The following is a 144,179-nucleotide window of genomic DNA, read 5'->3' on the forward strand; positions in this document are numbered from 1 at the left end:
TTCAGTGATTTTTTTTGTCCAAAATCAGCAATTTATATGATGTGATAGCTATTGCAATTATACCCTTAGCAAGGGGAGCAAAAACAAACAAAATATTTTTAATCCAAATATGCAAGCCTAAATCAGACGCATTTAAAGCCTGCACACTGACACTTGGGAGGATGTTACACTGAAAGGAGTGCTGCCCCAAATATCCATGGGTACACTCAACAAGACCCTATGTGTTTTCTCATTTCCTTTCATGTGTGGGTGTGTGTGAATGTATTTGGACCCCCTTTACACGGTCTCTCATTTATACCCAAAAGCACATCTTACAAGGCCACTGGACTGCAAAGTTTACCCAAAGGGCATTCTTTGTTTTATGGTGTACTTGGTTACCCTGCAGTCTGATGGGCTTGGAAGGTAGGCTACTGTTTCATACACAGTACAAGGCAGGTCAAGGCCATTGTAACTCAGTCCTACAAGGGAGAGCAGCTCCAGAGGCACGAGAGGAAACTGAGAGTGTGGGGTCAGGGAGGGTGCTGGGATGAATGAAAACCTGGTCTGTCAGATGTGCACACTGCCTGGAGAGTCCAGGAAAAACAGAAACTACTAGTCTATGGATGCACTATCACAAGGATTTCAGTAGATATCTTGCTGAAAGGGCTATTGTTCTGTACATCCTAGTGTTTGATGTGATAGCTGAAGGCTATGCAACCTAGAACTGGACTGTTGTTTGTTTGTTCAGAGTTTGTTGACTTTCATAATCCCAATGGCAGGCAAGTCCGAAAAATTGTTTATACTCTTGTTTTATGATAGGGAAAAATAGATCAAATCTGTTTGAAGACATGATTCATCTTGTATGAAGTTCATCAACCAACCCAGCCCTCAATTGTTTATTCTTTATTCTCCAAAGACCAAGTGTATATCACTTCCTTCCAACAGAAACTCAGCGAGGGAAAGGAAATCGGAATTATGCTTCAGGTCCATTTCCAAGTTTCTCAGTAATATGATCGGGTACTGGTGGGAACATTGTGACAACTCAGCCTTTATTAAGCCCTAACTCTGAATCTAATACCACGTCTAGAGTCACTGAGTTTGGCTAAGCAGACAGAATTACAATCTGACCACCCAGAATGTCCAACACCACATGCCTGTATTCCACTAAAAGTACTTTTAGCCCTCTGTATGGAAAGCTTAGATGGAAAGGATATCCTTTACTACCCTTAATGAAGGAGAACGTATTATACCCCCTCTAAACCTGCAACAATGCAACATTCTAATACAAACTCAGCATATTATAAAGAAGGCCATAAGCACAGTAACTCACGGTGCCCTCCTCTCTATCACTCTTCTCCTCTCTTCTACCTGTCATTTCATCACAGTGACTAATTACCTCTCTTGTTCTAACAAATTATTAGGACTCCACAGCTCCCATCTGTCCTGAATTCGAATCCAATCATCAAACATAACCAGGTGATCCACAGCACGTGAGGAGGGACTAGAGCTGCCTTTTCACACAAAGAACACACAGCAATTCTGAGAAAATCCCAATAGGTTCCATTTCATAATGATTCTGCATCACCACATTCTTCACAGTCTTTGTTTCAGTGAGAAGGATTTGAAATGTAAGACTGCTGATTATGGCCATTCATTCAGCAATAAAAAAGAGTGCATCACCAGCCTGTGTGCATTGCAGCTGCATCAGCTTTCTGGACTACACCGTAACTCAGGGATTCCACCATCTGGAGCAAGTGGATAATGACAGTCTCTTTTCCTCTTCCTTCTCTCTCTCATTCATTTGTGATACAGCAGTACCCAGGCTCAATCCACTTATCAGAGGAGCATAGTCCTCACTCTGAATGAAGATGAGCTGTGTGCCAACCTGGAAACAAACTGAGGCCAGACTTTCCTTTACCTGGCTTAAACTGGGCTGACAGAGAGCATTTCATTAGGGAGAGAGAGCCAATCACAATAGATTAATCACAATAGATGTATAGGATTTATCAGTGTGGTCCCACCAACTTTAAAGGGTTAGTAATGAAAGGTCAAATGCAGACGTTTTCATCTCAAAATCAAATCATTTGTCGCTAACAGTTACTGGGATACCTTACTGGGATTGTTTTCAATTAAAATGGTAAAAAAGGAACAAAAATAGCTTATTTGCAAAAAGCTATTGTCAAGAATTTTACTAGGACTGCCTGGGAGTGGTCTGAGTGCAGAGGGAATTTGAAAACTAGCTGTTATTGTCAGAGAGGTTTGGAACTTTCTTTCTTATTGGTCTGTTGACTCATTTACCACCTGGTGATGTTTTCCAGGCAGGTGAAAACTCCATCCTACTAAAACAGGCAAACATTTCAGCCGGTCTTTTTAAACTGCTCTTACACTAAATGGCATTATCATAATTTTCACAATTTCGCAGTATTATTCCCACCTCATACTGTGGAAATCTATATAAAACACAGGGAAATCACATTTTTAACTGCACTGGGCCTTTTATAAGGAATTTTGGAAATGAATGATGGCTGTGTTGTTTTTATAAAATACATTTTTTATGGCATTTTAAGAAGACATCTGAAAAGGTCACTTTAGCAAGTCCTTGGAGTGATAGTATGTATCATCAAAATGCAGCTTCAGAATCTTAAATCAGATCACAAGAAGCTGACAGTACAGGATGTAACAGACAGTAATTCCCCATAGTTATCTGGCTCCCTGATCAGTTTTGATTTATCAGTCATTATAGTTGGATATGATAATGGTTGTCCTCCATCCCCTCTACATCTGCTTCCAAGTGTGAACTGACTGCTTGATTTATGGGACTTGGGAAATTATCATTAATTTATTCAGTTGTTAAGATGTCCTGTTCAAGGTCATTGTCCATTAGGTTCCCATAAATTGGTCTCACGCAGTAAATCTCTATAGAATCCAATCTGAATGGTGGTGAATGGAGTGGTCAGGAAATGGACAAGACCTTAGGTATCGATATCATTTCGGAAATATGTGTCACCTCCACGTTTGTCAATTATGAATGGAATTTATGATTTATCCTAAAAATAGGCAGTAAGATAAACCTGCGTTATGTCTTCTGTCAAAACCATTAGACGTAAAAAGAGAGAACATATTAAAAACGAACACAGAGTCAGTGACACTTTCCTCTTGGATTTACATTTTATGATGACTTATTGGTATAGATTCATGTTCAAGATAAAGATCAAATATCTTCCCCTAAAAAGGGGAAAGGATTGTGATAAAAATGAAAGACGCTTTCACCAGATTACAGCAGGTATCAAAGGGAATGTGAATCATTGTTGTGTATCAAAACTTATTGGCTGAAGGTCTGAGAATGATACGCATCTTAAAGACAAAGGACATATCCTAGAGTGAATCATCATTCATCAGTTAACTTCCAAACATACTTTGTACAGTAAGGTCACAATAAAACCTCAAATACATATAAAAGTGTTGGCCATTGTTTCACAACTCCCAACAATGCAAATAACCTGAAAGATTAAGTCATTTCACCAGGTTCTGTGGAGAGAATGGTCAGAATCTACTTCCCTGTAAGATGTTGAGGGAATTTAGGGGGATCTGTTTGGCTGTATCAAGCTAAGTTAAACCCTCTTGAGCTCAGTAGGTGTTAAGGGCTTTATCCTTCTTTGCAAATGGACATTAGATTCCAACAAATCCTGCTCTCTCTGCTGTGTGGGGCCGACCCAGACAGCTTGATCCTCACCCTGGAGGGTCTGACCTAATGACGTACCATGCTCCTGTTGAACAGTCAGGAGAATAGACCTGCCGTTTGATGTATTCATCTAACCAGTCTTGTCTTATGACAGAAGGATGCTGATCAGAAGCAGCATTACTACAGAACAACATTGTTTGAATGAGATGTATTTGTTTTACTCTTGTTTTGCGGAGAGTGTAGGTTGGGAAAATGCAATTCAAATGTCATTGTAATGAAAGCTGACAAATTAGATGTGTACTGTGCTTCAAAGGAAATTGGTAAATACATTCCTTGGGGACACCTGCAATCGGTTGGAAAGGAATTGAACAACAATGTAAATGTAAAAAGCCTAATTGGAAGTTCACGTTTCTCCATCTGCTTCATGACTTTGTAGTAGGGGTATGGGTTTAGACAAATTGCATAGCCTGTGGTTGATGTTGGAGACAGAAGAAGCTATTAATTCAACTTCACACTTGCTTTCACACTTGCTTTCTCACTTATTTCTTAGAGTTTTCACATACAGTGAGCTCCAAAAGTATTGGGACAGTGACACGTTTTGTTGTTGTTTTGGCCAGTGGTGAAAAAAGTACCCAATTGTCATACTTGAGTAAAAGTAAAGATACCTTAATATAAAATGACTCAAGTAAAAGTGAAAATCACCCAGTAAAATACTACTTGAGTAAAAGTATTTGGTTTTAAATACACGTAAGTTTCAAAACTAAATGTAATTGCTAAAATATACTTGTGTCAAAAGTAAAAGTATAAATCATTTCAAATTCCTTATCTTAAACAAACCAGACGGCACCATTTTCTTGTTTTTTTTAATTCACCGGTAGTAAGGGGCACATTTCAACATTCAGACATAATTTACAAACGAAGCATGTGTGTTTAGTGAGTCTGCCAGATCAGAGGCAGGAGGGATGACCAGGGAAATTCTCTTGATAATTATGTGAATGGACCATTTTCCTGTCTTGCTAAGTACTTTTGGGTGCCAGGGAAAATGTATGGAGTAAAAAGTACATTATTTTCTTTTGGAATGTACTAAAGTAGAAGTAAAAGTTGTCAAATATATAAATAGCAAAGTAAAGTACAGATACCCGAATAAACAACTTAAGTAGTACTTTAAAGTATTTTTACTTAAGTACTTTAGACCACTGGCTTTGGCTCTGCATTCCAGCACTTTGGATTTGAATTAATACAATGACTATGAGGTTAAAAAGGGGAGTAAGTACAAAAAGTATTGTCATTTCTAAACAGTTCACCTGATATGGATTAAAATAGCCTACAATAAAGCTGACAGTCTGCACTTTAACCTCATAGTCATTGTATCCTTTCAAATCCAAAGTGCTGGAGTTCAGAGCCAAACAAAAACAAAAATGTGTCACTGTCCCAATACTTATGGAGGCGACTGTAAAGTCCTCTTTAAAATAACCTGTCGGTCCTCTTTAAAGTCAGTTAGCTAACTACTTCTCTCACACATCTGCTGTCTCAGCTACTGCCTGTCACCAAGGGTATACCACAAGGCTCGATCCTAGGCCCCACCCTCTTCTCAATTTACATCAACAACATAGCTCAGGTAGTAGGACGCTCTCTCATCCATTTATTTGCAGATGATACAGTCTTATACTCAGCTGTGCCCTCCCAGGATTTTGTGTTAAACACTCTACAACAAAGATTTCTTAGTGTCCAACATTCTTTCTCTGTCCTTTACCTTGTTCTGAACACCTCCAAAACAAAGGTCATGTGGTTTGGTAAGAAGAGTGCACCTCTCCCACAGGTGTGATTACCCCTGAGGGTTTAGAACTTGAGTATCTTACAAGTACTTGTGAGTATGGCTAGACGGTACACTGTCCTACTCTCAGCACATATCAAAGCTGCAGACTAAAGTTAATTCTAGACGTGGTTTCCTCTATCGTAATCACTCCTCTTTCACCCCAGTTGCCAAACTAACCCTGATTCAGATGAACATCCTACCATGCTAGATTACGGAGACGTAATTTATAGATTGACAGGTAAGGGTGCTCTCGAGCGCCTAGATGTTCTCTACCATTCGGCCATCAGATTTGCCACCAATGCTCCTTATAGGACACATCACTGCACTCTATACTCTCCTGTAAACTGGTCATCTCTGTATACCCGTCGCAAGACCCACTGGTTGATGCTTATTTTTAAAACCATCTTAGGCCTCACTCCCCCTATCTGAGATATCTACTGCAGCCCTCATCCTCCACATACAACACCCCTTCTGCCAGTTACATTATGTTAAAAGTCCCCAAAGAACACACATCCTGTGTTGCTCGTCTTTTCAGTTTGCTGCAGCTAGCAACTGAAAGAAGCTGCAACAAACACTCAAACAGGACAGTTTTATCTCAATCTCTTCATTCAAAGACTCAATCATGGACACTCTTACTTACAGTTGTGGCTGCTTTGCGTGATGTATTGTTGTCTCTACCTTCTTGCCCTTTGTGCTGTTGTCTGTGCCCAATGATGTTGGTACCATGTTATGTGCTGCTACCAAGTTGTGCTGCTGCCATGTTGTTGTCATGTTGTGTTGCTGCCATGCTATGTTGTTGTCTTAGGTCTCTCTTTATTTCGTGTTGTGTTGTCTCTCTTGTTGTGATGTGTGTTTTGTCCTATATTTTTATTTTATTAATTTTTTATTTTAATCCCAGCCCCCGTAGGAGGCCTTTTGCCTTTTGGAAGGCCGTCATTGTAAATAATAATTTGTTCTTAACTGACTTGTCCAGTTAAATAAATAATAAATCAATTAATTTAAAGTGAACTCTGGGGTGAAAACCTCAACTCAAACTCAACTAAAGCTCTCTTGCCAGTTCACTTCAAAATGTTTGTGATCTGAGTCCTCTGCATTCACTTTGCTATGTTTAGAAAAGAACAAAGATCTTTTTCCAACATTTTTTATTTTTTTTATTTATTCATCCTTTAAGCAAGTCAGTTGAGAACAAATTCTTATTTACAATGACGGCACACTGCCGGACAAACCATACCATAAGAACCTGTTATCGCACAGCCATGGATGTACCTACATACATTTTAAAAGGTAATAGTTTGTATTTAGTTACAAAATAAGACGTACTAATTATAATCAAAATATAATATTTACATGTAAAAATTACTGGTAGCGGGATAAATAGCAGAAGAATAATTGTAGGTTTAAATAATGCTTAAATTGAAAATGTTATACTCAAAATCTTACCACCAACCTGCACATCATCTTTTTTTAGTTGGTGGCACTAAAGAGAGGGGCTGTGGCAGGGGAAACGGTGTTGCAGTAGCTTATGGTGCTTGGTGTGGAAATAATAAGTGAACCTGGAGAGCTTTGTGTTCACATTGCACTAAAACAGAGAACCGAACAAAAGACTTCAAGTGAACTGATCTCTGACCACCTCTCGAGGATGTTCTCAGTTCTTTTGGGCTCTTTTGACGGGTCTCTTAGTTCCTTTGGAGCATTCACAATGCACAAAAATGTAAGCGAACCGCACTGAGTTCCCAAAAAATGTCTGAAAGGGACCAAGTGTGAGTTCCCAGTTCTGCTTGAGTGAGGCGCCACTTTGTTAAATGGATGATGAATGACTTGTGTCTTGAGGAAATGTCACCATGGCCTAAAAGCCATAACAGTAGGTCCATAAATTATTTTAGCCGCTGGTGCAGTGCCTGAATGAATAATGTTCAGACATTTAAGATATTTTAGAGCTGAAAGTTTTCCTTGCTGAACAGACGAGCTGGCCTTTTCATTGTACTGCGCTCCTTGCCGTTAGACAGTAATTGGTTTTAATGCACAGCTAATTGCACTCTCTGGCAGGAGAAAGACAATAACCGAGCTGAGTGCTTTAAGTAGGTTGTTGATTAAAAAAAAATGTATGCTTTTAATCAGTACAGTTACAGTTCAATTTTTATGTGTGGACATCTATTTTACTAATGATCTCCAATTTGCTGAAGCAATTTGTAGATAATGCATCATTACCTCTCTCTCCACCTAAACCACTGGACAATGCCCTTCTCTCTGACTTTGACACGATAATGAGGAAGGAGAAATAGGATGTTTTTCATATCCATTGTCCTTCCAGTATCTTCACTCATCAGGCACACTCCACTCCAGTTAGACTTCAGTGTGAGAGTGTGAGGGAGTAGCATGGACATGAGGAGAGCAGAATGCAAATTATTCCCTCTCCAAATGAACCTGCCCCCTCCCCTTGACCACACAGCCACTCTAAGGAACATTTCGGTGACTGTAGAAACCTGTGACAGGACCATTGGACCCATGAGCACTTCCATTTCCACAAATGAAATGGCCCGTCCTTCTCAATGAGGCCCAGATCCGTTCCTCTTAAAGAAGCTATTAGCTTTCTAACCAGATGGAGCACAGTTGGAGGAGACTGGAGGAGGAAGGAGGAGGGCTGGAGGAGACTGAGGGAGGACGGAGCAGGAAGAAAGAGGGAGGAGGCTGGGGGAAGCAGGAGGATGCTGAAGGAGACTGGGGGAGGCAAGAGGAGGTGGAAGGAGGCTGGAGCAGGGCTGGAGGAAGCTAGAGCAGGAAGGAAGAGGGAGGAGGCTGGGGTTGACTAGAGGAGGATGGGGGAGGCAGGAGGAGGCTGAAGGAGATAGGAGGAGGCTGGTGCAGAGCTGGAGGAGACTGGAGAATTGCTGGAGCAGGAAGGAAGAGGGATGATTCTGAATCAGGAAGGAATAGGGAGGAAGTTGAAGCAGGAAAGAAGAAGGAGGAAGTTGGAGCAGGACTGGGGGAGGCTGGAAAATGGAGGTCCTGTGCTGCTGAGACAGAAAAGCTTTAGGCTACCCTCAGAGGGAGAAGCTGCTTGGGTGACTCTGCATGTGTCCCAGGCAGCCACCATTATACGCTTCATTTGCAAACACAGGTACTGGGATTTGGATGTTGTTGTGTTAGTGAGACAATTTTATCTTACTGCATTGTGTGCCTCGAGGACAATATCATTTAGCTTCTCTACATGAATGGCTTTGCTATTGCTTTCCTGCATTCCCATTTCCTTGGTGGTGTGATGCTTTTTCTCTCCCCTCCATCTGACCCTGGTGAATAATGAGCCCACACTGCTATCGATTACCCCAGGGCCCATACAGCCAAGGTCTACAATTCAGAAAGGGGTCAATAGTATCGTAACAACAAAGGTTAGCGCAATGGCTATAACATGCCCCATTTGCAATTAGATTGACTAAACAGTAGGAGAAAGACACTTGTTAAAGTTCACTTTGAAATAGTGTCATTCACACATCTGGGATTCAATAGTTTTCTGTTCAATTGTTTCCCAGTCTAACTGGCTAACTATAGTACACAGCCCAAAAGGAATCACAAAGTGAAATGCTGTGGGGAAAAACATTTCTATAAATGTTATGTTTCTGGTTGTGGTTGTTGGAAAATGTCATTTCAGGCTGCTGATATTATTTAGGAAAAGGAGTCCATAGCCATTGCCAGTTCTGCAGTGTTCAGATTGGACTTGCTGGGGCAAAGTTAACATTATTTTTATGCATTATGTGGGAATGTTTGATTATTCCTTATGCTTCTTAAACATCACTCTAAAAATGAATTGGTGCTATTTATTCTCTCCAGAGTTTGTATTGAAAAGGCAGCAGTGAATATGTGATTTCGTGTTTTGGCTAGGGCAGAGGCATGGGGAAGAGGATTGCCCGGGCTAAAGCTCTACTCTGAACCCTGACTCGGACTCTGGTACAAGACAGCGACGTTTCTCAGGGCCCGATGTCCATGATGAAGAGTGAATGTTGATCCAAGTCAACAAAAAACTGCCCAGTAAACAAACAGTGTCCCAGTATTCCCTCCAGGTTATGGCATATGCAGTACTAGTTCTGCAGAGAGAGATAGCGTGTGGTGAGTGTAGGCACGCAGGAAGAAGAGGCCGATTACAAATCCCAGACAGCAGGCAGTAAATCGGCAGTCCCTCAGCAGTTTGAGATGTGAACCATGTCACACTTCTACCTGTATTTATCAGACCCGGGGGGCAGTCTGAATGGCTTGTCATGTTCGTGGGGGGATATGTGTTCTGACAGTGTTGGTGTTCTGTCTGCACTTTGTGTCAGAGGAGCTCATGGACGCATACATCTAGATCAGATGTCCTGATGAACAGATTCAGTTCATTTCTCACAGGAGAGCATTCTGTAGTATTGCTTTGGCTTCAGACCCTTTGTGGTGCAGTCTGGTCTGGCATACAGGATGGGAGCGTTCATGACCATTGAATCACACAAGGGGAGTTATGGACACACTGCAGTGGACTTCTACTTCACTGATGGGTCTGACCAATGGCTATGTAGCATTTCAAAGGGCTGTCTATTTCCAGACAGACAATTACTACAATTGCTACATAAGAGTTCTTACAGCTGTAGAAATAATACAATGAAATAGCATTACTCTGTAGAATAGACAAGAGAACTCAGGTAGAGAGGAATGGTTACATCATGCCACCTCTGGCACAGCATCAATCTAAGGTGAAGGCAAAGAACATTGGATTTGAACCACACTGGAGCTATTACATTTTTTGCCAGGAGTACAGTAGCTGCAGTGGATATTTGGTCACATAGGGCTGTTAGACAATACTTTTAAATGACACAAATGCATGAGAAGCAACATTCTTGAGACACAAATAATAATATGATGTCTTAAACCCCCACAGCATATTTAAGCCTACCAGGTCATGAAAAGCCATGGCCTTTATTCTGACTCTGTATGAATCAACCCCCAAAGCAGAAGTAAATGCAGCGCAGCAGTCTGGATGCTCTGGTGCTCTGGCGCTCTGTACAGCCTGCTGAGGCATGTCTGTGGCAATTAACCTCCTCCTGCAAACAAACCCTGAGTCCTCACTGTTCCACTGTGGCTTCCCTTTCAACTTTAAAACGCAGGTCTGAGAGAGAGAGAGAGAGAGAGTGAGAGAGAGAGAGAGAGATTGAGAGAGAGAGAGAGATTGAGAAAAGAGAGAGAGAAGGAGAGAGAGAGCGAGAGAGAGAGATTGAGAAAAGAGAGAGAAGGAGAGAGAGAGAGAGAGAGAGAGAGATTGAGAAAAGAGAGAGAAGGAGAGAGAGCGAGAGAAAGGGAGAGAGAGAGAGTGTGCGTGTGAGAGAGAGACTGATAGGATGAATCAAAGACCCTGTGGAATCACAGACCATTTATAAGGATATTGTGTTCAGTTATAGCATAAATCATCCTTTGCCAAAGTAACTCTCCAGCACACAAACACAATTGGTAAAATGTGCAGTATAAAGTCACTGTTTAATATTTTCAGTTTGTACTGTAGGCTAGTCTATGTCTGGAAGTTAGAAATACCACACCTTTCAGGGTTTTGCTATTGTCTCTGCAGCTAAACCTATAACTTAATTACAAGTATATGCAGCTGGAAAATGTAATCGCTACGGTGGTGTCCCTTTTGGTGTTTAAATCCACTTCTTTCCATTCCTAGAGTGCTTCAGAGAATATCAGAAGCTAGTGAGACAGTGAGAACCAATAGCCATGAACTGGATATGCCACAGGCGTGTAACCCCAATTTCAAATGTTAAAAGAACCTAATTAAGCCAAGGCATGCCTGGACTGCCCTACAATATCATAGAATACTGGTGTAGTGGCTCTAACTCAAGATTACAGTTTGTACTGATTGCACATGTGAACATTTATAATAGAGACGAATGATGCTCTGTGTCAGCCAAGCTTATTATTTAGTGGGCTGTCAGGTCAATTCAAGTACTGCTTTTTAATAGAATAGAGGATCTTCCTAATGACTGTGAATTGTACAGTGCATGCTCGCTCCTATTAGTGGAGTAATTTTGTCTCAGAAGAGAGTAAATGAACTGCAAAATACTCCACAGAGAATGATACATTCACAGTGGATATCTGATGATTAAAGGAAAGGTAAGCAGTGATCTGTGCTCAGTTTAATTATTGCTAATAGTTTCAGGCTTGTGAATGATTCCATATTCCTTTGTTTCAGCTTCAGAGCTTTGATCTTTGAGACACAAAAACAACATGTCCACACAGACACCTGTTTCCGGCCTCTCCTCTTGGCTGATCCATCCAAACTCCCATGGATCCAAATGTTCTTCCCCAGGTTTCCCAGCCTCATCCACCTCTCTAATGTCTCCTTCGTCTCACCTCACAAACTTTGTCTCACCTCACTGGCTGTGATTGGATATACCTGATTGGACATACATGTGGCACCAAAGTGGGCACCTTCATTTACACTGGTTACTGGTGACACTGGGATATGGCACAGACAGGGTCCCTTGCTTGTCTGGGGAGCTTCTGCCAATGCCTTACAAATGAAGGTGAGTGTAGTTGATGTATGGTCTAATGCTGTTTTCTGTGGGTTCCTCTGTCTGAGAGAGAAGAAAGCTACATTATTTCTGCCTTATATCACTGTGCTTCCAGGGACTTCATTTAGAGTCATGTAGTGAAGCTGTAGGCTGATGGAACACTGTTTTAGTGAGGAGAGATGCATCACCTTCTCTGAGAGAGGATTGTTTTAGTTTGTTTTGTGGAGGGGATTGTTGTTGGATTTCAATCTACTGACCGGTGAGTGTTGTACCACACTGTTGTAAAACATGAGAAAACATCCTCTTTGTGTTTCTGTATTTCACCCTGTAGCCATGCAAATTCAGTTAAAATCTCAAGGGTGGTCTCGCTAAAACAGTCTATGATCCACCTCTATACAAAATCCATGTATTTTATTTTCTAAATAAGACATCAAGGTCAGGGCTACGCTTTCAAACAACTTTGCGTAGTAAGCAACTCTACAACAAGCCTCGGAGCTTAGCCCAATTGAGGTTTTTAATAGACGAAGCACCCAGTCAGCACTCCCCACTTTATAACTCTGACTAATGAGAGGAAGCAGTGCACTCTGGATCCGGCCACAGCACAGAGCAATAGCATAGTGACATCTCTAGCAGACACAGCATCAGGAGGTCAGCGGCCTAGCACACAGGAAACAGAGCAGGGAGCTGCCCATCAGCTTTTGATGTTCTCCCAACACAGAGGAAAAAAACACAGCAAGTGCTGTGAGTGACAGCTGAGGACTCGTTTGCTCATCAAAGCCTCAGTCTGAATCCCTAACCATATCAACTGGGCACAGAGAGCACCTGCCCGGCAGTCCTAATGTTAGAGAGACGCTGGCCCAGAGTAACTGGGGGGAACCATCACCCTCACTTCAATTGATTTCCCCTTCTTTCCCAGACTTAATGAAATCAGAACCAAATCTGGAAGGCTTTCTGTCCCCACCTCTCTCTCTCTCTCTCTCTCCCTCTCTCTCTCTCTCTCTCTCTCTCTCTCTTTCTCTCTCGCTCTCTCTCTCTCTCTCTCTCTCTCTCTCTTTTGCTGTTGCTGTTGCTTTGAAGTTTAAATTAGATTGGACTGCTACATGAAAGCAGAAAGCTCAGATCGTACACCAGAGACCTTTTAAAGGGCAGAGGGCATGCAGGAGGTCGGCGGGTGTCAGAGTGCATCTATTTCACCAGACGCATAGTTCAGAGAGGTCCACGTTACACTATCAGTAGGGCACCGGATCAGGACATGGTCCTCTCAGACTTGTTACTTCTGCTAAGTATATGGACTTAATGCCAGAGAGTTAGAGGATTGGTTGTTCCATGTGATTCAATCTGGATGGTGAAAAATGTCTCAAAATTGATAGTCAATATCCACCCTAAGGGCAACTAGTGAGTCAGAGACGGAGTTCAGAAATTCAGTGGAGCGAACTTAGGATAAAAAAATGTCAACATCCAAATGCAGTAGACTGCTCACAACTGTTCTAGGGTATAATATATGAGCAATCTAAAGAACATGACTAAGCATACCCTATTACATTTTGTATGTAACTACTTCACACAGCATGATAATGCGGTCATTAGGGCAGGCTGCTTAACTTCTACAAGAACACCACAACATTGGCTCAGACATACAAGCCTATGGCCACTGGGCAGTGTTCAATGCCAGTGGAACAATACAATTTAGAGATAATCCTTATCACTGGATTACTGCTAATGATGTGTGGGCTTCCAGTTTCCCAAACTATAAATGGTGTTCCTGTTGGATAGAAGAGTGAGTTTGTGTTGGATGGTTTACCATAGAAATGGACAGAATAGAAAAGACAGAATTAAGGGTTGCCCTGATTAGTCCTACAGTTGACTAGTTAGTTACTGGTTACTTACCGAGGCCCTTATTCTATAGTTTATGTAACCTACCACGATATACAACTATGGTTGACGGCCACTGAAGGTCTTTGGCTGACATAAATGGGGTTCTTTTCAGACTTTTTTCAGGAGTGGATTTGATCAGTGTTTGCTCCTTGACTCCTCCACTTCAGTACATAATTCCCTTTTTGTACCATATATTATGGTCTCCTGTTCAGTTCATAATGTCTGTAATATTATTTTCTGGCAATAAAAGATGGGTGCAACGCCGATGTATGATAAGATCTAATGAATTAGCCATCGCACCTCCTGCACTTGCATCCATTTATAGAGAGAAGAACAAAACGACAACACAGACAGTGATGTCCTCATTTGATTCCTCCATGATGACATCTGTCCCCTGTGCTGCTGGAGTTCTTTCAATAATGCAGGTTTGTTGTTCGGCCTCAAAACACACACTCACACACACTAACACGTCAGTGAGTGACAGGAATCACCATTTGATTGACAGCGTAAACATGATGTGCTCGGTGCTCCATGACAAAGCCGGCAGACATCAAGGCGTCCTGATGGGCTCGCTCAGTCCCCCGGAGAGAGGATGTCAAGACTAGTTAGCATTTAACAATCCAGGCCCAACACCTGCTGCTACTGCTCATCCAATGATCTTCACTAACAACCCCATCAACTAGCAGAGGGCTTGTCATGTTATACATGACTCGGCGGCAGGTAGCCTAGTGGTTAGAGTGTTGGACTAGTAACTGAAAGGTTGCTAGATCAAATCCCTGAGCTGACAAGGTAAAAACATGTAGTTCTGCCCCTGAACAAGGCAGTTAACTCACTGTTCCTAGGCTGTCATTATAAATAAGAATTTGTTCTTAACTGACTTGCCTAGTTAAATTAAGGCACATCACTCAGCATTTGGTCATACTTGCCATTGGAAATGGAGAAGCACAAGATAAGAACCCACTGGGTACAGGTGTCAGTTCAACGTCTATTTTGGCTTTACACTTGGTTGAGTTGTCAACTAATGTGAATTCAACAAGAATTCACCATGACATTGGATTTAGGTTCCAAGTTGGGTGAAGAAAATGCTAAATTACATTGATGACTTCTTGCAAATCCAATCAGTTTTCCACGTTGATTCAACGTCATCACATTGAATTGTATTTGCTGAAATGACCTGGAAACAATGTTGATTCAACCAGTTGTTTTCAGTGGGAAGTGACCTATGTCTATTCCTAATGTATCGTGATCTTTACTACACTTACCCCTTTGTCATCTAGCTACCTCACAAGAAATCCTTCTGCTTTAAGGAGAGAGCAACTACATGTCTTCATGAGTGATGCGGCACTCTCCCAAGAGGGTAGACTTTAACTTTGCTCTGAGCCAGTTTGTTTTGTGACCTCAATTTGCACTGCGCGAGCAAATGTTCCTCATCTAAATAGGTTTGACATTTCAAAGAAATGTGTGTTTATTCTGTCAAAAGGGAATGGGTTTGTTAAAGCCTCGACATGAAAAAAATGCAGACTTCCATAACATATACAGTGCCTTGCGAAAGTATTCGGCCCCCTTGAACTTTGCGACCTTTTGCCACATTTCAGGCTTCAAACATAAAGATATAAAACTGTATTTGAGTTTGGGACACAATCATGAAGTGGAACGACATTTATTGGATATTTCAAACTTTTTTAACAAATCAAAAACTGAAAAATTGGGCGTGCAAAATTATTCAGCCCCTTTACTTTCAGTGCAGCAAACTCTCTCCAGAAGTTCAGTGAGGATCTCTGAATGATCCAATGTTGACCTAAATGACTAATGATGGTAAATACAATCCACCTGTGTGTAATCAAGTCTCCGTATAAATGCACCTGCACTGTGATAGTCTCAGAGGTCCGTCAAAAGCGCAGAGAGCATCATGAAGAACAAGGAACACACCAGGCAGGTCCGAGATACTGTTGTGAAGAAGTTTAAAGCCGGATTTGGATACAAAAAGATTTCCCAAGCTTTAAACATCCCAAGGAGCACTGTGCAAGCGATAATATTGAAATGGAAGGAGTATCAGACCACTGCAAATCTACCAAGACCTGGCCGTCCCTCTAAACTTTCAGCTCATACAAGGAGAAGACTGATCAGAGATGCAGCCAAGAGGCCCATGATCACTCTGGATGAACTGCAGAGATCTACAGCTGAGGTGGGAGACTCTGTCCATAGGACAACATCTGCACAAATCTGGCCTTTATGGAAGAGTGGCAAGAAGAAAGCCATTTCTTAAAGATATCCATAAAAAGTGTCGTTTAAAGTTTGCCACAAGCCACCTGGGAGACACACCAAACATGTGGAAGAAGGTGCTCTGGTCAGATGAAACCAAAATTGAACTTTTTGGCAACAATGCAAAACGTTATGTTTGGCGTAAAAGCAACACAGCTGAACACACCATCCCCACTGTCAAACATGGTGGTGGCAGTATCATGGTTTGGGTCTGCTTTTCTTCAGCAGGGACAGGGAAGATGGTTAAAATTGATGGGAAGATGGATGGAGCCAAATACAGGACCATTCTGGAAGAAGACCTGAGACTGGGACGGAGATTTGTCTTCCAACAAGACAATGATCCAAAACATAAAGCAAAATCTACAATGGAATGGTTCAAAAATAAACATATCCAGGTGTTAGAATGGCCAAGTCAAAGTCCAGACCTGAATCCAATCGAGAATCTGTGGAAAGAACTGAAAACTGCTGTTCACAAATGCTCTCCATCCAACCTCACTGAGCTCGAGCTGTTTTGCAAGGAGGAATGGGGAAAAATGTCAGTCTCTCGATGTGCAAAACTGATAGAGACATACCCCAAGCGACTTACAGCTGTAATCGCAGCAAAAGGTGGCGCTACAAAGTATTAACTTAAGGGGGCTGAATAATTTTGCACGCCCAATTTTTCAGTTTTTGATTTGTTAAAAAAGTTTGAAATATCCAATAAATGTCGTTCCACTTCATGATTGTGTCCCACTTGTTGATTCTTCACAAACAAATACAGTTTTATATCTTTATGTTTGAAGCCTGAAATGTAGCAAAAGGTCGCAAAGTTCAAGGGGGCCGAATACTTTCGCAAGGCACTGTATATTTCCATTCTGCTTCAGAAGATACACTTGATAACTAAGATTCATTTAATGGGTTCATGCATGCAGTCGGTTATCCTCCAAAGTTTGTCTCTACCCCTACCCACATGTACAGTACATACTGTATTACCTCAATGACCTCAGATATCTCGTACCCCTGCACATTGACTGGGTACTCACTCCTTGTATACAGCCCCATTATTGTTTTTGTTGTGTTACTATTTCCTTTTTGCATTTAGCAAACACTTGTCTTGCTTTTCAACTAACTCTGCACTGTTGGGAATGGGCTCATAAGTAAGGATTTCATTGTAAAGTCTACACCTGTAGTATTCAGCGCAAGTGACCAATACAATTTGATTTGATTTTGATTTGAAAAGGTCTCGTATAGCTACCAAAATGTATCAGATTCAGTTAGTAGCATAAATCAGAATCAAGCATAACATACAATGCCTCATGTACACGATAGTGTCATTGTTGTTCACAGTGCTCGACTTGGAATGAAATAGGTTCCGGTACTCATTTAGGGTGCAGCTACTGTTTATATTTAGGTGCAGAAGCTCAACAGTACTTTTGTGCTTATATTCTGTAGGAGGAACAGGAGCTCAAGCAGTAGAACTTTTTAGGTGTCGGTGAGCTCAAGTCAAGCACTGGTTGTTCAGTTAAATAATATCCCCCATGCACATGGGTCAGAACACTAATAATCTGTTCATGTAATTCTATCCCTGCTCATGGGTCTATCTTTATTGTGTTAATAATTCAGAGACTCAAAAAGCATCAATCAAATGGGCTAAATCATTAAATTGTCGAGAAGTCAGAGCCAGGAGAATCCTCACAATTGATTTTCTTCTCAAGTGTTCCTGCTATGCCTGTACTTAGATGCTATTACCGCTCAAACCCATAGGCTATTAGATTATCAAAGATCATGGTGACCTGATCAGGAAATTCAGTACATTTCTCAGGAAAATGCTATTGTTGTTCAATCCTCCCATAGCCGCTTGGTTACGATTTATATCCTCAAAATGGGATTTTCCTTTAAAATTGCATTTAAATATACTCACCATTGCTACTGGGTGTTCAGTCAAAGACAAAGTGTTATTTGCACACACTGATTTGTAAAAGCCTCTCTTCAGGGACAGAGTTTCCTCTCGTGTCCTTGTTTTCTGCTGCCCACAGAGAACATGGAGATAAGTGACAGTAACAAATTGGTATGAGAGATGAAGTGGCAGACACAAGGACGGGCAGGCAGGCGGCAAGCACCGACTGGTAGGCGGCCCTGAAAGCTTTTGTTTCACCAAGGCCTGTCGCAGACTTCTTGGTCACAGTTCTCAAGCTTTACAAGCTTTCCCCAATAGGTAAAGAGCTTTTCAACAGCAAGCTAGCTAATCACCATACCGTGGTAATTACAAAGACACTCACTGAAGATAAATGAGTGATATCATCTGTAATATTGTCAAACATTTATATGAATATGCTATATTGATCTGATATATATGTCAATTGCTTTATAGGTCTAGGGAGAAATGAAAACAAGTTCCGCTGAGAAGGATCTGAGTCACGGTGGATGCAGCAATGACAGACAGGTATTAGAACAATGTTACATTTACCCTAACCCCTGGGTGCCTAGAAATGACTGAGGTATGATTTAGGAGTGAAATAGGGCAAAAGTGACCAGGGGCTTGGAAGATCACTCTCAAATAGGCCTAGTGTACAATATTTGGTAAAAATGTCCTTTCCCCCTTGCAGAGATGGCGATGCATTAGGACAGAGGCAGCAGTGTTCCTTTCCTGTCTAAATGTCTCTACGCTATAGAAAACCCCCATGCAGTCATTATTACTGACATGATCTCCTGAAGAGGATCCTCTTGACAATGGAAATTTCCTCAGATGAGGCCGATAGGAGTCTGTTGAGAGATCAGGCACTGAGAATCATGGGTCAGTAATTAGACGCTGATCTACTCTGACCACATGATGTCTGGCTGCTCCTTGCACTGCTGATATGTGACTCACCGCTCACCCTGACATGTGAGTGAAAATGTGAGAGGCAATAGTACATTCAAGAGCAGATTGTGTCCTCTCCTCAGTGCTCTTCTTACTGTATACACCAGAGAAATGGAGCGGAATTGCTGCTTCCGCCTGCAACTCAAACTGAAAAAGAGGGGCAAAGGGATTTTCTCCCAGGTGTTAGTCCACTACTGTCATGTTATTATTGCTACTTTCTGGTTACTGGGAGAGAGCAGAGCAGAATTTGTACAATTTTTGTGAATGCAAATGTCGCGTTATCTCATAAAGGGCCATAAAAGGTAAAGAACTGCAGTATCAGCAAGAACCACAAGCTATAAGCACAGCACTATCTACACATAACATTCCAGTAGCATAGAACTGACATGCAGCTGTCTCCATGCATTGTTGGCCGGTTACTCGAAGTCTGTTGATCAGGAGGAGAGTTCATTGGATTGGATTAGAATAATTGATTAACCCAAAGCTGTACTTGACAAGGCTTATCAATTGGTTGTTTTTCCTCCACATAAAAAAAAGCACATTATGATTCAAACTAATACATCACACATCCAGCACAGATGAACCTGACAAGCATCTTTATATATCTATGTGGGACGAACACAGCATAAGTGTGCGGTTGTTCCTACATGATGCAAAGCGACATGCAGTACTAAAACACCTCAGAGATAAATTGCAGTTTATTTGCCAAAACTTTAGTCTTATTTTGATTCTATTACAAGAGACCCCTATGATGTACAGTGGGGCAAAAAAGTATTTAGTCAGCCACCAATTGTGCAAGTTCTCCCACTTAAAAAGATGAGAGGCCTGTAATTTTCATCATAGGTACACTTCAACTATGACAGACAAAATGAGAAAAAAAATCCAGAAAATCACATTGTAGGATTTTTTATCAATTTATTTGCAAATTATGGTGGAAAATAAGTATTTGGTCAATAACAAAAGTTTATCTCAAAACGTTGTTATATACCCTTTGTTGGCAATGACAGAGGTCAAATGTTTTTTTTAAGTCTTCACAAGGTTTTCACACACTGTTGCTGGTATTTTGGCCCATTCATCCATGCAGATCTCCTCTAGAGCAGTGATGTTTTGGGGCTGTTGCTGGGCAACACGGACTTTCATTGTCTCAATAACTCGAGCTCAGTGATAAGTTATCCTTATTTGACTCCTGACTGCCTGCAGAGAGAAAGGCCCCAGACTTTTGTTCCAGGGGACCCAACTATGCCCGTTAATGCTATTACCTTCAAATCCCCTGTGACATCACAGATGATTCTCTTCACATATTAATTTTCCTGCCTGTTGTTTCTCCTTGTTTCCTGATTATTTTCCACAATCTGAAGCAATTCTTTTTAAAGGCTCACATCTGGCCCCACTGAGCTTTCCCAGCATGCAGCATGATGAGAAAATTAAAACATGTCCCCTGCTAACTCCCCTCGTTGGTGACCTAAAGTGTCTGTTCCTCCTGTCTGAAGGCCTCTGTTTCCCTCCATTCTCTGGGCTCATTTATTGTGAACTTATCTGAAGCCAGTGAAGTCAGAAGAGACTGGCCAAGGGCAGGAAATGTAATATCCCTGTTCCACCTTAATCTCATCAGTGACCACCCATCCAACAGCTCAACAGAATGGGGCACAGATAGTAATGAAAAACAAACAGACATTCTCCTCTGGGTCCATTTACAGCTTAGATCAAGATGACGTAAAACTCAGAGCTCTGCATCTGATATTATTATAGACGTATGACTTGTATGTGAATTTTGAATTTAAAAAAAACATATCTCTAAACATTGCAACAGCAGTTTAGAAGTATGCCAGACTTCCAAAATACACATACACACACACACACACTGAGCTATACTGTCCAAAGAGGAAATTGGAGTCCATCCCCCAAAGACCTACCACGAAGACCAATAAAACTGCTTAGCTATTCAAACACCCTACACAGATCTCTTTAAAGGTGTTAGGGAAGATACTGTATAAAGTGAATTAATTATGTATGCCAAACGCAGCGCCGTAATCCCTGCAGACGCACAAAAGGTACACATAGCACCTGGCTCCTTCCTGTTGCCTTTTAGTTTTCACGCTGTAATAAGCTGTGAGCTCATTAACGTGGAGCTGTGTGTTTGTGTTTACTATTAAGAGGATCCATTTCAAATCTTTAAAACCTCCATATAAAACCCTAGTCCACTCTTAATAATTAATATGCACAATGTGGAGAAGTTTAGAAAAATGACTCGAGCTCCTTGAGTTTATTTATTTCATCTGTGCCTGTGGCCTATAAACTGTGTGGATTGTTCATGCATGCAGAGAGTGGATTAGTCCCATGAATTATTCTTTGAATCACCCCACCACCACATTCCCTAGCTAAGAATCAATCGGTTGATTACTAAAGGGACTCATGGGACCCCAGAGCTTCCATCACAGTAGAGGATGCCATAACCCCATAATTAACCTGTATGAGTCCCATCAAAGTATTGCTCATGGAGATTGGCCATCATTGAACATTTTCTGACATGATAACGAAGTATGAGTGTTCTCTGGGGCTCAGAGGAAGGAGAGTGTCTGCAGACCAGCAGCCAGAGGAATACAATTACATCAGCACTGTTCACATCTGTAGGATCAAGTATCGTATTGTCAATAGTGTAAAAAGTACCCAATTGTAATACTTGAACAAAAGTAAAGATAACTTAATAGAAAATTACTCATGTAAAAGTGAGAGACCCAGGAAAATACTACATGTGTAAAAGTAAAAAAATATTTGGTTTTAAATATACTTATATATTGTATTTTTTTATTTAGTAAATGTTTTTTGGGGGGGGGGATTTTGTCCTATAAGGAGCATTGGTGGCAAATCTGATGGCCGAATGGTAAAGAACATCTAGCCACTTGAGAGCACCCATACCGGCCAATCTATAAATTACGTCTCCGTAATCTAGCATGGTAGGATGGTCATCTGAATCAGGGTTAGTTTGGCAGCTGGGGTGAAAGAGGAGCGATTATGATAGAGGAAACCAAGTCAAGATTTAACTTTAGCCTGCAGATTTGATATGTGCTGAGAGTAGGACAGTGTACCATCTAGCCATACTCCCAAGTACTTGTATGAGGTGACTACCTCAAGCTCTAAACCCTCAGAGGTAGTAATCACACCTGTCTGGAGAGGGGCATTCTTCTTACCAAACCACATGTCCTTTGTTTTGGAGGTGTTCAGAACAAGGTTAAGGGCAGAGAATGTTGGACACTAAGAAAGCTTTGTTGTAGAGCGTTTAACACAACATCTGGGGAGGGGACAGGTGAGTATAAGACTGTATCATCTGCATATAAATGGATGAGAGAGCATCCTACTGCCTGAGCTATGTTGTTGATGTAAATTGAGAAGAGCGTGGGGCCTAGGATTGAGCCTTAGGGTACACCCTTGGTGACAGGCAGTGGCTGAGACAGCAGATGTTCTGATATTATACACTGCACTCTTTGAGAGAGGTAGTTAGCAAACAAGGCCAAAGACCCCTTAGAGACACCAATACTCCTTAGCCGGCCCACAAGAATGGAAGGGTCTACCGTATCAAAATCTTTGGCCAAGTCAGTAAAAAAAGCAGCAGAACATTGCTTAGAATCAAGGGCAATGGTGACATCATTGAGGACCTTTAAGGTTGCAGTGACACATCCAAAACCTGAGCGGAAACCAGATTGCATACCAGAGAGAATACTATAGACATCAAGAACGCCAGTCAGTTGATTATTGACAAGTTTTTCCAACACTTTTGATAAACAGTGCAAAATAGAAATAGGCCTGTAACAGTTAGGATCAGCTTGATCTCCCCTTTAAATAAATAAAGGATGAACCATAGCTGCCTTCCAAGCAATGGGAACCTCCCCAGAGAGGAGAGACAGGTTAAAAACGTCAGAGATAGGCATGGCAATTATAGGGGCAGCAACCTTAAAGAAGAAAGGCTCTAAATCATCTGACCCAGATGTTTTTGGGGGGTCAAGTTTAAGGAGGTCCTTTAGCACTTCGGACTCAGTGACTTTCTAGTGGGGCAGGGGAAAAAGAGGGAGGAGCATTGGGGCTTGTGGCATTAGAATGGGTGGGAGATGAGGAAATGTTGGACGGGCAATGAGGCACGGCTGAGTCAAATAGGAATCCTCACTTAATGAAGTGGTGATTAAAAGCTCAGCCATGTGCTTCGTCAGTAACAACCACATCATCAACTTTAAGGGACATGGGCAGCTGTGAGGAGGAGGGTTTATTCTCCATGTCTTTAACCGTTTTCCAGAACATCTTGGGGTTAGACCCACAGAGAGAGAACTGCTCTTTAAAGTAACTAACTTTGGCATTCCGGATAGCCTGAATGCACTTTTTTTCTAATTTTTCTGAACGAGAGGCAGTCAGCCTGAGTATGCATGTGCCAAGCCTTTCGCCAAATGCAATTCTTGAGGTGGAGTAACTCTGCAAGATCACGGTCGAACCAGGGGCTGAACCTGTTTTAAACTCTAATTTTCTTAACAATATCACTGAAAATATCTAAAAAGAAGGTCCAAGCGTCTTCGACAGAAGGGATCAAGCTGATTTTATACCAATTTACAGAGGCCAGTTCATGAAGGAAGGCTTGCTCATTAAAACATTTTAGCAAGCGTCTATGACAAATCAGGCAAGGTAATTTCACTGTGCAGCAATTATGAACACAGCCTGTAAAACAGTGATCACTAAGGCCATTACAGAAAACACCAGACTGATACCTATCAGTATTATTTGTGAGGATAACATCCAGGAGAGTAGCCTTTTCTGGGTGTTTGGAGTCATACTTTGTGGGATTGGTAATAATCTGAGAAAGATTTAGCGAGTCCCATTGCTTTAGGACTTGGTCAGATGGTTTAAGCATGTTCCAGTTTAGGTCACCTAGCAGGACACACTCAGACTTAGTGTAAGGGGCCAGGAGAGAGGTTAGGGCAGGTAGGGTACAGGCCGGTGCTGATGGAGGACGATAACACCCAGCAACAGTCAACGAAGAGCTATTTGAAAATTGAGGCTAGTAACAGTAGATGGGCCAGGATGTATGTGTACATGCACATTTCCAGATATCATCTACAGTAATACAATCAAAGCCCGGCAGAGGACAGGGAGAGCTCTGCAGTGTTGATTTATGACATTTGAATGTGCATTTGATGGCAACAAGATCATATTATACAGCAATTTCATCAAGTAACATGATTACAAAGCCAGGTGGTTAGAATAGGAAGGGAGGCCAAAAGTCAGTGTTTATTTTACTAGGCTAAGAACAAATTCTTCTTTTCAATGACGGCCTAGGAACAGTGGGTTAACTGCCTGTTCAGGGGCAGAACGACAGATTTGTAGAAAATGTACCTTGTCAGCTCGGGGGTTTGAACTTGCAACCTTCCGGTTACTAGTCCAAAGCTCTAACCACTAGGCTACCCTGCCGCCCCAGTGTAACCAATAGAGAGTCAGAATACAGAGTGTGGGAACAAACATAGTCTGTCCCAGAGTTGGGCAAACAAGAAAGTTCATAGTCAACAAAGCATGCAGTAGTCATGAGGAAAATAGCAAAAAGAAAAATGCAGAAGAAAAAAAAGATAACGACTTGGGGCTAGCCATTGTGAGTTCAGGGTCACTTGCCCCAACAGTGCCTGTGTGCTGGAGGTGAGCGAAAGCTCGGAGGGGGGTGTACCAGAGCAGAAGGTGACAGATCACCAGGTGGAATCCAAGCAGGAGTGCAGCAGGCAACAGGAGTAGGTGTCACGCCCAAGCTTTTATTTCTGGAGGCAGATTTCTTGTAGAAAATGCCAGTGGATGGACTGAACAGCAGGAGGAGGCTTCAAGGCCTCTGGATTTGGGTGGGGTAGCTTGCCATGTGTTGGGCTCATAGGCTTCGACACCTCTCACTTCACACCTCAGTGCTAATTGAAGTTGTATCTAGTCTGTCTGGTCTGTCTCATTTCCAGGTTGGGGCGGCAGGGTAGAGCGTTGGACTAGTAACCGGAAGGTTTCAAGGTCAAACCCCCGAGCTGACAAGGTACAATTCTGTCGTTCTGCACCTGAACAGGCAGTTAACCCACTGTTCCTAGGCCGTCATTGAAAATAAGAATTTGTTCTTAACTGACTTGCCTAGTTAAATAAAGGTAAAATAAAAAAAAACATGGTGTATTAATCCTTCCAGATCATTTTTTCCAAAATTAAGTAATAGATTTGGAGTTTTGATCTGGAGTGAATGTTATGCTGTGGAGGGTAGCATCCTGTATATGTCCCTGTCGAAAAATCCATGTTTATCTAACTCCAAATCTATCTTTTTGTAAAAAAACATGTTGAAAAATGTGAGAACTCACATGCAGCTGTGTTTCTCTCTCTCCCTCCACCTCTGTAGTAAATATAATTGCCAAAATATACTTTATATCAAAAGTAAAAGTACAAATAATTTCAAATTCCTTATCTTAAGCAAAACAGAAGGCACCATTTTTTTTACAGATTGCCAGGGGCACACCAACACTAAGTTACAAACGAAGCATTTGTGTTTAGTAAGTCTGCCAGATCACAGGCAGCAGGGATGACCGGGGAGGTTATTTTGATAAGTGTGTGAACTGGACAATATTTCTAACCTGTTAAGCATTCAAAATGTAATGAGCACTTTTGGGTGTCAGGATAAATGTATGGAGTAAAAAGTACATTATTTTCTGTAGGAATGTAGTGGAGTAAAAGTAAAGATTGCCAAAAATATAAATAGTAATGTAAAGTACAAATACAGTGCATTTGGAAAGTATTCAGACCCCTTCACCTTTTCAACATTTTGTTACATTACAGCTTTATTATCAAATGTATTAAATTAATTGTTTTACTCATCAATCTACACACAAAAGCTGATAATGACAAAGTGAAAAGGTTTTTAGAAGTTTCAGCAAATGTATAAAATATAAAAAACATAAATACCTAATTTACATAAGTATTCAAAACCTTTCGAGAATTTCCATTGATCATCCCTGAGATGTTTCTGCAACTTGATTGGAGTCCAACTGTGGTAAATTCAATTGATTGGACATGATTTGTAAAGGTAAACACCTGTCTATGTAAGGTCCCACAGATGAAAGTGCATGTCAGAGCAAAAACCAAGCCATGAGGTCAAAGGAATTGTCCGTAGAGCTCAGAGACAGGATTGTGTCGAGGCACAGATCTGGGGAAGGGTAGAAAAACATTTCTGTAGCATTGAAGGTCCCCAAGAACACAGTGTCCTCCATCATTCTTAAATGAAAGAAGTTTGGAACCATGAAGACTCAAGCTAGCCGACCAGGCCAAACTGAGCAATCGGGGGAGAAGGGCCTTGGTCAGGGAGGTGACCAAGGACCTGATGGCCACTTTGACAGAGCTCCAGAGTTCCTCTGTGGAGATAGGAGAACCTTCCAGAAGGACAACCATCTCTGCAGCACTCCACCAATCAGGTCTTTATGGTAGAGTGGCCAGACGGACGCAACTCCTCAGTAAAACAAACATGACAACCCGCTTGGAGTTTGACAAAAGGCATCTAAAGGATGATGAGTAACAAGATTCTCTGGTCTAATGAAACCAAGATTGAACTCTTTGGCCTGAATGCCAAGCGCCACGTCTGGAGGAAACCTGGCACCATCCCTACGGTGAAGCATGGTGGTGGCAGCATCATGCTGTGAGGATGTTTTTCAGCGGCAGGGACTGCGAGACAAGGGAAAGATGAGCAGAGCAAACAGGATAACGACCCTAAGCACACAGCCAAGTCAAGACAGGAGTGGCTTCGGGACAAGTCTCTGAATGTCCTTGAGTGGCCCAGTCAGAGCCCGGACTTGAACCCAATCGACATCTCTGGAGAGACCTGAAAATAGCTGGGCAGCGATGCTCAACATGCAACCTGACAGAGCTTGAGAGGATCTGCAGAGAGGAATGGGAGAAACTCCCCAAATACCAGTGTGCCAAGCTTGTAGCGTCACACCCAACAAGACTCAAGGCTATAATCGCTGCCAAAGGTGCTTCAACAAAGTACTGAGTAAAGGGTCTGAATACTTATGCAAATGTGATATTTCAACAACAACAACAAAAAAAGTAAAAAAAAAGAAGTCTAAATCGGTTTTTGCTTTGTTGTTATGGGGTATTTTGTGTACATTGATGAGGTAAAAAAAAAAAAAAAAATCCATTTTAGAATAAGGCTGTAATGTATGGAAAAAAATCAAAAGGTGTGAATACTTTCTGAATGCACCGTACCCCCAAAAAACGACTTACTGTAAGTAGTACTTTAAAGTGTTTGTACTTAAGTACTTTACACCACTGCATAATGTAGTTTGACAAGCATAGTTTAGTTAAGTATTGTTCTGTGTCTGGCAAGACTTTTTAGTTTTGTAATATTCCTCTCTAGCAAGTTTTCGCAAAGAGGAAATGAATTTCTAGCTAGAAGCACCATGGGTTGAGTCACATCCATGTTTGCAAGCTATAGTTCAGATTGCGTCCTTGGTACTTAAACAATAGACGTAAAACTTCCTACATCTGTTCACAGTGAATCATTGTTCTCTCTGTAATGTAAAGGTCAGACTATAAATATACAGCACCCGCTCCAGTGTAAGGTATGTTGATTAATGGACCCTGTCTCTACTGGCTTAGGGCAGTTTCTCTGAACCCCGCAAAGTCTGGGTCTCTGTCGAGATTGGGAGGCTGCTAGTGTTAGCTGCTGCATGACTAGGCCTACTAGCTTCCAGCTGTGATGGTGTTTCATCAAACGAGGACGATGGGGTAGCTTTGCTGATGTGATAATTTGGCACGAGCTTGATCAGATAAAGCTTTTTTTGGTGGCATATTTGTGCACCAATTGGTCTTGACTATTGTTTATCCACCTTGAACAACTCACTCACTCTCCATCCGAGTTCGATCCGATTCACCTAACCTTTTGGAACTTGATAGGCAATAAGGTGATGAGGCCGAGGCGGGCTGCTGCCGGCGCTGTTGAGAAATAGGCTAATTCGATTCATGGAAACTATATTGTCTGACTCACCTACTGTAGATTGGACAACACAAGAATTTTAACAGTAACCCTCCTTTTTAATTTACATGTGAAAATTAAAAAGGAGGGTTACTGTCAAAATTATTTATTAAAAAAAAAATATATATACAATTTAGACATAAATGTGAGATGACAGGCACATGGGCCCCAAGATTAATGACAACACACTGCTATGTCACTGCGGAAGCACTGTCAGGACTAGATGTATTGGGTTAAAGAGGATGGAGTATATTTGCATCATGGGCTGGAATAAGCAGCATGGGCTGGAATAAGCATAAATCTATTTAGACATTAGCACTTCATGATTTGATGGCCTCAAAACCTAAGGGCCATCTGTCAGCCATGTCTGTCATCAGAGTGATTAAAGACAGAGAATATCATATTAATAATACGGTGGTCTAAACCCAAGGAGAGTTGCCATCTGCTTTCTATACGCTTTGATTAAAGCGCTAATGCCATAACTTGAAGCAGAAGAGCTTAAGGCCAGTTCTGTACCTTGTTATGAACTGTGCAGGGTTAGAACTTAGTTTAAAAAACACTTCAACTGACCTGGAAAAATCCAAGTCTATGTTTTTTTTTAGGATAGTCTGAAGACTGATTTCCAAGACACATACTGTAATGTAGATAGATATGGCAAGGTTAAATGAAAGGAATGGAGGCTGGGCAGGAGTGGTGGGGTTGATATGAATTCTGATGTTAGTGGAAATAATCAGAGCCAGATGAAAATAAGCACTGCCATTTTACATCACACCCAGGTAGCCCTACAAGCCTCTGCCTCCACACTGTAGTAAATCACAGATGCAGCGGGCTGTATGCCTGTTAGCTGGGAGGAATGGACCACACTGATCATACTGTATAAGGGCCTGACTCATTCTCGCATGAGTGTGAAGCTGATGAGATGGAGCAGCAGAGGAGACCAGTGGTTGTTTGTCATGTCTCCTCAGGGCTGACACTGGGATCCAAAACAAATGGATCCCATCTTGCCATACAACTCTCCTTCCGTGGCCTCCAACTGCTCTTAAATGCAAGTAAAACTAAATGCATGCTATTCAACCGATCGCTGCCCGCACCTGCCCACCCGTCCAGCATCACTACTCAGGATGGTTCTGACTTAGAATATGTGGACAACTACAAATACCTAGGTGTCTGGTTAGACTGTAAACTCTCCTTCCAGACTCACTTTAAGCATCTCCAATCCAAAAATAAATCTAGAATCGGGTTCCTATTTCGCAACAAAGCATCCTTCACTCATGCTGCCAAACATACCCTCGTAAAACTGACCATCCTACCGATCCTCGACTTTGGCGATGTCATTTACAAAATAGCCTCCAAATTGGATGCAGTCTATCACAGTGCCATCCGTTTTGTCACCAAAGCCCCATATACTACCCACCACTGCGACCTGTACGCTCTCATTGGCTTGCCCTCGCTTCATACTCGCCGCCAAACCCACTGGCTCTGGGACATCTATAAGTCTCTGTTAGGTAAAGCCCCACCTTATCTAAGCTCAATGGTCACCATAGCAGCACCCACCCGTAGCACGCGCCCCAGCAGGTATATCTCACTGGTCACCCCCAAAGCCAAGTCTTCCTTTGGCCGCCTTTCCTTCCAGTTCTCTGCTGCCAATGACTGGAACGAACTGCAAAAATCACTGAAGCTGGAGACTTATATCTCCCACACTAGCTTTACGCACCAGCTGTCAGAGCAGCTCACAGATCACTGCACCTGTACATAGCCCATCTGTAAATAGCCCATCCAACCACCTCATCCCCATACTGTATTTATTTATTTATCTTGCTCCTTTGCACCCCAGTATTTCTACTTGCACATTAATCTTCTGCACATCTACCATTCCAGTGTTTAATTGCTATATTGTAATTACTTTGCCACCATGGCCTAATTATTGCCTTACTACCTCCCTTATCCTACCTCATTTGCAGACACTGTCTATAGACTTTTTGTACTGCATTATTGACTGTATGTTTGTTTATTCCATGTGTACCTCTGTGTTGTTGTATGTGTCGAACTGCTTTGCTTTATCTTGGCCAGGTCGCAGTTGTAAATGAGAACTTGTTCTCAACTAGCCTAGCTGGTTAAATAAAAAATGAAATAAAAATCTTGATGATCAAATATATTTAAATAACAATGCCCTCTATGTTCAAATGTGATGTGATTCTAATGGGATTATAAAGGAATACATTTGATATCAAATGATAAGCAGATGGTACATCTTCTAATTGTGTTTGCATAATGTCTTCCCCTACTGATCCTTACAAATTCCCCATCAACGCAATTGTTAAAGCTTTTTAATTCCCAGAGATGCTGAGGCTGCTTGGTGCTCTCTACTTGTGGCATCCTCTCTCTAATCAAGTTTGTAATCAAGGCCAGCCACACAGGCGGCCAGTAATTCATTCTGTTCTGAAGAGGCAGGGACTGTGAGTGTCCCACAACGAAGGTTGAGAGGGCAACTGCCACCTCCCTGCTGTAGCATAAATATGTTTGGTCAAACTCCTTAAGCAGTGCAGACGTCTGTCAGGGGCAAAGAACTGTCATAATTATTCGCCTTTAACCCGGTGTTGGAAACACAACTGGCCTGCTGGGGCAACATTCCCTGCCTCTCTTTCATCACATCTATTGTGAGTCTGGCCCTGCTGCAATCTTTGACTGGTGTTTGTGATGACTAAGACACTGAGTGCCAATGACCCTCTAGCTCTCCTTCAGATCATATTGAGAAATGTAGTTTTTGGTTGGATGCTGATACCAGACTTTGATACTGCCATTTATGCCCATTAGGAATCCCGAGGGAGAGGAGGCTGAGAAACTCGGTGCTTTAGCAATAGGGATCTACACAAAAGTCATATTCTGGTCACACTGCAACAAACCTCACAAGAGGACCATGGGGCCAGCGGGATTTATGAATACAACGTATAGAGTGGGCTGACCTGTAAAAAGGTATAAATTAGTTCCTCTTGATTGGCGACAGGAAAAGGGGGGTTGGAAGCTGCTCGTATCAGAGGAACAGTTGAGGCATTACACAGAGATCTGTCATCTCTAAAAGCAGCCAGCATGAAGAGGGAATCAGAATGGGTTTTGGGAAACATTTTGTTCCAACAGGTACACAACAGAAAATCCATTGGCCCCACTGCACCAAGAACATTATATTCCAGCAGATATGAGAATTACAGCATGATGCTTTGGACTGAGATTTTTACAAAAACCTCTCCACTCTGACTAGGTTCTGCGGAATAAGCCTGGCTTTCTGCTGTGCCCCTTAATTGAGTCTCCATTCTCTCCCACAGCTGCAGTGTGCTTGGCACTTACAAAACTGCCACTGAAGCCATTCACAAAGGGCCTGCACTCTGAGCAGATGCAAATACCAATTTTCCAAATTAAAGTTTCATACAACTAGACGATTTAAATTCCATTAACGGCGTCACAACAAAAGGGAAAGGAAATTAGTGTACAGTGGGGCATGTCATTCGGGTTCAAGTCCAGGTTCTGGCTGGGCCACTCAAGGACATTCAGAGACTTGTCCCGAAGCTACTCCTGTCTTGTCTTGGCTGTGTGCTTAGGGTCGTTGTCCTGTTGGAAGGTGAACCTTTGCCCCCAGTCTGAGGTCCTGAGTTCTCTGGAGCAGGTTTTTTTTTATCAACGATCTCTCTGTACTTTGCTCCGTACATCTTTTCCTCGATCCTGACTAGTCTCCCAGTCCCTGCCGCTGAAAAACATCCCCACAGCATGATGCTGCCACCACCATGCTTCAACGTAGGGATGGTGCCAGGTTTCCTTCAGACGTGACGCTTGGCATTCAGGCCAAATAGTTCAATCTTGGTTTCATCAGACCAGAGAATCTTGTTTCTCATGGTCTGAGAGTCTTTAGGTTCCTTTTGGCAAACTCCAAGCGGGCTGTCATGTGCTTTTTTACTGAGGAGTGGCTTCCGTCTGGCCACCAGAAAGGCCTAATTGGTGGAGTGCTGCAGAGATGGCGGTCCTTCTGGAAGGTTCTCCCATCTCCACAGAGGAACTCTGGAGCTCTTTCAGAGTGACCATCAGGTTCTTGGTCACCTCCCTGACCAAGTCCCTTCTCCCCCGATTGCTCAGTTTGGCCGGGCGGCCAGCTCTAGGAAGAGTCTTGGTGGTTCCAAACTTCTTCCATTTAAGAAGGATGGGGGGCCACTGTGTTCTTGGGAACATTAAATTCTGCCTAATTGTTTTCGTACCATTCCCCAGATTTGTGCCTAGAAACAATACGGTCTCGGAGCTCTAGCACAATTCCTTCAACCTCGTGGCTTGGTTTTTGCTCTGACATGCACTTTCCACTGTGGGACCTTATATAGACAGATGTGTGTCTTTCCAAATCATGTCCAATCAATTGAATTTACCACAGGTATACTCTAATCAAGTTGTAGAAACATATCATGGATGATCAATGGAAACAGGAAACAGAAAGCACCTGAGCTCAATTACAAGTCTCATAGCAAAGTGTCTGAATACTTATGTAAATAAGGTATTTCTGTTTTTTATTTATAATAAATTAGCAAACATTTCTAAAAACCTGTTTTGCTTTTACATTATGGGGTACTGTGTGTAGATTCATTTTTATTGAATCCATTTTAGAATAAGACTGTAACGTAATAAAATGTGGAAAAAGTCAAGGGGTCTGAATACTTTCAGAATGCAGTGTCTATAGTAAAAGACAATGCAAAACGATGCGTCAAAGAATCGTTGTGGTGCTGAATATGTTATCTTTGCTTTACTGTGAATCCATTACTTTACAAAATAATGACACCATATCGTTCAAGCACTGAATCACTCGTTAGAGGGGAGGAAATATTGGCTTGCACCAGCACATTTGCATCCCTACGAGGCATAAAGTCAAAGTCTCAATGTCCCACTGAACTCACGCTGGCATCAGAGATCAATAGCCTTCTCAACCTTACAATATAATATTGTATATCCATCTTCCATGATGCCCCCCATTGAGCGGCTGTTGAGATGTTTCAGTGCTTATTACCGTTTTCAGGCCTGCAGGGGTGAAATCATTTTTAGGCCTGAGGGGTGACATTTCTCTCATGCTTTCATGTTCCAGAGGAATACAGGGGGAGAGGGATCAGGCCCTGTCTGATGCACACAGCAGGAGCAACTGGGCACACTGAGTTCCCCCCAGAAGGAGCCACTGTGCATGATGGGGTCAGTTCTAAGACCACTGATGGAAGGACTGGGCCAAATGCTTTCACCATGGTCCCTACCCAAACAGTTGTAGCCTGTTTCAAGTAGGCTTCTCACTCAGGGACACCTAAATGCACACAGCAAATATTGATTTCTGTGCCATTGTGCAATTAAGTATGTTGCTGTGCATGCAAGGATAATGTGTATTCTAAGCGACTTTGATTATAATAATAATGATGACGATGAGGATGAAAATGGGAATGTGTTTCAGCACCTTATTGTTTTGTTTGGCTGTCTGTTTGTGTACTCCACTGTGTCCTCACATAGCGTAACTGTGATGATCAATCAAAATGTAGTAATTGGGTTGTCCAGTGTTCCTCCCTTTGGATAGAGAATAGACTTAATCTACGAGCAACAAGCAGGACACTGTTATGAGATAAACGTGTTCATTTTCTAACATGAACCTCTCCTGTTGAACTGATGAAGTAGTGTGAACAAACAATTATAATACACCTTGTCATTTAGGTCCCAGTGTCTCTATCTTGTGGCTTAATTAAGTATTGCTAGTGATCTCTCATGCTCAGTGCTTCATCCATTGGAAACAAAGTTGAATGTTCAATTTGCAGGGAGAGACACTGTAAAAAAAATAGGTCAAACATTTATTTGGATACAGAAACCATTAGGTGTCAACAATTACCATAAGCAATATGGGGATACTTTTATCACAAGTTCATGACATACCAACTGATTCCACTTTTCTCCAAGCCAGTCAGTCTGATTGTCAGTAAAGGTGGCTATATTTAATATGCTGTCATCTCTAGGATACGTTTACTAGGCCTACTCTTAGTATGTGACAGGTTGTGGATGACAAGAAGGCATGTGACAATAAATAAGTATTTGACAAGAATGTAAATGTCACATTTCGCTATATAAATGGTAGCCTAGGTTTAATCTTTTCCTTGATTGGAAAACAGTAAAATCAAACTTGAATCATTGTATGACTTCTTGGACTGTACAGTAGCCTACCTTGATGTCAAAATAGGAAAATATTGAAACAATTACAGTTAATAATTGCTGCGACATTGTAAACGAGCAATTACTATCTATTAATTATTAGCACAATTGAAAACGTTCACAATAAAACCCTCCCACATTCTAATCGAAATGGATAATTGTGGAAATGAATGCACAGTAGCCTATTACACAATTTCACTATCGTATCTCATTGGACAGCGGTTGAACGTATGTTCCACACGCCTTCTGTCGGTCGGTGAAATCGCGACTGGTGTGGATTTGCAAATTAAGCGAAATAGGGAACGTTCGTCACCAAGGCAATCAACTTTACTTTCCAACAACTGAGATATTTTTTAAATCTTTGACCTACCTATTTGGATTAAATCATAGCCTTCTGCGTGTGAAGACACAGTGCGGATATTGGCTCCGTTGCCCGCGTTTGCAGAACGAATTGCAACGTTGTGGAGTTGTAATTTATCCAGGTTGCTCTCAAGTGACGCGCATAGCACATTTCTATGATTTTGGTGGGCGACAGTCGCACTTGTCCTCTGGTAATCTGAATTTTGTTGGCTGTATGGAGGGATGTCGGGATGGCTTGCACCAGGAGAACCAAAACTTTGGTGTCTACATGCGTGATCTTGAGTGGCATGACCAACATCGTGTGTCTCCTCTATGTTGGATGGGTCACTAATTATATCGCGAATGTATACATCAAAGTCCCTATGCCTGTCCCAGAGAAAAAGTTAGAAGGCGACAAGAAGGGGGAAACCCTACGGATCATAGAAAGACTTGATCGACTTGAGAATGTGGTCAACCAGCACATACAAGGTAAAGTAACCACTACAGTGAGCAAGTATCCTTTAATTGGCATTTGATAGATTCTGAGTTGCATATGATTAATTGCATTGAATGCATGGTTTGTGATTTATTCATGATATAGGCTCGTTCACTTAGGTCGATATCTCCAAACGCAGCAAATAATGACATTGTTGATTTATAACATAAGATGACCATAACATTGTCCTTTGTGAATAATGTGACCGCCATTTGTCATCTCCTTACTTCGAATGGTGTGCCTGTCTGGACCATGTGACAGAAAGGGAAAAGGACAATGAGATCATTGCAAAGGCCATTGATACTCTGGGGGCAAAATTCCTAGTAGTCTATGCATTATAATTTGAACAGTGTTGGTGACCATAATAGCTTCTCCCACCATGTGAAATATACATATAATAAATGTATAGCTGCAGTTATACTCAACCTTATTGTTCCGTTTGCTGTCTCTCACATGCTGACGCTTAAAACCTTTTTCAAAACCCAAGTCTGTCTCCTTATACATTTTGGCATAATTGTCTATTTTTTTTTGCATCTGTTCATCAGGTTTATTATGAAACTCTTGAAGTTTGTTTTTATGTTAGGCCAATAGTAGAAAACAGTCTAATTCTCTCAGACTGTCTCAAGACTGTCTACAGTTTGTAGTGTAGAATGTGAAAACTAGCCCAGCATACTGTATGTATCTGCTACAATGTCATCTATTTTGAGCTATAAACTCCATGTCAAATGTACTGGGACTACATTTTGAAGGATGTTATGTCAATGTAATACGGCACACACAGTATAAACTGTACCCAAACAGACGTTGGTCTGTCTTCCCCAGACATAGCGTTGGAGACACTGTTGAACTTGCAACAAGTGAACTTCCACAGACAATTTTTTTTATACTGTACTTTATAGTATTATCATCTCACAAGCTCAAATGCAACAGAATGGTGCCATTAATTCAGTTAATCTAATGGGAAGCTGATATAATTTTTTTTATTTTTAATATTTTTATTTTTTAGACCATATTGAATATCCTTTTGACTTTGGATTACTCTTGTGTTCTAGGGAATGTCTGGAATTCCCTTCTCAAATTCCTTCAGGCTTTGCCCCTCCATACTCCTACTGTAATTCTCTCCCTCCCTTTCTGTGTCATGATTTGAGCTTTACTATTGTCAACTTGAGAATAATGTTACCCAGGCTCTGATTTGAAGAGAGGACAGGTAGAGTATGAGTTACAGACAGACAGGGAGGCACCCATCCCTAGGTCACGGGCAGAGGTGGACTTCACTGAGCTGTGAGGCACCGTACATAGTCAAGCCTGGCTGGTCAGTTGAGTAAACATTCTTTGTGGTGCCAAGACTACATTTCACTGTTTGGCACTGACAGAGAGCAGCCTGTTGAACAGCGCTCTGTACGTTTTCTGTGTAAGAGTGTCTGCCTATCTCCTCAGGAAATGTTTTGACTATTTGTGTTACTCAAAAGGGGAAATGTCGCATTAGGTCAGATTGTAAAGATCAATTCAATGTGGCACAGAACACAGCTGGAAGGACAGAATGCACTCTGTCTATAGCACTATACTGTATGGATGGAGGGTGGACTGATAAAACATGCACTGTAACTCACCTGTACATGCATGTTGATTTGGAATGTATCATCAATCACCCTATTAGAGGTGGGCCTCAGGTTTGAGAGAGGTTTGAAGACATGGCTTGGGCAGGCATAAAATATTTTGATTCATTTTGTAGAATAGTAAACTAGGAAGACTACTACTCAGAACACATCTAGAGTTCTGTTTATCTTGCCAATGTAAGTGCCAAGAATGAAAACATTTCTAGTTTGCGTAGCTGACAAGTCCACACACGCCCACCATAAGTGCTGTTACTGCACTCTATGGCTTTCCTCATACTCCCAAAAGGCTTCATACTGTTAATGCATGTGTGTGAGGGTGCTGCTGTACTAAACGGACAACAACTTACACAGTCCTCTATTAATAAATGCGCTGCCATGACACTTGTTTACCCTGAACAAATGACTATCGTTCTAAACCATTTAGTATGTGACAACCAAATATGGACGGAGTGTTCTTGTACAGAGACATAACTGTGTCTTGCACTGTATAACACTGGGCATCATTCAGGCATCAACCACTCCGAATGATGGTGTTTTGTCTTGTAAGTGTGAAGTGTCTTTCCTCCTGCAATGTGTTTACCTGGCTTTTTATGAGCATACCAGCACTCACATTTTGAGCCACTCCGAGTGCTCCTCTACACAGGTAACTGCGAATTCACCTGAGGTCTTCTTGAGTCATCAAAAAGTGAATATGAATTTAGACATGACAGAACTCCAAAGGAGTTTTCTTCCATAAAGTACAGCTGTGCCTCAGACTTTTTTTTTTTTTACTATAGATCTCCCCTCTGAACATGAGGAAATAAAAGACAGTATGGGTCTATTTAATGGTGATTGTTTTTGTGAGAAGGCAGTGGTCCTCTGGTTGATTTAACCTCAGGGGCTGTATATTACCCCTGGGGATAACTAATTAAATGGCGCTGATTCAGCGGGAGATGATGATGATGATGATGCCTCAATCAAATCAACCTGTCAAATCAATTGAAAAGCCCTCTAAATCATAATGAGTGTTTACTCTTGAGAAGAGGAGTGAGAGAGTGTGTGTGTTATACGCTCCTTGCTGGAGGGCCAGTAATACATGTTGTATAATGGAACAAGAAATGTATATCTGATGGTATTATCTTTTTGCATGGTTTTGGCTACAGAGCACTTATCTGCCTTGTTGCTTCCACTAAAATATCACTCCACATAATCTGCCATGCCAAGTCAGTTTGCCCCTATATCCTTTCAATTAAATATTGATTGACACATAACGACTGCAAGAGGCTGCAGGCGTTGATCAAGAGTCATAATGCTTAACTTGCTGAATATAGGTTAAATATGGATCGCAAACAAGTGGTTCTCTTGATCTAACATTAGGGCTGAACCGGTCGTGTTCCGCTGATCTGCTGACGGTTGGGAAGCTGCCCAAAACATTAATCAAATCATTGGCGATGCCAGGTTACTTTTGTATTTGTAATTGTTACTTCATGCATGAAAGACTAACATTTGATTGACAGACTAGGGAAGTCTGTCAGAAAGTTTTCATTAGATATTTAGTTAAGTACCCTGCTTCCTTTCACTGACAGTCTTTATGTAGCCTACTCTTCAGAGACCAATGAATATCCTCATTTCAGAGCAGAATGCAGATATGCTGTAACCCTTTTCCCTCAAAGGGAAGTGCAGATACAGTATCATTCTCCCATACTTCCTTTTTTTTTTCTCTCAGAATTCCTCTTAGCAACTCCCACAACTCCCTTAGCAGGTTGTGGATTGGTAGAATGTGGGTGTCAGGGTAACATTAGTTCCATGATAATTAAGTAGAAATGTTGTAATTTCTCTACAGCGTGTCTGTTCTTTACAGAGCACAGCCTCAATGTATGTAGTGGTTTTGGGATTGTAAACTTACTGGAATGACAAAGATCTACCAATCCTAAGTGAATGTGGTGTCAGTGAAAGTGTGCTGAAGCAGAGCTGAAGTGTGACAGTGTGGATAGGGAGGGGAAAGGGAGTCTCCAGAATGTTGATTTCCTTTACCAGTAATGGAACGATTATTGAATTACAGTTAAACAAATGCACAGGAGGACGATTACTAATGAAAACAATTAATTACCATGTATCCAGAGGGCAAAAACATAATGAAGAAAATCTGAATAAATTAGAAATTGTAACCTCCTTTGCAAGTATTTCAGTTCTGAGTTTCCCCTGACAATTTACTCTAAACAGGAAAATATCTATGGCACTTCTTCAAGGCTACTGTTCCTTGTTTATTTGAATTAAATGATAAAATAGTATCTTCATGTAATTGTTGTTAGTCACTACTCTGATTCTGAGGTAGATTCATGTCTCATTGCTGGAGAAGTGTAAGGAGGGGGTTATTTTTACGGTTTACTCCGTATCTGCTATAATATCTAGAAAGCAAAGTGCAGATAATTCAGGACAGCGTTTAGAAGTGTCCCACTGAAACAAAAGCGTTTGACAGCCCTCTCTGGCTTTACCTTGATTAAGATGGTCCCAATGCAGACTCTTCCTCTCCTCTACCCCACCATCATCCAAAGCAATTTGTCTCAGTCCCTCATATCTGCCCGGTCTATTTGCTAAGTGCACACATGGGCACAAAGACCGCTTGTGTTCCACCAGACAGGCTTTTTAGGGAAGGCTCATCTCCATGTGGCGAAACGAGGAAGCTGAGTGAAGGTGACAGTAACTTAGACAAATTGGAGTGCTTTGTTTTTACATGCTAGATTGTCTACCCATATTCATCTGCCATCCTATATACTTCATAATTCATGCCTCTGAGTAAGAAAGCAACATTTGGGTTTGAGCAAAAAATAACGTATTATTTCTGGAGTTCTACAGTCTTTCTAGTTTTCTAATACCCTATTAGTGTTTGTTGTATTAATTTATTTATGAGTAGGAATGTTTTCTCATAGAGCAGGAAACATACCAGGATGTACTACACAGGGGAAATGCACAAACACATTTTCTTATTTAGGAATTCATATAGAAACTCCCTGACAAGCATGAAGGAAGGGTTGGCACAGTGGTGCAAATCGAGGTCATACAGAGCACAGCACAGTCTGGCTGCATTCAAAAACAGGTCTGGAGATATTTACATATGTAGGATCTTAATTTGAGCCATTTCGCTACAGCAGGAAAATAATCCTGCAGCAACAGGAAATGTGGAGTATTATGTGGATTATCATGAATGGACATCTTTGTAGGGGTTGATGCATTTTTCAAAGGGAAAAGCAAGGGAATAAAGGGAAAATCAAAGAAATTCCAAACTTCAGAATCCTTTTTTAAACCTTAAATACACTACACGTTTTACATTTTCTGCATTTCAGGAAGGTTCTCCTGCAACACAGTGATCAAATTAAGATCCTGTATCTGTAATGAAGATATTATTCCGTAGGTAGTGTCTGCAGGTTAAGACATTTAAGGTAGGGTATTGCTGGAGTCTATTGGCAAAGAGGAAAAGAAGAGTTGTTCTTTATTGCATGCCTAATTTCTCTACGCCTCTCCCTTGTGAATCAGCAGATTACAGATGTAGGATCTTAATTTGATCACCCTGTTGCAGGTGAACTTTCAAATGCAGTATATTTGAGGTTTAAAAGGGCTTCTGAAGTTTGACATTTTCACATAGACATTTCAGACTGGATTTACCCTTATGAAAAATGTATCAACCTCTACAAAAATGTCTTAATTATAATCCACATTTCCTGTTGCTGCAGGATATTTTAACCACTGTAGCAAACTGGCTCCAATTAAGATCCTACATCTGTATCCTGCTGAACGTTGGTGTAAAACTGTGGATTGATAACCCAGAGACTGAAGGAAGAGATGACAGGAAGGAAGGAGGATACTCCGCAGGAGGCTGCATCACCAGTGACCTGCCCGGGGATTCATCGCTGTTAACCCTAATTGGGATGTTAATCAAAACGCGTATGTCTCATCTTGTCCCCTGCTCACTGGCTCCCAGGGCTCATAAAACAACAATAATAATCCATCACTGATACAGAAGTGAACCGACTGGACCTAACTAACTGTCATTGTTTGTTATTCTATGATAGTTATTAATTGGCACATGCGTAGCTGTGAGACTATTGAGGTTGTTGCTATGTCGTTGTTGAACAGTCAGTGAGTGAAACAACTCCCTCCTGCATCAGTGTTCTCATTACGGAGTGTACTGAGTGGAGAGGCTTTCTAACTTATACTAACTATTGAGTGTATGAAGCAGCCAATTACAGAGAAGACACTTTTTTGCTCCCATATCTTGAGCAGGGGATTCTAATTAGCGGCAATGGGACCTAATTGCTGGTTAATTAGAGGGAATGAGGAACCTGTGAGTAGCTGTGAGTATCGGCCCAATCAGCCAGAGTTGAACATTCCCTGATCCTGGCAGAAATTAGCGCTCCACTGCAGACAGGCATTTGTGCTGATGTATTGCAAGAGGGTGCTACTAAGGCATCTCATACCCACAGGATGTTGAAAATCAGCCTCAATTATCACCATGTCTCATTTGATAATTTTTACCCTGGAACTTAATTACTTAGTGCCGCTAAATTCTCCTGTTATCTAATTGTTTTTCAGTATTCCTCGCAAAACACCTGAAGGCAACACCCACACCACACAGGTTTATTTTCAGATGTTTATTAAAATCGCTATAGCAATTAGCATCTGGCCACTTTTGTCCACTGGGCTGAAACACGTCCTGTTATTCATAATAGTTATTACCAATCCATATAATCACAATCTAACCTGTGCGCATTAAAGACATGCCTAAATTCATGCTGTTGTGTTTTCTCTTAGTGCACATTATTACTACCAATAATAGACTACACATTACTATCATTATATTGAACATGTTCCAAGTAGGGCTGTGGGGGTCATGACATTTTGTCAGTCGGTGATTGTCAAGCAAATAACTGCCGGTCTCACGGCAATTTACTGTTAATTAACATAAACACGTTTAGCATCTCCTGGCTTCCACGCATAGCCTACAAGCCACTGATGCAACCTTTGGAACATCTACAGTTTAAAAAGTTTAATTAATCCATTTAATATAGCCTACACCATCACAATAAATCCATGATTAATTTTAGCCTGGTCTAAAGAAACATGATATGAAGAAAATGTAGTCTTTCAGAAGAACAGTACAGCATTCTGAGTTGTCCATATATTAGCCATATGGCTGTGGGCTACACTAGTTCATTTAGCAGACAAGAGTTGCTTAGATTCCACATTATTTTATAGTATGGAGAATACAATTGAACATAGCTGAATAAAAATTTAAGGATATTTTCTACAAATGATTTCCAAAGAAGTGCATGCTATTCTGTGTTAACAAAGAAACAGCTCCTGATATATGATTAATATCGAGTTATTTATGTAACTTTAGTTGTGATATAAACGTTGGGTTATATGTTTAGATTTAGGCATGAGCTCTGATTTGTTTGTTCTGCAGGCTGCACAAACTTCGTCAATCACTCATTCACAATTTGACAAGCATTTGATAATATTCTCAACAGCCCATTGTTCCAATAGCAGTTGGATATGTTTTGTCTTGTCCCGTGTATATATAATTTCTTCATATATATTTCGTAAATATTTTTTATCTCAATTTCCATCTACGGACTGAACGTACTCTCCTGCAACCCGCCTCACCCAATTTGGTACTGATCGGCTATTTTTTTTATACTTTAGAACCGGAACCCCCATCAGAAGCTTACTAGCTAGTCGTCAGTTAGCCCCTGCTAGCGGTCATCACCGTTAACTCGGACATCAGCCAGCCTCAGTCCGGTCAATTCCTGCCAGTCTGCACAGCGTGATATCAACCCAGAGCATATCGGACTGCTTTTTCTCTACTACCGCTCCGGATTCCTACTGCAAGGTCTGGACCTTTACACCGGATCATCGCAGCTAGCTAGCTCCTATCCGAGTGGCTACTCCTGGCTGACGTCTCTGTCCCGAAGCAAGCACCAGTTAGCCTGGAGCTAGCCTCAAGCTAGGCCCATCTCCCGGCTAGCCGAAGAGGTCCATCAGCCAATTCTTGGGCTACAATACCTCTTTTGCCAATTTGCCTGGACCCGTTGCTGCCGACACGGAGCCCAATCCATCATGACTGGTCCACCGACGTAACCGTCCGAGGTGGATTCAACAGGCTCTTCCGTTGCGATGTCCCCTGTTTTGGTTAGTGATTGTCTTATTTCACTGTAGAGCCTCCAGCCCTGCTCAATATGCCTTAGCTAGTCCTTCTGTTCCACCCCCCACACATGCAGTGACCTCACCTGGCTTATATGGTGCCTCCTAGAGACACAACCTCTCATCACTCAATGCCTATGTTTACCTCCACTGTACTCGCATCCTACCATACCCTTGTCTGTACATTATGCCTTGAATCTATTCTTCTGTGCCCAGAAATCTGCTCCTTTTATTCTCTGTTCCGAACGCACTAGACGACCAGTTCTTATAGCTTTTAGCGGTACCCTTATCCTACTCCTCCTCTGTTCCTCTGGTGATGTAGAGGTTAACCCAGGCCCTGCAGCTCCCAGCACCACTCCCATTCCCCAGGCGCTCTCATTTGTTGACTTCTGTAATCGTAAAAGCCTTGGTTTCATGTATGTTAACGGTAGAAGCCTCCTCCCTAAGTTTGTTTTATTCACTGCTTCAGCACACTCCGCCAACCCGGATGTCCTAGCCATGTCTGAATCCTGGCTTAGGAAGGCCACCAAAAATCCTGATATTTCCATCCCTATAACATTTTCCGACAAGCGAGAACTGCCAAAGGGGGCTGAGTTGCAATCTACTGCAGAGAGAGCCTGCAGAGTTCTGTCATACTATCCAGGTCTGTGTTCAAACAATTCGAGCTTCTACTTTTTAAAAATCCACCTTTCGAGAAACAAGTCTCTCACCGTTGCTGCTTGTTATAGGCCCCTTTCAGCCCCCAGCTGTACCCTGGACACCATATGTGAATTGATTGCCCCCCCGTCTATCTTCAGAGTTTGTACTGTTAGGTGACATAAACTGGGACATGCTTAACACCTCGGCCATCCTACAATCAAGCTAGATGCCCTAAAATTATCAAGGAACCTACCAGATACAACCCTAAATCTGTAACTATGGGCACCCTCAAAGATATCATCCTGACCAACTTGCCCTCTTAATACACCTCTGCTGTCTTCAACCAGGATCTCAGCAATCACTATCTCATTGCCTGCGTGCGTCAACCGCTCCCTAAAACACTTAAGAGAGCAGGCCTTTCTAATCGACCTAGCCCCGGGTATCCTGGAAGGATATTGACCTCATCCCATCAGTAGAGGATGCCTGGTTGCTCTTTTAAATGTGCTTTCCTCACCATCTTAAATAAGCATGCCCCATTCAAAAAATGTAGAGCTAAGAACATAATTTTATTGATCACCTACCAACCAGTAAGAATTCCGGCTCTCACAGATCTGTTAGTTTTTGTTTAAAATGCAAATTAATTACTTAAACCATACAATGTGATTTTCTGGATTTTTGTTTTAGATTCCATCTCTCACAGTTGAAGTGTACCTATGATAAAAATTACAGACCTCTACATGCTTTGTAAGTAGGAAACCTGCAAAATCGGCAGTGTTATCAAATACTTGTTCTCCCCACTGTATGTATGTGTATATGTATATATACATATACAGTGCCTTGCGAAAGTATTCGGCCCCCTTGAACTTTGCGACCTTTTGCCACATTTCAGGCTTCAAACATAAAGATATAAAACTGTATTTTTTTGTGAAGAATCAACAATAAGTGGGACACAATCATGAAGTGGAATTACATTTATTGGATATTTCAAACTTTTTTAACAAATCAAAATCTGAAAAATTGGGCGTGCAAAATTATTCAGCCCCTTTACTTTCAGTGCAGCAAACTCTCTCCAGAAGTTCAGTGAGGATCTCTGAATGATCCAATGTTGACCTAAATGACTAATGATGATAAATACAATCCACCTGTGTGTAATCAAGTCTCCGTATAAATGCACCTGCACTGTGATAGTCTCAGAGGTCCGTTAAAAGCGCAGAGAGCATCATGAAGAACAAGGAACACACCAGGCAGGTCCGAGATACTGTTGTGAAGAAGTTTAAAGCCGGATTTGGATACAAAAAGATTTCCCAAGCTTTAAACATCCCAAGGAGCACTGTGCAAGCGATAATATTGAAATGGAAGGAGTATCAGACCACTGCAAATCTACCAAGACCTGGCCGTCCCTCTAAACTTTCAGCTCATACAAGGAGAAGACTGATCAGAGATGCAGCCAAGAGGCCCATGATCACTCTGGATGAACTGCAGAGATCTACAGCTGAGGTGGGAGACTCTGTCCATAGGACAACAATCAGTCGTATATTGCACAAATCTGGCCTTTATGGAAGAGTGGCAAGAAGAAAGCCATTTCTTAAAGATATCCATAAAAAGTGTCGTTTAAAGTTTGCCACAAGCCACCTGGGAGACACACCAAACATGTGGAAGAAGGTGCTCTGGTCAGATGAAACCAAAATTGAACTTTTTGGCAACAATGCAAAACGTTATGTTTGGCGTAAAAGCAACACAGCTGAACACACCATCCCCACTGTCAAACATGGTGGTGGCAGCATCATGGTTTGGGCCTGCTTTTCTTCAGCAGGGACAGGGAAGATGGTTAAAATTGATGGGAAGATGGATGGAGCCAAATACAGGACCATTCTGGAAGAAGACCTGAGACTGGGACGGAGATTTGTCTTCCAACAAGACAATGATCCAAAACATAAAGCAAAATCTACAATGGAATGGTTCAAAAATAAACATATCCAGGTGTTAGAATGGCCAAGTCAAAGTCCAGACCTGAATCCAATCGAATCTGTGGAAAGAACTGAAAACTGCTGTTCACAAATGCTCTCCATCCAACCTCACTGAGCTCGAGCTGTTTTGCAAGGAGGAATGGGAAAAAATGTCAGTCTCTCGATGTGCAAAACTGATAGCGACATACCCCAAGCGACTTACAGCTGTAATCGCAGCAAAAGGTGGCGCTACAAAGTATTAACTTAAGGGGGCTGAATAATTTTGCACGCCCAATTTTTCAGATTTTGATTTGTTAAAAAAGTTTTAAATATCCAATAAATGTCGTTCCACTTCATGATTGTGTCCCACTTGTTGTTTCTTCACAAAAAAATACAGTTTTATATCTTTATGTTTGAAGCCTGAAATGTGGCAAAAGGTCGCAAAGTTCAAGGGGGCCGAATACTTTCGCAAGGCACTGTATAATTCCCTCCTCCTGGCTGTAGCACTCCAAAGCGCCTCTCACTCACATGGCTCTCTCGGATATCTAAATTCTTATTAACCAATGCCCTTCACGTGATCAGGTCCGACTCCGGGATGCTGGCCTTCTAGGCAGAGTTCCTCTTTTCAGTGTCTGTGTTCTTTTGCCCATCTTAATATTTTCATTTTATTGGCCAGTCTGAGATATGGCTTTTTTTCTTTTCAACTCTGCCTAGAAGGCCAGCATCCCAGATTCACCTCTTCACTGTTGACGTTCAGACTGGTGTTTTGTGGGTACTGTTTAATGAAGCTGCCAGTTGAGGTCTTGTGAGGCGTCTGTTTCTCAAACTAGACACTCTGTACTTTTCCTCTTGCTCAGTTGTGCACCGGGGCCTCCCACTCCTCTTTCTATTCTGGTTAGAGCCGGTTTGCACTGTTCTGTGAGGGGAGTAGTACACAGCATTGTACAAGATCTTCAGTTTCTTGGCAATTTCTCACATGGAATAGCCTTAATTTCTCAGAACAAGAATAGACTGACGAATTTCAGAAGAAAGGTCTTTGTTTCTGGCCATTTTGAGCCTGTAATCGAACCCACAAATGCTGATGCTCCAGGTCAGTTTTATTGCTTCTTTAATCAGAACCACAGTTTTCATCTGTGCTAACATAATTGCAAAAGGGTTTTCTAATGAACAATTAGCCTTTTAAAATGAAACATGGATTAGCTAACACAACGTGCCATTGGAACACAGGAGAGATGGTTGCTGATATTGGGCCAAGATATTCCATAAAAAAATCTGCCGTATTAAAGTTTATTTGTCACGTGCGCCGAATACAACACCTTACAGTGAAATGCTTACTTACAGGCTCTAACCAATAGTGCAAAAGAGGTATTAGGTGAACAATAGGTAAGTATAGAAATAAAAACTACAGTAAAAAGTCAGTGAAACAGTAGCGAGGCTACATACAGACACCGGTTAGTCAGGCTGATTTGAGGTAGTATGTACATGAATGTATAGTTAAAGTGACTGTGCATATATGATAAAACCGAGAGAAGCAGCAGCGTAAAAGAGGGGTTGGGCGGGGCACACAATGCAAATAGTCCAGGTAGCTATTTGATTACCTGTTCAGGAGTCTTATGGCTTGGGGGTAAAAACTGTTGAAGCCTTTTTGTCCTAGAAATGGCACTCTGGTACCGCTTGCCATGCGGTAGTAGAGAGAACAGTCTATGACTTCGGGGGTGGCTGGGGTCTTTGACAATTTTTAGGGCCTTCCTCTGACACCACCTGGTGTAGAGGTCCTGGATGGCAGGCAGCTTAGCCCCAGTGATGTACTGGGCCGTACGCACTACCCTATGTAGTGCCTTGCGGTCGGAGGCTGATCAATTGCCGTACCAAGCAGTGATGCAAACAGTCAGGATGCTCTCGATGTTGCAGCTGTAGAACCGTTTGAGGATCTGAGGACCCATGACAAATCTTTTTAGTTTTCTGAGGGGGAATAGGCTTGGTCGTGCCCTCTTCACGACTGTCTTGGTGTGTTTGGACCATTCAAGTTTGTTGGTGATGTGAACACCAAGGATCTTGAAGCTCTCAACCTGCTCCACTACAGCCCCGTCGATGAGAATGAGGGCGTGCTCGGTCCTCCTTTTCCTGTAGTCCACAATCATCTCCTTAGTCTTCGTTATGTTGAGGGATAGGTTGTTATTCTGCCACCGTCATGTCTCTGACGACCTCCCTATAGGCTGTCTCGTTGTTTTCGGTGATCAGCCTATCACTGTTGTGTCATCTGCAAACTTATTGATGGTGTTGGAGTCGTGGGTGAACAGGGAGTACAGGAGGGGACTGAGCACGCACCCCTAAGGGGCTCCAGTGTTGAGGATCAGTGTGGCAGATGTGTTGCTACCTAACCTCACCACCTGGGGGTGACCTGTCAGGAAGTCCAGGATCCAGTTGCAGAGGGAGGTGTTTAGTCCCAGGATCCTTAGCTTAGTGATAAACTTTGAGGGCAATATGGGGTTGACTACAGCTCAGTGTACAATGAATGGTATTCTCACATAGATGTTCATTTTGTTCACGTGGGAAAGGGCAGTGTGGAGTGCAATAGAGATTGCATCATCTGTGGATTTGTTTGGGCGGTATGCAAATTGGAGTGGGTCTAGGGTTTCTGGGATAATGGTGTTAATGAGCCAGCCTTTCAAAGCACTTCATTGCTACGGACGTGAGTGCTATGGGTCTGTAGTCATTTAGGCAGGTTGCCTTTGTGTTCTTGGGGACAGGGACTATGGTGGTCTGCTTGAAACATGTTGGTATTACAGACTCAATCAGGGATATGTTGAAAATGTCAGTGAAGACGCCTGCCAGTTGGTCAGCACACGCCCGTAGCACACGTCCTGGTAATCCATGTGGCCCCGCAGCCTTGTGTATGTTGACCTGTTTTAAAGGTCTTACTCACGTCTGCTACTGAGAGTGTGATCACAGTCGTCCGGAACAGCTGATACTCTCATGCGTGTCTCAGTGTTGCTTGCCTCGAAGCGAGCATAGCAGTGATTTAGCTCGTCTGGTAGGCTCGTGTCACTGGGCAGCTCGCGGTTGTGCTTCCATTTATAGTTTGCAAGCCCTGCCACACAAGATGAGCATCGGATTCGGTGTGGAATGATTCAATCTTAGCCCTTTTTTGACGCTTTGCCTGTTTGATGGTTCATCGCAGGATTTCTTGTAAGCTTCCGGGTTAGTGGCAGCTCTGCCCTTTTAGTTCTGTGCAAATGTTGCCTGTAATCCATGGCTTCTGGTTGGGGTATGTATGTACAGTCACTGTGGGGATGACGTCCTCGATGCACTTATTGCTAAAGTCAGTGACTGATGTGGTGTACTCCTCAATGCCATTGGAAGAATCCCGGAACATGTTCCAATCTGTGATAACAAAACAGTCCTGTAGTTTATCATCTGCTTCATCTGACCACTTTTTCATAGACCGAGTCACAGGTGCTTCCTGATTTTAATTTTTGATTGTAAGCAGGAATCGGGAGGAATGAGTTGTGGCCGGATTTACCAAATGGAGGGAGAGCTTTGTACGCGCCTGTGTATTGAGTACATGTGATCTAGAATGTTCTTCTCTCTGGTTGCACATTTAACATGCCGATAGAAATTTGGTAGAACTGATTTAAGTTTCCCTGCATTAAAGTCTCCGGCCACTAGGAGCGCCGCATCTGGGTGAGTGGTTTCCTGTTTGCTTATTTCCTTCATTTGCTGACTGAATGAGGTCTTAGTGCCAGCATCTGTCTGTGGTGGTAAATAAACAGCCACTAAAAGTATAGCTGAAAACTCTCTAGGCAAGTAGTGTGGGCTGCAATTTATATCAATATACTTCAGGCGAGCAAAATCTAGAAACTTCCTCAGATTTCGTGCACCAGCTGTTATTTACAAATATGCACAGAACGCCCCGCCTCGAGTGTGCTGTTCTATCTTGCCGGTGCAGCGTATATTCCACTAGCTGAATATCCGTGTCGTAATTTGGCCCTGTCCTGTGCCTCTTGCTTGTTGAAGAAAAACTCTTCGTCTAATCCGAGGTGAGTGATCTCTGTCCTGAAATTCAGAAGCTCTTTTTGCCGTAAGATACGGTTGCAGAAACATTATGTACAAAATAAGTTACAAATAACATGAAAACAAAACATAATAGCACAATTGATTGGGCGCCTGTAAAACTGCTACCATTTTCTTCCGAGGCCATTTTACTACAATAGTCATTTACAACATCTACACTGTATTTCTGATTTAATTTGATGTTATTTTAATGGACAAAAATGTGCTTTTCTTTCAAAAACAAGGACATTTCTAAGTGACCGATCCTGATGATTCGTTTTGAAGCCAGAGCAACGTGCACGGATCGGTTGAAGCCCATTGAGTGCACCTGCTGTTATTGTTTTTTGTTGTAAACCACAGATGACTCAAAAGAGTTACTTTGAACAGATGTTGTTATGAGGGGGAAATCATCCATGCCTGCACTATCAAACCTCTCCATTCTGGCCAGTGGGCGGAGGGCAGTGGTTTAGTCATCTGTCTCAGACTGACTCATCTCGTAAGGAAGAACAGCGCTGTAGAAGCTAACAGAGACTCAAATTCAGCGTAGCTCACTCAAGAGACTGTTGTCTTGAAACAAAACATTGGATTAGGTTTAATATTTGTGTTTTAAAGATTTTTAAAGCAGTTTCCCAGGAACGGTTCAGGTAAGCTTCAAGGCAAGCTCCTAATCTGCTCTGCTCAGAAAGAAGACGCAATGATGTGTAAACTTTCCCACTGTGTGAACTTTGCCACCTGTGTCGGTATGTTTCGCCTCTGGCATTACCATGCGTCTTGTAACCTTTTGAATCGAGATAAAATTGCTTCAAAGAATATCAACCACTCTCATTATCCCATCCTGTTTTGATTACTTCATTCACCTTACATCAAAGATAAACCCTAATTATTTTAACTTTAAGTTGTGACATTAGCATGAAAGACAGTAGCCTTAAATTCTTATTTTAAGAGAATGATAATCTATTTAGCCTTCAAGTTCAACTCACTCTTCCTCTTCTCTCCAGTTGAAATTGAAAGCCCCTGTGACATTGGCATTTGCGTACGTCAGATGTGAGGACAGCCTGTTCCTCTGCTGTTTCAGTAAACTCTTACACTTGGGGTGTTGGTGTCAGATGCCTCATGTTGAAGAGCACAGACCACAGGGCTGGAGGAGGAGAGCCCTTTATACGTCTGTTTTCACAGGGAACCAATACAGAGACGACTCTGTTACTGTAGGACGTGATGCTAGGTGAAGTTATCAGGCCCGTTGAAGCTCAGAGCTTGCACCTGAATTGCATCAGTGTCACAGGGGACATCTTCCACATTTGACTACAGCAGGTGCATCAGGCAGAAACCATGTGGGGGTATTTATCATACACAATATTCAGGAGTATCAAATGTTTTCTGTTTTAAATGTTGTCTGAAAAGGTCTCTTCAACTTGTCAACACTGGTAATGTCCTATCCACCTTTCTAGAGCTGTCACTATGTCACTGCAGGCCATACCTCAAGGAATGCCCAGCGAGATGAGTGGTGTTCTGAAACATGTCCTCTCTACTCCTGAAATAGTCTGACATTTTACTTGTTCCAACAAATGCGTCTGGCACACAGGCATCACACATGTGTTTCTCAATCAGCATGAGGTTTTGCACATTTGAGAGGTATGGATCTGTAAACCTCATTACTGATATCTTTAGCATGTGTGGTTTCTATATTATACATCCTTATGAAACCTGCTTCTGCTGGCATTCTTTTTGAGCTGCTATTCTTTCTATTGATTTTGAATCTCTCCTATGTTCATCAAGGCCATCAGCCTTTATAGAAAAGTAGCCTACGCCAGTCAGAGGTTGAAGTGGAGCCAGAAACTTTGGTCAGAAGAGGAGTTTATGCCTGGAGTGCTCTGCTCTGCTCTGCCAGCCTCTCTCCTCTGCCTCTCTGTTCCTCTCTGTTCCGCCTCCTCACTGCACAAGTGCAAGCCATCAAATATTCACTGCTGCCTTTAGAATGCAAATGCAAAGTGTAAAAATAGATCCAATATGTTTTAAGGTGGTGATACTGGAAGGAATGAGTCATTACACATTCTCCCCAAAGATGCTTAAAATGCTGTTTGTGTTTGCATCCGACCGCCTCCACTGAATTGTGTGCCGAACTCTAATGGACTCAGGTTGAGCATTCCAACAGCGGTAGTGTTGGCTCGCTGCAGTCTGATTCTGTTGGACCCACAAAAGGCTCCTTTAAATGGTAGTGGTGCATTCATCAAAGAGGATAGCCTGAAGTGTATGATGTGGATCTGCTAGTACTTTGCGCACACATGACATGACCCCTCAGACCTCAGGTCTCAGGTTCAGGTTCAGCCTCATTAGCTACTCCCCCTCTCGATCAGTTATTTAATAAATTCCCTAAACTGCAATTATTCAGATAAATATCTATGTGAAGACAAATGGCACGGCGTGGAGAAGGTTGGAGGAATGTTAACAAACCTGATGCAGGTATTACATTCTAAAGTTCATTCCACAACAGTGTATTGTATTCTCTTATTACAGGTTTATCAACTCTGACGAGAATTCCACATTTGTAGAAAGGATAGTACAGTACTGCTCTGTAATAAAATAACAATTTGTCAGTTACATCTGCTACAAAGGGACAAGAGTGAGCTATGGAAATGAAAGTGCTAAAAACAAATTAGCTCCCACCTTTAAAAATGAGATGGAGAACAAGCTATGAAGGAAAATACTGTTTTGGTGCAGGTACAGCAATCTAGTGCAAAAATAATATTGCAATATATTCAAACTGATATGATACAATATATTGTAAAAAATAATATCCTGATGTGCTTTAATCCTTAACTGTATACATTTTTTTCGCTATCTCTAGTAATAACTCTACAGCCGGCATGCTGCACAGAGCACAATGCAAATAATGCCTATTTAGTAACCAGATATTCATTCTTCGGTCACAGCGTTGAATGTCTTCATGCTATGGTTGGAGAATATTGTCCAGCCACCAGCAGCTTGAGAAGAACAGAAAAGAGAATGGTCTTGATTTGAAAGGCTACAGGGCATTGTGTGTTACTTCTGAAAGCTCTAAATGGATACTTCTGAGCTGCCTTTCATAAAAACCCAGTTTGAAGCTTTGGAAAACAGATATTCTGACAAAACGTGATAGGAGGAATATAGCCACCAGGCAGCGCTTTGTCAGTCTGGCACAGAGGGCAATGGCAGCCGTCAGCGGCCAACCACTCTGTCTGACCTAAGGGGTTAGCAAAGCAGCACAGCGAAAACCTTCCCTCTCATGTGCTTTAGTGGGGCATCTGCAGAGTGGTGATAAGGAGTGGACTGTTTAATTTTTTTCCCCCTCACTGCAGACAGTTTCGAGTCAATTAAATCTCTCATAGCACTTTTTAGAATTTTAAGTTAGGGAAATTGTTTGGTTCAGAATTTGCAACCCCAGTCGTGATAGAACATGTTGTAAAATGATAGCTGGGCTTATTGTCATAAACCCCTCCAACAGTAAGGTTAGCATGGATGTGCTTTACTCTGATTACAAAATTATTGAACATCTAAGCATTTCTTCCTCTCACTGTGCTGCATATGCCAGGAGACTGCAATTTTCTTTGAATTAGAGCTACAGTTTAAACTTAATCTTATTGCATCTGAGTATCAGTGTTACTGCCAATTTCACATCCCCTAGTCAATTTCAATTCATCAAGTTCACCTCACATGGGAGTTTTACTCCATTTTAATGATTTTGAAGGTAACATTTCCTTCTGTAAATAGTTTGAAGAATGATGGCTCTAGTGTTTTTTTATGCCAGGAGACAGAAACAGCATAGACGTGCTGATGTAGAATGCTTTATTCTCCAAAGTGCAGAGACTTCCAGGGACTACATACTATCGAAAGTTTCTTCAATGAATTCAAATGTAAACCGTAGGTGATGTCAACAAATGAAATGTCTTTTCTTCCATGGTTATCTATTGCTTTCTTGAGACGTAGTAGGCTGTGTATGAATATAAGTTTGTTTTCATAACTGTTCGCAAACTCTTCAGCACTCCCATAATCTAATGCCGCGTTCATGTGCTAGTCGTAACTAGGAAACTCGTACATTTACGACTTGCTAACAGGTTGTGGTTATACATGTGCCGCGTCCAACCAGTTAGCAAGTAGAACATTTCCCTACTTCCGACTAGCACATGAACGCGGCATTAACTGGTGGTCCATGCAGCTGCCGTTCCCTGTTGTGATTCACTTTAAAGAATGTGTTTGATGTGTCTGAGAGAGACTTTGCTAAGGAGATGGGTCAAACCCTCCAGCTTTGAGATAAATAAAAGTTGTCTGCTGTAGCAAGGTTGGTGAAATGGTAATTATCACAAATGAGAACGCTTTTACCTTTCCATAAATATTTAGAGAGGGAAAAACATCCATGAAAAAAATATAAGACATCTGAATGCGCATCTTTGTAGCCTCATTGAGTATCCTTCCACCTCAGGCAAACAAAGTGTAACGTTGTTTGTCTGGTACATACAATGCAGATTCAGCCAAGCACTTCTCCCTCAGAGGAGCCTAAAGCTCCCTGCTGGATGTCTGTCTCTGCAGCACACAGACTGAGCACACTCGGCAGCACAGAGCCCCCCCAGTCAGTCAGGCCCTGTTTAAAGGACAGTCTCATCCAGTCACCCCTAGCCTCCTCCCTCTTCCTTCCTGCTCCAGCCTTCCCCAGTCTCCTCCAGCCTCCTTCGGTCTCCTCCAGTCCTGCTCCTTCTGGTTAGAGAGCTAATAGCTTCTGGAAGAGGAGGGGATCTGGGCCTCATTGAGAAGGACAGGCCTTTTCATTTGGTGGAAGTGCTGTGTCCATTGGTCCTGTCACAGGGTTTCCATAGTCACCAGAAAGTTCATTAACCTCTTTGGAATATGTGGGACGGTAGCGTCCCACCTCGCCAACAGCCAGTGAAAGTGCAGGGCGCCAAATTCAAAACAACAAAAATCAGTTAAAATTCCTCAAGCATACAAGTATTTTACACCATTTTAAAGATAAAATTCTCATTAACCTTTCTGATCTCCCCATCCCGGATCCGGGATCGTGAATACAGACTCAAGCTCATTACCATAACGCAACGTTAACTATTCATGAAAATCGCAAATGAAATGAAATAAATATGCTAGCTCTCAAGCTTAGCCTTTTGTTAACAACACTGTCATCTCAGATTTTCAAAATATGCTTCTCAACCATTGCAAAACAAGCATTTGTGTAACAGTATTGATGGCTAACGTAGCATTTAGCATTAGCATTCAGCTGGCAACATTTACACAAAAAAACAGAAAAGCATTCAAAAAAATAATTTACCTTTGAAGAACTTCAGATGTTTTCAATGAGGAGACTCTCAGATAGCAAATGTTCAGTTTTTCCTGAAAGATTATTTGTTTAGGACAAATCGCTCCGTTTTCTGCGTCACGTTTAGCTATGAAAAAACCCCTGTATCCAGGATTGTGTAAATCCATCAGCAAGCTCATTAGCATAACACAACGTTAACTATTCATGAAAATCGCAAATGAAATGAAATAAATATGCCATCTCTCAAGCTTAGCCTTTTGTAAACAACACTGTCATCTCAGATTTTCAAAATATGCTTCTCAACCATAGGAAAACAATCATTTGTGTAAAAGTAGCTAGCTAGCGTTAGCATTTAGCGTTAGCATTTAGCGTTAGCATTTAGCGTTAGCATTTAGCGTTAGCATTTAGCGTTAGCATTTAGCGTTAGCATCCAGCACGCAACATTTCAACAAAAACATAAAAGCCTTCAAATAAAATAATTTACCTTTGAAGAACTTCAGATGTTTTCAATGAGGAGACTCAGTTAGCAGATGCTCAGTTTTTCCAAAAAGATTAGTGTATTAGAAATAGCTCCGTTTTGTACATCACATTTGGCTACCAAAAAAACCAGAAAATTCAGTCCTCAAAACGCGAACTTTTTTCCAAATTAACTCCATAATATCGACTGAAAACATGGCAAACGTTGTTTAGAATCAATCCTCAAGGTGTTTTCCACATATCTCTTCGATGATATATCGTTCGTGGAAGTGTGCTTTCTCTCCTGAATCCCAGGAGAAAATGCCCGCACCTGAAGATTACGCACAAATTTAGACAAAGGACACCGGGCGGACCCCTGGAAAATGTAGTCTCTTATGGCCAATCTTCCAATGATATGCCTACAAATACGTCACAATGCTGCCGACATCTTGGGGAAACGGCAGAAGGTCTAAGCTTATTCCTGTCGCATTCACAGCCATATAAGGAGACATTAGAAAACAGAGCTTCAGAAATTCTGCTCATTTCCTGTTTCACGTATCATCTTGGTTTCGCCTGTAGAATGAGTTCTGGGGCACTTACAGACAAAATCTTTGCAGATTCTGAAACTTCAGAGTGTTTTCTTTCCAAAACTGTCAAGAATATGCATAGTCGAGCATCTTTTCGTGACAAAATATCGCGCTTAAAACGGGAACGTTTTTTATCCAAAAATGAAATAGCGCCCCTAGAGATGCAACTGGTTAATCCAGCCACAGTCTGATTTCAAAAAATGCTTTACAGCGAAAGCACCACAAACGATTATGTTAGGTCACCACCAACTCACAGAAAAACACAGCCATTTTTCCAGCCAAAGAGAGGAGTCACAAAAAGCACAAATAAAGATCAAATTAATCACTAACCTTTGATCTTCATCAGATGACACTCATAGGACTTCATGTTACACAATACATGTATGTTTTGTTCGATAAAATGCATATTTATATCAAAAAATCTCATTTTACATTGGCGCATTACGTTCAGTTGTTCTAAAACATGCGGTGATTGTGCAGAGAGCCACATCTATTTACAGAAATACTCATTATAAATGTTGATGAAAATACAAGTGTTATTAAACATGGAATTAGATATATACTTCTCCTTAATGCAACCGCTGTGTCAGATTTAAAAAAAAAACTTTACAGAAAAAGCAAACCATGCAATAATCTGAGTACAGCGTTCAGACAACAAAGCAGCCAAAAAGATATCCGCCATATTGGGTAGTCAACATTTAGTTATAAATAGCATTATAAATATTCACTTAAGAGTGTTTTCTATCCAATACTACTAATAATATGCATATATTAGCAACTGGGACAGAGTAGCAGGCAGTTTACTCTCGGCAACTTATTCATCCAAGCTACTCAATACTCAATACTACTAATAATACTACCAAGCTACTCCCTGTCACCAAGAAGTTAAAGTGGCTCTGTGGTAGAGGGGAGCGGGCAGGTTCAGTTGGAGAGGGGTAACCATTTAAATTCTGCTCTCTTTGTGCCCATATTACTCCCTCCGAGAGAGTGGGAGGAGGTGGAGACAGCTGTTTATTTTCAGACTGCATGCACCCTTATGGGTGCACCCTTATGGGAGACTTGTGGGGCTTGTTTTCCACCTTCAATGGCTGGTGACACATTCAGCCTGCTGGTTCAGTTAAGGAGGCTCTGCTATTAAACAACAACGACACTACTACCTCAGGCTATCATTCCACCCATCCCATCTCTCCTTGATGCAGCAAACCTGTTCGCACCGGCAGCAGAACAGAGGAGGCTGGTTCAGTAGAGCTGGGTTAGCAGAATATAATGCCAGACAAATCACACGCTTACTGTACTTCCATCAACTCTGTGCTTTGGTGAAGCAGGGTGGTGTACGTGTGATCCTAGAACTTATGTTCCTAGCCAAAAGCCAAGCACCAACAGAGCAGCAGTTCATCTGATTTGAAGTAATTGCAAAAGGCTCAGTCTGGACTGACCTGTACCAGATTCCCTTCAACATTCCCTCAGTAAAAATCTGAGCTCTCCCAACTTGAATAATTAATTGAAAACCAACACCAGCTGGAATAACTGATGTTATGATGATGAGAGATCCCAGTGATTGGGCCTGCAATCCAAATCCATGTGGACCTAGTGTTCTAGTATATAGGCCAGTGAAGTCTGTTTTTAGTTGCAGTGAGAAACGACTCCAGCTCAGGAGCACATCACAAGTGGTTGGTGTGACATCTGTAGAATGGCTTAAAGACAGCAGTCTGTTAATGAAATATTTTAACACAGCAGATTGAAGAAACCTTCAGTTGTCTCAAGTTCCTTTACACTTTACCTACTGGTGTCTAAATGAGTCTTCTCAAGTTCCTTTACACTTTACCTACTGGTGTCTAAATGAGTCTTCTCAAGTTCCTTTTTACTTTATCTACTGGTGTCTTCATGGATTGGTACAGGTAAAGGAATAGGTCATTGTGGAGCATGAATTCTAGATTTGTGTTTTTTGTTCTTTCTGTTCAAAGTTTTCTTTATAAAATATGTTGTCTCATTTGCTTGATACAATAATTAAGATTTAGATATGGTTTAGATTAGAGGTCGGAATGGCCGATGTTTAATTAGGGCCAATTTCAAGTTTTCATAACAATTGGTAGTCAGCATTGTTGGACACCGATTCTGGCCGATTTTATATTGCACTCAACAAGGAGACTGCATGGCAGGCTGACCACCTGTTACGCGAGTGCAGCAAGGAGCCTAGCTAGCATTAAACGTATCTTTATAAAAAAAACAATCAATCTTAACTAGTGATTGTTAACTACACATGGTTGATATTACTAGTTTAACTAGCTTGTCCTGCGTTGCAAATAATCATTGTGGTGCCTGTTCATTTCTTATCGAATCACAGCCTACTTCGCCAAACGGGTGATGATTTAACAAGCGCATTTGCGAAAAAAGCACTGTCGTTGCACCAATGTATACCTAACCATAAACATCAATGCCTTTCTTAAAATCAATACACAAGTATATATATTTAAACCTGCATATTTAGTTAAAATAAATTAATGTTAGCAGGCAATATTAACTAGGTTGTGCAATGGAACAGCAATATTTAGACTTATGGATGCCACCCATTCAATAAAATACTGAACAGTTCCATATTTAATTGAAAGAATAAACGTTATGTTTTTTGAAATGATAGTTTCTGGATTTTACTATGTTAATGACCTAAGGCTTGTATTTCTGTGTGTTCATTATGTTATAATTAAGTCTATGATTTGATAGAGCAGTCTGACTGAGCGGTGGTAGGCAGCACCAGGCTCGTAAGTATTCATTCAAACAGCACTTTTCTGCTTTTGCCCACAGCTTTTCGCAATGCTTGAAGCACAGTGCTGTTTATGACTTCAAGCTTATCAACTCCCGAGATTAGGCTGGTAATACTAAAGTGCCTATAAGAACATCCAATAGTCAAAGGTCTATGAAATACAAATGGTATAGAGAAATAGTCCTATAATTCCTATAACTACAACCTAAAACTTATTAACTGGGAATATTGAAGACCCATGTTAAATGGAACCACCAGCTTTCATATGTTCTCATGTTCTGAGCAAGGAACTTAAACGTTCGCTTTTTTTACATGGCACATTCAGTTGAAGTCGGAAGTTTACATACACTTAGGTTGGAGTCATTAACTCATTTTTTAATCACTCCACACATTTTTTTGTTAACAAACTATAGTTTTGGCAAGTCGTTTAGGACATCTACTTTGCATGACACAAGTCATTTTTCCAACAATTGTTTACAAACGATTTCACTTATTATTCACTGTATCACAATTCCAGTGGGTCAGAAGTGTACATACACTAAGTTGACTGTGCCTTTAAACACCTTGGAAAATTCCAGAAAATGACGTCATGGCTTTAGAATCTTCTGATAGGCTAATTGACATCATATGAGTGTACATGTGGATGTATTTCAAGGCCTACCTTCAAACTCAGTGCCTCTTTGCTTGACATCATGGGAAAATCAAAAGAAATCAGCCAAGACCTCAGAAAAATATTGTAGACCTCCACATGTCTGGTTCATCCTTGGGAGTAATTTCCAAATGCCTGAAGGTACCACGTTCATCTGTACAAACAATAGTACGCAAGTATAAACGCCATGGGACCACGCAGCCGTCATACCGCTCAGGAAGGAGACGCGTTTTGTCTCCTAGAGATGAACGTACTTGGGTGCAAAAAGTGCAAATCAATCCCAGAACAACTTTTGGTACAAAAGTATCTATATCCACAGTAAAACAAGTCCTATATCCACATAACCTAAAAGGCCGCTCAGCAAGGAAGAAGCCACTGCTCCAAAACCGCCATAAAATAGCCAGACTACGGTTTGCAACTGCACATTGGGACAAAGATCGTAATTTTTTGAGAAATGTCCTCTGGTCTGATGGAACAAAAATATAACTGTTTGGCCATAGTGACCATTGTTATGTTTGGAGGAAAAAGGGGAGGCTTGCAAGCTGAAGAACACCATCCCACAGCATCATGCTCTGGGGGTGCTTTGCTGCAGGAGGGACTGGTGCACTTCACAAAATAGATGGCATCATGAGGTAGGGAAATGATGTGGATATATTGAAGCAACAGCTCAAGACATCAGTCAGGAAGTAAAAGCTTGGTCGCAAATGGGTCTTCCAAATAGACAATGATGCCAAGCATACTTCCAAAGTTGTGGCAAAATGGCTTAACGACAACAAAGTCAAGGTATTGGAGTGGCCATCACAAAGCCCTGACCTCCATCCTATAGAGAACTTGTGGGCAGAACTGAAAAAGTGTGTACGAGCAAGGAGGCCTACAAACCTGACTCAGTTACACCAGCTCCTTCACGAGGAATGGGCCAAAATTCACCCAACTTATTGTGGGAAGCTTGTGGATGGCTACCCAAAACGTTTGACCCAAGTTAAACAATTTAAAGGCAATGCCACCAAGTACTAATTGAGTGTATGTAAACTTCTGACCCACTGGGAATGCGATGAAAGAAATAAAAGCTGAAATAAATCGTTCTCTCTTTCACATTCTTAAAATAAAGTGGTGCTCCTAACTGACCTAAGACAAGGAATTTTTACTAGGATTAAATGTCAGGAATTGTGAAAAACTTAGTTTAAATGTATTTGGCTAAGGTTTATGTGAATTTCCGACTTCAACTGTATTGCACTTTTACTTACTTCTCCAACACTGTATTTTTTGCATTATTTAAACCAAATTGAACATGTTTCATAATTTTTTGACTAAATTAACTTGTATTTATGTATTAAGTATTCATAAAGTATTGTTGTAATTGTCATTATTACAAATATAACAATCGTCCGATTTTAATCGGTATCAGCTTTTTTTGGTCCTCCAATAATCTGAATCAGTATCGGCATTGAAAAATCAATCAATCAATCGACCTCTAGTTTAGATATCATTGCAGACCCATTATTTGAACAATGTCACTCTTGCCAAAAGTTGTCTTGCTCTTAGATGAACTTTTCTTAAGCAGGATCCTTTGCAAAATATTTGTATTATCTTATCTCAGTATTATCTCTGTGATATAAATATCTAACTTATTAACCTGCAGGGCTTTGATCCAAGTTAGTGGAAATTCATGTTCTGTAATGGATCAAGCACCATAATTCTGTACTTATAATAGATTTTGACCACATAACTCTCTATTATCATCAGACAGATCTTGGCAGCTTTAGCCGCCTTGATCTCATTTCATTTGGCTCAGCCAAGTATTTATTTCCTGAATCTTGTGATCCAATCTAAAAGTTAAGGGAAGGAGAAATGTTATGGGCATGAAAGTCATTTTCTGCCTCTTTCCAGTCTTATTACCATATTGGAAAATATTCAAAAGGTTTAGGGAGGCGCAACTCTCGCTCTCGCTTGCTCTCTCGTGCATTAAAAACATTCAAGTATGCTTTGCTATTGGGCGTCTTTATCCTCTTATCCTCCCAGCATTATATTACTTTGGTTAATTGGCTATTATTGAAACTTTGATTAAAAAGTTATGTGACATTCAGATTTATGTTCTCAATTTTGAAAAAGTTTTTTGATTTCCATTACAATACTTAATTTGTGGCAGAGGAGAAACATTTTCAATGAGGTTTAGGTGGTGAGCAATCAAGGCAAGTAATAGCTTACTGGAAATCAATGTAGTCAAACATTAAGGTGCACATACTAGAACTTAATTTGATACAAAGTAAATGTGAGCCATGTTGACTTTTTATAGGTCTTTCATTTGAGGAATATTCAGTGCGTCCCTAGAGCTTATTGTATGTCATTGGTGTATTTGCTCTAGCCCTGCCAAACTTGTTAGCTGAGTGATGCGCTGTGAGTCAGACTGTCTGGCAACTGAGGACATTAAATCTGTTAGATGATTCCCAATAGGCTAGTATAGATCTGAGCAAATGAGACACAGGATAATTTACATAAGAAATTAGACTTTTGGGGGATATGCCTGTCCCATAAAGTTAGCAGTGTTTCTTGATAGCCCTCTAGGTTTGCAGTTTTGTGGCGTAGCCAAATCAAATGAGAGTTTAAAGTGTAACCACACCTCCATGCTAATTTGCACTCACTAAAGCATGCTCAGTGCTCTCCATCTGTGACCATGTGACATTTAATCAAATGAATGACTCAAGGAGATATAAATAGCACCAGTGCAACAGATTTTTAACAACGCCCACACACATTATCCCACACTATCCATATTTCATTTACATTTTCAATGTACTTCTTTTAAATGTTCTCTTATTTCGTAGGTAGTAGTTTGTACCATACTCAACTCCTCGTCTCTCAGAAAACAAGATTAGACATAGATTTTGGGGTTCTAAACTTGAGACCGGCCCTCTGAAACTGCTGAATATTTCTGAGGGTGTATGAAGGTTTTGTAGCAATTTAAGATTGGTCAAATGGTGAGGAAATAGTTGACCGATTATTTCCTGAAGAATGCATCTGTCGCTGTATTTCCTGGTCTTTGTCCTAGAATAAACATGTATCGATCTGAAATACATTTCTTTGTTTGAAAAAATATCACCCGTTGTTGAGTTCTATACAAACATTGATCAAGGGTTTTTACTGTAAAAATCTTTGCTTAAGTGGCTGCTCTACCATCGAAAACAGACGAGAGGCAATCATCAATGGTACTTGAGACATGTACTGTAAAGATGCCTGTTCTTCGGTAAGAAGATGCACGGTATTTTCATATTGATTCCTGACTGTCTTTGCATGCCTTTGGCAACCACTGTTGTTCAGCCACTGTAATGTGTTGCTGTGAAATGTTTTGATTTGTTTCCTGCGGTGGTGAGTTTGTTTCTGAGCAGAGGCCATACCCTACACTGAAAATAGAAACCCTTCATGAGAAATCATGCTCAGAGCACTGTGCAGATGAGACTCACAAAGCAAAAACAGAATCTCTTTTTAAAATCTCCCTCTTCAGAGTGAGCACTAATCCACAGGCGCCAAGTGTAGTGGGAGTCAGATCAACATGATAGCAGGCAACAGGAGAAGCAACTCCACTGACTGGTTTAATAGAGTGACACATCTAACATCTAGTCTCTCAAAGACTGCTGTCTACTTCATTGAAGAGACTGAAAAATTTACACAAACATAAGGAACAAAACAATGTTTTTGTGCTGTTTTTTTAGCATGTACTTTGCTTTGGGGAGAGAAATGTCCCCTTCTGATGTTCTTGTTTATTTTTACATTATTTTTCATTTTGTAGCCTGGAATTGTTAGAATAGGCCATATCTATCATCTGTGAACCACCCATTGGTTTCCTAAGGGTTGTCAGGGATGGAAATGTGAGTGCCTTCCTGAAGGGCCTTGTGATTGTATTACTTTAATGAGCAGAAAGGAAGAAGGAGCAGGGTAAACTATAGTTTGTGGGGAGCAGAGACAACCCTACATCCAAACTCTGCCAGTGTGTATTTCCCCTCTCAGGAATAAACCCAGAGAGTAGGCCTACTCCCCACCACACCGGAAGAAATGGTGCCGAAAGAAATAGCAGCAGCTTTACTGGCGCCCAACCAATTCTGCTATTATGTGGGAAGGGTTTCCGCTTTTTGTAACTAATTTTGTATATAATGTTTCTGAAATCGTATCTTATGGCAAAAAAGAGCTTCTGGATATCAGGACAGCGATCACTCGCCTCGGATTAGACAAAGATTTTTTTCTTCAACAAGCAGGACGCACAGGACATTCTCCGAACACCCGACAAGACCAACATCCCAGTTATTTGCAAGAGGAAGAGACCCAGGTACAGGTGACGCAGAGCGGGATGCCTCATAAGGATCCACAGAAGGCGAGTGGGAAAGCTGCCGTTACCGTCAATATTACTCGCCAACGTGCAATCATTGGACCATAAATTAGACGAGGTACGATCACGAATATCCTACCAACGGGACATCAAAAACTGTAATATCCCATGTTTTCACGGAATTGTGGCTAAATGATGGCATGGATATTCAGCTAGCGGGATGTACGCTGCACCGGCAAGATAGAACAGCACACTCCGGTAAGATATGGGGGGGGGGGTTCTGTCTATTTGTAACAGCTGGTGCACGAAATCTAAGGAAGTCTCTTTTAGATTTTGTATTAATTGCAGCCCACACTACTTACTATAGAGTTTTCAGTTATACTTTTCGTGGCTGTTTATTTACCACCACAGACCGATGCTTGCACTAAGACCGCACTCAGTCAGCTGTATAAGGAAATAAGCAAACAGGAAACCACTCAACCAGAGGCGGCGCTCCTAGTGGCCGGAGACTTTAATGCAGGGAAACTTAAATCAGTTCTACCAAATTTCTATCGGCATGTTAAATGTGCAACCAGAGGGAAAAACATTCTAGATCACCTGTACTCCTTACACGGAGATGCGTACAAAGCTCTCCCTCACCCTCCATTTGGCAAATCTGACCACAATTCTATCCTTCTGATTCCTGCTTACGATCAAAAATTAAATCAGGAAGCACCTGTGACTCGGTCTATGAAAAAGTGGTCAGATGAAGCAGATGATAAACTACAGGACTGTTTTGCTATCACAGACTGGAACATGTTCCGGGATTCTTCCAATGGCATTGAGGAGTACACCACATCAGTCACTGGCTTTATCAATTGCATCGAGGATGTCATCCCCACAGTGTCTGTATGTACATACCCCAACCAGAAGCCATGGCAACATTCGCACTGAGCTAAAGGGTAGAGCTGCCGCTTTTAAGGTGCGGAAGTTTATAAGAAATCCTGTTATGCCCTGCGACGAACCATCAAACAGGCAAAGCGTCAATACAGGGCCAAGATTGAATCGTACTACACCTGCTCCGACGCTCGTCTTACGAGACAGGGCCTGCAAACTATTACAGACTACAAAGGGAAGCACAGCCGTGAGCTACCCAATGACACAAGCCTACCAGATGAGCTAAATCACTGCTATGCTCGCTTCGAGGTAAGCAACACTGAGCCATGCATGAGAGCATCCGCTGTTCCAGACGACTGTGTGATCACGCTCTCAGTTGCCGACGTGAGTAAGACCTTTTAAACAGGTCAACATACACAAGGCTGCGGGGCCAGACGGATTACCAGGACGTGTGCTCCGGGCATGGGCTGATGTCCCTGATTGAGTCTGTAATGCCAGCATGTCTCAAGCAGACCACCATAGTTCCTGTGCCCAAGAACACAAAAGCAACCTGCCTAAAAGAGTACAGACCCGTAGCACTCACGTCCATAGCTATGAAGTGCTTTGAAAGGCTGGTAATGGCTCACATAAACACCATTATCCCAGAAACCCTAGACCCACTCCAATTTGCATACCACCCAAACAGATACACATTTGATGCAATCTCTATTGCACTCCACACTGCAGGTAGGTAGCAACACATCTGCCACGCTGATCTTCAACACTGGGAACCCCCCAGGGGTGCGTGCTCAGTCCCCTCTTGTATTCCCTGTTCACCCATGACTGCATGGCCAGGCACGACTCCAACACCATCAAGTTTGCAGACGACACAGTGGTAGGCCTGATTACCGACAACGACGAGACAGCCTATAGGGAGGAGGTCAGAGACCTCCTGCCTATAGGGAGGAGGTCAGAGACCTGGCCAGGTGGTGCCAGAATAACAACCTATCCCTCAATGTCCCGGAAAAGGAGGACCGAGCACGCCTGCATTCTCATCAACGGGGCTGTAGTGGAACTGGTTGAGAGCTTCAAGTTTCTTGGTGTCCACATCACCAACAAACTAGAATGGTCCAAACACAGCAAGACAGTCGTGAAGAGGGCACGACAACCTATTCCCCCTCAGGAAACAAAAAAGATTTGTCATGGATCCTCAGTTCCTCAAAAGTTTCTAAACCTGCAACATTGAAAGCATGGTTGCATCACTGCCTGGTACAGCAATTGCTCGGCCTCTGACCGCATGACACTACAGAGGGTAGTGCGTAAGGCCCAGTACATCACTGGGGCTAGGCTGCTTGCCTCCCAGGATCTCTACACCAGACGGTGTCAGAGGAAGGCCCTAAAAATTGTCAAAGACCCCAGCCACCCCAGTCATAGACGGTTCTCTCTACTACCGCATGGCAAGCGGTACCGGAGTGCCAAGTCTAGGACAAAAATGCTTCGCAACAGTTTTTACCCCCAAGCCATAAGACTCCTGAACAGGTAATCAAATAGCTACCCGGACTATTTGCATTGTGTGCCACCCCCAACCCCTCTTTTACGCTGCTGCTACTCTGTTTTTCATATATGTATAGTCACTTTAACTATACATTCATGTACAGTGGGGCAAAAAAGTATTTAGTCAGCCACCAATTGTGCAAGTTCTCCCACTTAAAAAGATGAGAGGCCTGTAATTTTCATCATAGGTACACTTCAACTATGACAGACAAAATGAGGAAAGAAATTCCAGAAAATCACATTGTAGGATTTTTTAAATTAATTTATTTGCAAGTTATGGTGGAAAATAAGTATTTGGTCAATAACAAAAGTTTTTATCTCAATACTTTTATATACCCTTTGTTGGCAATGACAGATGTCAAATGTTTTCTTTAAGTCTTCACAAGGTTTTCACACATTGTTGCTGGTATTTTGGCCCATTCCTCCATGCAGATCTCCTCTAGAGAAATGATGTTTTGGGGCTGTTGCTGGGCAACACGGACTTTCAACTCCCTCCAAAGATTTTCTATGGGGTTGAGATCTGGAGTCTGGCTAGGCCACTCCAGGACCTTAAAATGCTTCTTACGAAGCCACTCCTTCGTTGCCCGGGCGGTGTGTTTGGGATCATTGTCATGCTGAAAGACCCAGCCACGTTTCATCTTCAATGCCCTTGCTGATGGAAGGAGGTTTTCACTCAAAATCTCACGATACATGGCCCCATTCATTCTTTCCTTTACACGGATCAGTTGTTCTGGTCCCTTTGCAGTAAAACAGCCCCAAAGCATGATGTTTCCACCCCCATGCTTCACAGTAGGTATGGTGTTCTTTGGATGCAACTCAGCATTCTTTGTCCTCCAAACACGACGAGTTGAGTTTTTACCAAAAGTTCTATTTTGGTTTCATCTGACCATATGACATTCTCCCAATCTTCTTCTGGATCATCCAAATGCTCTCTAGCAAACTTCAGACGGGCCTGGACATGTACTGGTTTAAGCAGGGGGACACGTCTTGCACTGCAGGAATCGAGTCCCTGGCGGCGTAGTGTGTTATTGATGGTAGGCTTTGTTACTTTGGTCCCAGAGTTTGGAGTGTGACTGTTTGAGGTTGTGGACAGGTGTCTTTTATACTGATAACAAGTTCAAACAGGTGCCATTAATACAGGTAACGAGTGGAGGACAGAGGAGCCTCTTGAAGAAGTTACAGGTCTGTGAGAGCCAGAAATCTTGCTTGTTTGTAGGTGACCAAATACTTACTTTCCACCATAATTTGCAAGTAAATTAATAAGAAATCCTACAATGTGATTTTCTGGATTTGTTTTCTTTCTCATTTTGTCTGTCATAGTTGAAGTGTACCTATGATGAAAATTACAGGCCTCATCTTTTGCGGGGGCACTGGTTGGTTATCTGCATTGTGTCCCACCACCCGCCAACCCCTTTATTTACGATACTCTCTGTTTATCATATATGCATAGTCACTTTAACCATATCTACATATACATACTACCTCAATCAGCCCAACTAACCAGTGCCTGTATGTAGCCTCACTACTTTTATATCCTCGTTACTGTATGTAGCCTCACTACTTGTATATCCTCGGTACTGCATATAGCCTCGCTACTGTATGTAGCCTCACTACTTTTATATCCTCGCTACTGTATGTAGCCTCACTACTTTTATATCCTCGCTACTGTATGTAGCCTCACTACTTTTATATCCTCGTTACTGTATGTAGCCTCGCTACTTTTATATCCTCGTTACTGTATGTAGCCTCGCTACTTTTATATCCTCGTTACTGTATGTAGCCTCGCTACTTTTATATCCTCGTTACTGTATGTAGCCTCGCTACTTTTATATCCTCGTTACTGCATGTAGCCTCGCTATTTTTATATCCTCGTTACTGCATGTAGCCTCGCTACTGTATGTAGCCTCGCTAGTGTTATTTTTCACTGTCTTTTTACTGTTTTTATTTCTTTACATATTATTCACCTAATACTTTTTTTGCACTGTTAGTTAGAGCCTGTAAGTAAGCATTTCACTAATGTCTACACCTGTTTTTATTCGGCGCACGTGAAAAACTTTGATTTGATTCTTCCTCCCCTACTCCCAGAGAGAGAACAATGTCAGGAAGATGTGTCAGCTGCTGATGTGTTCTAATGAGAGAGTACCCCCTTTACAGACCCAGTCAGAACTTCATCAGTCTCCACTGGGCCCAAGTATGACAGAGTACACAGCCTCCCAACCTGTGAGCACGTTAATTGGCTATTCGCTGTAAAATGTGCTTTCAAGCTAGCGGGCTCTGGCACCAACCAAACTACAGTCGTTGAGAGAGAAGTGATACAGTATGTCACGGCACTGAGCTGAGCCGTGTGGAGTTGGAGTGTAAGCTAATTGTGCATTTATTTTCACAGGAGAAGTCTTGTTCTGTGAAGATGTGAGTGGTAAAGGGCTTTGACTGTTGAAGGGGGGGAGGGTGGTGATGGCTGGATTGGAGTTATGTAACCTTGTAGCATGAATAGATGATGAGCGGTAGAAGTAGTGGCTTTGTACACACAGGGAATAACAACAGGACTCCACCTCCTTATCCCACACATACTAGAGTTTTCCATGTCAAGACATGATTATGCAGTACATTAAAATAGCAGCACCATTGGTTCTTTATTTAAGCATCAATTTAGCATGTCGAAGGTAATGTTTGTGTTCTGGTCCAAGTTTATTTTGGTAATAATTCCTGGCAGTGTGCATAAGCCAAAGTATTCCATCTGTCTGTCCACACGGTATGCTGACGCTGTTCAATGGGCCAGGTGCCCCTCTTGTTTCAGTAGCACACTAGTGTCTTTTCAACACCCCAGCTCACCTGAACACCTGCACAGCCAAACACACATATTCAATGAAAAATCCACCAAATAACACAAATTCCTTTAATTGAGAGTGTTAAATAACATTTAATATGTACACAAATGTTTAATTTTGGTATTACAATAAGGTTGGTAGCAACATGGAAAATGGTTTTGGGAATCTGTTGTAGCTTAAGTTGACTACAAAATCCACAAATCAAATCACATTTTATTTGTCACATGCACTGAATACATCAGGTGTAGACCTTACTGTGAAATGCTTCATTACAAGCCCTTAACCAACAATGCAGTTCAAGAAAGAGTTAAGAAAATATTTACAAAATAAACTAAAGTAAAAAAGAAAAGTAACACGATACAATAACGAGGCTATATACAGGGTGCACTGGTCCCGAGTCGATGTGTGGGGGTACAGGTTAGTCAAGAGAATTCGTCCATGTAGGTAGGGATAAAGTGACTATGCATAGATAATAAACAGTGCGTAGCAGCAGTGTAAAAACAAAGGAGGGGGGGGGGGTGTCAATGTAAATAGTCTGGGTGGCCATTTAATTATTCAGCAGTTTTATGGCTTGGGGGTAGAAGCTGTTATGCAGCCTTTTGGACCTAGACTTGGCGCTCTGGTACCGCCTGCCGTGTGGTAGCAGAGAGAACAGTCGATGTAGCGCCTTACCGTCTGATGCCGAGCAGTTGGTCAGGATGCTCTCGATTGTACAGCTGTATAACTTTTGGACGATCTGAGGTCCCATGCCAAACATTTTCAGTCTGCTGAGGGGGAAAAGGTGCTGGAGTTGTGCTTGGCCATGCAGTCGTGGGTGAGCAGGGAGTACATGAGGGGACTAAGCACGCACCTCCAGTGTTGAGGATCAGCGTGGCAGATGTGTTGTTACTTACCCTTACCACCTGAGAAGTCCAGGATCCAGTTGCGGAGGGAAGTGTTTAGTCCCAGGGTCCTTCGCTTAATGATGAGCATTGTGGGCACTATGGTGTTGAACACTGAGCTGTAGGTGTTCCTTTTGTCCAGGTGGGAAAGGGCAGTGTGGAGGAGTGCGATTGAAATTGTGTCATCTGTGGATCTGTTGGGGCGGTATGTGAATGGAGTGGATCTAGGTTTTCCGGGATGATGGTGTTGATGTGAGTCATGACCAGCCTTTCAAAGCACTTCATGGCCACCAACGTGAGTGCTACAGGGTGTTAGTCATTTAGGCAGGTTATCTTCGCTTTCTTGGGCACATGGACTATGGTGGTCTGCTTGAAACATGTAGGTATTAGACTCGGTCAAGGAGAGGTTAAAAATGTCAGTGAAGTCACTTGCCAGTTGGTGCGCGCATCCTCTGAGTACACGTCTTGGTAATCCATCTGTCCCCGCGGCGTTGTGAATGTTGACCTGTTTTAAAGGTCTTGCTCACATCAGCTACGGAGAGTTTGATCATACAGTCGTCTGGAACAGCTGGTGCTCTCATGCATGCTTCAGTGTTTCTTCCCCCGAAGCAAGCATAAAAGGCATTTAGCTCATCTGGTAGGCTCGCTTCGCTGGGCAGCTCGTGGCTGGATTTGCCTTTGTAGTCCGTAATAGTTTGCAAGCCCTGACACATCTGACAAGTGTCAGAGCCGGTGTAGTAGGGATTCAATCTTAGTCCTATATTAACACTTTGCCTGTTTGATGGTTTGTCTGAGAGCATAGCGGGATTTCTTATAAGAATCTGGATAAGTGTCCCTCTCATCTGTGTGTAGAGTAAAGCAATGCAATGCTCTCTCTATGGACTGGCTGGTGGCTAGCTAGTTAGCAAACTACACACAATAATACCAAAGACAATATCAGCATGTAACGTAGCTAGTTAGCTGTAAAATTGCCAAAACAAATTACACTATCAATTTAGTCTACAATCGCATCATGTTCAACCTGCAGATCAATGTGCCTCAGAGTGGGGTCAACATTTGCAACAGCAGATATACTTTTGAGAAGATGGGAAACGTTGCCCATGCTATGTCAATGAACAGCACAATGCATTCTGGGCAATTTTGGGACAAGGCGTGCTCTCCTTCAAGGAGTGAATGGGAGTCTATTGGGCGCTAGCTCATAAACCCAACATTAGCATGAATTTTGGCAACAATTACATTATAAATATTTTCAGAGATGTGAGATTAACTTGTAATCTGTAGTATCGTATAGTTTTGGAATCGTGCCATAAGGGACTTTGGAGGAAAATAGGCACGTTTCTCGACATATACACTGACTTTGAGAAGGGATTGTGTGACCATTAGCTTAGCAACTGCGTGACACCGCATGGCAACATGAGCACAATTGGTTGACAGTATGCTGGGTGGGGCATTTATAAGGTCCATCATTCAATGGATTCCTGTCTATAATATTTCTGGCAACATGCAATGCATGGACTAAAGAGGCAGACAAATAGGAAAAATGCGCTAAGCCCTCCATTTGAAATTACACATTTCTCAAGGTTGGAATATCGCAGAAATATGACCAATGGGTCATTCGAGAGAAGACATCCTCCAATTATGGCATCGGCTAGTGTTGACATCTGACGTGCGAAAACGTTTATCATAATCTAAAAGTCGTATTCCTATTAAGTTCTAGTGTAGTGAGAGCGAGTTTATCACAGTGTTGCGTCGTACCGGACGGATTTCTGGGTAATAAAGTTACACACAAGGGCAATTTATGAGGGCCTAATGTGTGTACTGAAGGTGTACATTTTTCCTTTTATTTATTTTTTGACAGGTAAAGATTTACAGTGTTTTTGTCAACACAACTTCGCCTCAGTGAGTTACATTGTGTGCAGGGCCTCACGTTGAAGTCGTCAAAGACAAACAGTTCCTGGTTGAAATATGTTCCCCCTGCGAGGCAACTGGGAGTTGTAATGTGATTTCTTCACTTTATCTCTTTTCATCATCTTCAGAGTACTCTTATCACAGTGATTTCATCAGATAGGATACTGTTAGTGTTTTGTGGGGACAATGTAATTGAAAATGATGGCATGATATGATAGCTTTAAAATATAATAATACTTAGTAGTAATTATTTAATTGGGTTGGAAAGGGGATGTAAAGGGTTCATGTAAACCTTCAGTGTGTTTTCTTCCCTCTGTCTCTGCTGACCTCGCCTCACTCTGCTGGAGAGCAGCTTTAATCCATCATGTATATCATCTGATAGTGTTTGATATGGTGTCTCGTGGTACAGCAGCACAGATGAGTGCTGTTGAGTCTTAATTGCCTATTATACCCCAGACAAGACATTCATCTCACTGAACAACTGAGGGGAACAGTGATCGGCAGGCAAGAGCGGAGCTCTGGTGCAATATCTTATTGTTCTGAAATCCCTGTTTTCCCATATTACAGCAGAAATCCTCCCTCCGTACGGTTCGCCCTGGGTTGATTCTGTGTGTTCTGTCATGGAGGTTAGCATAGGGAACTCATGTTTTGCTGCAGCATACAGACCTGCTCACTGTATCTAACTTTGTCTCCCTCTGCGGTGGACCTCCTTTTGTAAACCTTCCCCTCGCCTCTCGTTGCCATAATCCCTTCGCTATATTGTGCCGTTTGCCTTCCTGAACCAGGAATAAAGGCACTTTGTGTGTCCTGTTTCCATCTTCATGTTGTCTCTCAGCCTTCCTCCTCTGTGGATGTGCCACAGTAAGCACATGGCCCTAACTGACTTGTCCTGATGTACACACAATGGAGCGCACTGACTGACTCACTTCACCAGGCTGGGCTGCTGCTGATAAGGTCTGGGCCTATGTTGCTGCTCTCTGTGTCTGGACCAGAGCCATCACAGTTTAAAGCAAAACCCCGCTGGGTCCCCCTTCCTGAGCCCTTCAGAACCCACCGCATACACACAGACACACAGACACACACTCCCACCCACAGAGAAACAAGCCAGGAGCGAGAGACCGGCAGGGTATTTCTCTTCCTATTACAGGAGTTGCAGTTGTAGGCTACTTAAATAGAACCGCTCAGTATTAGCTGAGGAACGCTCAACTCTGTTCTCTTATAATGAGGCGGAGTTGCGTTTTGACAACTGGTCACGCGATTTGCTATCAACAACATTGAGCCACCATCAGTCTACTTGTTAAAATGTAAATTCTGAAAACGCTTACTTGTACCTATGTTTGTCCTGTACAACTGTGGTCCTTCCGCTGTGTGCTTAAATTCATGCTTTTAATAACTTTTATTGAATACAACCACCAACTTTTTCCTCATTTGTGTTACTCATCTCAGTGTGAATGCGCTTGGTAACTCAATGTTGTTGCTAGCAAATCGTGCGACATGCTATCAAAACTCAGCATTCCATAGCTAGACATGTATTGACATGCATCCTCCTTTCCTTCTACTCTCCCTCTTCTTCTCCTACTGAAACATCAGTTTATCTGCTTCGTGTCATGTTTTTGAGTTATGCATTTCTTCTGCCTTCTACATTTTTTTAACGTCTTGTTTTGATGCCAGAGTGCTATGAGTTGTTGAACTGTGATTGGGACTTGTATGTGTCAGCAGAAAGTGGGATAATACGGCCTCCCGGGCGGCGCAGTGGTTAAGGGCGCTGTCCACCAGAGACTCTGGGTTCACGCCCAGGCTCTGTCGTAACCGGCCGTGACCAGTAGGTCCATGGGGCGACACACAGTTGGCCTAACGTCGTCCGGGCCGGTAGGGAAATCCTTGTCTCATCGCGCACCAGCGGCGACTCTGGCGGGCCGGGCGCGGTGATTCCTCCGACAATTTGGTGTGGCTGGCTTCCGGGTTGGATGCGTGCTGTGTTAAGAAGCAGTGCGGCTTGGTTGGGTTGTGTATCAACCTTCATCTCTCCCAAGCCCGTACGGGAGTTGTAGCGATGAGACAAGATAGTAGCTACTAAACAATTGGACACCATGAAATTGGGGAGAAAAAGGGGTAAAAAATAAATAAAAAAGTGGCTAGCAATAAGCGTTTAGAAATATATGAATGCATTCATTTATAATTCATTACACAGACTTGGTTCATAGTGTCAAACTCAGTAACACTATCTTTTGTCTTCGAGGCGATCATCACTGATCACCATTTTTTTTTTTGTCAGAGATCACTGAGCATGCAGTAGAGTTCCTCTACTGTGTTCAATGGGCATGAGAGGCTGCCTACATGTTTGAGGGGTTTTTGCGTTCTTGTCCCAACAAAAGAGCCTTTGGGATGACACACTGCCCAGACTGAGCCAGTACAAGTTGCCTAGGTTACCCTGTCTGCAAAACATCAACCCCCTTACCCAGCCGGGGCTCTAGGCTTCACTCCTGAGGAGAGCATCTCAGAAGGCCTAATTAATCACCAACACAAGTGGTCACATGAATGAGCCTGGAGGCATGTTTGCTGGGATTGGCAGACTTTTAGAACTTCATCCCTGTCTGAGCCTAATCACGGTGTTCTTCTCCCATCAAGAATGGAGGCATTCCCTTGTTCATCAAAGCAAGCGAAATGTTCAATGCTGCATGTTTAACTTACAGCTCCAGGCATTATAGTGCCCTCCACTAATATTGGCACCCTTGGTAAATTATAGCAAAACCTTTTTTTATCCTCTTGGTCTTTCATTCAAAATATTCACAAAAAATCTAACCTTTTTTAATTAGTCAAATAATTGAAAGACAAAACATTCTTATCATAAAACAAATATTTTTCTCACTTTTGAAATATTTCCAAAAAGCTCTATTTTGGTCTCATTTGACCATAGAACCGGGCCCATTGAAAGTTCCAGTAATGTTTGATAAAACTGTAGGCGCTTGGGTTTGTTTGACAGCGAAGGCTTTTTATGGCAACCCTCCCAAACAACTTGTGGTTATGTAGGTAGCGTCAGACTGTAGTTTTGGAGACCTTCTGACCCCAAGACCCAACTAACTTCTGCAATTCTCCAGCTGTGATCCTTTTAGATTTTTTTTTGGCAACTCAAACCATCCTCCTCACTGTGTGTGGGTGGGGTCAATATAGACACACGTCCTCTTCCAGGCCGATTGCTAACATCTCCAATTGCTTTAAACTTCTTCATTATTGCCCTGATAGTGGACATTTTCAACCGTTTTCTTATAGCCATTTCCTGATTTGTGCAGCACCACAACCTTTGGTCGCACATCATTACTGTTCTCGGATCTTTCCCATAGTGATGAATGACTATGGGAACTTGGCCTGTGTGTCAACTTTATATTTACACTACTGGTCAAAAGTTTGGACACACCTACTCATTCAAGGGTTTTTATTTATTTATTTATTTGTACTATTTTTTTACATTGTAGAAGTAGTGGAGACATCAAAACTATGAAACAACACATAATGCCAAGTGTGCAAAGCTGTCATCAAGGCAAAGGGTTGCTACTTGAAGAATCTAAAATATATTTTTATTTGTTTAACACTTTTGGTTACTACATGATTCCATATGTGTTATTTCATAGTTTTGATGTCTTCACGATTATTCTACAATGTAGAAAATAGTAAAAAAATTAAGGAGAACCCTTGAATGAGTAGGTGTTCTAAAACTTTTTACCGGTAGTATATACCCCAATGACAGAAGGGGCGAGGGAAGAATTAATTAATTTTAAATGGACCGCCTGGAAATTCGTCACTCGTTCGTCCCACAGTTGTGTTTTCAGTCATCATGGAACCACCGGTAGCTGTTGTGTGTGTGTGTGTGTGTGTGTGTGTGTGTGTGTGTGTGTGTGTGTGTGTGTGTGTGCTTTGTATGCGCTACAGTCAATTATGATTACATTTCATATCTTGGCTAGAAGCCAACGCATCCGCAGACATCGAACACTATCCGACGATATCAAGTAAATCGAAAATTACAATGTATTACTGTTGATGGCAGGGAAAGTTGTATGCGCTAGCTAACATACAACCAAAAATAAACATTACTTTTACAAAGTTTTTTTGCCATCGTGCATTAGTAGCAATTTCTAACTTTTTTTACATGTATTTTTTTACTTAACACTTGTATGTTGATTGTTTAATTAAAAAAAAGTTTTGGTAGACTTAGCGAATGTACAATTATTGCAAATTGAATTATGGGCTGTTTCTGGCCCTGGAGTGAACAGAATTGTACACTCGCACACTTTATCTCAAACTAGGGCTGAGGGGCTTACATGCTGACCAAACCGGACATGTGTGTGCACCATCGCACGCATGTTGATTTTGTCCACCCACACCAGAAGCGATCAGGGCACGCAGGTTGAAATATCAAAACAAACTCTGAACCAATTATATGAATTTGGGTAAGGTCAAAAAGCATTAAACATTTATGGCAATTTAGCTAGCTAGCTAATTTGTCCTGGCATAGAAATATTGTGTTATTTTAGCTAAAATGCACAAGGTCCTCTTCTCCGACAATTAATCCACAGATAAAACGGTAAACCACAGATAAAACGGTAAACCAAATTAGTTTTTTGTCATCTCTCCTCCTCCCTTCAGGCTTCTTTTTCTTCTTTAGACTTTATATGGCGGTTGGCAACCAACTTTACAGCATTACTACAAACTACTGGAGTATGTTCCTAAATTAATCTTTCAATCACCCACGTGGGTATATTCTCCTGAAAACCAATGAGGATATGGGAGAGGCCGGACCTGCAGGCGTTGGGCATCTCAAATAGAACCAATTTCTATTTTAGCGCCTGGCCATGCAAATGCTCGCTGAGGCGCACGAGCAGTGTGGGTGCAATAATTTGAATAGCATGTATGTGTACATTTATTTTGCAATGCTCGCACATGCAACGCGAGCAGTGTCATCAACATGATGTGTTGCCAACTTCCCTTGCTTGGCTAATTGTTTGGACTGACAGCAAAGATGGCCACGGGGATTCCACCAAGGGCATAAGGCCAGGGTAAGTGGAGGAGGGGTGTGTCTTTTATGAGTTTGAAACGCAGCCAATAACTAGGTTGTTTGTTTCATAGGAAAGTCCAATGCCGCTCTGCACACTGACTCAAGTAATATGATTAAATGCTATACTTTCACTATAGCAGGCTAGCAAGGGCAGAGATGCTGCACTGATTTTTATAAGGCAGCACTGTGTTCCTGATAGAGACCTTTACCTACAGATAGACAGACCATTGGAGGTACTGTTTTCTGTCTCTGGAAGTATACCATTCAGTCTGAGGTAAACAATAATCAACCATCTGCTATGTTTATTTTGAGTTTTCGATAATTCATTAAAAGCACATATTTCCTTCTGAATTTGTTGGATGTATAACTTTAGCATTACTTGTTTATCTATTCTTGGTTTGGAAAACACATTTGATACCTGGAAAATAAATGGAAGTGTTTTTTTCCCCACTGTCAAGCTTAATTTTTGTTTTAACCATTAACAGTGGGTTTCTGTGAAAGGGTAATGGTTCATTGTCATGCAGTCATCAAACAGATTCTCATAGTGCTGTTGTTTCAAGTCTAATTCTCACCCCATTTTTTTTTTTTCAATATGACCTCATGTTAGGGGAAATGTAATTTGTCTTGTCAAAGCAATTCTTTTAGCCTGCTGAGTTCATCTGGAGATAGCTGGAGGCAATCTAGATTCATTGGCCCCTTGACATTTTGTTTGGTTTCATGTTCAAAAATTTTTTTCTTACTATATGTTGTTACCCAGGTTTCTGAAGAAGGAAAACACTGTATAATAGTTACATTTGCATATGAATTACCTTATTTTTCTTCACGTAGTGCATCCTATCACATGCCCACATCTAACAGACCAGGTTTTCATTCAGCCCAGGGACCTCCTGGCCCCTCAGTCTCAGCGTCCTGACCGGTGCCTCTGAAGCTGCTCTCCCTTAATGTTACAATGGCCGCGCACACTCTGCCTTGTTTTGTGTATAGAAACCAATGACTACTCAGTGACATTCCCACCTCCCCTGTGTTACAAGGTATTGGCTAAACCCCTTAAACAAAGACTGTCCTCCTGCTAAACTTGAGCCCCACTGTGGTCACCATGTGAGATGTGTATTTGACAAGAAATGGGAGACCTTGTAGGCTTAAGGTCATCACAGCAGCCAAAACAGAATGAGCAGATTGAAAACCTACAGCTCTTCAGCTTGATTTTCTGCAGTTTTAACTAGGATCATTCTGGATCCATTGAAAGCTCCTAGATAGACACACTACACTGAACCATCGTAACAACCTTTTCCACTGATCCCCTTTAAAGTAATTTATGATGACGCGACATTCAAGATTTGCACAAATGTATTGAGTCTTTTTTTTCCTTGTCTTCACAGCGATCATAAATGTAATCGAGCTGTACAACAATGTCACATTCAAATTACACTGCAGCGTTCAGCTTTACAGAGCTTTCAGATGTATCATTCTGTCCTCACTCTAACGTAGAATCCCTCCACACTGGGATTTAAAGGAATGAGTGCATTAAATGACAGCCCTGGGGCACTCGCAGTGTGGCTGTGAGAAGAGTCATAGAGGAAGACGCAGGATCTATTTAAATTCAATTGGATTCCAGGAGTAAACACTGTAATCACACGTACCAACACCGAGTCTGTCTGACAGCTTTAATGTTTCACTTTATCACGCTCACTGGAGCCTTCATTTTTGTCGACTTGGTTAAATGTGTCTTTTGGTTTACAAACCACTAGCCCGTGGCTGCGTTCTGCGAGGGCTCTCATCACAATGCTTGACTACATCTTTCTCAGTGACCATGGAAATCTATCTTGAAAAGCTGTATAAATGGGTAGTCTATTTTCTATCATTGCATACGAATGTAATACTATACAATTATTTACTCAACATTCGGAACTGTATATTGATATGAGTATTGTTACTGCTTTCTAAGGTGTGATAGCTGTGTGGACATAAGCAGTGTAACATCAATGTATTTATTAATGTAAGAGCTCTACTAAGTGTTGTAAGGGCAGTTACATTGACCTTGTTATTGAAGCGTTCCTCTCACCCTCAGTAACAGGCAGGGACTATGTGTGGCTGGCTTATACAAATATATATTTTTTTTCTCTCTCTGGCTCCCACAGAAACCCCCCTGAAAGGAGAGGATGTTCTAGGAGACAAATCGTTTTCTGACTCGTCCCTGTTTGCCCACTGGGGTCAGGAGCTGAGCGCTGACAGCCGCAGGGTGGCCCTGAAGATGTTTCAGTACTACGGCTACAACGGCTACCTCAGCGACCGCCTCTCCCTGGACAGAGCCATCCCAGACCTCAGACCTGATGGGTAAGCTGAGCTATCTGAATGAAGCACTGAGAATATCACCCACTTAAACTTCTGCTGTCCCCCATCCAAGTCATACCAGTAGCCCAGGGGCTAACAGGACCTTCATATCCAGATTTCACTATGGTCTGACTATAACACACTAGTTGTGATCGTTTTGGATAGACTATACGGAAGAGCACGCATTAGTCCCCACTTGTTTGACTGTGTAGAGAGCATAAAAAACAAAGCTGCCTAGTGGGTTTTCATGTTGAGAATATGCCTCTGCATTTGACTCAAGCCTTCACTGTTTTGACAGGCAACAGAGGAGGAAAGTGTTACTTCAAAACAGCGGGGTGCAATTTTATCTCCCATGATTACCAACTCTTGTCTACCCAGTAGGAGCATAAAATACCCTCACTCTCCCTCTGTCTATCTGTGGTTCTCACACTATAAAGTTACATTGTGAAAAGTGTCATCTTATCCCATTGTTTGCTTCACATATGCTTTTATCTGGATCACACTGAAATACACATTGTATTGTTGCTGTCACATCTGCTGTTGCGTTTGGAGGTCTGCCAGGGACATTAACATAACAACCACCTCAACATTGAGACTACAAATTGCCGAAGTGTCTGAGAAACAGACTAATCTTTTTAATATAGCTAGAATGTTATTGCTATGAATGTCCACTTCTCTAAATCAGGTCCCTTCTTTCCACACTCCGCTCACAATAGGTCTGTTTTCTCCCCAGGTGTAAAAACATCACGTATCCATCTAACCTCCCTCAAGTTAGCATTGTGTTTATCTTTGTGAACGAGGCCTTGTCCGTCATCCTGCGTTCCATCCACTCTGCCATGCACAGGACCCCCTCCCACCTCCTCAAAGAGATCATCCTGGTTGACGACAACAGTGACAACGGTGAGCATCATTAGACTATAGAACTGAAATGATCCATGATGAAAGTGTATTGCAACCAAGTGTTTTGTCTGAAGCAGCCGTAGCTTGCCCATATTTTGTTTGATTGCCTTTTCCTTTGAGAACTTGAGCAGTGGTACTTTTCTTTCGCTCTGGGCCTTTGCTCTGTTGGCCTCCAGTTTCTGTGGGAATCTTCTAGTCTTAGTAATTACCCCTTTGTTTCCTGTAGACTATCTCTAATCTAGCTCTTTAATGTCCTTAATTATGGGCTGTGCTCACTGGATTTAAAGGATAGGTGAAAGAATACTAATTAGCAGGAAAAGCAGGGAGATCTGCCAGATGGTAGATTACCATCCAAAGAGGTTGTATTATGGCCTCTCAGCTGTGTGAGTCCACTGGTTCTGAGCTCTGTCTCAAACTGTGCCTGGTTTAAAACACCAGCTGATCCGATGGAGTCTCACCACAAGCACAGTCTTTTAAGACAGTGCAGCCGTATCGATGAGCGGCCTGTGTCTACTGTTACTAATGACCACTGTCACACAGACTGGTGTGGAGGGGAAGGCTGATTAAAGATGAAGCCAGCTGTGAGATGTAGGCAAACCTCCTGCTGTTGTAGAGTTTGTGCAGGACGACATCACTAAAAGTCAATAATGCCAGCTATCAGTTGGTGCAGACTGCTGATTGGAAAGAATGCTGTTGGGTGGGTCAGTGGGTTGGGTCAGCCAGAAGAACCTCATACTCTCCCTGCTGGGATAAGAACTAATTTAAAGATATCCCTCTTTCTCTTTCCTTTTCTCCCTCGCCTCTTTTCTCCTCTCTATCCTGCTGTGCCCTCAACCTCCTGCACCCTTCTACTAATCCATAGGTACCTGAGGCACACTTTATTGCCTCTGCGAGTTGACAGCCTCCTGGGACAGTCCATTATTACCTGGGTATGGGGGGTAGGCTGAGTGCCCCTGTCTGGAGATGCCATGGAAATTCCAAAGGTTGTTGCCATCCTCTCTCAGCTCAAGTGGATTACCGTGTCCCATGGAGTCTTTGATTTTATCACGTAATTGGGAGGCAGAGAGCAGCCCCTGAGGTCCCTCGGGAAAGCTAGTCACGCTGTGACATTTTACTAATGGCATTGCAACCTGTTTGCCTGAGCATTCTGTCAGATTCACTCTGATAGATTTACCCTTATCATTATCGTCATGATTTCTAATCTTATCTCTACTAAACGTTGTCATCCTGTTGACCCGTGGTGCTGCCGAGGCCGTTTCAGGGGGTCACCATCTAGCTGCGGTCCTCCAGCATCAGGAGCATCATAATGGGAATCTCTGTCTGCAGAGCGAGTTCACCTCCACCTCCACCCAGCATTAGCATGCAGGAGACACTGTGACCGTTGAGGGGAAGAAGGGCCAATTTGCCTGGCTGATTGGATGATGTACCCTGCCTGAGGAAGACATGTCTCCATGCCACAGGGACTCTGACAGGTGTCCAATCATCTGACTGATTGGAGGAAGGCTCAAGATTTCATTGGAAGCCAAGCAGGATTTGGATTGGCTGCCAATGACTCCTCAGTGTTTCAACATTGAGCTACACACTACTGTATTTAAGGATAATTGTTAACAGCAGAACTTATATTGTTTGGAATGTTGTCAGTCCTTAGTTGAACCTGTGATCTTGTGTATTTCTCTGTATTCAAATTAGCATGAGGTCATCTGACAGGGTTGTATCACAGAGTGAGTTTCTAAATGATTATCATTACGAACAGGCAATGAGAACCCCTTAGGTACATCCTAACAGACAGAGTAGAATATCTATGAGGGTGTCATGCCTTGTTATCCAGCTACTCTCCATTGCAGGGAGAAAGGCCTTATATCACAGGGCAAGAGCAAGAAGCATGAAGGAGGATCCATCTTTGTCCATCTACTCTCTCTGTCACTCTCTGGTCCCTCATCTTCTCTGACTCCATACATCAGTCCTCTCTCGCTCTCTCGCACTCGCGCTCTCTCTCTCTCGCTTTCTTTTCTCTTTCCCTCGCTCTCTCGGTCTGGGCGGAGTGATGAGGATTTGTTCATGTATTACATTCACAGCCCTGACAGAGTTGCCAACCCAGGCTCATTTTGAGTGATGGATGGCAGCCTCTGTGTCTCGCCAACTCCCAGCTTTTAGCTACAGTACATACAGAAACTTTGACTCAACAACAAGGATTGGGTCCATCCCCCCCTGGATTATAAACTCCTCAACTGTGCCCAATTTAGAAAGACACATTTGGAATATAGGAAATGGCTTAACAGTGAGTTCCAAAAGTATTGGGAGAGTGACAAATTTGTTGTTGTTTTGGCTCTGTACTCCAGCACTTTGGATTTTAAATAATACAATGACTATAAGGTTAAAGTTCATAAGTTAATTTGAGGGTATTTTCATCAGCATACTAAACAAGCTGACAGTCTGCACTTTAACCTCACGGTCATTTTATCATTTCAAATCCAAAGTGCTGGAGTACAGAGCCAAAGCAACAACAGTCAGTCCCAATACTTTTGGAGCTCACTGTATATCATCACCTATTCATTATGCTTCTTATACAGACGTAGGATCTTAATTTGAGCTAGTTTGCTACAGCAGGAAAATAATCCTGCAGCAACAGGAAATGTGAATTATGATGTGTATTGTAATTAATTGATATTTTGTAGGGGTTAATACATTTTTTGTAAGAGAAAAATCAAGTCTGAAATTTCGAAGTGGAAATTACAAACTTCAGAAGACTTTTTAAACCTCAACACGTTTTAAAGGAAAGTTATCCTGCAACAGGGTGATAAAATTAAGATCCTACATCTGTACTGTGCATTTGCTTTTATAGCAACCTATTATGTCCATGATTCTGCAGTTGTCTTCATCTTTTTCCACAAATTTACAAAACAGAATATTTATCAAAGGAACTTTGAATCTATATGAAAAACACTTTGCACTTGATGACTTCACAAATTGAGAGGATGTTGCAGTTTTGTGCAGCTGGGTACTCCCACAGCTCTAACTGTAGGACTGTGCCTATTACATTCAAACATGAGAATTTCATAGGGAGCTTCAGTTAGGGTATCAGTCATAAAAGATTGATATTCTTGGTCATCAGCCGTTCCCAGGGTAATGAACCTGTAACTCCATGTGCTTTATTATGATTCATTAGAAACCATTACACTTCATCATTCTTTTTCTCAATTCACACACATCTGATTCTCTTAATTATTAATTGTATAAAACAAATGACTTAAGGCGGCTGATGAAACGTCATCAGCATGTGCCCTTAAGGTGCCAATTGCTTTCCTGAGGAGACTGATAAAGGGAATGATCTGAACAGAGAATGTCATTTAGCTACTCCCCATTCCATCACTGAACTGATATGTGCCACTCTGAAAGCATTAACACAATTTGTGAAACATCTAGCAGCTTGTAACCAACGCTCATTTTCTGAAATGGAACAGCCCCACCATTCACAGCACGTCCAGTTGGGCTATTGAACTTTCCCCAAAGATCGATGAGGGACAAATTTTGCTCAAGGATAAACAAAACGCTAGTGCGCTCAGCCAAAAAGAACAACTATTTCAAGGGCAATGTGTTGTGCTTCAAGGCAGCAAACAAGGTTCTCTCAGAACACGATCTACTTGACCTGAACTGGGACTGCATGGTGCTGGAGTGGTTATTATAAATAAATGTACCATTGTATTATAAAATAATCTAATTCAGTTATGTACTTTTTCAAATTCAGCTGCATGTATTATATTTGCTGAAAAATGTATCTTAGGTCTAGTAGAAATCTCGTGTTTAAAAAAAAAAATGTATTCAGTGAGATTCTATAGTACCTGGGTAACCGGGAAACCTAATGAGAATGTGTGGTGGTTGTTAGATGTTTTAGTGAATGTTAGGAGAACATTCCAAGGATATTTCATCAAAAACATTTTGGATTAATGCTTTTGGGATGTTATCATCCGAATGTTCCCAGTTTGCTGGATCGCTACAAATGCTTTCTCAAAGGTTCTTCAGTCGATCTCGGTGGAGCGCAATCCCCGTAGCGTTGTGTTGTAATGTGTGTACTGACTGAAAAGGGAACCACCCAGAAAATGTAGGCAGGGAGGCCTTCTGTCCCTTTCTCTGTGGATCCATTAGTGTTTACAGTAAGTCATTACTCCCAGATGGACTGTTTAGTATGGTGACGTGTGATTATTGGATTATGGCTGCCAGCCATACACAGCACAGTAGTTGTAGTGCTTAGGGGTCCCTCTGTTCCTGGCCTGTAGTCATACCATCTGGTGAACATTGTGCGAGATGACTGATAGCTCGTCAGATATAACCAAGCAGGTGCCTGGTGGTGGTGTGCAGAGTCATTTACCACATCTTTCGACTTTATGATTCAGCAGAACGCTGAGACTTGAACAAAAACTCTTCCAACGTGCCCATCTTCATACTGTAGGCATTTCTCTGGAAGTTTACTCAACACAGCTCATTAAAGTGTATTTAATATTCTTTGTAATTGACTGAAACCTTTTGGATTGGCTGGCATTTCATCGGCTGCTATTCCCCAATGTGTGATTACTCTGAATGTAAAGATTTCCTGTCCTGTAGAGTGAATTGTGATGTTTCAGGTTAAGTCAGTGGTACCTCAAAGTTGTTTCACCTGCGTGCTAACTGGAACTATCTGTCCGCTGACGTCAGTTGATATCAGGTGGTTGACCTTGTGTTTCCTTCAGTTGGAGACTTGGCTTGACATGTTGATTAGTAAGCCCTTTACAGGTTGAAATGGCAGATTTGGACACTGATAAGTGCCTAAATTGGAACGCAGTGGCTGCACAGTTACATGCTATACATGACGTCAGAGCTCAGGGTCTTTACAACTCATTATGGGTTTTGAATGACTACCGTTCTGAATTTGAGCTCCGCGCACGACAAATGTTTTTCTTCTCATTAACAAAAGTTGAAGGAGAGGCAGCGTGACAACATTTCAGTTGACATATGTATATTCACTTTTCAATTCACATCAGTAACAGAACGTCATGTGCCGCAAGAGGGTTCGGCGCTCGGCAACGGACATTTTACCGTAAATATTCCTATGAACTATCCCAGTAGACTATAGCCACAACCAGTATGCTTCAACTATGCAAGCCACGTTTCATCTTAACCAGATTAAACATTTGAAAAATGGAAACAAACCACATTATACTCTTGAATAAGGCAACAATTCACAAGCATGTGCAGACGATAAGTTGGGCCAGTAACCGAAAGGCTGCTGGTTCAACTCCTCGAGCCGGTAAGGTGGAAAAAGCAAGGCAGTTAACCCCCAGCAAAAACAGCTCCCCCGGGCACCGATGATGTGGACGTTGGTTAAGGCAACTCTTGACAGATGAGCTCTTCACAGATGAAAGCAGGTTCACACTGAGCACATGTGACAGACGTGACAGTCTGGGGATGCCATGGAGAACGTTCTGCTGCCTGCAACATCCTCCAGCATGACCGGTTTGGCGGTGGGTCAGTCATGGTGTAGGGTGGCATTTCTTTGGGGGGCTGCACAGCCCTCCATGTGCTCGCCAGAGGTAGCCTGACTGCCATTAGGTACCGAGATGAGATCCTCAGACCCCTTGTGAGACCATATGCTGGTGCGGTTGGCCTTGGGTTCCTCCCAATGCAAGACAATGCTAGACCTCATGTGACTGGAGTGTGTCAGCAGTTCCTGCAAGAGGAAGGCATTGATGCTATGGACTGGCCCGCCCGTTCCCCAGACCTGAATCCAATTGAGCACATCTGGGACATCATGTCTCGCTCCATCCACCAACTGGATTGGTTGCACCACAGACTGTCCAGGAGTTGGCGGATGCTTTAGTCCAGGTCTGGGAGGAGATCCCTCAGGAGACCATCCGCCACCTCATCAGGAGCATGCCCAGGCGTTGTAGGGAGGTCATACAGGCACGTGGAGGCCACACACACTACTGAGCCTCATTGTGACTTGTTTTAAGGACATTACATCAAAGTTGGATCAGCCTGTAGTGTGGTTTTCCACTTTTAATTTTGAATGTGACTCCAAATCCAGACCTCCATGGGTTGATAAATTTGATTTCCATTGATCATTTTTGTGTGATTTTGTTGTCAGCACATTCAACTATGTAAAGAAAAAAGTATTTAAGAATATTTCATTCAGATCTAGGATGTGTTATTTTAGTGTTCCCTTTATTTGTTTGAGCAGTGTATATATGACGTTACCGCGTCGTTTCCCCTGACCAGCCCAGATTTAGGCTATCTGCAGCTGGTGTTGTTCTAGGCTGTAGTTGATAAGCATGAGTTGGAAAATCATGAGGCATATCAATGCATTTCTTTTTTGAGGTGGCGGGTATGGGGTCCATATAAAACAGCTCATCGCAACTCCCCAGTGAATTTGCTTATATAGTTTACTCATGTTTTCAGTCATAATTTGTCTGTGTGTGTTTATATATGAGGCGTCACTAAAGTCCCGGGTTCGAATCAAGGCTGTATCACATCTGGCCCTGATTGGGAGTCCCATAGTGCAGTGCATGATTTGCCCACCGTCGTTCGGGTTTGGCCTGGGTAGGCTGTCATTGTAAATAAGAATTTGTTCTTAACTGACTTGCCTAGTTAAATAAAAAATTGAATAAAAAATGTCTCTGCTTGACACTCACCATTAAGGAGATTGGGGGTAAGGCCCTGCTATAGACTAGTGTCCTGTCCAAGGGGTTTACTTGTACATCAAGCTGCCTCATGCTACAGAAACAGGAGATGGCACATCAGGAGCCTGTTCCAGCTTGCACAAGCCAAGGCTACTTACTTACTTTACTCTGGGACCTGTGATGCCACCTCTGAAATCACCACATAATGTTAAAAATGTATATATCCTTTTTGTATGATCTACTATTGACATTATACATTTATGTTGGTGGTGGGGATGGGCTTCCATAGTTTACGTGGCTCAGTGCAGGTAAAAACTCAATAAAATCTTATATTAGGAAAATGTCTACATTTGAGCAGTTTCAAAAGTATTGCTCTAGGAGTGTTGGGCTGAACAAAGAAATTCTGTTCCCACTGCCTTGCTTCAAGGGGGCAACTGTCAGGTGAGCGTTGTGCTCTCCCTCTGAAGGTAGATGTAGAATGTTTGCAAGTTCACATTATTAAAAACAGTATAGCCAGGGTATTCTCTCAACCTCTAGAAAATCGGTTGTGGTGTGAAAAGGGTCAAAGTTGCCCCAACCACTCCTGCTAATTGGGCAACTTTTTTGGTTGTTTGAGTGATGGAAATGGTGTGTGCATATGACGAGGACTCAATGTATTTTGAAAGATGACATTTTGAGGATTATAATAAATACTGCTTTGATGTCACACAAGCAAGCCAAATGTGCACTTCACATTTCCATATCATAAAACTCATGTAATATACAGTGGTTTATGATCAGTTGCAAGATGCCATGGCATTAGACACTGGGCTGTCCTAAACAGAATGAGCCTATGTTTGTTGTATTGTGAATAAAAAAAAATTCACAACCACACACAGAATGGAGTCATGCACTTATGACTCCATTCTATGTGCACACAAATGACAATCCTGCTTTTCTGAATTGCCTTGTGAAAGCCTAACACTGTAAGATCATATTTTATAATTTAGCTAGTCATGCTGGCAATAGAACAAGCTTTCAAATTATGCCCACCCTAACTCAGCTTCTGATTTGTAATGGATCGTTTTTGAATTGAGTAAACAACAGCACTTTGTGTGATGGCGGGGATGCAGGTCTGTGTTCCAAACAAAACGACTACAAGTGTGCTTGCTCTAGTTCCTCAACAGCACATCTAGGAGAGCAATAAAAAGCACCTTGTAGTTGAAGACTCTCCTTTGAGTCATAAAAGTGCATTGAAATAACTTAGGAACTGTGCAGACTTTGGAGAGGTGTGTGGCCATTTTGAGACACCAGAAAGACCTCTTACTCAAACCCTTGTAATTATGTTGCATCTACCCCAAATTTCCCATGAACATTCTTATCATATTACTGAATGTATCCAGAGTATTTACAGATTTTGTTGTCAACAAATGTGGCAAAAAGTCCAGTAAATAAAATCAACAGTGTAGTGTTTGGATTGAGTCTTGTGTCAGGTGAACTGTTGTGTCCTCACCTTTAGTGACTAACACTAATTTCCCCATAATCTCCAAATTGTTCCCTTTTAATTGCTACCATGGTTATGCATACAGTATGCTTTCCATGTTTCTTCTGTAAGAAACATTTGAATTTAGCCCTATAGGCCAATACCCATGAGTGTAAGGGGTTAGAGAAAAACAGTCTTTGGTTGACCTCTATAGCAACACTTTACAAGCCGTGGCACTATGCCACCATCTTTATTTAGGCCCATTCATTTCCATAAACCTACAGTTTGTGTGACTCAAGCTTAATGTTGAACTGATGATGTAGTGACTTGTTGGTTTGTCGAAAAGTGAAATACTGTACTGAGGCCAAAAGCACCAACTGTGCCCAATTCCTGCTTTTACTTTCACTCTTTTGATAGAATTGCGGTTTGATTCTTCAGGATTGCAATATCCCCTCATGCACAGCGAGCCCTATGGAGCCCTACAACTGGAGGCAACTTCTTTGGTCTAGTGATCAAAGCAGTGGAGCATGAGTGCTTTTGGCTGCCTCCCCCTACCCTTAAATACCCCAAGGTGGATAAGATGGAGTCTATTGGGTGTGGTGTAGGCTATGTATCATCAGTAGCCTTTCTTACTTACCTCAGCAGAGATTGAGGAAACTCTAGGTTTAACACATTATTGTGTGCATGTGTGTTTGCGTGTGTGTGTGCCTAATCATGTGTGTTTGTGTGCATTCATTTCTTGTGTCTGTGTGTCTCCTTTTTAGATGAGCTGAAGGAGAAGCTACAGGACTTTGTGTCTGAGACCAACAGCCAGCGTCCCGGCTTCATCAAGGTGGTGCGCCATGATAAACAGGAGGGTCTGATCCGCTCCAGGGTGAGTGGGTGGAGGGCGGCCACCGCTCCGGTTGTGGCCCTGTTCGACGCCCACGTGGAGTTCAACATAGGCTGGTGAGTCACATGACATACACACACACAGTACATTAACACACTTCCTTACACTGATTTGTGAAGCATATGGGTTCTCAGCTACAGCACTCTATGGCCATGCTCAAAGCCACATTTGATCGAATACTTTTTTTTATTTTTATTAAAAAATAAAAATATTCACCTTTATTTAACCAGGTAGGCCAGTTGAGAAAAAGTTCTCATTTACAACTGCGACCAGGCCAAGATGAAGCAAACCAGTGCGACAAAAACAACACAGTTACACATGGGATAAACAGTCGTACAGTCAATAACAAAATAGAAAAATCTGTATACAGTGTGTGGAAATGAAGTAAGGCAATAAATAGGCCAATAGTGCCGAAATAATAATTACAATTTAGCAATTTACACTGGAGTGCTGTATGTGCAGATTAGGATGTGCAAGTAGAAATACTGGTGGGCAAAAGAGCAGAAAAACAAAAACAAATATGGGGATGAGGTAGGTAGGTGGTTGGTTGGGCTATTTACAGATGGGCTGTGTACAGCTGCAGCGATCGGTGAGCTGCTCTGACATCTGACGCGTAAAGTTAGTTAGGGAGATATGTCTCCAACTTCAGTGATATTTTTTTTTGCGCAATTCGTTCCAGTCATTGGCAGCAGAGAACTGTAAGGAAAGGCGGCCAAAGCAGGTGTTTGCTTTGGGGATGACCAGTGAAATATATCTGCTGGAGCGAGTGCTACGGGTGGGTGTTGCTATGGTGACCAGTGAGCTGAGCTAAGGCAGAGCTTTACCTAGCAAAGACTTATAGATGACCTGAAGCCAGTGGGTTTGGTGACGACTATGTAACGAGGACCAGCCAACGAGAGCATACAGGTCGCAGTGGTGGGTAGTATAAGGGGCTTTGGTGACCAAAAGGATGGCACTGTGATAGACTGCATCCAATTTGCTGGGTAGAGTGTTGGAGGCTATTTTGTAAATCAAATCAAATCAAATCAAATTTATTTATATAGCCCTTCGTACATCAGCTGATATCTCAAAGTGCTGTACATAAACCCAGCCTAAAACCCCAAACAGCAAGCAATGCAGGTGTAGAAGCACGGTGGCTAGGAAAAACTCCCTAGAAAGGCCAAAACCTAGGAAGAAACCTAGAGAGGAACCAGGCTATGTGGGGTGGCCAGTCCTCTTCTGGCTGTGCCGGGTGGAGATTATAACAGAACATGGCCAAGATGTTCAAATGTTCATAAATGACCAGCATGGTCGAATAATAATAAGGCAGAACAGTTGAAACTGGAGCAGCAGCACAGCCAGGTGGACTGGGGACAGCAAGGAGTCATCATGTCAGGTAGTCCTGGGGCATGGTCCTAGGGCTCAGGTCCTCCGAGAGAGAGAAAGAGAGAAGGAGAGAATTAGAGAACGCACACTTAGATTCACACAGGACACCGAATAGGACAGGAGAAGTACTCCAGATATAACAAACTGACCCTAGCCCCCCGACACATAAACTACTGCAGCATAAATACTGGAGGCTGAGACAGGAGGGGTCAGGAGACACTGTGGCCCCATCCGAGGACACCCCCAATGACATGGCCGAAGTCAAGGATCGGTAGGATGGTCAGTTTAATGAGGGTATGTATGGCAGTGTGTGTGAAGGAGGCTTTGTTGCGAAATAGGAAGCTGATTCTAGATTTAATTTTGGATTGGAGATGCTTAATGTGAGTCTGGAAGGAGAGTTTACAGTCTAGCCAGACACCTAGGTATTTATAGTTGTCCACATATTCTAAGTTGGAACCGTCCAGAGTAGTGATGCTAGTCGGGCAGGCGGGTGCGGGCAGCGATCGGTTGAAGAGCATGCATTTCATTTTACTTTTGTCTCCTGAGGTATAGCTAAGAGTTGCCAGTGTGGTGGCATGACATGTCTATGATGACAGTGTGGCAGGTAGTGTGTGAGGCCTACTGTAGGCCCTACACATACTTCCCTGGGGTACAACGATCATTGCTCTGACAGAGTTCTCATACCGTCGAATTGTGGTCTCAACAGCCTGACCCAAATCTGTCAGGGCCGTTTGAACAGCATCCAAAATATTTCTGTTTTTAATTCGGTATTAAACCTACATAGCACAAATGGCATCCCTCAGGAATGCTTTTACCTAGATGTGCACTTGCTACAGGCCGATTCATTGTTTCAGTCTGAAAACTTGGCAGGAGTGCCTACGCACATGGTTTGTTCAGAATACAATAGATTCATTTTCCAAATCAGCTTCTACAAACTAATCTGTTTTTAGTGTCACACACTAGATGGGTGCAGTGAAATGTGTTGTTTTACAGGGCCAGCCATAGTAGTACAGCATCCCTGGAGCAAACTAGGGTTAAATGCCTTGCTCAAGGGCACATCAACAGATTGTTCACTTTCTTGGCTCAGGTATTCGAACCAGCAACCTTTCGTTTACTGGCCCAATGCTCTAACCGCTAGGTTACCTGCCACCCTGTCTCTACTTGTAACTATTGGTATATAGCTAATCCAAGCCTTTACTGAGCATGATTGCACAACTATTGTATACTGTTTGCATTTGTTTTTTTGTGCTCATTTTGAGAAGTGAATCATTAACACATCTATGCTCTATTCTCACATTTCTTTTTTTCCCAGTGGCTTAAACTTTACATATACATTTTAGTAATTTAGCAGACGCTCCTATCCACAGCGACTTATAATTAGTGCATTCATCTTAAGCTAGCTGGGTGAGACAACCACATATTACAGTCATCGCAAATACATTTTTCCTCTAAAGTAGTTATCAGCAAAGTCAGTGCTAGTAAGATAATACACATTTTTTATATTTGACATTTTTGGACCCTTAGTTACAATGGACCCTGGATCTTTTTTTAGGGGTTGTTACAGAAAGTTAATTGCAGAGTTTTTATTTATTGCACATGGTCCTCATTTACATGTGTAGGGTAGGTAATTGAGCTTCTCATGTACTCAAACTTAATTGCATTCTACTATGTGTTTGAAGGGCTGAGCCTGTTCTCATGAGAATTCAGGAGGACAGAACACGCATCATCTCTCCGTCGTTTGATAACATCAAATACGACACGTTTGAGATTGAAGAGTACCCACTGTCTGCTCAGGGCTTCGACTGGGAGCTGTGGTGCCGCTACCTCAACCCACCCAAGGCCTGGTGGCACCAGGCCAACAACAGTGCTCCAATTAGGTAGGTAGAAATATGGGGACTTATGAATATATATTCTTTCAGATCTTTTGTATGCAGGCAGAATGTGATGGTTGCGTTGTTTCATAACACCTGTTAAAACATGCAGTGTGTGTGTTCTGATTTACAAGGCAAATGCATACATACAGTATACATGCCAATTAAGTATCCAGGTGTATTAGAATATACTGTAAGTAATGGGAACACAATATTCTTTTGATAGAGATATACATTTTATTTGGGGTAACAGTTTGTACAAGATACCAAGAGGATGACACATGAAAGTGTAAAAACACTTATTTCCTCTTGCAGGACAAAAACAGGATATAACGCATTGAAATATACATTGATTGATTTAATTTGTTCATGCCTCCAAGTTATTATTTTTTTAGTTCAGTAAAGTATCCAGTAGGTCGACTAACACATGTAAATACATGTTGTATCTATTCCATGTGTGATGGTGTAGGAGCCCTTCTCTGATTGGCTGCTTCGTGGTGGACAGGCTGTACTTTGAGGAGATTGGCCTGCTTGACGAGGGGATGGAGGTGTATGGGGGCGAGAACGTGGAGCTGGGCGTCAGGGTGAGTAATAACGCCACATCCAGCAGGCACAGGGCATTGTTCATTTAGGTAATGGCTCTGATCCTGGGGAATTAACAATGATAATAATCCACACTGTTTTTGGCAGCCCTACCTTTTTATGTAAAGTGTCCTCTGGCTCAAAGCGTTGTGCGGTCTGTAATTAGAACACATTAACAATGTATAGTAAGAGGACTAGGAGGAGTTATACCACCCCAAACTCATTTAATTTTTTTTTCTATTTCAGTCTTTAAAGGCCCCCTTATTTCCTAGCAAAGAAAAATGACAGATTTAAATCAACACCTTTTATACACTTCAAAGACTGCTTTGGGTTGTGCCAGTTATATTTCTTTGTGTTAATCTTACGTCATATTTCCAGACTGTCGAGCATACCTCCAGTCAAGTATATTCCCTGTATGTGTGAGTGATGGTCCATTCCCCTGCCTCAGCTCTCTCTCCGAGGCAGACTCTGTGTGATCTCAGCAGTACAATGAGCAGATGGGCCAGAGGAGGCACGACTTCCCCAGGGAGGTCTAATAATAACCCTGCTATACTCACTGTACACATACCGCCACTAAAACCGCAATCAACTCCAACAATAACACCCAGAGACCGGACAAACAGTCTTCCTCCAGCTGTACCTTTTAGATGACAGTAGAGAGAGAGAGCGAGAGAGAGTTGATGCCAAAGTGGGGAAATATCCATCCTCTGTAATGACAGATGTAATCATCAGTCACTTTTTAGGAAAGAGGAGGGAGATTAGTCCCATAAGTCATTTTCCTCCAAAAAATGACATGCTTTTAAGATTTGGGGCTTGATAATGGCCCGCTGATTGCTTTCTGCTGAAAATGTTGGTGATTTTTATCACCTACATAATACATCAGTGTCCTGCATACTGCAATGTACAAACAGTTGATGAATCATTTCAGGTAACTACCTGCTGCTTGAACCCCGTGCTGTTTTAATGGCTGGGGTCTGTATCTGGACTGAGTCCTATAGGAAGTGACCCCTGGTCCTTGGATGGAGGGTTAATGTGGCGTAGCCTGCAGCCCTTGTCTGTGTCCTGGATGTGTGGACTGATGGGAGGCATTGGTCTGACAGAAGGAGATGCAGTGAATTGAGAGCTGCAGGACTGGAGCCCATAGATTCCCTGGAACTGATCCCAGATCAGCAAGCGCACTGAGTTCCATCAGGGCCGGCCTCGTGCAGCATATTGGTCCTGCCTGCAGACCACCTGCCTGCACACACTCGGACTGACAGCAGAACAGCGCTAAGGGACATACACAGAGATACTCACACACAAGGCCAACACTGCTGCACAGCGCAGGTGACCTCTCTGGTCTAGGCTTGGGCTTAATCTGTAGGGGGATGTCCTGGGTGTATCAGGATGACAGCTGCACCATGTTCACATTCTGTCACTGGAAGAAAATATACAAGGATCATGAAATGTCATATGAATGGCATTTACAATGAATGGTGTTCATTTATTTAATGTATGTGTCAGAGTCTTAACGTAATCGTCCCCTGTGTGCTGCTTTAGCTTGCAGAATGTGTTGCTAGGGAATGGAAATAGAGGAGCTAGAGGGCACGACATGTTCCTGTCCTTTCTGATGAAAAACCCAACTGTAGACGGCGGCCAAATCTAAATTATTTTTCTGAAAGATAATCCCTCAAATTTAATTTGGTAATTAAACACAAAGCAGAAATGTACTTTGTTGTGCTAGATGGTGAGAATTAGGGTTTAATATTTTCCCGGTATTTTACAAATGTTCCATTCTGAGCATAAATCACTTTTCACCCGAGTAACCTGGAATTTCCCGCCAAAACCGGGAGGGTCATTCAAAAGCATTATAAAGTATATAAATTGGCCTATGTCTGGATTTGATTAGAGCTTTGATTGAAGAATTCAAGCCTGAGCCATTAAATCAATTTTATGAGCCCTACATTAAAGACATTTAATGAGCCCATGCCCAAAAAAGCCCAAAAAAGCCCAAATGATTGTGCCGTTCAATTTCTTGGCAATTTCTCGCATGGAATAGCCATCATTTCTCAGAACAAGAATAGACTGACAAGTTTCAGAAGAAAATACTCAACTCGTCTAAGGAAGGACAGTTTTATTGCTTCTTTAATTAGAACAACAGTTTTCAGCTGTGCTAACATAATTGCAAAAGGGTTTTCTAATGATCAATTAGCCTTTTAAAATGATAAACTTGGATAAGCTAACACAACGTGCCATTGGAACCTGGGAGTGATGGTTGCTGATAATGGTCCTATGTATGTCTATGTAGATATTCCATAAATAATCTGCTGTTTCCAGCTACACTAGTCATTTACACTAGTCATTTAAAAATCCTACAATGTGATTTTCTGGATTTTTTTTCTTCTCATTTTGTCTGTCATAGTTGAAGTGTACCTATGCTGAAAATTACAGGCCTCATCTTTTTAAGCGGGAGAACTTGCACAATTGGTGGCCGACCTAAATACTTTTTTGCCCCACTGTATATACCTTGCATAATATTTTCCCTTAATGTTATTAGTCTACCTCCTCTTTCTCTCCTATTTTTGCTTCATTCCTTCCTCATTTTTAACAGTTACATGAAATAAGTTTCGTTGTCCTTCATCATTCTATTGACAGAATTAGATGCAGAAGGCTTTCACTTCTCTTCATGAAGATTGAATGATTATGAGTCTGAATAAATAACTGCTATAACCTACCGCCATATCGCGTTCACTCTTCTGGCTGCGATATTTAACATTCAGCAAACAAGCTTCTATCCCTCTTTGAATAGTCTATTGGTATAAGAAAAGCTAATCCAGCAAACCATTTTACTACTAGTCTAGATTTTCCTGCATGGAACTCCAAGAGCAAAGGAGCATTTTTTAAGGAGAGACCAGCGAGCACAGGTACGTGTGTATCGCGCAAGAGACGGACGCTATAATTTAGAAGCTTATTATGCATAACCCATCATTAATTAGCTAAATATAAGGCTAATACTGCATTGAATGTATTACCCGAAGATGTAGGCTTTTTTTTTTTTATCCTCATCAATCTACACACAGTACTCCATAATGCAAAAAAAGATTTTTAGAAATGTTTGCTAATTTAAAAAAATATATAAAACTGAAATATCACATTTCCATAAGTATTCAGACCCTTTACGCACCTAGGCAGGGATTACAGCCTCGAGTCTTCTTGGGTATGACGCTTCAAGCTTGGCACATCTGTATTTGGGGAGTTTCTCCTATTATTCTCTGCAGATCCTTTCAAGCTCTGTCAGGTTGGATGGGGAGCGTCACTGCACAGCTATTTTCAGGTCTCTTCAGAGATGTTCAAGTCCGGGCTCTGGCTGGGCCACTCAAGGACATTCAGAGACTTGTCCTGAAGCCACTCCTGTGTTGTCTTGGCTGTGTGCTTAGGGTTGTTGTCCTGTTGGAAGCTGAACCTTCGCTCTGGAGCAGGTTTTCATCAAGGATCTCTCTGTACTTTGACTCCATTCATCTTTCCCTTGATCCCGACTAGTCTCCCAGTCCCTGCTGCTGAAAAACATCCCCACAGCATAATGCTACCACCACCATGCTTCACCGTAGGGATGGTGCCAAGTTTCCTCCAGATGTGACACTTCGTATTCAGGCCAAAGAGTTCAATCTTGGTTTCATCAGACCAGGGAATCTTGTTTCTCATGGTCTGAGATTCTTTAGGTCCCTTTTCGCAAACTCCAAGCGGGCTGTCATGTGGCTTCCGTCTGGCCATTCTTCCATAAAGACCTGATTGGTGGAGTGCTGCGGAGATGGTTGTCCTTCTTGAAGGTTCTCCCAACTCCACAGAGATATTCTGGAGCTCTGTCAGCGTGACCATTGGGTTCTTGGTCCCCTCCCTGACCAAGGCCCTTCTCCCCCAATTGCTCAGTTTGGCCATGTGGCCAGGTCTAGAAAGACTCTTAGGGGTTCCAAACTTCTTCAATTTAAAAAGGATGGAGGCCACTGTGTTCTTGGGGACCTTCAATGCTGCAGAAATTTTTTTGGTGCCCTTCCCAGATCTGTGCCTCGACACAATCCTGTCTCGGAGCTTTACGGACAATTCCTTCGACCTCATGCCTTGGCTTTTCAACTGGGGGACCTTATACAGACAGTGTGCCTTTCCAAATCATGTCCAATCAATTTAATTTACTACAGTGGACTCCAATCAAGTTGTAGAAGCATCTCAAGGATGATCAATGGAAACAGCATGCAGGTCAATTTCAAGTCTAATAGCAAAGGGTCTGAATACTTATGTAAATTAGGTATTGTTCTTTTTATTATTACTTTGCAAAAAAAATGTAAAACCTGTTTTCACTTTGTCGTTATGGGGTATTGTGTGTAGATTAATGAGGAAAACCTGTATTTCTCAATTTTAGAATAAGGTTGTCGTAAACAAAATGTGTAAATAGTCAAAGGGTCTGAATACTTTCCTGATGCACTGTAGATATTATATATATGTGTGTGTATATATACATATATCTATCTATATCTATATCTATCTAACAGAATTAGCTACTATATTTTGGATGCGATTTGAAGCCTGGTGGAGATGTGTAAATTAGACACGCATTCAGTCTCTATATTGCTGTAGCATAGACTATGCAGCAGCAACTGTAGGCCTTCCTGTCATGAGAAAAAAAGTTATGATGAAATGATAGCAGGTCTACACGCATTGTGAGACGCGCTGTCTGTCCACACCCTGAGTGTTGATTTACCATGCAGAGGCCGTAGAGAAACCAGGTTTAGACATTGCATATAATTTAACAGTTCCATTTCATGCTGTTCACATGAATTATTTATTATAATTCACCGGTAACCGGGTTCCCGCCATTCAACCCCATTGAGAATGTATGGCTTTGCATACATATTCTTTAATAACACCTGCACATTTAGGAAAATCAACACATACTGCACATAATGAATATTAATGTAGCCTATGTGTCACACACAAGTCATTTACTGAGCATCAGGTAAAAACAAAAAGTTAAGTTCCCATAGGCTTTGAGACTGTTTCACTATATTAGTTATTGTAGGCAGGAAATATTCCATAGATTCCAAAGGCACTTACACGCTGTATGTTGTGAACTGCTCCGTTCAACATCCTATTCACAATGTTGACGCAATAAGCCAATGGCTGGAAAACTGTCATAACACACCCTCTGTGTATACACAGCTCCTGTATCATGAAATGCAATCTTGACGACATGTAGGAGAGAGAATGAGTGGGTTGTGAAATGGTTTTCCTGAAGGTTCACCTGAGGTCATGTGTCTGTAATCTGTCTGTCTGAGGTCATCTCTCTGTATCTGGCGTGTCCATACTCTGCACAATGCCGTAAGGGCTGAGAGATCAGAGGATGATGATGATGATGAGAGCAGTTTTTGAGGAACTTTACTGCACCTCTCCAATCAAAGAGTGATGAAGATTTCTGTCTGTATTTTATTAACACCAGTTCACTCAGGTCAGGGGAAAAGATCGACATACATGTACGTGACTTTTTCACAGATGCCTGTTTTGCACCTTCACTTTGTTTAGTAGAATCTCCAGATGGGGCAATGGGACTGTGGGTGTTGACATTGCCAGTTGGTTAGTTTGCCATGGAGAAATGAGCACAGCAAACAGAGGCGAGGAGGTGACTCTGGAAAGCAAGACTGAACGCCTCTGTGAGAGAAAGTGACAGAGTGCCTCGTCCTTGGAAATAGATCACAGCACAGCAGTCACAGACATCATCAATTACATGACTTGCGTCATTGAGCTGTATCACTCCTATAACACTGTAGTCTGACTGTTGTGGTCTGTAACTGTGTGTTGTTCTGTGTGCACTTGTTTCTCTGTGTGTCCTGTTTCGTATCCCCTGATAGACGACTTAGAGATTTCTGTGGCTGTCCCTGAGTGCTATAAGTAGACATAGGAAGGTAAACTCCTTGCAGACAGCGGGAGCCGATCTACTCTCCATGCCAGTTCATGCAGTGCTGTGGGCAGCAATGTAGGAAATGATAACATTACGGAATGAGCATTACCTTTTCCAGAAAATCTATCAGAACTTTGGAACAACATCAGAGCTTTGAAGTACATGTTTGCACATAGGACCTGATAAGAGGAGATGTGGAATGAACGTCGGTGTGCAGGAATTCTCAGGATGGAATGTTAGCCCGGTTAGATGTCAGTTAGTGCTGTGCTGTGGAGGGAGTCGAGAGGAGACGAGAGGCTATGAGCTCTTCAGGGCCAGAGATAAACAGGCAAAGCACAGAGCCACAGGGGACAAAGAGCAGAAAGTTTTATCACAACATAGTGAATCACAGCATTACACTACGTCTAAGAAAGAACAGGAGATATGGCCATATTGTAGGAATGTTGTTACTGACATACTGAATTCTCCCTCTCCCTTTTTCTCATTCGCAAACACTCTCTCTCTCTCTCTCTCGCTTCCTCTTCCCCTCTCTCTCGCTCTTGCTGTCTCTCTCGCACTCCTAGCAGCCATTAATCATGACGTTAAGCATAAGGCACTGGGACTCCAAATGTCATCACATATCAGCAATTAAAACTGTTAGACCACTAAGTCAGACACAGCATGTCAGATGTCAGTGAAGACATGGTGCTCCTTTTTGATGAGGCTTCTGGCACACTCAACACCTCACAGTACTATCTGGATGAAGGAGTCTCCAGGTTCTCCTCTTCCTGGATGCATTTGACAGGCTTTTTGGATCAAGTGGAGAGGTGGAGCTCATGTAGCCCTGTCAGCCTCAGAGTAAGAGGCTTCTGATCTGTCTTTCTACTGGAGCACCCTCTGGAGCTCTAGGTCTGCTCTGGGTCTTTTCCTGCCCGGCAACATAATTAACCAAGCTTTGCTCTGTCTTTTTATGTGTAATACCAGGTGTGGCAGTGTGGGGGCAGTGTGGAAGTCCTGCCCTGTGCCCATATCGCCCATATAGAGCGTGCCCACAAGCCCTATACTGAGGACCTGACGTCTCACGTGAGACGGAACGCCCTGAGGGTTGCGGAGGTCTGGATGGACGAGTTTAAGAGCCATGTGTATATGGCCTGGAACATCCCTCAGGAGGTGAGAGTTTGTCAGCTGCTAACTGAACCAGGGCTACTGAACCATGTCTAATGGAGGGTGGGCAAGAGGTCAGGGTGGGAATATTGTCTCGCTAGTGGGGATTTGTAAATAAAGAGTGATGTATAGTGTAATATGTTAGTGTAGAGGTTTAGGATCTTCATTTGATCACCCTGTTGCAGGAGAACGTTCCTACAATGCAGGACATTTGAAACTTGTAGAGTATTTGAGGTTTAAAAAGGCTTCTGACGTTTGTTAATTCCACTATGACATGTCAGACTTAATTTTCCCTTATGAAAAATGTCAGCCCCTAAAAGAAAGGTGCATTAATTATAATCTACATAATTAAAATTTTCTGTTGCAGCAGGATTATTTTTCTGCTGTAGCAAACTGGCTCAAATTAAGATCCTACACCTGTATTGTGAAAAGAACTGTTACTAAAGTTATTTTTGTAGATCCCAATTTAATATGGCATTGTGTGTGTATATATACAGTTGAAGTTAACATACACCTTAGCCAAATACATTTAAACTCAGTTTCACAATTCCTGACATTTAATCCTAGTAAAAATTCCCTGTTTTAGGTCAGTTAGGATCACCACTTTATTTTGAGAATGTGAAATGTCGGAATAATAGTAGTTATTTATTTAACCTTTTATTTCTTTCATCACATTCCCAGTGGGTCAGAAGTTTACATACATACACTCAATTAGTAGCATGGCCTTTAAATTGTTTAACTTGGGTCAAACGTTTTGGGTAGCCATCCACAAGCTTCCCACAATAAGTTGAATTTTGACCCATTCCTGCTGACAGAGCTGGTGTAACTGAGTCAGGTTTGTAGGCCTCCTTGCTCTCTCACATGCTTTTTCAGTTCTGCCCACACATTTTCTATAGGATTGAGGTCAGGGCTTTGTGATGGCCACTCCAATACCTTGACTTTGTTGTCCTTAAGCCATTTTGCCACAACTTTGGAAGTATGCTTTGGGTCATTGTCCATTTGAAAGACCCATTTGTGACCAAGCTTTAACTTCCTGACTGATGTCTTGAGATGTTGCTTCAATATATCCACATAATTTACCTCATCATTTATCCTCATAATGCCATCTTTTTTGTGAAGTGCACCAGTCCGTCCTGCAGCAAAAGCACCTCCACAACATGATGCTGCCACCCCCTTGCTTCAGGGTTGGGATGGTGTTCTTCGGCTTGCAAGCCTCCCCATTTGTCCTCCAACAATGGTCATTATGGCCAAACAGTATTAATTTTTGTTTCGTCAGACCAGAGGACATTTCTCCAAAAAGTACGATATTTGTCCCCATGTGCAGTTGCAAACCGTAAACCTGTCTTTTTTATGGCGGTTTTGAAGCAGTGGCTTCTTTCTTGCAAGAGTGTCCTTTCAGGTTATGTCGATATAGGACTCGTTTTACTGTGGATATAGGTACTTTTGTATCCATTTCCGCCAGCATCTTCAAAAGGTCCTTTGCTGCTGTTCTGGGATCGATTTGCACTTTTCGCACCAAAATACGTTCTTCTCTAGGAGACGGAACGTATCTCCTTCCTGAGCAGTATGACTGCTGTGTGGTCCCATGGTGTTTGTACTTGCGTACTGTTGTTTGTACAGATGAACGTGGTAGCTTCAGGCATTTGGAAATTGCACCCAAGGATGAACCAGACTTGTGGACGTCTACAATTTTTTTTTCTGAGGTCTTCGCTGATTTCTTTAGATTTTCCCATGATGTCAGGCAAAGAGGCACTGAGTTTGAAGGTAGGCCTTGAAATGCATTCACAGGTACAACTTCAATTGACTCAAATGATGTCAATTAGCCTATCAGAAGCTTCTAAAGCCATGACATCATTTTCTGGAATTTTCCAAGCTGTTTAACTTATAGGCACAGTCAATTTACTGTATGTAAACTTCTGACCCACTGGAATTGTGATACAGTGAATTATAAGTGAAATAATCTGTCTGTAAACAATTGTTGGAAAAATTACTTGTGTCATTCACAAAGTAGATGTCCTAACCGACTTGCCAAAACTATAGTTTGTTAACAAGACATTTGTGGAGTGGTAGGAAAAAAAAGTTTTAATGACTGCCACCTAGGTGTATGTAGACTTCTGACTTCAACTGTGTGTGTGGTGTGTGTGTGTGTGGCCCATACACACACACACAACTATAAATAAATATTAGCAGAGATGCCTGGTGTTTCTTTGAACAAAGGCTGAGTTGATTAGATGCTTTATAGTTTTCCTATTTGCACTCAATACTCACAATTATGTAAAAACTCCTTTCAAATAGATTAGCATCAGCAGGCAAATCTCCAAATTGATATCGATACACTGAGTTCTGCTATTCTACTCAACAAGCTTGGAGGGAAATTTGGCCTCGGGATTAGCCTCATTAATTTATTATGTCCAAACGTATTAGAAACCTATTCCATTTCAAGTCACAGCTGTTGCTGTTTTGTCTATTAGACTCTCGTTAGTCCGTTTATTGTATCTCAGAAGGATGCAAGTTTCCTCAATTGCAGTTGATGTTGGATCTATCAGGTCTGCTTCAGCTTTTAAGTTTGTCAGTGAGGCAGCAATTAAGATAATTTGGGTAGTGTGGACAGGAGCGGCAGCTTGCTGCAGAAGGAAGGCTGGGCCAGAGCGTGGCTGTTGCAGCGTGAGGACTCAGAGGAAATGGCAGATGATGTTAAATGATGTCAGTCACTGAGTCCTGCGGTTCTATATACAAGGAACATGAAAGGCTCACAGGAGTTATGTCACATGGCCTCTCTGAAATCAGTGAAACTGGGAATGTGATTCCTCTTTCCACCTAAGAGCTTGGCACATATAATCTTTCCTATGCATGATATCTTTATGAATTTGTATCTTTACAGCAATCCAGGTCAAACTGTTTATCTCTGTGTTTATGTGTGTAGGACTCAGGAATAGACATTGGCGATATCTCTGAGAGGAAGGCCCTTAGGAAGAGGCTCCAGTGTAAGACGTTTCGGTGGTACCTGGTCAACATCTACCCAGAGATGAGGATGTACACAGACACCATTGCATATGGAGTGGTAAGCAACATGCCCTCTGCAAAAAAATTGCGATGCTATGTCAAGTAAAGTCTCTACAGAATAAACCATGCGGTCCATGCCTGAACAAATAATCATCCATTGAGTTACGATTTGGATGACTGCAGTTAGGAATACATTCATTTCACAGAGATATGCATTTCTGTGGCAGCTTGGCTCTAAAACACGTGGACATGCCTACCATAGCCTCAGTCTTTGTGTGTACTGCCAGGGTTGGCACGCTTAAGCTTGGGCAATGTGGGCATGATGTGGAAAAGGTGCAGGAACTCAGACTCTGGGAGAAAACAGAAGACTTGCTGGAGATTATACAGTACACAGACCTGCCCAAGTGCTAAAGCTTTATTTTTCCAGTCTACTCAGAGGAATCTGTCCATTGTGTATGCACATAGAGTAGAGTCTATTGTTTATACACGCATACAGTAAGAGACAAACCATTGTATAGTATGCATATACACTGAGTATACAAAACATTAAGAACACCTGCTCTTTCCATGACACAGACTGACCAGGTGAATCCAGGCGAAAGCTATGATCCCTTATTGATGTCACGTGTTAAATCCACTTCAATCAGTGCAGATGAACAAGATGAGACAGGTAAAATAAAGATTTTTAAGCCTTGAGATGGATTGTGTATGCGTGCCATTCAGAGGATGAATGGGCAAGACAAAATATTTAAGTGCCTTTGAACGGGGTATGGTAGTAGGTGCCATGTTCACCGGCTTGTGTCAAGAACTGCAACGCTGCTGGATTTTTGACGCTCAAAGGTGTCCTGTGTGTATCAAGACTGTTCCACCACCCAAAGGTTATACCATTGAGTATGCACATATTGTTGTGCAGTGGTGGGGCTGGTGAGCAGAGCTTGTTTTATGTCACCTCCTCTCACAGAGATCTGCCTGTGTGGAATTCTTAGCAATGCTAGACAAATGTTTCTGAATTTGTATTCTGGCCATGAGGGCACGCTGGCAGTATTTATATTAGCAATTCATGTTCAACACAAACAGCTTTATTTCTGTGGGGCCACAGTGCATTAGTGCAATATGCCTGAATCTACAGTGACACACCCAAAAAGCAGTCTCATTGGAGTACGGTCTTCATTTCATGGTTGGTTTCTTTCTCTGTATTTCCATATTATTATGAAAGGTAGTAAGACACAGAGAGGAAAATAGGTCAGCCTTATTAAAATGTATTCAAGTAGTAAGTGGGTTCAAAAATAGAATGTCCTCATTACTCTGCATTTGCTAGGTGCATTTTATGAACTTGTCAATCATTTTTGTCAGAGAATTCATTATCTAGAATGCAGACTTTGTTCAGCACTGCATTTGAGGTCAAAGGTCATGTTACACCCCACACTGACAAGCAGCCCCAGGTTTTATTCACTCATGCATGAACCTTGCACGTTATAGTTTTTTCATTTCATGGAACCTGAGTGAAATGGTTAGATGTTGTCTGTCAGACTTTATTCCATCATGTTCGGTCCCTGACGAGTATCCCAGGTGCTGCCTGGCATTTTAATGATCAGCTGACAGAATGAGACATATCCTGTGCCAGTGGGGAGTTGACAGGCACAGTCTCTGACTGTGTCCTTGTAATGTCATATCCGTACCTAATCCTGTCCTCACGGAGAGCAAGGCAAACACATCTTAATCCGCCCAGCCACCAATCCCTGGCTCCAGAGTACCTCCCCTCTCCTCACAAAAACCTGTTGACTGTATCTGTAAAATAAATACTGCTACATATTGAAATAATTGTGCAAACACCAGGCTTCATGTTTGGATTACAAGTTCCATTTATGTTCTATGTCATGTTGTTCTGCAAAGAACAGAAAATAGTTCCCTCCATGTGTTGTTTTGAAGTTATACCGGAAACCTGCTCTGGTTTGATTGAATAGGGAGCTGTGATGGCAGAAATATTTGAATCGTTTCAAGGTCTCATCGATTCTCTGTCACACAGCTAACCTCTCCCTGAACTAGCCGATTGAGTGACATGTCAAATTATGACTCCCTTTGTGATCATTTCCTCCCTCAGCTGAAGAACTCTCTGAAGAGTGACCTGTGTCTGGACCAGGGGCCGGACACCGACAACGTCCCCATCCTGTACCTCTGTCATGGAATGACACCTCAGGTTAGATCCCCCTCGAGCCCTCTTCAGCCCACATCACTACATCACATCTGTCTCTGTGTCAAATCTCCCACATGTGTATAGCCCGCCTTTTTTTATCCCTCCTTTTGACCCTTTCTTATCTTGCATAAGGCTTATCAGTGAAATTCAGTCCACGACTCTGCTACAGTACGATTGGTCCCTTTAAAGAGCTATTATTGTATGAAACATGTGTCTGATCTCTTTTATGGCTTAGTAAGGGCAGCACCTGTGATCTACCAGCTGACCAGCAGGACTCCACTTATCATTCACCACACTGCTAAGGGCCCCCACATCCACCATGGGCTTTATATCTGAACTTCATTCAATCTGAGAGAGAGAGAGAGAGAGAGAGTATAAATAAATAATCCAAAAGTGTTTATAAAAGGTATACTTTCCCGGTCTCCAGACAGGCATTAGCAGTTAATTCCAGGAAGCCACTACAGTGCTGTTGAGATGGAGAGCATCCCCTGACACTGTTTCTATCTGGGTCAGGCTGGCAGAATGATACAGCCCTATTTCAGCACAACTGCTGTCTCTGCACTATCTCACCTCTAACAATTTCCATAATGTTGTGAAAACTGAGAAACCATGGACTATGTAAATGTTAAAACAAAAATTGAAACTCAAATAACTTTCTACAACGGCTACCTAGTTGTATATTTTTCTGCCATAAATATGCACAGCAGTAATTTCTTATTAGAGCTTTGGTTCTATTGTTTCTGAATGTACTTCTCTCAAGTTTGCAGAAGGTGAAATTTTAGGCCAGGGTGAGTGTTTATACTTGCACATACTAAAGTCGGCTAGCACCAACCTTAGCCCAGGCCAACTGTAGCTGGTCCTGTTCCGGAGCAGGGTTAGCATCGACTTTTCGGGGCTAGCCCCAGAATAGCCAGCCAAAATAGGCAGTGTGAAACAGGGTCAAGAACAATGCCTGGAATGCTCACTGTCCAATCACAAAAGCTGCACGGTCACTTAATTGACATATTCTTGTGATGATGCCTCTAATGCATTCTACACCATTTAGTAAATTCATACTATTTCAACCTTCCATCTGAGGGAAAAATATATATATATATTTGGTTGCTATGCCTAAGGAATGATTGCTATGCAGGCTGGTTAATGTCTTCTCACTTAGCCAACTAAAGCTACAAACTCTACAGCTGGAAGGGCAGCATATGCTTAATTTTCTTTGCCTTTTTATATGTTTTGTATTGACATTTAATTTGATATATCCATGATAATAATATTGTTAAATAAATCAAATGATTGACTAGAAGCAAGAGGAAATCATGTGCTAATAAATGTCTTATTGCTTATAACATTGGTTGCGTGTCATAGATATAATGTTGGTTGCATGTTGTGTTTGTACTAACGTACAAAGCCCAGGGCTTTGGAATACAAGTGTGAATCCTTAGCCCGGGGCTCAAGCTTAGCCCAGGATTAACAAATGCTTGTGTGAACACATGCTAAGTCAGCCCAGGGCCAGACTAGCCTGTGGTTTAGCTAGCCAGGGGCTAAGAACAATGCCTTGAGATTTTTATGTGATCCTTAACCAGACTAGAATTTAGTATTTTCTAATGATCCCCAGTTGGTATTCACGTAATAATAAGGAATTCCCCTCGACCACATTATTTTCTATTGACCCCCCCATTGTAAGAGAGGCAACTTCGTAATCTATTTTTATTTATTTTTCTGTTATACATGAATAACAAAACATGCTGAAAAGCTGCTGTATTGCTCAATGTACATGTAGCCAGGTCAAAAATCACAATTTATGGTTCGTAATTCTTCCACGTAGGGAAATGGAGCCTGCGAGAAGAGCCCTGTGGCTTCAGGCTATTCGGTGTGGGATAGTGGGAAATGTAGGGATGCAGTGTCCAAGTAGGCTACACGTAGCAATGTGTGTAAAAAACATTTAATCACAGGTAAGACATTTAATTTAACTGTTAAGTACAGTCTGCTTGTTAATTCTACTCACTACTTGTAGCTGTATAGTCTATTTGTTTGTGGTTGGTCTTGGCTAGCTTAATGTTTCGGTCGGTAGCCAGCTACAGTAGCTAGCTAGCACTAGTGGCTGCTAGCACCGTCATTAAAAGGGGCTTGAGAGATGTAGCGAGTACTTTTTCTAAGTAGTGAGAACACTAGGGAGCAGGCAATATTTAAAAGTAACCTTTAGACATGGTGTACTTTTCTTAAATGTAGTTTTGTAACTGACTAAAACGGACAACAACAAAACAAATTGTTTGAATAAGGTCAAGTTTTTGCCATGAGCCAATGGGATCCAAACGAGATTAAAGCATTTGCATCACACAAAAACAGTACATCATACAGCACATTATTACACCACTACACTTAGGTTGGAGTCATTAAAACTAGTTTTTAGACCACTCCACAAATGTCTTGTTAACAAACTATAGTTTTGGCAAGTCGGTTAGGCAAGTCTACTTTGTGCATGACACAAGTCATCTTTCCAACAATTGATTACAGACAGATTATTTCACTTATAATTCACTGTATCACAATTCCAGTGGGTCAGAAATTTACATACACTGAGTTGACTGTGCCTTTTAAACAGCTTGGAAAATTCCAGAATTATTTAATGGCTTTAGAAGCTTCTGAAAAGGCTAATTGACATAATTTGAGTCAATTGGAGGTATACTTGTGGATGTATTTCAAGGCCTACCTTCAAACTCAGTGCCTCTTTGCTTAACGTAATGGGAAGATCAAAATAAATCAGCCAAGACCTCAGAAATAAAATTGTAGACCTCCATATGTCTGGTTCATCCTTGGGAGCAATTTCCAAATGCCTGAAGATACCACATTCATCTGTACAATCAATAGTACACAAGTAATAACGCCATGGGACCATGCAGCCATCATACCGCTCAGGAAGGAGATGTGTCCTGTCTCCTAGAGATGAACGTACTTGGGTGCGAAAAGTGCAAAGCAATCCCAGAACAACAGCAAAGGACCTTGTGAAGATGCTGGAGGAAACGGGTACAAAAGTATCTATATCCACAGTAAAACGAGTCCTACAGTGCCTTGCGAAAGTATTCGGCCCCCTTGAACTTTGCGACCTTTTGCCACATTTCAGGCTTCAAACATAAAGATATAAAACTGTATTTATTTGTGAAGAATCAACAACAAGTGGGACACAATCATGAAGTGGAACAACATTTATTGGATATTTCAAACTTTTTTAACAAATCAAAAACTGAAAAATTGGGCGTGCAAAATTATTCAGCCCCTTTTACTTTCAGTGCAGCAAACTCTCTCCAGAAGTTCAGTGAGGATCTCTGAATGATCCAATGTTGACCTAAATGACTAATGATGATGAATACAATCCACCTGTGTGTAATCAAGTCTCCGTATAAATGCACCTGCACTGTGATAGTCTCAGAGGTCCGTTAAAAGCGCAGAGAGCATCATGAAGAACAAGGAACACACCAGGCAGGTCCGAGATACTGTTGTGAAGAAGTTTAAAGCCGGATTTGGATACAAAAAGATTTCCCAAGCTTTAAACATCCCAAGGAGCACTGTGCAAGCGATAATATTGAAATGGAAGGAGTATCAGACCACTGCAAATCTACCAAGACCTGGCCGTCCCTCTAAACTTTCAGCTCATACAAGGAGAAGACTGATCAGAGATGCAGCCAAGAGGCCCATGATCACTCTGGATGAACTGCAGCAGATCTACAGCTGAGGTGGGAGACTGTCCATAGGACAACAATCAGTCGTATATTGCACAAATCTGGCCTTTATGGAAGAGTGGCAAGAAGAAAGCCATTTCTTAAAGATATCCATAAAAAGTGTTGTTTAAAGTTTGCCACAAGCCACCTGGGAGACACACCAAACATGTGGAAGAAGGTGCTCTGGTCAGATGAAACCAAAATTGAACTTTTTGGCAACAATGCAAAATGTTATGTTTGGCGTAAAAGCAACACAGCTGAACACACCATCCCCACTGTCAAACATGGTGGTGGTAGCATCATGGTTTGGGCCTGCTTTTCTTCAGCAGGGACAGGGAAGATGGTTAAAATTGATGAGAAGATGGATGGAGCCAAATACAGGACCATTCTGGAAGAAGACCTGATGGAGTCTGCAAAAGACCTGAGACTGGGACGGAGATTTGTCTTCCAACAAGACAATGATCCAAAACATAAAGCAAAATCTACAATGGAATGGTTCAAAAATAAACATATCCAGGTGTTAGAATGGCCAAGTCAAAGTCCAGACCTGAATCCAATCGAGAATCTGTGGAAAGAACTGAAAACTGCTGTTCACAAATGCTCTCCATCCAACCTCACTGAGCTCGAGCTGTTTTGCAAGGAGGAATGGGAAACAATTTCAGTCTCTCGATGTGCAAAACTGATAGCGACATACCCCAAGCGACTTACAGCTGTAATCGCAGCAAAAGGTGGCGCTACAAAGTATTAACTTAAGGGGGCTGAATAATTTTGCACACCCAATTTTTCAGTTTTTGATTTGTTACAAAAGTTTGAAATATCAAATAAATGTTGTTCCACTTCATGATTGTGTCCCACTTGTTGTTGATTCTACACAAAAAAAAAAGTTTTATATCTTTGTTTGAAGCCTGAAATGTGGCAAAAGGTCGCAAAGTTCAAGGGGGCCGAATACTTTCGCAAGGCACTGTATATATCGACAACCTGAAATTCCGCTCAGCAAGGAAGAAGCCTGATCTCCAAAACCGCCATTAAAAAAAGCCAGAATACAGTTTGCAACTGCACATGGGAACAAAGATCACACTTTTTGGAGAAATGTCCTCTGGTCTGATGAAAGAAAAATAATAACATTTTGGCCATAATGACCATTGTTATGTTTGGCGGAAAAAGGGGGATGCTTGCAAGCCGAAGAACACCATCCCAACGGTGACGCACGGGGGTGGAAGCATCATGTTGTGGGGTTGCTTTGCTGCAGGAGGGACTGGTGCCCTTCACAAAATAGATGGCATCACGAGGAAGGGAAATTATGTGGATATATTGAAGCAACATCTCAAGACATCAGTCAGGAAGTTAAAACTTGGTCGCGAATGGGTCTTCCAAATGGACAATGACCCCAATTATACTAGCAAAGTTGTGGCAAAATGGCTGAAGATTATCAAAGTTAAGCTATTGGAGTGGCCATCACAAAGCCCTGACCTCGATCCTATAGAATTTTTGTGGACAGAACTGAAAAAGCGTGTGCGAGCAAGAAAGCCTACAAACCCGACTGTTGCACCAGCTCTGTCAGGAGGAATGGGCCAAAATTCATCCAACTTATTGTGGGAATCTTGTGGATGGCTACCCGAAACGTTTGACCTAAGTTAAACAATTTAAAGGCAATGCAACTGATTGAGTGTATGTAAACTTCTGACCCACTGGGAATGTGATGAAAGAAAGAAATAATTCTCTGTACTATTTTTCTGACATTTCACATTCTTAAAATAAAGTGTTGCTGACCTAAGACAGGGACATTTTACTAGGATTAAATGTCTGAAATTGTGAAAAACTGAGTTTAAATGTATTTGGCTAAGGTATATGTAAACTTCCGACTTCAACTGTATGTACGGTCACTGTGGGAATGATGTCATCGATACACTTATTGATGAAGCTGTTGACTGAGGTGGTATACTCCTCAATATTATTGGATGAATCCAATAACTTATTCCAGTCTGTGCTAGCAAAACAGTCCTGTAGTGTGGCATCCACTTTTGTATTGAGCAAGTCACTGGTACTTCCTACTTTAGTTTTTGTTTGTAAGCAGGAGTCAGGAGGATAGAATTATGGTCAGATTTTACAAATGAAGGGTGTGGGAGAGTTTTGTATGCGCCTGTGTGTGTGGAGTAAAGGTGGTCTTTTTTTCCCCTCTAGTTTTTTTCCCTCTACAAATGAGGTAAAACGGATTTAAGTTTGCCTGCATTTAAGTCCCCAGCCACTAGGAGTGCCACTTCTGAATGAGCATTTTCTTGTTTGCTTATGGCCTTATACAGCTCTTTGAGTGCGGTCTTAGTACCAGCATCAGTTTGTGGTGGTAAATAGACAGCTACGAAAAATATTGATGAAAACTCTCTTGGTAGATAGTACAGCTTATCATGAGGTTCCCTACCTCAGGCGGGCAATACCTCGAGACTTCCATAATATTAAACATAGTGCACTAGCTGTTATTGACAAGTAAACACACCACCAACCCTCGTCTTACCGGACGTAGTTGTTCTGTCCTGTCGATGCACAGAAAACCCAGCCAACTGTATATTATCCCTGTTGTCGTTCAGCCTCGACTCTGTGAAACATGAGATATTGCAATTTTTAATGTCCCGTTGGTAGGATAGTCTCGAACGGAGCTCATCCAATTTATTCTCCAGTGATTGCACGTTGGCCAATAGAACAGATGGTAGAGGTGGGTTATCCACTCACCCAACAAATTCTCATAAGGCACCCCGATTACCGCCCCTTGTACCTCCGTCTTTTCTTCACGCAAATTACTGGGATTTGGGCCTGGTCTCGGAGAAACAGTGTATCCTTCACTTCGGATTCATTAAAGAAAAAATCTTTGTCCAGTTTGTGTAATCGCTGTTCTTATCTGAAGCTCGTTTTGGTCATAAGAGATGGTAGCAGCAACATTATGTACGAAAGTTTCAAACAATGTGAAAAAACAAACAAAATAGCACAGTTGGTTAATGGCCTGTAAAACGGCAGCCATCCCCTCCAACGCCATTCTCTAAAAGTCTTTCATACATTGATTGGTCAGTTATGCATGGATGTGTGGGATTAGAGTTTGTTGGCATGACATGCCTAATTTTGCTGATCTTGCCAGTGAAAAAAATCATTGAAGTAGTTGGCAATATCAGTGGGTTTTTGTGATGATTGGGCCATCTGATTCAATGAATGGTTCGCCTTTTTGCCCAAAATTGTATTTAAGGTGCTCCAAAGCTTTTTACTATCATCCTTTTTATCTTTATTTCATGGTACAGTTTGTTCATTTTACTCACACGATTTCTCAATTTACAGTACGTTTGCCAATTTGGCAATTGCTTATGTCTCTTCCCTGTCAACCATACAATTTTTAAATTCCTCATCAATTTATGGGTATTTAGCAGTTTTTACAGTCATTTCTTAATGGGTGCATGCTTATTAGTAACTGGAATAAACAATTTCATAAATGATTAAAGTTCAGTGTCTGGTTGGTCCTCATTAAAAGACACTGACCAGTGAATACTATTTACATCTTCAACATAAGATCAGTACAAAACCTCTTGTATGATCTCTTAAACACTATATATTATGCCCACATGTTGGTGTTCTTAGATAGGGCTACTATGATCACTACATCCAGTTTAGAGCAGATTTCTGTAAATACCCTGGTAGGTTGACTGACAGCCTGAACCAGGTTGCAGGCACTGGTTACCGTTTGACGCTTTTTTTTGAGTGGACAGCTTGATGAAAGTCAGTATTTAGGTCACCCAAAAAAGATATCTCTGTTGATATCACACATATTATCCAGGTTCTGACTGTTAGTACTTTGTGATCTATGGCAACTTCCCACAAGAATAGGCATTAGGTGAGGCAAGTGAACCTGTAGCCATATTACTTCAACAGCATTTGAAATTAGATTCTCTCTAAGTTTTTTAAAGGAATATGACTCTAAATATAAACAGCAACACTTCCCCCATTTGGTATTCCTGCCTCTAATGTATATTTTATAGCCACGTATTGCTACCACTGTATCATCAAAGGAATTAGCTAAGTGAGTTTCAGAGATAACATTAATATACTGGCTATCTATTACTAGCAAGATATTGATATCATCAACCTTGTTTCTTTGGCTACATACAGTATGGTAATGTGGGCTATTCAACACTTTTCTGTGTTGCGTTATTGTTTTTATTGCTTTGCTGGGAGGTTTATCAGAGGTAGACATGACAGTGATATTTATATTTGCGCTGATAGTGCAGGTGAACTACTCACAGTGGGCTTCCTACTAGAGCAAACCCTATCAGTGCTAACAGTATAACTCCGTTTTCATAAGCGCATGATTACTGCTGACAATTGCTGTCCGATTGACGGAGGCATTCAGGGGAGTTAGAGGAACATAAATTAGGTTACTTACATTATGACTGATAACTCTCTTGGGAAACTGTACATTTGCAGCAGCACTACGACATCTCAGCAACACAATGGTAGGGATTATTTAAGCAGGGCTTGGGTCACTGATAAATCATTGTCTCAACGCAGCCTTGAAATGGGAGGACAGGGTCCAAGCACCAAGATGATTTGGATGGACTCCGTCACTCCTGTAGAGTATCTTCTGTTTCCAAACGGTGTCAACGTTATCTATAAAAGTTATGCCAACAGAGCTACAGTAATCTTTTAGCCAGATGTGTAGTAAAAAGTGGTCTAATCCTTGAAAGTGAAGCTAAAAGTTGCATCCACTGTCATCCTTGCCTATTCAAACATCTCCATGGTAAACCATTCACACTCATTGCACCTGTATTGATGTTTACGCTGGTTTGCAAATAAAAGCTCTGGAGGAATCTCCTGTGATCTCTTACAAGAAAGACAGTCAGAGCTGATCTTTCCCAAGATGCCTTGCACTCTTTTCTTAACAAATAACTTCAGAGAAAACATGACACCAAATCTCACATCCCGAGAGCAGGCTAATTTAAGAACTCATTAATGTTAGAAATCTGTTCAGATGTCTCTGTTGAATAGTTGTCGGGTTACAGTGCTGTTACTCCTTTTAGAATCCGTTTTCATTTCACACCACTTCTGATGCCGTTTTCTTCCTGCTTTACCTCCCACTGATGGTGACGGACTGAATGATAGTTTTCATTTTTTTGTTATTTTCCCTTGTTAAAAACTTTTTTTTTTTTACGAACTTATACATACGATCATCAACTTACAGGCGCACACAAACAATGGCGCCATCTTTTCTATCGAGATCCGCATGCTCATACCCCCATCCCTAGTACCTGCATTATTGTTTGCCAAATGGCCTTAAATTGTACCAATTAGTTTTTCTTGGTCACCCATGCTATTTCAATAATAAATGTTTATTTTTTTCCATTGTGTCTAAGATGGCAGATTGATTGATTGACTTCCACGTTTATAGTATACATTTTTTCAAGATGAGTGATGATAAAATAATCGTCCTGTAAAAAACCTGAAGGCCCGCACGCTGTTTCTGCTCCCAATTCACCGCTTGGACTGTTTCGATCCGAAGCTGATCTTCGTCAGGTCAAACAGACTGAGTGCTCACATCCAAAAATATACACATTTCACCTCACATGACCGTTACGCACATGATGCATGGTTGGTGTGGAAACCATTTTAATTTCACTTTTGCGCATAGTCCATCATAATTAATCACACGGGTACTGTACATAAAGTATTATATACATACAAAAGGGTCCAAGTTCAAACCTAGGCAACAGTAATGAGATTACGTTGGAAACTGTTACCAGCGCATTTAACCATTCCACGTGGAACGAGCAGTGGCCATAGATATAATTAGTGACCTATTTCAAAAACAACTTGTGTACCTCTAATAATTTAATATCAGTAGTTACAAGAAAATGTATGTACAAAATGACCAAGTTGAGACCAATATGCCAGAACAAATCAACGTGACATATTCATGTAAGTAATGGTCTAATACATAACTCTTGGTTCAGACCTTTAGGAGACATGGCCGACATAGTGAATCCAATACAATTCTCTTCATAGTAATAGATTATCACAATCCCCCCCCCCCAAGAGTTTTGACATGTTCGATACCAATGTATTGCAGAGAGCACTCCATGAAATCCACAGCCGCAGTGTTTCTCTGATCAAGAGTCCTGATATTACTATGGTGTTCTGCTATCCCTGTTTCAAATTTTTGGTGGAACACGTAATGTTACCCTTAATCTTAATGGCCTTGGCCATGATATGTGATTGAACATTGTGCATTGTTCGTAAAGTTACACGGGGTACATCGGCCACATCTGTACTTACCGTCCAGCACATTGTCTAGGAAGGTGCTACGTGGCACCGGTGGAAGATCAGACGTCACCACCATTTGACTGATGTTGAGGAGGGGTCGAAAGACTACCCGCGGGGGTTCTAAAAAGCCTATTTTCCAGTTGTGAATCAGGGCTCAAGTAGAGTATTGAAGGAACCTCTGAACTCGTTGGTCAAGACGGGCAGGGTGGTTTGGGTGTGAGGATGTCATTCTGGGTCCTTTTTTTTATCATCCCTTGCGCCATGCAGCCATTCCTCTGGGTAATCCTACTGTCTGAAAAGCTCATCCAGACAGTCGGCTTATTTGTCATAGTCACTCTGTGTACTACAGATCCTGCGTATGCAAATGTATTGGATGATAGGGTTGTCAGCACTCAATCTGTTTGACCTGACGAAGATCTGTTTTGCATCAAAATGTAGACGACAAAGCGGAGAATTATTTGAAACTATCTACATTTGTCAGTGCAAAATTACTTTTAAATTCTGTCATGGAAATAAATGTATTTCCTGTTACCAAGTCATTTACGGTTGCTCTGCCTTTAGTTTTCCATGTGGGCCTATTTTTCGATGAATTCTGAAAAGCTATCCAAGGATTGTTCCATAGGGTTGAGTTTTAGGGAGTGATATTGGTTCTTGTAAAATGTTTAATTTTCTTCCATATCATTATAGTTTTCTTAACTATGAAGTTGTTAATGTTCTTAGCTTTATCCTTGGAAAATAGACAAGTAAAAAGATTCTGGGGGTGAGCATGTGCATCTTCAATATGTACACATTGTTCCTCTTTAGTGCATTTAACTATATGTGGCAAGTAAAAGCCTTGGGTGGCGAGTTGATACAATCCCGAGTCTGGAAGGTTTAAACCACCATTGGACTTGGGAAGAGGTAACACTTTAATTTTTATTCTACGACTGAGTATGCTTTTTTAAAGAATGTCGGTGGTGGGGTAATTGGTATTACCAAAAAAAAAAAAAAAAAACTTTGGCAGCAATGTCATTCTATAGAGATGTATTCTACCTGTAAGATTGATGGGATAGTTTTCAAGGTGGCATACAGTGTGTTTATGACAACTGTAAACCCCTCCTAATGTAACCCTGTGCTACCTACCACCTTCATCCCCACCCCTATCCAGCTGTGATGTCCTCCCTCCCCTCCAGCTGTTACATTCCCCCGCCTCTCCCAGGGTTCTAGCTACCCAACATGTCTAGCTACCCCACATGTGCAGACAAGCCTCCTCATCCCTCATATGCACTGTGATGGAGTCAGAGCACAGATGTAGCTGCCATCTGTAGCACACACACAAATAACTCTGCTGCTCCGCTCAGTTCAAACAGATGCTTTTTCCTGCCACTGGTGTTTTACGGCCTGTTGGCTAAATATGGGCACTCAAGTGCCCTTGGAAAATACGGTCTGGAAGAACGCATCAGAGTGTAATTAGAAGTGTTTGGGCTAGCTCGTCGATTTGAACTGTTGATGGAGAGCTCTCCTCTCTATAAACAATAAGCCATTTCCCACACGGTGCGATTTCCTGCCCTGTGCTCCAGTCCAGTGAGGTTAGCTGCTTGAATAGACATGCCATATGGGTGATGTAAGTCCTAGTGAAAAGCCTAAAACAAATCAACATTTTGTGAAATGCTTGAATGCCTTCCAGCTCTCAGTAGCTTATGTATGTGCTGTCTCTTCTGTCATTCCAGAATGTGTACTACACCAGCACTCAGCAGTTACATGTAGGGGTGCTCAGTCCCACCATCGATGACGATGACAACAAGTGCCTGGTGGATGTGAACAGCCGACCGCGCCTCATCGAGTGTAGCTACGCCACAGCCAAGCGCATGAAGCTCCACTGGCTATTTACTCAGGTAAGAAACCATACAGACCTGACCAACAGACTGCTCACTGAATATAGACCAGCAAGTGATCAAAAATGGCAGGTCAATGATCTAAATTAATACTTTGTTGCAAGGGAGTTGGATCATTAGTAAAAGTGGCACAAGTGGAGGTAGATATCTTGGGTACATTTTAGTGTGTAATATTCACAGAAGTCCATGGCTCTGTGCTCAGTGTGGTTGGGTTGGTCTCATTAAGGAGTATCACAGGAATAAGAGTTTTACGGTCCATAGACCTCTCCACATTCCTCCAAACCATTTAGACGTGAACAGTAAATACATCATAATGACTCTCTCTGTCTTCATTATTGAACTGGCTCACTGAGCACAGTGGCCTGTAATGAGGGCCACATCAACATGGCCTGAAGAGTACTGAAGTTTTGAAGGTGCAATTAAAACCGTTCTGATCATTGTTCAGTGTCGTCATAATGTATGCACTCAAAATATCCACTCAAAGTGGGGTGCTAACCTTGAATTCAACTTCTGGGAATTGTGTTTACAGATAAAGATGTTTTCTCCATTGGTGGATCACTTATTTATTTTGGGTGGATGCCCGCACAAGTTCTAAACTTGTAGGTTCTGTACCTTATCCCCCCAAAAAAAATTATAAGGAGTGAGACATTGAAAACATACTATACAGTAGTATGTACTGTATGTCAAATGCCTGGATTGGTTGAATCTCTAGCACTAAAACGCCTAAAAGTCAAGGTATTGTCAATATTGGATTCAACCTATTTCCGTCTATAGTTTTGACATTAGTGTGATATCTTGTGAACTCCTGTTGTATGTTCCGTTCAAAGGTTTTCATTGAAATGCTGCTAAGCACAGTTTTACATCTTAATGCAATTTTTGTTTGATTATGTTGGAGGGATCATTGTTGATGGAACTGTGTCAAATTCTTAGTTAGAATGTACCGACCTGGTTTCACTGAAGTATAGGTAGCTCTGCGACGTAAAATGATTTAAATGCTTCGTCTCACGTGTCATGACTCTTCTGTAGGTGGTTTCTTGGTTTAGCATTGTATAATTCAAGAAGGAATGGAGTCAGACACCATGCATTATTGATCACATTTCTGCTAGACATAGTGTGAAATGTGTTTTACCTCAAAAGGAAGTAGGATGCATCGATACAACTCAAGCATAGGGTTGTACGGTGCTGTAGCGAGGAGGAATGTTCCCATTCTAGCTTAACCGTTTCCATCTCGTAGAATTTAAGTGTGGTGAGGAGGAGAAGAGCAGCAATCAATGCCTCTCTCTTGTGGTTGAATGTGCCTGACAATTGTGTGACTTTTCTTTGCTTTAGAGCCTTATAGTGGAAATTCAACAAGTGAAATAATTGTGATGTATCTTGGGAAGCAGAAGAAAATAAGTGGGTGTTTTTGTATTTGTAAAGATTTTGTCAGCAGTTAAGGTGGCTGCAGCGTGGGCTGAAGTATGGAGACACAGAGGGTTTAGGTGTAAAGAGCCCTGCTTGGGAGACCGTCTTAACACGCTGATTAAACACATCTAATTAGCTTTCTGTTCATCCTCAGTGCTTTCACTGACTCGATGACAAGTGCTTCTGTTTTCTACTATCCTTTGTACTTTTTTACTACATGGTGTATATTCTGCCTCTCATGTTGGTCTACCCACTGTAAATACGGCCTCCTTATGCAACACACAAACGCATGCACACACAGACTCCCAAACTGTTCACTCAAAAATAATCAATTAGATGAAAAAACACAGGAGAGTTGGTTAACCTTTCACCCCTGCTTGTGAACCCAGGACCATTATCATTCTGACTCACTGGTTCACTCTCTATAGCAAATCAATATGTTGGTTTTGCAGCAGCCCACGGGATCAAGCACAGGGAGCAAACAGGACTGGTCCTCTGCCAGTACAGAATTCAACCTCAGGCCTCGTATTGTAATGCAGCCTCTCCTGGAGAGAACGCAGGCTTTTTAAGCACCCTGAAGGTTATAATGGTTATTGGTGTTGACTTCCCAGATAGAGAAAGGCTGAGTAATGCTGATATTTGTTGCTGTGTGAGATTGTTCTGAAGTGTTCAGTGACTCACTGGAATTCAACTGCCTCAGAAAATATTTGCTATTTAGCCATGTATAGCCAAAGCATCAGGTCAAGAACATTATGCCGAAGCCCTGGGGTAACTTGGCAGGCTTCCTGCTGCAAGATGGTAATCTTGCAAATATGAGTAGAATCAGGATGAAATTATGAATATTTTCTGTAAATAAATGCGTGTTTTAGCAGTTTGGTAGATGCCTCGTAAATATTTCAGGAAGTGCCTCTGGCAAAGTATGATAATGACAGAATGAAAAATGAATGTATTATTGTTTTATATTTTGAAACAACTTCAGATGTCTAAACACAGTCTTAACAATTGATGAATAAATACACCAGCAATGATAAGAAAAATGTGCAACTTTTTTCATATGTGACTTTTTGGTTCTACTGCATTGTGTAGCTCAATTTGTTTTCTTTGTCATATCTTATTTGCAGGTAATGTTGTTTTCCTTGGTGCATATAGCCTGGAATGAGTCCATGTGGCCAATGAGGTGTATCTAATGGCTAATGTTTTTTTCATTTGGTTGAACATATGGAATCCACCATGTTATATTTCATGCTACTGTACATTTGACAACCAGTATTACACGTGGAGATGTTGATTACTGATGAAAGACTATTAGTGAATATGTAAACTGTATCCGTCCCCCATGTATTTGACAGAATGCACTCAAGCAGATAATTGTTTCATTCCATAGCTTTTAGGCATGCAAGACCTGACAAGCACTCTTAACTAAACAGACAGTATTCTATTCTAATGAAAACCTATCATATCCTGAATCAGTGACATCAACTAGACTCTGTCATTTTGATGAATTCACTTTCAAATTAACCTGACCAAATCCTCAGTATGCTGTATGTGCAACAAAACATTAATGACAAGTTGACAATGAGATTGCTTAGAGGTGGTTGTTGACTCTGCGTATAAATATTAATCCCTCATAAAATGTCCTCTTAACTATTAATTGTTAAGTGCAAATCTTAAGGATGTGTATTGGTCTGAATTTCTGAACCTTAACATGCCCTAGCCTCTTTCTTATTAGAGCATCTAATCTTGAACCAAAACGAAAGCCCATTTTTAAAACGGTTGCCTTTCCAGTTTGAGTCATCCTTCTTCCTGACTGAGAGGTGATGGGAGATTTTCTGGCCCCGAAGTTACACATAGATAGGGAATTTATCTGATCTGTGCAGTAACTCCCATCGCACTGGTCCCCACAGTTGAGTCCAACCCAAAGCTTTAAGGCCTCCAATACATGTGAGAGACTCTCCGCTCTAACAGATGGCAAAGAGAGATGAGATGGAGAGACACTTCGACACACACGATTCCTTAGGTGACAACGACTGAATGACAAAGTGTAAGGTTTTTTTTCTCAGGTGACGTGTGAAAATGTTTTCTTCTCATCTAATGCTGTCTTCTGTTATCACATAATCTTGGGATTCCTACTGAGTGCTACTGAGTATAATGGTAGATACCATCAGCATGCTCATGAAGCAAGAACAACACTCTATCTGGGAAGGCCCCAGTGCTGGCGCCAAAGGGAAATCCGTACAAAACAGCGCTGCGGGTGCTTGTTAAGCTATACACATCAACCCCATCCATTAATTCATAGCACTGGGGTTAAGGTGACACAGCAATCAACGACATGCACACCAATGATGCTGTCGCATCCCACTGTAATTTGATCTACCTGTTTTTCCTTTCAGGGAGGTTCCGTTCAGAACAGGAAATCAAAGCGATGCCTTGAGCTGGTGGCCAGCAATGACAACGAGTTCGGGTACCAGCTGGCCCTTCACAAATGCACGGGACAGAAATGGTCCATCACAAACACACTGCCTGGCAGTGCCCTATGATGGGCTCTTCTGAGAGAACACTGGAAATACTGTAGCACACTGGACTGGGTGGGGTGCTTATTCTGTTGCTCCTCTGGACTTTCTGTTGTGGATAAAGGAGAATGGTGTATGGTTAATGACAGGCATTGGAGGACCATGATGTCTTTTGTTCACCAGTTGACATCACATGATAAATGTTAAACATTTTCTTTCGCCTATGGATCAGCCATAGATGGTTGATATTGTGCATTATGAGATACTACAACGTTATGAAACATATTTTGTTAAGAGTGTAGTTGGTTTTCTGTTGACTTGAAGGTTGTACTGGGTTCTATATGTTCATTGTTGTACTTGGTAAATAACTGCTACTGTGTAGCAAGCATTAGGAAAAGTTCTCTGCTGTTTTCTTTTCTTCTAGTGTCTCAGGTTTGTAGGATAAGTTTATTATGCGATTAAGCTGTACAGTTTTGGGGAATTGCCAACATGTTGGAATATATATATGGAAATAATATACTATTTTCTAAGTGTAAATATTCAAAATATTTATAATATATGTCAGTAAAAGTACTGATGCTATATGAATGTGTTGCAGTGTTTTTTTTTCCCAATGGTACAATGTTGAGTGTGCCCTTTCCATGTAAACAGCCACCAGCTGTTCCGTATGTGCGTCTGTCCCATGTGACACAAGGCAAATGTCATGTAATCAAAATGAATGCGTGTCTTTCCCCTTACGCTCATGCCTTTAAGGTTATAGCTCTCTCAACATACAGAAGTGAATCATTATGTTCACTTTTTTAATGGATGCGGATTACACATTCTATTAATGATCACATACAGATGTAGGATCTTTATGTGATCACTCTTTTGTTGTTGAGCAGCAGGAACTTGTAGTGTATTCGAGGTTTAAAAAGTCTTCTAGTGTCACATTTCCACTTTAAAATGTCAGACTTGATTTGCCCTAATGAAAAATTATCCACATAATAATTCACATTTCCTGTTGCTGCAGGATTATTTTCAAAATAATATCCTACATCTGTATACTCTTATGGTTTTGTGCAATAATGTATCAAAAACATTTTGCGAGCGCACACACACACATACATACTATACACACAGGGAGAAAATTGGAGAAATTACATCTCGTCAGTTTCTCACAGTGATATCAGTAGAAGCAGACAGCAGTCTAGAATCAGGGCTTGTTTCTGTCGAAGCCTTTCTATTCTGACTGTTGTGTGTACCCGGGGAGGAGAGGAGTGGCACATTCGGTTTTCAACATGCCAGTCCTCATTAACATCCACATTCATGCCGGGCCAGGGGATGCGTGCCATTAAATATACATGTAAACCCACTTTCATCAGAGCTTCCTTCGCCAACAGATTTAAATCAGGAAAATATTTTTTTTGCGTTCTCAAATTCAAAATGGAATTGATTTTCCAAAGGTTGCGAACTGATATGCACAAACCTCATGTGGAAAACCATATTCATTAACTCAAATTTTGCCACAGTAGTTGTATTGCTCTAAATTCATAAAATAATGCAGAACCACATACAGTGAAATCTTCAAACAAATCTCACGTTCAGTGAGATATTCAAATCTTTGAATCTCAGCGTGACAGAGTTATTTATGACACTGGAGCTCTTCTTGTTAACGCATACAGTAGGTGGCCTTTTTGCATAATGTTAATCGTGAATCTTTAAAAACTTTCAGATGAGCATAATGATGAGAGAGCACCTGCTTTGAAATGTCCTCTTTAGACTGACAGTAAAAGCATTAGCATTCACATACCGTGAGAAATGTAAGTGTGACTTATTATATGATGACAACATGGACCTGTTCAATCAATCCCAGTAACAGTGATTATAAGATACCTAAAAAAAGCATGTGCATCATATGAGAAATAGTATTACATTTTATATATATATTTTTTTTACAGATATTATACAAACTTTACATAAAGATACTGATTTCATTCCTGGATATGTCACTGAGTAATGACCATCTTGCTTTGACAACTGAACATTTTTTCCAATATCTAAAATTTGGGTTTGATTCTAGGAATGGCATCGCTTCTTGTTTTTTGTTTTTTTTTTCATCTGAAAACCAGAGCTTTCTGAGAAATCTAGAATTCCTAACCCAGTAAAGCAGTGGTGTCTGTGTGCGTGAGACGGTCCCATTACCCTTACCCACATTTATAATTCAGGTTTCTGCCTCTTGGGAGAAAGGCAATGGGAGAGCGCACCGCGATAATCATGCACACTTGCAGTTACGGCTGCCTCTGACACAGCCGCAATAAAAAAGAGTGAGAAGAGATATATTCTTGGCACAAAACAAGCCCACTGTGATCGGGGGAATCAGAAAAGGTTTGGGTAGCAAATGGAGGGAGTCGGCGCCTTGTCTGAATTGAGAATGAATAAATGTCCCACAGGACTCGCTGGAGGAGAGAGTATATCAGTTGTGGATCCTGCAGGTAAGATACAGGTGGCTAAGTGAAGCAGAAGAGCCACCGCAGGAGGGCCCAGGGGATACGAGAGACATATTGGAACTGGGGTTGGTGATGGGGAGCCAACTTTCAATTAAATCTTGCTCAAAGTAGTCATTTGTCATCTCTATATTGCATATATATTTCAAGCCTGCTGAGCTGTAAAAGAGACCGATTTATAGTCAAATAGCTTTACACTGGTTTAGTGTGAACCTACATCTAACACATAGGGGCGGCAGCATAGCCTAGTGGTTAGAGCATTGGACTAGTAACCGAAAGGTTGCGAGATCGAATCCCCGAGCTGACGGGGTGCAAATCTGTTCCGACCCTGAACAAGGCAAGATAACCCAGTGTTCCTAGGCAGTCATTGAAAATAAGAATTTGTTCTTGCAAAGTAAAATGTCCCTGTTTAGTAATTTTCCGAATCTAAAGTGCATTTTATCCACACCGTCTCTGAGGATGTTTCATGTTGCCATTAATACTATCCTTGAATGCCTTGAGCTATGCACAGGAACTGACTGACAAACATATTGTGGTCTGTGTGTGGTACAAAGGGGACATGAGAAGAACATTTACGAGGTGTGCTGTGCACTGATGGATAGCTTTCCAAAGGTTCACATGTATTAAAAAGGCAACCACAATAGCATGCAATACCATCAGCTTTTTTTTAGGTTAGGCCCCTTGTACATCTCAGACCAAACTCAAACCATATCTGAAGTGAATTCAAGCCATGCAACTCATCCATAAACTACTCTGAAAGTATTTTTTTAGTCCTTTCCCATTTCCTCACTGTTTTCACAGTGCTCGTTTCGATTGGGCATCCACTAGTGCAACTTCAAAGCTCCTCCAAAGCAAATGTCAGATGGACTGTCTGTCAGTAGATCGATACATGTTATTGAAGCAGTCGGTGTTAACTTCTCTGCTCCAGATAGAGCAATGAAGCTGAATAGTACGGCTTTCTGTATTTGTCAAACTTCTGGATCATCACAGAGAGGCAGAAGGAGCCTTGATAAATCATAATGCTAATTTCCTGGGCCTCACTTTCTTGATGCTTATGGATTACAGCAGTATGCTGGATGACAGTGTACATTTACACAAGGCTCACACAGTATGTCTGTACACCTCAATTACTGCCTAAGAACATTTGGTTGTATGACGGCGCCTGCAGTGACGGATTGTGCCATTGCCCAATGGAATGGTGTTTGAATAAAGAGTTCCAATCCTCTAAATAAAGGTTGGCTCATCTTTTTATACCAGTGCGTATACATTTCTATATCAGCACTGTATACATTTCTATAGTTATTATACCAGCCCTCCAATTGCACCAAACCCTCCTGTGGACTGTTGTGAAATTACTTTTCTCTTGTATATAACTACACCCTCTGTTAAGCTCTGCGTGAATAAATCAAGCTGAAAATTACACAGGTATCTTGGCGTCATGAAGCAGACAGATTTGGAGCAAGTCTGCAAATGAATTCATCACATACTGAGAGGAGGGAGAACCTTTTGGAGAGTCAGCGTTTCTCTGTTCAGCATGAGCTCATCACTTGGAGAGACTATCCTGGGAGGCAATATAAAGAGTGAGTGGATCTTTATTGAAATAAATAGACATGCACACAGCTCAGAAAACCTCTCAACACAACCAAATATCAATTGCAATTAGTGTGTAGGAATATTTCATGCAAAATACCTTGAGATTTTGGTGCTGTACTGAATGTTTGATCTTAAAAAGTGCAATCAAATATGCTGATTTATATTCAAAATTAATCATAGATTGCCTGTTAGGCAAACAGCACCTTTCAAGTTGGAGTTCAATATTTCAATGGTGTTTACTTTGCAGGGATAAAGACCCATTTTATGACCACCTGGTGGTGAACTTCTCTCGGCGGTGCACACAATACAATAAGCCCTAATCCTCTGTATATTGCAGTAGGAAAACCATCAATACTTCTGAATGGCCTTGTGACTCAGCTTCATAAAATACATTGCTTATGGCATTGAAACTCATAATGTGCTTCCTGGCGATACATATTGGGTTTAGAGTCCTAGTTTGCACAATGATTTATAAATGTCTGAGTCATTTAGAATTTTCAGGGTTTTAATGTGAACCTCATCCTTGAAGTCTGCAAAAACAGAAGCACGACCAGAAGCTTTCTGTTCCCCTGCCGTTCCTAGTTTAGTTAATATACTTTTGATCAACATCTCAGCTCAACTTTGTTTTCCGTGCGCTTTACCGATCTGTGTAATTAAATCATCTACATATGAGAGATGAACTTCTCCTTTATGGGCAAGGTTGATCTTTTATGTAGGCTACTGATCTTCCTCTAAAGTAAAAGTTCATGCAATGACAATATTTCTTTATTTATCTACGTCTCTGCCTTTGCATGATCAGTAATCTTCTCACTTGAGCTGTAATTCTTACAGTTAGAGACACTTTGACATGACCTAATTTATGAGCAGGTTAGCGTTTTTAGCGTTCATCATGAATCTTGTTTTGGAAGCAGTTCTGCAGAGTGGTCACTACAGCCACAATGTCATAAAATCTGATTTTAAACCGAACCCTACCCTTAACCACTCTACTAACCCTAATGCCTAACCCTAACCTTAAATTAGGAACAAAAGCACATTTTAGCAGCTGGCCCATCTGGCGGAAATCGCTCAGTTCTGCCTCCAGGACAAGACTCATGGATAGATGATAACTGAAAGCAATACACTGCAACTTTGAAGAAATCCATTAGTTTATACATTCAGAGTGCAGGGGAGGTCTAGCCCCCCATTAGAAGACTGACAGTTCTCAGTGGTGGTGGTGGGGGGGGCAGATAGGGGGACAGGTCAGCTCAATCACTGGGGCAGTGTTTTCATACAGCTGAGCTAAGGTTTGCTTTAATTGGAAAATGAACAGGGATATGTCAGGAATACATTTGTCAGCACATCCCCATGCTTGTGTCAAGTAGGGATCACATAACAGTGACATGGGGTGAATAGATACAAACAGAAGGCAACACTAAATGAGGCCTCCTACTAGGCTGGCCTTCTGAGGCTGACCAGACCAGGCGCCAAAAGATTTAAACAGAGGTTAGACACTTGGCCCACAATACAAATTGTCTGCCTTGTACTGTATGTGTGATATGATTTGATTTAGGTTTCATCTTGGACAGATATTGCAACCTGAGTAATCATGCTCACTCTGTACGCTAGACACAGGACCAAACCTCACCACAGCATTAATCACATTCATATTGTGGTTTGTATTCTCAAACAATATGAACATATCCACATAGACAGATGCCTCAGTAGGAGCCAGGAGGTGTGTGGTATGAGTAAGTGTCTACTGTATATGTGTATTTTCACATGTGATCACCCCAGGTTCTCTTTCATCCCTTCTCCTTACTTTCGATGATTGTCTGATGGCTGCGATACAAAACACAATAGGGTAAACTGGGGCATAGAGGAAGGAGCGTTACCTTTGTATTAATATGCTGATAGAACTGTGTGTGATAACAAGCTCCATGCCTCATAGATGCTGCAGTATTACCCTCTGCGGTGCAGGTTTTATCCTCCTCATCCCGCTAATGCAACCTGGCTGCAGAACTGATTAGGCTGCCTGCAGACAAACCTGCCCTCTGACACATTGTTTCAGATTAGCAGTTTCCCAGGGAGCAAATTGCCCACAAGCCTGGAGATGATAGCTTTTGATATGACAAAAAAGGGTTCAGGTCTTAAACTATTTGTTGCCCATTGTTACCCATAAATACAATTAGATTATAGAATATAATAGCTATTGAGATTGTCAGTGTGTGAGATTGTGTTTTATTACCTCCGCTAAGCTAAACATACAGTATATATTGGAAATGTACTGCTGCACTCAGGGTTAACAATGTAATTGTATTGATTATGAAAAGGATTTATGGTTTGATACTGTTAAAGAAACCAATAATTGCACTCTCTAAGGGATAAACATTCATTTACAGACATGCTGATCATATTAGTGTTGAGTTTGTTGGGTAGAAGAATAGAGTTAGAGTCTCTAGGTCAAAACCATACAAACACTAGGCATAGATTTATTATGCCTCTCACTCCTCCTTCCCCACTGAAACCATTTGACCTGAGTAGCATGAAACAAGAGGCATTCACATTGAGCAGCTGTGATGTTGTTTCCTTGGCCGGAACAAGGGATGCGACAGATGCTGAGATAGTTTGATATGCTAATGATATCTGTCAGGAGAAAACTGTAAGCAGAGGAGGGTGTTTGATACTGCACAACAGTGGGCAAGGTCACACACACACACACACACACACACACACCAATGTGCAAGTACAAAATATTGATCCATGCCAGCACTCTACCCAGAGAGACAAAGAATGTGTGAGACAGAAAGAATAAGACGGGGGAGAGCGAGAGAGAGAGAGGAGAAAATAAGAAGTCATTACTGTAATTAATTTGGGACGATGTGCTCATATCAGCGCTAAGACACAGTAATGGATGCCCTTGAAGTTAGAACTGTGGAATGACCACACAAGGAGTGCCAGCCAGGGAAGGATGAAGTGCAAGGCCAAGTGCTGTGAGGTCATTCAGAGTGGTGCTCACAGTGACAGCCTGATGAAGTCAGACTATCAACTTTCTGAGTGCTCTAGCAGTATATCAAACATATTGATCATTGTGCCACGTATTGAGCTACACATTGTGCCCTTGCCACATCTCATGAGAGAGCTCATTTGGATGGGCCAGGATTATTTCCTTGCCTTTTTTAGTATTGTGAGATAGATATAGTGACAGGCATCACCAGCCTTGACAAACAAAGTGTGTGTGTGTGTGTGTGTGTGTGTGTGTGTGTGTGTGTGTGCGAGCATGAAGTGGCTGTTTGAAGAGGCAGACAGACACGGTGGTCCCTCTGCGTCTGCCTCCTACACCGCCTGTCTGTCTACAGGAATGGAGCACCCAGAGAATTAGGCCACTGCCAGGGGGATGACAGCTCAGTGACACACCACTCCAACAGCATAACACCACATCTGAAAATGTCTTATTCTGTCAAACAATCTGTGTGTTGTACTTGAATGAACACTAATATGCGATATATGGGCGTGACTTTTGGAATGTTTTGAGTTGAGTAATAATCAAGGTACTGTAACAGACACATCTCAGGGGTTTTCTTTTTTTTAATTGGATTTTTTTATATTTTATTTTTTTACCCCTTTTACTCCCCAATTTCATGGTATCCAATTGTTTAGTAGCTACTATCTTGTCTCATCGCTACAACTCCCGTATGGGCTCGGGAGAGACGAAGGTTGAAAGTCATGCGTCCTCCGATACACAACCCAACCAGCCACACTGCTTCTTAACACAGCGCCATCCAACCCGGAAGCCAGTCACACCAGTGTGTCGGAGGAAACACCATGCACCTGGCAACCTTGGTTAGCGCGCACTTCAACCAGCCCGCCACAGGAGTCGCTGGTGCGCGATGAGACAAGGATTTCCCTACCGGCCAGACCCTCCCTAACCCGGACGACGCGGCCAATTGTGTGTCGCCCCACGGACCTCCCGGTCGCGGCCGGTTACGACAGAGCCTGGGCGCAAACCCAGAATCTCTGGTGGCACAGCTGGCGCTGCAGTACAGCGCCCTTAACCACTGCGCCACTCGGGAGGCCTGGGGTTTTTAATTGAGTAGAGTTAGGTACATACACACAGTATCAAGTGCACAGAGTATCCTATATTAGGGTATTATTTTAACACTTTATTCATCCCTCCTCTACTCTTCTTCAGTTTAACAGCATGAGCCTTGTCATTATATGCTTCCTTTTCAATTCACATTTGCTTAAAACATTAGTTCCCTACTGCAATGTATTGTTTTTTTTATTATCCAGGCGTCACTCAAAATACAATCTGAAACCATATATTTAATGACACGAGAAAAGTCACTTATTTGTTGGCGAAAAAAGCCTAAGCCTCAGTAAATTGTTTCCTAGTGACTAACGCACTGAGCAAAATTAATTATACAGTGACTGCACAGAGCTCAGAGGAAAGTGAGAGACAAGCCACCCAGGGAATGAGTCTGCAAAACTTTCCAACCTTCTCCTCTGGAATCTCATTTGAATGTAACTTTAGAGCCCATCAGTCTCAATCTTGAGGAAACAAAATCAATAGAAACTGGGCAAAGCAAATTGAACCAGAGGAAAGAGGGGTGGTAAATTGTCTTAAAGCCTTGTTTCTCTTACATAGTACTTCACCAAACTGGATACATGTTTAAAGTGTTATAGATGTCTCTGACTGTGAGTAAGGTGCCCGAATCAGAGTGTGCAGATTTGTAATTGACTTCATTAGATAAGGAATTAGGTAACATCTCAAATGTTTTCCACATCGAATTGGGAATATGAATTTCAACATATCTACCCAGAAATTGCTTTATTCCATTTTTTATTTTAATGCATCCCTGAAATGTCAGCTGATGGCCACTAGACACAGGAGTTGGCCACTAGATTACTATTTTTACACATTTGCCATTACACAGTCTGTCTATTCTTCATTATAATTGGATTTAAGCTAGTGATGTCTATGTTACCCCAGCATTGTGAGATGGGGGAATATTGGGATCACTTTATTACTCAGGCAACAGGGGGGAGAAACATGTTAATGAAAATATAAACATGAGAGGAGAATTAGAATTAACCTAATATTCTCTCGCAAAAGTTTGTCATTTCCCGTTTTACTTCTGGGGGGAATTACCTTTGTGTTAAGGAAGGAAGCGAAGTCTCCTCCCTCGCAAACGGAAACTCTCGGCCAAACCCCCACTTCCGCTAATTTCATCCGTATTTATCATGGTCAAAATGGAAATGTTTGTTTTCATGAATTTTTACAATATAGCCAATTTTGACTTGGCTGTGTGGCTGTGACATTGCCCAATCCTGATTCTCCAAATAATCAATGACGAAAACCCCAAACCAAGAACTCCTGCTTCTCGTAATAATATTTGAAATACAATGTAACTCTCTAACGCAGAAAACTGGTATCCAGTGTTTAGATGCACCAAGCAAGCTTGGCCTCCTGGGTGCCTGCTATGCTGGATAGCAATCCAGACATCAGTCAGGAAGTTAAAACTTCTTATGGCTGGGGGCAGTATTGAATAGCTTGGGTGAATAAGGTTCCTGCTACTCAGGCCCAGTTGCTAATATATGTATATTATTAGTAGATTTGGATAGAAAACACTCTGAAGTTTATAAAACTGTTTGAATGATGTCTGTACGTATAACAGAACTCATATAGCAGGCAAAAAATCCAACCAGGATGTGGGAAATCTGAGGTTTGTAGTTTTTCAACTCATTGCCTATCGAATATACAGTGTCTATGGGGTCATATTGCACTTCCTACGGCTTCTTTAGAGTCTTTAGAACCTTGTTTGATGCTTCTACTCTGAAGGAGGGGGGAATGGGAGCTGAATGAGTCAGTGGTCTGGCAGAGTGTCATGAGCTGGTCATGCGCGTTCACGTGAGAGTTAGCTTGCGTTCCATTGCATTTCTGAAGGCAAAGGAATTCTCCGGTTGGAACACCATTGAAAATGTATGATAAAAACATCCTAAAGATTGATTTTATACATCGTTTGACATGTTTCTACGAACTGTAATATGACTTTTCTTCTGAACTTTCGCCTGGACCTGCCTGTGCGTCATGTTTGGATTTGTGAACTGAATGCGCTAAAAAAAGGAGATATTTGGACATAAATGATGGACTTTATCGAACAAATCAAACATTTATTGTGTAACTGGGATTCCTGGGATTGCATGCTGATGAAGATCATCAAAGGTAAGTGAATATTTATAAAGCTATTTCTGACTTCTGTTGACTCCAACATGGCGGATATCTGTATGGCTTGATTTCTTGTCTGAGCGCCGTACTCAGATTATTGCATGGTTTATGTTTTCAGTAAAGTTTTTTTGAAATCTAACACAGTGGTTGCATTAAGGAGAAGTATATCTCTAATTCTGTGCATAACTCTTGTATCTTATATTAAAGTTTATGATGACTGTTTCTGTAAATTGATGTGGCTCTCTGCAAAATCACTGCATGTTTTGGAAGCAAAACATTACTGAACGTAACTCGCAAATGTAAACTGAGATTTTGGGATAAAAATATGCACTTTATCGAACAAAACATACATGTATTGTGTAACATGAAGTCCTATGAGTGTCATCTGATGAAGATCATCAAAAGTTAGTGATTCATTTTATCTCTATTTCTGCTTTTTGTGACTCCTCTTTGGCTGGAAAAAATGGCTGTGTTTTTCTGTGACAAAGGTGCAGACCTAACATAATCATTTGGCATGCTTTCGCTGTAAAGCCTTTTTGAAATCGGACACTGTGGTGTGATTAACAACCGGTTTATCTTTAAAATGGTGTAAAATACTTCTGCTTGAGGAATTTGAATTATGAGATATCTGTTGTTTTGAATTTGGCGCCCTGCACTTTCACTGGCTGTTGTCATATCGATCCCTTTAACTTGTTATGGCTGCAATCCCGATATCGGGATAAGTGTCATCAACAACCGCTGAATAGCATAGCGCTACATACAATAAATATTACTATAAATATTTATATTCATGAAATCACAAGTGCAATATAGGAAAACACAGATTAGCCTTTTGTTAATCCACCTGTCGTGTCAGATTTTGAAATTATGCTTTACAGCGAAAGCAATCCAAGCATTTGTGTAAATTTATCGATCGCACGATAAACATTAAGTACACTTAGCATCAGGTAGCTCGGTCACGAAAATCAGAAAAGCAATCAAATTAATTGTTTACCTTTGATGATCTTCGGATGTTTTCACTCACAAGACTCCCAGTTACACAACAAATGTTCCTTTTGTTCCATAAAGATTATTTTTAGATCCAAAATACCTTTGTTTGTTTGTCGCGTTATGTTCAGATATCCACAGGAAAGAGCGGTCATGACAACGCAGACGGAAATTAGTTTCCATAATGTCCACAGAAACATGTCAAAAGTTTTTTATAATCAATCCTTAAAATATATAATCGATAATATATCAACCGCAAAAAAAAGGGAAAAGCAATACCTATCCAAATTCTGTTGCGCGAGCAAAACTCATGTGACCACTTGACGCGATGTTATCGTTCTGGCTCATTTTTCTAAATAAAAGCCTGAAACTGTTGACATCTTGAGGAAGAGATAGGAAAATAAATCTGGTTCATATCCCTTTAAATTCAGCAGGGAGGCTATGGAACATGGAGTTTTCAAAATAGAAGCCACTTCCTGTTTTGATTTTCCTCAGGGTTTCGCCTGCAATATCAGTTCTGTTATAATCACAGACAATATTTTGACAGTTTTGGAAACTTTAGAGTATTTTCTATCCAATACTAACAATAATATGCATATATTAGCAACTGAGACTGAGGAGCTGGCCGTTTACAATGGGCACCTTTTCATCCAAGCTACTCAATACTGCCCCTGCAGCCATAAAAAGTTAACGGGATCTAAGCCATAAGAAGTTTTAAAGCTTGGTCGCAAATTGGTCTTCCAAATAGACAATGATGCCAAGCATACTTCCAAAGTTGTGGCAAAATGGTTTAAGGACAACAAAGTCAAGGCATTGGAGTGGCCATCACAAAGCCCTGACCTCAATCCCATTGAATATTTGTGCGCTGAACTGAAAAAGTGTGTCCGAGCAAGGAGGCCTACAAACCTGACTCAGTTACACCAGCTCTGTCAGGGGGAATGGGACAAAATTCACCCAACTTTTTGTGGGAAGCTTGTGGAAGGCTACCCGAAACATTTGACAGAAGTTAAACAATTTAAAGGCAATGCTACCAAATACTACTTGAGTGTAATCTTCTGACCCACTGGGAATGTGATGAAAGAAATAAAAGCTGAAATAAATCATTGTCTCTACTATTATTCTGACATTTCACATTCTTAAAATAAAGTGGTGATCCTAACTGACCTAAGACAGGGAATTTTTACTAGGATTAAATGGCATACATTTGGAAAAACTGAGTTTAAATGTATTTGGCAAAGGTGTACGTAAACTTCCGACATCAAGTCTATATGTTTTCCTCAATGGAATCAATTGTTAAAAAGTAACAACTTGTAAGCCCCCCACCAATAAAGACATGGAACAGAGCATCTTCCCATATACGGAAAATGTACCTTCTTTTGACATAGAAAGCACATACAGTTGGAGGGGAGAGTAGCATTCTGATTCCAAGAATGAGTACATGTCAGTGGCTATCACAATATAAAAGTGACTTTGTCCTTGATGAGACAGTCGGAAAGGTGAGAGAGTTTGATTTTGCCCAGAAATACAGTTCGTTATAGCTGTGGATCAGCCTATCGTAAACAATCTAATGTAATAAACATATGCATGCACTTGACTGCTAGTGCAGTTTTGCAAGGGACAAGGACAAGATTAGATGCTGCTATGGGACTGAAGGACAACTCGCCCCCAAAAGACAATCAGTCATCCGCGATATTCACACCTCCATGGCAGTCAGATAACGAGGGAGAGAAGCATGGCTGGGTAGAGTTCACATGAGGATGAAAGCTCTCTGACAGGACAGAGATAGTGGTCAATAGAGGGGTTGCAGTGATAACAGTAGGCATGTGGCCACAGGAGTGTTTTCTTCAACTTTTATAGTTGTTGTGAGGCTCAATACAATGCTGAATAGCAGCATCTTCTGAATGTCTCACTGTGATACAAATCATTTCTGTTCAATGACAAACAATATTGGTAACCAGGGGTGCAACTTTGGTTTTAGAAGTCGGGGGGGACATATCCTGTTGGAGGGATATATCTTGTCGGGGGTTCTGGTGGTCCTCCCTCAGAATGATTTAGGCATCTAAAGCTAATTTCCTGCATTTCTACACAATTTAATATGACCATTTTGGGGTTATTTTGGTGTTACTTTTTGTTGTAAATAACAATGTTTCTAAACACTTCTATCCTGAATGTCTCCTTTACCCAAATCCAGATAGCAGATGTTCTGAAAGAGCTGCAAAACCTGGACCCGTACAAATCAGCTGGGCTTGACAATCTGGACCCTCTATTTCTGAAACTATCCGCCGCCATTGTCGCAACCCCTATTACCAGCCTGTTCAACCTCTCTTTCATATCATCTGAGATCCCCAAGGATTGGAAAGCTGCCGCGGTCATCCCCTTCTTCAAAGGGGGAGACACCCTGGACCCAAACAGTTACAGACCTATATCCATCCTGCCCTGCCTATCTAAGGTCTTCGAAAGTCAAGTCAACAAACAGATCACTGACCATCTCGAATCCCACCGTACCTTCTCCGCTGTGCAATCTGGTTTCTGAGCCGGTCACGGGTGCACCTCAGCCACGCTCAAGGTACTAAACGATATCATAACCGCCATCGATTAAAGACTATTTTCTCTGTATATATCAATGATGCTCTTGCTGCGGGCGATTCCCTGATCCACCTCTACGCAGACGACACCATTCTGTATACTTCCGGCCCTTCCTTGGACACTGTGCTATCTAACCCCCAAACGAGCTTCAATGCAATACAACACTCCTTCCGTGGCCTCCAACTGCTCTTAAACGCTAGTAAAACCAAATGCATGCTTTTCAACCGTTCGCTGCTTGCATCCGCACGCCCGACTAGCATCACCACCCTGGATGGTTCCGACCTAGAATATGTGGACATCTATAAGTACCTAGGTGTCTGGCTAGACTGTAAACTCTCCTTCCAGACTCATATCAAACATCTCCAATCTAAAATCAAATCTAGAGTTGGCTTTCTATTTCGCAACAAAGCCTCCTTCACTCACACCGCCAAACTTACCCTAGTAAAACTGACTATCCTACCGATCCTCGACTTCAGCGATGTCATCTACAAAAAAGCTTCCAATACTCTACTCAGTAAACTGGATGCAGTTTTTCACAGTGCTGCAGCTTTACATAGTCCACCTTGGCCAGGTCGCAGTTGTAAATGAGAACTTGTTCTCAACTAGCCTACCTGGTTAAATACAAAAACAAAAAAAATGAATTGTGAATAATGATGAGTGAGTAAGTTATTTATTTAATACTTAACCTTTATTTAACTAGGCAAGTCAGTTTAGAACACATTCTTAATTACAATGACGGCCTAGGAACAGGGGGTTAACTGCCTTGTTCAGGGGCAGAATGACAGATGTTTACCTTGTCAGCTCTGGGATTCAATCTTGCAACCTTTCAGTTACTAGTCCAAAGCTCTAACCACTAGGCTACCCCACACTACAGCACCCCAACCCACCACACCCCACTCAGCTTTAGGATCTTAGTGAGTGAAACATTCATTATTGGTTTCAGGTGTGTTAGGCCAAGGCCAGAGTGACAACCAACAGTATGACAGACCCCCAGGGCCAGGACTGAGGAGCCCAGCAGCTAGGGATTGCCTAAATAGGTATCTCACCTGATGTGGGCATCATTAATAGCTTCTACCAGGTCTTCTTTACATTTTTATTTGACATGTTTTGTGTTATTGGGAAAAGTCTCTAGCAACCATTGATACAGTTTGGAAACTAAAGAGGTTTGTCAGACTGCCTTAAAATAGTTTCAATCTTTGAAGCTTCTGTCTTCTCCCGTGTTTTCTGCACAGAGAGAATAAAGTGTTGCAGCTGCAAAAGCTCACCTCAGCGCCGTCACAGACTGGTCTTCCCTGGTTGCCTGACCCTGCTAAGACCCCTGTCACCATCTGATCCTGCTCAAATTAGGCATGTCAAAAATTACTTTGGTGTACATTTATACATTATATTATCCAGGAATAGAATCAATGGTTCAACAATTGAAATGACCATTATTCCCAGATTCCAGACTGTAGCCTACCCATCAACTCAAGATGGAACTTTGTATCCATTCACTGATTGTTATAATATACTGCAAAATTCTGCTCCATAGACTGGTCTTCACTGGCTGTCTGACCCGGCTGGGAAAACCTGTCATCATCTGATCCTGCTAAGACATGATGAGCATAGTGTTGTGTACTAACTGTGCACCATGACAGTGAAGCCTGTAGAGCTGTTTAGACTGTGTCAGTGTGAAAAGTAGGGAATTATCTAGGGAAACTGACAGATCAATAACATTACATTGCTATACCGACCCCCCAAAAACTCACATTGCGCTGTCAAAAACCATCTGAATATCGGTCTTCAATCATTTGGCCGCTGGTTTTATCGTTTGATTCAGGTCGAGTGTTATTGAGGCATAAATAATAGCTGTTAGCCAACTTTTGGCTAGCTCTAATGGTATATCAACTGGCAAAAAAGAGCCAAGTAAATTTACTTCTGTTGAAATGGGACAAAACAAAGTCTACAAAACATTTCCATACACACAACAGCTGTTAGATACTCCTACCTGACAGATAGCTAGAAGCTGGAGCTGAACTGGCTGTGCTCGCTAGCTAGCTCGTTCATTCACTTCAGACAGAACTTCAGTCAAGAGGGATGAAACCCGACCGCTCTGCGGCGTCCGCATGGTCCTAAAGCACACCGATGCCGCTTTTTGTATCATAGTGCAATGATAAAACCGGGGGGTGACAAAAATACAATTTCAGAATGTGGGTGGGGGTCATGTCTCCCCCGTCCCCAGTGAAAGTTGCGCCCCTGTTGGCAAGAATTGTTTGTTTCACACTGCCTGCATGGTTGTTTTACCTTGTTTTACCTTATTACTTTGAAAAGCAAGAGATAAATAGACATTGTAGTGCAAGAATATCACCGGCCCCGCCTGCCAGGAGCTGTAATCACAGTCTCAGAGTACAGAGACAACGGAACACCACACAGAGCGAGGGGTACTTGACAAAACCTTGTTTTACTTCCTCTGTTTAGAAAAGGTTGACACAGAACATTCAGCAGACCAATTGCCTTTGTGTTCTCAGTCTCATACTTTCTGTGTTAACACCACCTGTGATTTATTAGAATGTTTTTCTCACCAAGCGATGTTTGACTGGAACTTCAGCTCTCCTGTCTCGACAGTGAGTTATGGTACTAAAGGAAATAATTAAGCAAGCGCCTCTCCTCTACTTCTCATTCCCGGAAATTGAATCGGCACAGCCCAACCACAGTGAACATCAAAGGAGCCTTTTCCAGCAGGCAGGGAGTGGAACCGTCTCAGTATCTGAAGATGTGGGTTTGATTTGATTGCCAGAGCCTCCTCATCTCTTTGATTATCCATTACTCAAGCTGTGTTTGACCTTGATGACTCAACCAATTAATTATGACAGGAAATCATTTGACACGAAACTGTCATAGCCAGAAAGGAATAGTATGGGGAGTAAACATTTCTGATGTATATTTCATTATAGCTCTACCTGAGATGAATTCCGTCAAACTGTCTTTTTTTTGTTTGTTTTTTTACCCCTTTTTCTCCCCAATTTCGTGGTATCCAATTGTTGTAGTAGCTACTATCTTGTCTCATCGCTACAACTCCCGTATGGGCTCGGGAGAGACGAAGGTTGAAAGAAGCACTGAACACAGCACGCCTCCAACCCGGAAGCCAGCCGCACCAATGTGTCGGAGGCTAGCTACACCGTTCACCTGGCAACCTTGGTTAGCGCGCATCCCTACTGACCAAGCCCTCCCTAACCCGGACGACGCTAGACCAATTGTGCGTCGCCCCACGCCCCACGTAACCGGTCGCGCCGGTTACGACAGAGCCTGGGCACGAACCCAGGGACTCTGCAGTACAGCGCCCTTAACCACTGCGCCACCCGGGAGGCACCTGAAAGTAGTCTTACCAGACTTTCCCTTGATTGAGTTTTTATGTTTTTGTAACTTCTTGAATCATCAGGAAGTTACAGTCGTTGTTTGGTATTGTGGGGTAGAAAAATGTGAATTTGACTTCACTTTTATGATGTGAGGCAGGTCAGGTTGCCTGTAGTGATGTAGTGATGTGCTGAATTAGAGAGAGAGATGGTTGAAAGGAATGGAGGAATTAACAAGAAAGCATCAAATCATTTATTTGTATATCTCTTTATTATCCAGAAAGGTGAGAGTAGGGTCAAACAGTGTTCTTTTTCTATTAATTCATTACTGAGATTAGATATGAAATGTCAATTTAATTAACTCAAGTTTATTACTGAAGATGTGTTTACTTTACAGTCATTAAACGGCAGAGGACATCAGGTTTAACCGAAAGAGCTTATGGGTATGCTCGTCATCGGCAAGGACTAGAGAGTCTTTTAGGATAAAAAGGAAAAGAAATCGAGCTAAATTGCTTAGTTTTCCTCTGAGTATTTGGCAAACATTGCTATCTGAGGTGGTGCCTTTACAGCAAGGTCGGAGGGTCCTCCTGCCTACTAATTCAAACTCTGATCTTTGAGACGAGAAGGGGATCAAAATAGACTAATTAGGAAATGTAATACATTATTAGAAAGTTTATGTTTTGAGAGACAGAGAGACAGTTCTGCTTGCCAAGTCTTTGAAATGCTGTGTGAATTCATGCAGAAGAGAGATTGGGAAACAACGTAGTCTTAGTGCTTACTGATTCTGGATAATTACGATGAATAAACTTCAGCTCATTCAGATAACCTTGATAAACATGCGTGCCCAACATTGTAAATCTCTGTGTGTCATGATCAATACTGAATATATATAACTATTTAAAGCTGGGATCCACAAAAGGGGAAACAGTGGCACTGGTCGCTTCAGGCGCACTTGTTATTGTTTTTGTTATGTTGACTAAACAGAGGTGAGGAGCATCCTAATGGAAGTGAACAGCATGTTTTAAAAACTCTGTACATATTCCGCTGTTCTATTGCGCTTGTAATAGATGTCTGAGATGGAAGAAAATGTGTTTGTTGTTTGCAATAACTTCTTTATTGTTGTAATATCCCAAACAGACATGGCAGTTTCACAATTAAGGATTCCAGCATTAACTCTGGCTCAGTGAATTGAAACGGCACAGTGTGAGAAAATATATTTTTTAAGAAAATGATTGAATGATTATGGAATCAATCTAATTGTACCCTTTTTGAGATGTATTAGGTAGTAGTCAATTACTGGGCAGGGCAACCGACCTATGAAAGTGGTCTTGGGTAATGGTAGGGGAATAGTTACATGCTGATTTATCAAATTACTCAAAATGAAATGCAAGCTATTTCAATTCAGAGTATATTATGGTATCAGCAGTATTGAGGATTCTTATATGTACAGTGTGGTAGATTAATATTCTGTAATTGGGGGAAGCGACCATGGAGGATGAGACCATCAACTCAGAAGTGAGAGAGAGAAAGGGAGGAAAAGTGAAAGAGAGCAATGAACAAAAGCCTTTCTTGGCCTGAAATCTCATCGCTGTTGGAAAATTTCTGTCCCCATCAAGATTAGTTCAGCCTGAGTGGTTTAGTCCCTTACTGAAATAGAGTGCCTTCAGAAAGTGTTCACAAACTTGGACTTTTTCCACATTTTGTTGTGTTACGGCCTGAATTAAAAATGTATTAAATTGAGATTTTGTGTCACTGGCCTACACATAATGTCAAAGTGGATTTGAAAAGCTGAAATGTCTTGAGTCAATATGTATTAATCCCTTTGTTATGACAAGCCTAAATACGTTCAGGAGTAAGAATGTGCTTAACAAGTCACATAATAAGTTGCATGAACTCACTCTGTGCATAATAATAGTGTTTAACATGATTCTTGACAACCTCATCTCTGCACCCCATACAAACAATGATCTGTAAGGTGGCTCAGTCAAGCAGTGAATTTCAAACACAGATTCAACCACTTTTAATGCCTTGCAAAGAAGGGCACCGATCAGTAGATGGAAGAAAAAAAAGCAGACATTGAATATTCCTTTGAGCATGGTGAAGTTATTAATTACAATTTGGATGGTGTATCAATACACCCAGTCACTACAAAGATACAGGTGTCCTTCCTAACTAATTTACCAGGGAGAAAGGATACCGCTCAGGGATTTCACCATGAGGCCAATGGTGACTTTAAAACAGTTACAGTGTTTAATGGCTGTGATAGGAAAAAACTGAGGATGGATCAACAACCTTGTAGTTACTCCACAATACTATCCTAAATTACAGAGTGAAAAGAAGAAAGCCTGTACAGAATAAAATTATTCCAAAACATGCATCCTGTTTGCAATAAGGCACTAAAGTAAAACTGCAAAAAAGGTGGCAAAGAAATTAACTTTATGTCCTGAATACAAAGCGTTATGTTTGAGGCAAATACAACATAACACATGACTGAGTGCCACTCTTTAATATTTTCAAGCATGTTGATGGCTGCATCATGTTATGGGTATGCTTGTCATCTGCAAGGACTAGGGAGTCTTTTAGGATAAAAATAAACGGAATTGAGCTAAGCACAGGCAAAATCATAGAGGAAAACCTGGTTCAGTCTGCATTCCAACTGACACTAGGAGACAAATTTACCTAAAATGACCTAAAAAATAACCTAAAATGCAAGGCCAAATATACACTGGAGTTGCTTACCAAATAAAGGTTAACAATTATTTTTTTTTAAACAGGATGACAATGAATGTTCAACAACCAATGATCAACAACCAATTTGACTGAAATAGATACATGTTTTAAATAACAATGTGCAAATATTGTACAATCCAGGTGTGCAAAGCTCTTAGAGACTAACCAAGAAAGACTCACAGCTGTAATCACTGTCAAAGGTAATTCTAAGGGACATATTAAAATTTACTGGGGAGGGTTGTAAAATGTACTTAGGTTTTTGCTTTGCGGAGGGTTGTGTGGTTTTTTGGGGGGCACTGGGTAGGGTAGTGTGTTTTTACCCTGGTTTACATTTGCTCTTCTGCTCGTATTTTCCCTATAAACAATGGCCTGACTTAATTTTGATATTACCCAAATATAGTTTAGACATTTTTGTGAAGGTTTGGTATGGTTTGGCTATTATTAAGCTTTAGCTATTGCAGGCCTATGATTTATTTATTTTTATTTATTTTTTTGCCCTTTTTCTCCCCAACTTTGTGGTATCCAATTGGTAGTTACAATCTTGTCCCATCGCTGCAACTCCCGCATGGACTCGGGAGAGGCGAAGGTCGAGAGCCGTGCGTCCTCCGAAACACAATCCAACCAAGCCGCACTGCTTCTTGACACAATGCCCGCTTAACCCAGAAGCCAGCTGCACCAATGTGTCGGAGGAAACACTGTGCACCTGACTACCGTGTTAACGTGCACTGCGCCCGGCACGCCACAGGAGTCGCTAGTGCGCAATGGGACAAGAACATCCATGCTGGCCAAACCCTCGCCTAACCCAGACGATGCTGAGCCGATTGTATGCATCCCATGGGTCTCCCGGTCGCAGCAGGGTGCGACAGATCCTGGACTCGAACCCAGGATCTCTAGTGGCACAGCTACAGTAGCACTGCGATGATGGGAAGGCAGTGCAACAGTTGACTCCGACAGTTGAACTTGAGGTGAGGAAGGCTGTTTCAGGCCTACCAGAGTGATTCCTATAATCTAACAATATAAAGCTTATGTTCATACAAAATATTCAAATCGAAAATGTAAGAATTACCCTCCCTCTGTACAACTATATCTGTATAGCAGACGCAGTAGTCCTCTGACATAAAGAAGTGCATGTCAATGCCATAGCATGCCACCTGTATATCTCTATCTCTCTGGGGTTAGGCTGAGCTTCTCTTTCTTTATATAGAGTGCATTCGGTGGACACCTAAGCCTTTGCATGCAATGCCCTGATACATTTAGTACTCTAATCTCTGACAGCTTAACCGTGAGATGGAAAAAAAATGGCTATTAAGTTTAGCATATGCTACACATCATTTTGAAATATTAGAAAGGCTATTTTTAAGGACATGTAAATGTTGCTTAATTGGCCAACATCCCTTATTTATTGACGCCGCTGGCTGTGCCAGGTTGGCTCTGAATGCATATGGATGGACGTTCAACTTCTTAAATGTCCAGTACATTAAAATCTTCCCTGTCATGTTGTCAAGCAGCACATTTTCCTAAAGAAAACTCTGAAATTACATTTAGTTTTTATAATTAAAAAATATATGTTTACATGAAAATCTGTCGCCAATTGGATGGAAACCTAGCTATAGACATCCTAAAAACACTGGCAAGTGTGCAAGTCCAGTGTAACTTTTATTATGCCGTCACATCATGGTTCACCAGCAGCCCCGTATAAAGAATAAGCTACCAGCAAAACATGATTGTAAGAATTTGACTTAACCTTCCTCCTCCTACTCATCTAAAGGTTGAGCATTTCTTACCTCTATCAATGTAATGTGTCTGCATCTGTGTAAATGTTTATGTATTCATGTAAAAAAAAAAGGGGACCACAATGGAATTAAGTCTCTGACTTTATTGTGCAATCCTTGTCACTTTAAAAAATCTTTGTATATACAGTTGAAGTCGGAAGTTTACATACACCTTAGCCAAATACATTTAAACGCAGTTTTTCACAATTGCTGACATTTAATCCTAGTAAAAAAATAATTTTCTTAGGTCAGTTAGGATCACCACTTTATTTTAAGAATGTGAAATGTCAGAATAATGGTAGAGAGAATTATTTATTTTATTTCTTTCATCACATTCCTCGTGGGTCAGAAGTATACATACACTCAATTAGTATTTGGTAGCATTTTCTTTAAATTGTTTAACTTGGGTCAAACTCTAGGAGACAGAACGCGTTTCCTTCCCGAGTGGTATGATGGATGCGTGGTCCCATGGTGTTTATACTTGCATACTATTGTTTGTATAGATGAACGTAGTACCTTCAGGCGTTTGGAAATTGCTCCCAGGGATGAAACAGACTTGTGGAGGTCTACCATTTTTTTTCTGAGGTCGTGGCTGATTTCTTTTGATTTTCCCATGATGTCAAGCAAAGACGCACTGAGTTTGAAGGTAGGCCTTGAAATACATCCACAGGTACACCTCCAATTGACTCAAATGATGTTAATTAGCCTGTCAGAATCAAATCAAAGTTTATTTGTCACGTGCGCCGAATACAAGGTGTAGACCTTACAGTGAAATGCTTACTTACAGGCTCTAACCAACAGTGCAAAAAAGGTATTAGGTGAACAATAGGTAAGTAAAGAAATAAAAACAACAGTAAAAAGACAGTGAAAAATAACGGTAGCGAGGCTACATACAGACACCGGTTAGTCGGGCTGATTGAGGTAGTATGTACATGTAGATATGGTTAAACAGAGAGTAGCAATAGCGTAAAAGAGGGGTTGGCGGGTGGTGGGTGGCGGGACGCAATGCATATAGCCCGGTTAGGCAAAGTGCGGGGGCACTGGTTGGTCGGGACAATTGAGGTAGTATGTAAATGAATGTATAGTTAAAGTGACTATGCATATATTATTAACAAAGAGTAGCAGCAGTGTAAAAGAGGGGTTGGGGGGTGGCACACAATGCAAATAGTCCAGGTAGCCATTTGAATACCTGTTCTGCAGTCTTATGGCTTGGGGGTAAAAACTGTTGAAAAGCCTTTTTGTCCTAGACTTGGCAATCTGGTACTGCTTGCCATATGGTAGTAGAGAGAACAGTCTACGACTGGGGTGGCTGGGGTCTTTGACCATTTTTAGGGCCTTCCTGTGACACCGCCTGGTGTAGAGGTCCTGGATGGCAGACAGCTTAGCCTGCCAAGCTTCTAAAGCCATGACATCATTTTCTGGAATTTTCCAAACTGTTTAATGCACAGTCAACTTAGTGTAGGTTAACTTCTGACCCACTGGAATTGTGATACAGTGAATTATAAGTTAAATAATCTGTCTGTAAACAATTGTTGGAAGAAATACACAAAGTAAATGTCCTAACCGACTTGCCAAAACTATAGTTTGTTAACAATAAATTGGTGGAGTGGTTAAAAAACAAGTTTTAGTGACTCCAACCTAAGTGTAACGACCATTGGTGGAAGAAGGTGAGGACCAAGATGCAGCGTGGTAAGTGTTCATCATTATTTTAATAAACTGAACACTAAATACAACAAGGAACAAAAGAAACAACCGAAACAGCTCCGTC

The 144,179-nt window shown here is 41.7% G+C and overlaps 1 protein-coding gene across 1 annotated transcript; it reads left to right on the forward strand.

The window, feature by feature from the left end:
- The first annotated feature begins 34,341 nt into the window (after nt 1–34,341).
- On the forward strand, nt 34,342–121,304 carry LOC110526373 (polypeptide N-acetylgalactosaminyltransferase 18). Its single transcript, XM_021607289.2, has 11 exons — nt 34,342–35,025; nt 78,751–78,946; nt 79,677–79,843; nt 88,720–88,903; nt 91,892–92,089; nt 92,553–92,667; nt 99,555–99,740; nt 102,658–102,795; nt 104,839–104,934; nt 116,642–116,806; nt 120,601–121,304. Exons 1-11 carry the CDS (start codon nt 34,788–34,790, stop codon nt 120,745–120,747), a joined length of 1,830 nt encoding a protein of 609 aa, XP_021462964.1. The 5' UTR covers nt 34,342–34,787; the 3' UTR covers nt 120,748–121,304.
- The last annotated feature ends 22,875 nt before the right edge of the window (nt 121,305–144,179 follow it).

Source organism: Oncorhynchus mykiss, chromosome 6, assembly GCF_013265735.2.
Source record: "Oncorhynchus mykiss isolate Arlee chromosome 6, USDA_OmykA_1.1, whole genome shotgun sequence".
Classification (NCBI taxonomy): domain Eukaryota; kingdom Metazoa; phylum Chordata; class Actinopteri; order Salmoniformes; family Salmonidae; genus Oncorhynchus; species Oncorhynchus mykiss.

Coding starts and splice junctions, on each gene's coding strand:
- LOC110526373 (XM_021607289.2), top strand. CDS start 34,788: ATGGCTTGCACCAGGAGAACCAAAACTTTGGTGTCTACATGCGTGATC. Junction 78,947..79,676: donor CCAGACCTCAGACCTGATGG/GTAAGCTGAGCT, acceptor TTTTCTCCCCAG/GTGTAAAAACATCACGTATC. Junction 88,904..91,891: donor GTGGAGTTCAACATAGGCTG/GTGAGTCACATG, acceptor ATGTGTTTGAAG/GGCTGAGCCTGTTCTCATGA.